The sequence below is a fragment of the Phyllobates terribilis genome, unplaced genomic scaffold (genome assembly GCF_046119375.1).
Source record: "Phyllobates terribilis strain yellow unplaced genomic scaffold, ASM4611937v1 Scaffold_9__5_contigs__length_417890890, whole genome shotgun sequence".
NCBI classification, from domain to species: Eukaryota; Metazoa; Chordata; class Amphibia; order Anura; family Dendrobatidae; genus Phyllobates; species Phyllobates terribilis.
In genome coordinates, this window is record NW_027362769.1 from 150,581,801 (window position 1) to 150,690,143 (window position 108,343).

At 46.3% G+C, this 108,343-nt stretch overlaps 2 protein-coding genes across 3 annotated transcripts; one reads left to right on the forward strand and one right to left on the reverse strand.

Moving 5' to 3' along the window:
- Positions 1-3,141: 3,141 nt before the first annotated feature.
- On the reverse strand, positions 3,142-106,657 carry LOC141161804 (protein mono-ADP-ribosyltransferase PARP15-like). Of its 2 annotated transcripts, none has more exons than XM_073647212.1 (13): positions 106,489-106,657; positions 95,867-96,005; positions 67,354-67,416; positions 58,644-58,817; positions 57,165-57,328; positions 32,282-32,402; positions 26,256-26,318; positions 25,911-26,087; positions 17,173-17,345; positions 16,415-16,460; positions 14,738-14,877; positions 11,572-11,746; positions 3,142-5,678 (listed from the first exon to the last, which is right to left on the reverse strand). In XM_073647212.1, the coding sequence occupies exons 2-13, from the start codon at positions 95,919-95,921 to the stop codon at positions 5,386-5,388; spliced, it is 1,644 nt and encodes a 547-aa protein (XP_073503313.1). In that variant the 5' UTR covers positions 95,922-96,005; positions 106,489-106,657; the 3' UTR covers positions 3,142-5,385. The 2 variants fall into 2 exon arrangements, with proteins under 2 accessions (XP_073503313.1, XP_073503312.1); XM_073647211.1 differs by lacking the exon at positions 106,489-106,657 and adding an exon at positions 76,044-76,212 and having other exon boundaries at positions 95,867-96,002.
- On the forward strand, positions 77,282-82,266 carry LOC141162710 (nmrA-like family domain-containing protein 1). Its single transcript, XM_073649076.1, has 5 exons — positions 77,282-77,321; positions 78,435-78,673; positions 78,780-79,029; positions 81,589-81,779; positions 82,075-82,266. Exons 1-5 carry the CDS (start codon positions 77,282-77,284, stop codon positions 82,264-82,266), a joined length of 912 nt encoding a protein of 303 aa, XP_073505177.1.
- Positions 106,658-108,343: the final 1,686 nt, after the last annotated feature.

Genomic DNA, 108,343 nt, shown 5'->3' on the forward strand with positions numbered 1-108,343 from the left:
GAAAGCTGTGTCGAAGAAGAATGAACTACCGGACACACAAACTGGTCTGGCAGGTGGTAGTCCCGAGGCGGGATCCGCCAATGGTCTTAGAAGCGTACCACGATGGAGCAGGACACTTCGGTGGAAGAAGTTAGAAGTCCTGCTGCGTGAGCGATTCCACTGGTTGGCATGAGGAAAGCAATCGAGAGATGGTGTCGAGAATGTGGTCCATGCAACCTGAGAAGGAAAGACCATGACAGCCAGAGGGCTCCCCTGCAGCCCATAATCACCAACCAACCACTCGAACTGGTAGCCTTAGACCACGTGAAGCTAGCCCCAAGCCAGTCAGGCTATGTCTACGCTCTCACCATAGTAGACCACTACTCCAGGTTCTTGGTAGTAGTGCCAGTGAAAGATCAGAAGGCTCAGACGGCAGCCAAAGCGTTTCAACAACACTTTTGTCGTCTGCACGGTTACCCTGAACGAGAGCTTACCGACCAAGGTCCAGCCTTTGAAGCAGAGGTGTTCCAGGAATTCTGTAACTTGTATGGCTGCAAGAAAATCAGGACGACACCGTATCATCTCCAGACCAACGGATTGTGTGAGAAGATGAACCAGGTGGTAATAGACCTGTTGAAGACGTTGCCCCTTGAAGAACTTAGCCTGTGGCCAGAGAAGTTACCAGATTTGGTGGACCTCTATAACCACATCCTGGTGAACTCCACCAACTGTACACCCGCTTACCTGATGAGAGCAAGACCTGGTAAGCTATCCATCGACTTAGACATGGGAGTTTGAACAAAGAATTCGTAGGAGATTACCCAGCCTACCGGTGTTACCTTAGACTACCCATAGTGTGGTTCACACTGAACCCACCACACCAGGGGTAGACACTAGGGACCAGGGTAGGTCAGTGACAACAAATGTACTACGTAGATCGACCCGAAGTGTTGAAAGTCAGCTCCCTGCCCGCTGGAGGAACTAAAGTGTAAGAGAACTAAAGTGTATGTTATATATAGTTGTAACCGTTAAATAATCTTGAATATATATAGTTGTTAAATTTATGAACAGTTGGACCACAGGACTAGGTGTGGTCAGGACAATATTGAAAATAGTTAATAAGTGGCCTTGAAAATAAACCACAGGCGTGGCCAAAGACCAGGCCCAATGACAGAGTGCCCTGAAACCACGCCCAGGGACGATACACAAAGTGGGTTTATGCGGTTCCCACCAGCCAAATTTCAATTATACGGAAAAAAAGACAATCCCCGGATTGTGGCGTAAAGACTAAGCGCCGCAGTGACTGCTATAAATTTTTGGTTGGGTTTTTTCTAATTTTTGATTTTGTAAACTATTTGTAATGTGAATTGTTATTGTTAATTGTTAATTGAAAAAGGTATCCTCAGTCCGGGAGTACTGAATTTAACTAGGGCGTAATATGGCACCCCAGGGGTCCGGTTGCCACAGTGGTATTGCTTCCCTCACAAGAGGTGATGCCATGCCTGGAAGCAAGCAGGGGTCCCCTAGTCAGGTATACTAGCATGCAACAATTTCCTGGCTCCAGACCAGCAAGGGGAGCTCCTCCCCTTAGCAACTTGAATCTGGAGGCGGTTTTAGTTAGAGATAATGAGAGAAGTTGAATACAAGACAGCGAAGAGGAAAGACCTGGGGAGAGGAGCATAGGAGAACCAGACACCGGAGTCTGAGGTTGTGGGGCACTGAAGGCCCAGCAGCAGAAACCGGAGGGCAGGAGACTGAAGGTCTCCTGGCCCCATCAGACGCCCGGAGGCTCAGCAGCACATAGGGCCCAGCATCGCCACGTGGGAGCGACATTCCAGGAAGGCCCGAGCTGCCTGCCATACGGGTGAGAACAAAGACGTTTTTACTCAGGGACGAGGGTCACAGCACAGCTATAAGCAGCAGGGCCAAAGAGTTTAGCGCAAAGAGAAGGCCTCCAACTTCACCTGGTGAGGTGGAGTCCCAACTTGCTTCCAGGCCACCCGGACCTCTACTACCAGCTAGTAACCGAGCCCCGGTCTTCCTAACTACCGCAAGTAAAGATAAGAGGAAACCGCCATTAAGTTGTGGACTGGTCATTATCTGCGCCATCCCCTGCATTGCACCACACAGCAACATCTATAACATCACCACTTCCTGCCCTGGAGCTAAGCTCTGCCTGTGGAGAGCTGAACCAACTCTGCTGCGTCATCATCAGCTCCAGAGGATCTGCACAGCAGCGGCGGCCCCATATAGCTGCATACCACAGGTTGCGTCACGAATTATATATATATAAAAACTTTAATTCCCCTTTTCTCAACATCCCCTTTTATTGACCGCCCTGGGTCACAGGCCGGGTCACCGCCACTGTGGCACCCCCAGCACCAATTGGCCCGGCTACAGAGTACCCCAGGGCCCAGGGGGCACGTCAGTGTCACAGTTCAGAAAGAAGAACCTGCCCATCATGGGCATAGATGACACTAAAGGGCGCAAAAAAATGTCCAGCCCTTCAGGAGTTCCACCTCAAGAAGGAATTTTCCTGGAAAGAGTAGACAGCCCATTGTGGAAGGTGCATGCCAAGGGAAGGTGAGATGTAAAGAAAGGACCTGCCTTCTGGAAGGTGAGGAATGAAAATGAAAGGAGACTCCTAAGAAAGGGTATTATGGGCTAGAAGAAGCCCAACACACAGAAGGGTGGAGCAACACCAGGAAGTGTGCTTTGATGAGAAGGTTGGCACCATTACTCTGCTGTGAGTTGGAGAGGATGCAGCACTATTCAGTTAGAAAGAAATATCCTCAGAACAATATGGAAAATTGTCTGACAGACTGTAGAAATGAGTGGTGAGAGCCAATATAGAGACCAATGTGTAGGGGATGGGTATTGGCAAGGATTTGGAGCCTTATGCCTTCCCTGGGGGCCCTGATGACCATGATCAACTAGTTGTGGAAATACTTCCATCACCTGCTATTGTGGTTTAGCCTGAAAGGAGACTGTGCTTCTATTCCAGGGTTCTTACCAAGAAGGACCAAATCAACTCTATTAACACGCAATTAGCACATGTCCAAATATTAAAATCGATACATACCACTTCAGAATAAATATAACAACACAACCCAAGATACAGGTCATCCAATGGTTAACAAAGAGATATATGCTTAAGACGTCTTAAAATTATTAATTTTATTCAAACAATATATTAAAAACAATTATTAAACATAAAATAGCAGGGAGAGTCTGTATCAACGAACCACATGTGAAAAAGTCCAAAAATATTGCAGCTAAAGGCTATGGGCAATATCAAAATTGGCAATAAGTTTTCCCAAATGGGTAAAGATTTGTATAATTCCAATGTGCATACAAATAAATATCAGATGGAGTGTGGGATGATGGGGAGAGAGGTTATATACACAGTACAATATAGGCTAAATAAGGTGCAGTGCAGCAGAAGTATATTTCAAATCAAACATGGAATCCTAGTATTAAATAATAAAGTGCCAATATAAACTAAAGTGCATAATGCTTGTGTAAACCTTTGTTCCAATTCTTAAATAAGGTATACACACCTTGATCCACTCTCACAAGCCAATATATGGTTAATAACCAGGTAAGTATAAATAGATATGATGAAAGCAACCTAATGTAAAGTGCTTAGTGCGCTTTTGCTAAGGCATTTATATGTATACCTCCTGAGCTACAGCATAGCACACGGTCTGGTGAATTTACTATTTAATGCTGGTTAGAGTCCACATGTGGAGGGATGACACCAACGATGCAGTTTCGCCAGTGCTTTTTCCAAGTTGTTATACAACTCTATTAACTGTTATAGGGTTAAAAGACTGTTTGTTGCTGTTTCGGGGTCCTTACTTGGAAGGACAGGTCCAATTTAAAGAACTGCTGCATCTTAAAGAAGATTTTTCAGCGCTGCCAGAGTTTAAAGAATGCATTATATTGTTTGGTGGTGTGGTTCCTTTTGGTGTTTTGCAGGTCCTGGATGGCTGAGGATGGCCATCGTTAAAGGAGGGGGAAACGTAAAGAAGTGAAGACGCTGCCCACACCCCTCCTTGAAGACCCAATGATTCTATAATGCATTGCCGTGTTTGAGATGTTTTATCTATTTTCTGCCCAGCAACAGTTAGTTAGTAGCAGACAGGGTTAATCAGTGGGTCAGCCCAGGACGTGTCACTGTCTGCCAGGAATTTACCCCTGCTTCTCAACTGGTAACACCCCATTGTGAATTTATTCAAATATTTCTTGCAGGAATACCAAAAGAATAGTACAATACAGAGTGATAAAAAATGCACCACAATTGTTATGTCATGTTGAATACAATTGTTTGCTAAAATTTGAGAAAGGAGAGTTCCTCATTAGCTTCCTTTCTAATTAAACAGATGCATTATTTTCTAATATACACATTTTATATTTCATTATATTATACATGTTCATAATGCATTGCAGGCATTTATTATGTGGATCCCTAAACCACATGTCTGGGGGGGATGATAATTTTTATTTAAAGGGAATCTATCAGCAGGTTTTTGCTACCCTATCTGAGAGCAGCATAATAGAAAACCCTAATTCCAGCGATGTGTCACTTACATTACTGGGTGAAGCAGTTTTGTTTAAAACTTCTTTTATCTGCTGCAAATCTACAAGTTCTCTGAATGTTGAGCCCTATGTAACCCTGCCCACTCCACTGAATGGCAGCTTTGTGTCTATGCACAGTATAAACAGAAAGCTGCCATTCAGTTGTGGGTGGAGTGGCTGGACTACCTGGCAGCTGATTTACTAGTCCTCTAGTGATAATCTCCTGATGATAAAACAATGATTTAATAAAAACTACACTAAGCAGCGCAGTAAGTGACACATCACTGGAATTGGGGTCTCTGCCCCTACATTATGCTGCTCTCAGATTAGGTAGCAAAAACCTGGTGACAGATTCTCTTTAATTAGTTGATTTAGTAAGAAGTACAGCAAAAGAAACTACATTATTCTGGTCCTGGTAAATTGGCATCACTATACTGTACTACTAATAAAACCAATTTAGTGAATAGGCAGTAATATGCATCTCCTCACTCGGGGGGCTACTAATTGGACATCCTTAGCACTCATTTATAGCCAAAGGTGAACACAAAGTAAAGGAGTCCCATAGAGGGGACCTTTATGCTGCTGGTATTTATGAACGTATGGTTTATTTCTCCTTTTTTACTGTACATCTAACAAAAGATACTTACTACATTGTATAACTGATAGCAGTTTTAATCACTTCCATCACAATGACATTTAAATATGTCAGCCTAAATCAAAATTAAATATACACTTGATTATTCTTATTCTTATTATCTTTAAATATTTTGGAAATAATCAAAATAAGAAAAAAATGCACAATTTTGCATTCTAAACAATGGATGATCAGCATTTCTTGAATGTGATCAGATATTCAGGGTAGGCAACATCGTCATGAAAAACCGCAAACATTTTGGGATACTTGACATCATCCGCAACTGAATCATAGCGGCCTTTGTTGGGGTCTCCATCGACATGTGGGGCTTCCTTGTAGGAGAAATGTCCCATACAATATCGTCCAGTTATCACTGCTACTTGGTAGATGTATTTTTTGCCATCAGGATCAGGACAAGAATATCTGTCTCTACAAGAGTATCGTGACTCCACGGCAAAGTAAGTCCCGTTTCCATACGCTGTTCCTATTGGAGTTAATGACATAATTTTTAGTAATATTTGATTAGACAATAATATATGATAAAATTGTACAGCTAACCATGAACATTACTAATGCATCAGCCAAAAATTACAATTTTGGTGGGATCAGCTGACGATCAGATGAGTCCTATTCTTTCTTCCCACTGAGCTCCTACCAAAAAGTTAGCCCACTGTTCCCGCTAAATATTACTATGAACATTTTTCATCTGCAAATAACGATATTAAAATATTATGATATCTTACCCCCCCCCTGGAAAATCACTCCAAAACGATGACTACTAGGTCTCTCCCTTCCGTGTAACTTGCTTTCAGCTGCCTGTTGGGAAATGTAATCCATCTCTAGCAGCAGAGACAGATTATGCAGAATGGGGGTGGGGATTTGTCTCTCTACAGGAAGTGTGGGCGGCTTTGTCTCTACAAAAAGTGGGGGTGGCTCTTTATCTCTCTACAGGAAGTGGGGCAGCTCTTTCTTTCTACAGGAAGTGGGGGTGGCTCTTTCTTTCTACAGGAAGTAGGGCGGCTCTTTCTTTCTACAGGAAGTGGGGCGGCTCTTTGTCTCTGTACAGAAAGTGGGGGCGGCTCTTTGTCTCTCTACAGAAAGTGGGGTGGCTCTGTCTCTCTACAGAAAGTGGGAGCAGCTTTGTCTTTCTACAAAAAGTGAGGGCGGCTGTCTCTCTACAGGAAGTGGGGGGGCTCTTTCTCTCTACAGGAAGTGTGGCGGCGGCTGTCTCTCTACAGGAAGTGAGGGCAGCTCTCTCTCTCTACAGGAAGTGGGGCAGCTCTTTCTCTCTACAGGAAGTGGGGCGGCTCTTTCTCTCTACAGGAAGTGGGGGCGGCTCTTTCTCTCTACAGGAAGTGGGGCGGCTCTTTGTTTCCCTACAGAAAGTGGGGGCAGCTCTGTCTCTCTACAGAAAGTGGGAGCGTCTCTTTGCCTTTCTACAGAAAGTGGGGGCGGGTCTTTGTCTCTACAGAAAGTGGGGGCAGGTCTTGGTCTCTACAGAAAGTGGGGGCGGCTCTTTGTCTCTCTACAGAAAGTGAGGGCGGCTCTTTGTCTCTCTACAGAAAGTGGGGTGGCTCTGTCTCTCTACAGAAAGTGGGGTGGCTCTGTCTTTCTACAGAATGTGAGGGCGGCTGTCTCTCTATAGGAAGTGGGAGGGCTCTTTCTCTCTACAGGAAGTGTGGCGGCTCTTTCTCTCTACAGGAAGTGGGGGCGGCTATCTCTCTACAGGAAGTGAGGGCAGCTCTCTCTCTCTACAGGAAGTGGGGCAGCTCTTTCTCTCTACAGGAAGTGGGGCGGCTCTTTCTCTCTACAGGAAGTGGGGCGGCTCTTTGTTTCTCTACAGAAAGTGGGGGCAGCTCTGTCTCTCTACAGAAAGTGGGGTAGCTCGGACTCTTTACAGAAAGTGGGAGCATCTCTTTGCCTTTCTACAGAAAGTGGGGGCGGGTCTTTGTCTCTACAGAAAGTGGGGGCAGGTCTTGGTCTCTACAGAAAGTGGGGGCAGCTCTTTGTCTCTCTACAGAAAGTGAGGGCGGCTCTTTGTCTCTCTACAGAAAGTGGGGTGGCTCTGTCCAGGGATTGCCCTGGTTAAAATTGCACAATCCTGTACTGGATTGGTCTACCAATGAAATTAAATCCTGGATCCATAAATGTTATGACAAGTGTTGTAACGGGCGTATTGCAGCTGTGGATAGGGGGGAATTGCCTGTGCCTATTCAGGATTTTTGGAGAGTTTTTTCTGAGAAGGAATCGCAGGTTTTGCCTCCCCATAGAGACTATGATTGTACTATTGAATTTGTCCCTGGAGCGACTCTTCCTAAAAGTCGTTTATTTAACCTTACTATTCCTGAGAGAAAGGCTTTGGAGGAATACATACAGACAAGTTTGGCCGCCGGTCACATTAGGCCCTCTAAGTCTCCTGTGGTGGTTGGATTTTTTTTTGTAAAAAAAAAGGACGGCGGTTTACGTCCTTGTCTGGATTTTCGTGAGATTAACAAAATTACCGTACACAATCCTTACCCACTGCCATTGATTCCTGATCTGTTTAACCAGTTAGTGGGGGCCAAGTGGTTCTCTAAAATTGACCTTCGGGGGGCATACAATCTGTTGCGCATGAAGGAGGGTGACGAATGGAAGACTGCTTTTAACACTCCTGTGGGTCATTTTGAGAATTTGGTTATGCCTTTTGGTCTTACTAATGCTCCTGCATTTTTTCAGAATCTTATTAATGACATCCTTAGACCTTTGATCGGCAAAAATGTGGTTGTGTATTTGGATGACATTTTGATTTATTCGCCGGATCTGGAGTCTCATTGGCGGAGCGTACGTGAAGTATTACAGTTATTAATTGACAATTCTCTTTTTGCTAAGCTGGAGAAATGTGAGTTCGCTGTACAGAGAATTAGTTTTTTGGGCTACATTATCTCCAGCGAAGGTTTTGAGATGGACCCGGTTAAAGTTCAAGCTGTGCAGGAATGGCCTAGGCCTATTGGTTTGAAATCGATACAGAGGTTTTTGGGTTTCGCCAATTATTATAGAAAATTCATTAAAAATTTTTCTATTATTGTCAAACCTCTGACCGATCTCACCAGGAAAGGTGCTGATGCGGTTCAGTGGACTTCTGAGGCCATTGAAGCTTTTGTGTATCTCAAGGAGAGGTTCACCTCTGCTCCCATCCTTATGCAGCCTGATGTGACTAAGCCGTTTTTGGTTGAGGTTGATGCTTCCTCTGTGGGGGTTGGCGCAGTATTGTCTCAGGATAACGGGGATGGAGTACATCCCTGTGCTTTTTTTTTCAAAAAAATTTTCAGAGACTGAACTGAATTACGATATTGGTAATCGGGAATTATTGGCTATTAAACTCGCATTTGAACATTGGCGCCACCTCTTGGAAGGTGCTGAATTTCCCGTTCAGGTTTTTACGGATCATAAAAATCTGATATATCTTGATGCTGCCAAGCGCCTGAATGCCCGTCAGGCTAGGTGGGCACTGTTTTTCTCGCGGTTTAATTTTTCCGTTATTTACATCCCAGGTACTAAGAATGTTAAGGCGGATGCCTTGTCTCGCAGTTTTTCTCCCATAGTCGGTGCTGAGAAAGAGGAGAACATTTTACAAGAAGGTGTTGTGATAGCTGCTTTGGACTCCGTTTTGGAAGATGAGATTCTTAAAGCACAGGAGAATGCCCCATCTAACACTCCCCATGGGAGGTTGTTTGTGCCTGGGACCTTTAGGAGAGATTTGTTTGTTGAGTGTCATGAATCTCGGTTGGCAGGTCATCCCGGAATCTCTGAGACCAAGAGACTGGTGGGTCGCAGTTTTTGGTGGCCTGGATGGCAGAAGGAAGTCATTAAGTGGTTGCGTCAATGTACTATATGTGCTAGATCTAAGTCCTCACATACTCCTGCTGCGGGGTTACTTTGCCCTCTGGAGGTTCCCAGTGCTCCTTGGACACATTTGGCTATGGACTTTATAACTGACCTTCCCCCCTCTGAGGGTTTTACTGTCATCTGGGTGGTCGTGGACCGTTTTAGCAAGATGTGTCACTTGGTTCCCTTCGTCAAACTGCCCTGCGCTAAGACTCTCGCTAAGGCCTTTGTCAAGGAAATTGTCAGACTTCATGGTGTTCCTACTGACATTGTTTCTGATAGGGGACCTCAGTTCGTGGCTCGTTTTTGGCGCGCCTTTTGTGACAGGTTGGGAGTTCATTTGTCGTTCTCATCCGGATATCATCCTGAATCTAATGGCCAGACAGAAAGGAAAAACCAGGATGTTGAGCAGTTCTTGCGTTGTTTTGTGGCAGACAATCAAGAGGGGTGGTCTGAGTTTCTGCCACTTGCTGAATTTGCTCTGAACAATCATACATCTTCTTCTGCTGGTTGTTCGCCTTTTTTTTGTTGTTCTGGGAGACATCCGTCGTTTGGGTCGTTCTCCAAGTTGGTATCTGCCGTGCCTGAGGAGGAGAATTTTTCCGGCGATTTGGAGAGAGTTTGGACGGATGTACGTGGTAATCTTCAGGAGGCTAACAGAAAATCTAAAGACTACTTTGATAGGAAACGACAGGAGGTTTTGTTCACTGTTGGTGACATGGTTTGGTTGTCCTCTAGGAATCTGCGGTTGAGGATTCCTTCTAAGAAATTGGGTCCCAAGTTTGTAGGGCCCTTTAAGGTGCTTCAGGTTGTCAACCAATCTGCTGTTAAGTTGGAGGTTCCTACCTCCTGGAGAATTAATCCGGTGTTTCATGTCTCTCTGTTGAAAAAAGCTGTTGTGTCGGATTGTGACGCCTCTGCCTCTGTTCCTCCGGTGGTGGAGGACGGGGAATATGAAATTTCTCGCATCCTTAATTCTAGACGGTATAGAGGTAGTTTGCAGTATCTCGTGGCCTGGAAAGGTTTCGGACCCGAGGATAACTCATGGGTGAGGTCGGATGATGTTTCCGCGTCCAGACTTATCAGAGCGTTTCACAGGAGATTTCCTGATAAGCCTGGTCCTAGGGGATCCGGAGGATCCTCTTAGAAGGGGGGGTACTGTTAGAACCTTGCTCTTAGGTTTTTTCTATTGCTGGTCACATGACCTAGTTGGCCTATTTAGTCTTGCTCCGCCCTTCTGGCTTTGCTGGACTTCATTGTATTACTACTCTTTAGCTAGCCAGTGCTCAGTATCTAACTCTGTTAGTTTGCTTGGTCTTCGGACCTCTGTGTTCTATATTGTTTGTTTGTTCGTCTGTCTGCTACTATTTCTGTTAGGAGGTGTCCATTTTGCTCCCAGTCCCTAGTACTTGTAGGGATTCCTTCCCCACATCTATAGGTCTCCGTACAGACTAGCTGAGGACTTTAGCAGGTCTGATCGCAGGATCAGGTTCCCTGTTACATCGTAGGGATCAAGCTGAGTTCTATCGTAGGGACAGATCTCCTCTCTTTCCTTAGCTCTGGTAGCAGAACATAACAGTAGCTCGGTCTCTTTACAGAAAGTGGGAGCGTCTCTTTGCCTTTCTACAGAAAGTGGGGGCGGGTCTTTGTCTCTACAGAAAGTGGGGGCAGGTCTTTGTCTCTACAGAAAGTGGGGGCAGGTCTTTGTCTCTACAGAAAGTGGGGGCGGCTCTTTGTCTCTCTACAGAAAGTGAGGGCGGCTCTTTGTCTCTCTACAGTAACTGGGGTGGCTTTATCTCTACAGAAAGTGGGGTGGCGTCTTTGTCGGTACAGAAAGTGGGGGCGGGTCTTTGTCGGTAGAGAAAGTGGGGGCGTCTCTGTCTCTCTATAGAAAGTGGGGGCGTCTTTCTCTACAGGAAGTGGGGGAGGCTGTCTCTTTACAGGAAGTGGGTCGGGTCTTTTTCTCTTTACAGAAAGTGGGGGGCGTCTCTTTGTCTCTCTACAGGAAGTGGGGGCGGCTGTCTCTATACAGGAAATGGGGGCAGCTCTTTGTCTCTACAGGAAATGCAGGTTGGCTCTTTGTCTCTCTACCGCAAGTGGGACAGGCTCTTTGTCTCTCTACAGAATGTGGGGGGCGGCTCTGTTTCTCTACAGAACGTGGGGGCGGGACTTTGTCTCTACAGGAAGTGGTGGCGGCTCTTTGTCTATCTACAAGAAGTGGGGGCGAGTCAGTTATTAGGAGGAAACAGGGTCTACATTCACTAGTTTAGAAAGAAGTAGGGAACAATTGGAATTGAGCATAACTACAGGAACAGACCATACAGAAGTTTGATTCTAGTCTGCAACTATGGAAACTTATAGATTGCACAGGAGCTGTGTACATAAAGCAGTAGGATATTTTTAAAGAAAATATTATTTATATTTTAAATGCATTGGATCAACAAGAATAGTTACAAAGTTGGACTTTTTCAAGTATTGTTCGCTTGCTATAGACCACCTAGCTGGTAACTTACCATTTTCACCACAGTAGACTCGGTTGAATCCATGTCTGTTAATATTACTAATGGCATTAGATTTGGTGCCATGGTACAAGTGGGTTATATTTTCCTGGAGAGGATTTTTTTTTTCCACGTTATTCTTGTTAACGGTGAAAGACTGCCATAATTTCACATTCTGAATGCGTTTGATCTATGAAATGATAACAGTAGACAAGTTTTTTTGCATATTTTCACCTATCAGAACCCGCGAACACTGTTATTAGGGAAAAAAAAATTTAAGCAGTTTTAAATTTCCTGAAAAGGTTTTAGAAGAGTTTTTTTTCCCTTGAAGCATTGTTTTTGCAGCCTTTTGATTGGACAGTGCCTAGTTTGGAGAACTTTCCTTCAAGCAAGTGACTTGCACTTTTTTTTTCCATCAGCGCTTTTTAGAACCTTTTCATAAAAAAAGCTCAATAAGCTCTTCCATATGAACGGCAAAGTGAATTTCCCATAGAAATTTATTTTCTATGGATCAAAGAGTTTTTGAGGAGCATTTTGGAGAGGATCCACTAAAAAAAATATAAAGACTGTGTGAACATAATCTTACTAATACAGTTCAAATGCACCCCCGATCTGTAGATTTACAGTCCCTGGTGGATCATTAAAGGCTGTGCTCAACACAGAAAAGCTTAAATAGTTAAATACACACATGCGCATTCACAATAGAATTTGGACTTGTAAATAAAAATTATCTTCTTCTCCTGTGATCGGGTTTCCTTGGGACTACAAACTCTCATCTCTATGTTCTCAGGAAGGAGCTCTAGCTATGAGCCACAGCCCGTAAAGATAAACACATCTTGGTAATCGTGAGCTGTATTGCAGACAGTGAACCCAGAAGCAGATTACTTAGAGATACATTGTATATAGCAGTGTATTTCTATGTATTTGTATTTTACAGGTGAAGAAAAAGTCAGATTTTTTTGTTCCTATAAAACTACTAAAAATAATGAAAATCGATTATAAAAACGTCATTCTGACTCCATAACTAAGCTGAGAATACAAGGCACTGAGACACAATTTCTATGGATGTCTGTATGTACCGTTACTCAAACAGAGGGATATCGGCAAATAGCTTGCACTATACTGCAGGAGGCATATATTAAGATTCCAGAAGAAGGTTTATTTTCAGCTGAATTCTTGTAGTTATGCACAAATATAGTAGGTTAAAAAGGCTTTTCTGAACCAGAGCTGCAAACACATGGGCATCTAAGATGGCTGACAGAATCACAATGAGGAAGAAGGAAGATGTTAGGGACATCAGAGATACATCAGTGTCACATGGAGAGAGGGAGGACAACTTCTAAAAGGGCCAAACCTTATTGCAAGGCAGCAAAACAACAACACAAAATGATAATATAATACTGTCTGTACGATTCCCAAGTCGTGAGACATGACAAGCATCATTTTCTCTTTTTTATGAGTTTCCCTGAGACTTGAACTGAGAACCTACAACACTGCAGGCAGGAGCTAAAGCTGTTGATCCACAGGCTCTGGAGATGTCTTGCAGGATCTGACTCCACAGGCAGATTATACAGATGCATAGAGATACATTGTATATAACAGTGTATTTTTAGGTCTCTGTATTTTAGAGGGAGAATAAAGAAAAGATTTTTTTTCTTCCTATAAAATTACTGAAAAACCATTACAATAGTGTCATTATTAATTTGCTTTTTCAAAAAATAATAAACATCACAAACCAGCAAATAACATGAACATATTTGGTGTCCCTATAATCGTAATGACCGCACAATGCAGTGATCAGACTATTTACGGAGATTGGTAAATGGCATTAAAAATAGTGTGATTGATATTTTTCTCTATTAAACCCACAAAAAATGTAATAAAAATGTAAAACTGAGGCCGTGTTCACACGTAGCGTAAATGCTGCTTTTTTATACTATTTTTCAGCAGGTGTCTGGACAACATGACGTAATAACAATCTTCCCTGATTATTGCGTATTTGCTGTGTTTCTTTTATGTGTTTTTCCCCATATTTGATTTTGATGCAGATGTGTATCTGCGTTTTTAATGTTTTTTTTAATAGTACAGAAAAACTTAAGCAACGGTGTTTTTTTCTCCTTGAGTTTTTTCAGGCTCCACATAGAAGCCTATAGTGAAAAAATGCACCAAAACCGCAGAATTCAGCAGGGTCTTTAGACGCATCGAGGGTGGAGATTTCATCAAATCACATCTACTTTACTTGAACATTTAGACCATGTTCACATGTAGCGTAAATGCTGCGCATTTTCTTTTGCTTTTTTTGCACAGAAATTCTGATGTGTTTAACTGTCCAAGCAAAGTGGATGTGATTTCATTAAAACTGCGCCCCCTGTGCCAACCTTTTCTGTACTATGACAAATATTAAAAAAGTGGCTTCATATCTGCACCAAATAATGGGGAAAAGGCATAAAAAATGCAGCAAAAGTGCAATAATCAGAGAAGATTGTTATTGAGTAGTTTGGTGTGGATCCTACAGAAAACAAAAAAACACTGGATTTTCACAACGTGTGAACACGGCCTTACAGGCATCAAGAAGCCAGATGTTGTACAGTGAAGCTACATAAAGATGAGAAAGTTCTGGCGGCTCCTACTGTGAGTGAAGGAACAAGAAAATAAATCCATAGGTCCCAACTAGAGATGAGCAGGACGCACAGATGAAGTTGCGCTAGCTCTGGCTAATCAAAAGGCGCGTGGGGGATGCCGGAAGGTTAGAGATTCGCGGCCACCCGTCCAGCCGCCCGGTAGCACTGATTTGGACTCTGGACCGGAGACTAGTGAATCCTGCTCATCTGTAGTCCCAACTGTCCCGGAAACCCCGGACAGTCCTTGATTTGGATCTAGACCCTGCAGTCTCGGGCATCTGCTGAATGTCCCTCCTGCCAGGGGAGAAAGAAATGGTAAATGGGAGTGGCTTGGGGTGTGGCCAGGGCAGTGATCAAAATTTGCTGCGGCGCATTTACTGCCCCACATACTTTGTCCCTCTTTCTGTTCTTAAAAAGTTGAGAGGTATGATAATATTGTGTGAAATTTGAAAACGACAGCTGCCTGGTGTCCTAAATTCAGTAGTGATACAGTGTGTCTTCTCTCAGTCCAGACAGTGTATATAGGTATAGTATAGAATAATGTAGACTAGGATAATTACCTGTATAATTTCATATTTACTCTTCAATATCGATTGGAAGAATTTATTTTCCACGTCTTTATATTCTTGTGAAGTTTCCTTAAGTATTACTTCCATAAATTCACTGTTCACCATGTCGTTCCATGTGGTCGGAAATATTCCTGCAGCGAAAAAGAATGAACTGGACTTCACTTTTAGTAAAGGGAACCTGTGATTAGATTCATGCTGCCTGAATCAATTCACAGAGTCTCTCTGTGCGATAGCCGTCTAGTGTCATTTACTCTAGGATACTGCAGAGAAAATATACCTTATTTTTCGGATTATAAGACTCACTTTTTTCCCCAAATTTGGGGGTGGGAAATAGCGGTGCGTCTTATAATCCGAACGTACTGGGGGCGACTGCGGTGGTACAGGGTAACAGGAGCAGGGTCAATGCTGCAGGAAGCTGGTGGCGCTGGCGGCAGGAGTGGGGCAGTGTCAGGCGGTGCGAGGCTGCGGCAGGCCCCGGGCTTCCAGAAAATGTCGACGGAGTCCCCGCACTGCCTATAGTTTCCACTGGGGTGGACTTCAGGAAAATAGCAGCCAGAGGCGACACATGCGCAGATTGAGATCTTGGTTCACGAAGCAGGGAAGGAGATCGGCGATCACTAGAAGAGAGGAGGCGTCGGATCAAGACCAGAAACGCCCATCGGACCGCACCGCATCGTAGGGAAGTATAATTAAAGCTCTTTTTTGTGTTATGTAGACTGGATTGGGGACATATATAAAGAGTTCTAGAATGCTGTAACAGAGGGATTACAGGTGCTGGCCCTACTATATATGGGAAAAATCTAGTGACAGGTTCCCTTTAAGTTCACTATTGTAAAGGGAAAATAATCTGTGTTCACTGATCTATTAGAATGTTCAGTTTAATTTAAAGTGCAAGGTTCCATTTTGTGATAATCACTGTTTCCTTCCAGCTTTAGGGTGTTTGGTTCACGCCCAACCTCTGGTAATATCGGTCTGTTTGCCCTGATTTACTGTAGGTTTTCCAGTTTCCTTTTCAGACTTGAAAAACTTACTGATGGGTTGAATGTCTTCCTGTGAAATTGTCCCTCGTGGGTATGTGTCTGAGATGGGGAAAATTAGATTATAAATTCACGGGGGACTGATTTGAGTGATGACCTCAGAGGGTGTTCAGACCTTTGTTATGAGGCCCCAGGTTTCCATGTTCACCCCCAGCATCTGACTATGGATACTGTTTGGAATTTTTCCTTGAATGCGAACTGTTCATAACTACTGTAAAAAGTAAGTAAAACTAAATTTTACACAAAGTGTGCCCAATGTTAACATATCGTCAGCTACAACGTTACGTAAATGCCACATTCTTCCAGTCGTGTGACTATGGTCTCATCACTTTGCCGACAGCTCTCGCTCTCTGATTGCCAGTCCTGTATTCTCTAAGAAAGAGCTACTGCCAAACACTTATCTCCCCACCTAACAAAAGGATCTGCCGTTGGAATTCAAATGGCCCAATCCTTCTCTCCCAACATCAACTGTCAAGGAAGAGTGAGGAGGTCCTGATACATATTAGACTGTTAGCCAATCCCTCCGATATCAGAGAATTGTCCAACTTTAATGTGTATGGAGGCCTTAAGTCAAGATGTATCTTATATAGACGTTGTTAAGAATCAAATAAGGAAAATCGCCATATCATACCTCCTTGACATATTGCTGCCACTATTCTTTCGATCCTCTGGTGTTTCTAAGACAAAATATATAATAAACAATATTGTGAAACAAAGTACAGACCTCCAACTTGTGTGATGGTGTTGGACAACATTGCGAAAAGCAAAACTTTTTAAATTTAACATGACCATTTTGCATATTAAAAAGACTATAAAAAAAAAATACAACTACGTCAATGGGACCAAAATGGGGGTAGTACAGATGAATTGCTGCCAAGAGACTATTCGAGAAATAAATCACCATAACCTGTCAACTTGTCTCAGTAATATGAGACCTTCTCTATTTCGCTTGAATTAAATAGACATGTCCTATATAAAGGACAGTGTTCCTCAACTACAGTTCTCAAGAGCCACCAACAGATCATGTTTTAGGATTCTCTTAGTATTGCACAGGTGATGGAGTTGTCACCTAGGCAATCCTATGGAAATTCTGAAAACACGATCTGTTGATGGCTCTTGAGAATTGGAGTTGGGGAACACTGCGTTAGGATATACCGTTATGTGTGAGAAGAGGATTAATCTCCCTGCCAGATTACGTTGTGACCCCAGTTATCCACCAAAAACTCACAATAAACTATAACATGTAGGAAGATAGGTGTAGAAAGTAGTTAAAGGGCCCTGGACAAATGTTGGTATGTAGCATAGATATTATTTATGGCAGCCGTTTGTAATGATAAGTATTAATCTTTAACCAGGGTTGAAGACCTATGAAAAGTCAAAATGTTGTACCTGTAACTCTGTGCTTTTGGCTTGAAAAACCTCAAGATATTTCTTGTAAATGTTTTCATCCATGACAATGATGAATATTGTTTCCAGGGATGGAATTAAGGTATCGGATAAGTAGTTCAGAATACTGCTCAGAATGGCTGTGATGGATTCTTCTACATTTATACGAGCCATGCCTGCAAAACACGCATCTTGTAAGTGCAAATTATTTTCTTGTTGTCATTCTTTTGGTCAAAATTTAAATTTAATACACCTGATTTGGAAATTTCCACTGCCCCTGGTAATAGATCTTAGATGTAACATTACCCCCATAAATGTAAAGCATCTATTAGTAAGTCCCCACAGCCCCTCCTTATAACTACTCAGCCATCTTCCTCCAAAACCAACTTCTCCACCATTACAGAAGATAAACTTTCCTTTGTACTCTTCAGATTACTACCTGTGCACTTGTCCCACCTCATCCCAAACCTCACCACAGTCTTCATTTCAACCCTAACCCATCTCTTCAACCTGTCACTAATAACTGGTGTCTTCCCCTCCGGCTCTAAACATGCCTCGATCGCACCAATCCTCAAAAAGCCCTCCCTTGACCTCTGGCGCCCCTGAGGGTTCGGTCACCACAGGGGTACTGCATCTCTTTAATGAGGTGTGGTATCTCCCCTTCGAGGTAAGGATGGTGCAGCTGTCAGGACCCCACCTCTTCATTCATCACTACATCTCTCCCTCCTGTGGTGGGCTTATATGCACCAGGGTGCTGCCCCAGCCGGGATAAGAGGAGATGGGGGGAACCAAAGTTAGGGGGAACCATGTAGTGGGTGAGGGTGGAGGACGCACTTTTAGGTGACACTTAATAATTCATATTTAATAAACAGCCATCTTGGGCTTATGGTCTTTTGATTGTGATCTTCATCACTGAACGTGGCTTTCTGTGTGAACCTGCAGTTGATGGGGACACGCTCCTCGTACTCTGGCCTTGAGTCGAGGAGCGGGCTAGAGTTAACGGCTGTCTCTACCCGGTCAAGGTCCCTACCAAAGAAGGCCTGGAGGGGAGCAGAGGAGACAAGCTCCGCAGGCAAAAGGATCCCAGGGGGATGCAGACGGAGCGGCATACGCCACATGTCCTCACTATTCTGGCCTAGTCAGAGGGATTCCTGCTGCAAAAGGGGTACCGGCCCCCAATATCTGACTCTGTCACTTTAAGTCTTAGTCGGAGAAGCCTGGAGGCTCAGTGGATCCCACCGGGTAACGGACGGAGTGGAGTCGCCACCCGTACCCTTGTTCTGTGCATAGTCCAGAGGGAGACCCGGCCTTAGTACACGTACTACACACGGACAGGAGAGGACCTAGTGGGAAAGTCTAGGAACACTCTGGTGCGGGGTCCTGACCAAAGCACCTGAACTACTCGGAGGTTGTCGACCCCCGGTCCTGGTGGCCACAGCGCGCCGTGAGGAGCAGGGAGAAGCCTTGCAGCTGTGCATTCTAACGTGAGTACAGCTTGGAAGACTACCCCTATGGCCTCCGGTTTCTTATTGCAACGCGGCACCGCACGACACCGCACCACATCTCCCACTACAATTCCCATCCTCCTGTTTCCTCTGCCCTGAGGCCCTGTTCCGCCTGTGGGGAGTAGTACCATCTGCTGCTGCCACTACATCCCGCCTCAGAGGACTGAACGCAGCGCTGGTGGAGGATCACCAGAAACCACAGGTGGCGTAGTCATTACAACCACTCGATTAATACCAAACTCTGAAAGCCCATTACATCTTTTAATGGGCACGGAACGGGTCCAGGCCACGGCTACAACCCACCAATCATCTGACCCGGCTCCGAGCCCCATCTCTCAGGGTAGGGCTGTGAGCGTCACAGACCCATCATCTGCATCTAGCTATCGCCCCATATCACTTCTCCCCTATGCCTCAAAACTACTGGAATAACATGTCCATCTTGAACTGTCCTTCCACCTCTCCTCCTGTTCCCTCTTAAACCGGTTATAATATGGCTTCCATCCGCATCATTCAACTGATCTGCCCTAACTAAAGTCACCAATGACCTACTAACTGTCAAAGCCAAGCAACACTACTCTGTCCTCCTCCTCCTAGACAAGTACTCTGCCTTCGACACAGTGGACCATTCCCTCTTACTACAGACTCTCTCATCTCTTGCCATCACAGACCTGGCCCTATCGTACATCTCCTCATACCTAACAGACCGGACATTCAGCGTCTCCCATTCACACACCACATTCTCATCTCGCCCCCTATCTGTCGGTGTTCCCCATGGTTCAGTTTTAGGACCCCTGGTCTTCTCCACTTACACCTTCAGCCTGGGACAGCTCATAGAGTCACAAGGCTTTCAATATCATCTCTATGCTGATGACACACAGATCTACCTATCTGGACCTGATATCACCTCCCTACTAACCAAAATCCAACAATGTCCGTTCGCTATTTCATCCTTTCTCTTTGCTCGATTTCTAAAACTTATCATGGACAAAACAGAATTCATCATCTTTTCCCCATCTCACTCAAGCCCCCCAACAGACCTATCTGTGAGGAGCTGCCCACTTACTAAAGACTATGATACTTTTCCAGCACGGGGCACCGACGCCATCAATATTATTATTGTGTTATTGGAGAGTTGCTGGCTGTATTTTATTAATGCTCTGCTTGCTCGTCAGTTTATGTACACTAGTTTTACTTGTAAATTGTCCAGCATTCCAGTAATCTCATCAGTATCTCAGGAGCCTTAGATCATTGTCCAAGCAGCGACTAGGCCCATTGTGTGAGTGTTGACTGTGGACACAGTGGAGCCGTCACCACAGGGAGTCTTACATGCAGTCTCAGGTGAAGGCTCATGGAATATTCTTCATTGTAAATGCTTAAGGTGGAGGGTGTCATCACTTCTGAGCTTGAGGGGGCTGAGCCCAGGGAGGGAAAAAGAGACACATTTAGTGGAGAGTTCTGTGGAAGGACATCGAAGGAATAGGAGGGAGACTGAGGTTTTGAACCATGAATGGATTGATGGGATATGGAGATCAGTACCGACTGGGCTGGATAAGTGTGCTACAGTGTGGATATGTTGTTTGGATATAAGCTTTCTTGAAGGACTGTTGCTACTGGATACCTGTGCTTTCATTGTTTTATCTGTCGTCTGGAGGATCGTGGACTGTGGCTACAGACTATACTGACTGGAGATACGAAATATGTGGGCCAACCAAAAGTTGGGAGACAGTGAGTATGGCCTGATACAAAGCCAGTGGAACCACTGATCCTAGGTTGGGAGCTTAAGGACTCAGAAAACTGTATTTTAGCCATTTACCGGGAATTGCTGTATTACCATGGATGTGATTAATAAAATATTATTGCATCGTTAACCTGCATAGGTGATTACTTACAACCCACAACCTCAGATCTTCACACTATCCATCAAAGTCAATGGCTGCTCACTCTCCCAGTCCCGCAAGCTTGCTGCCTTTGGGTGATCCTTGACTTTGACATCTCCTTCAAACCACATATCCAAGCCCTTTCCACCTGCCGACTCAAACTCAAAAATATTTTCCGGATCCGTATGTAACAGGAGGTGACAATACTCCTGAAAAACCCTGGCACTATGTAGCATTGGTGCGAGAAGGCTGCCACCTACTGTTCAGAAGGGACCATGAGGAACTAACCAGAACAGGAAGAGTTGCAGGGGGGACGAGTTTGAATGAAACACCTCAAGTGCTATTGATGACGGAGTTCCTGAATATAAAGGGTCCATGCACCAAACTGGAGTGGGTTTTGGTGCCAAAGGAGAGAGTGGTCCAGACGTGCTCAGGAGGACATGTTGCAGCCGGAGTGACAGGCTAGGATGAGAAGCGAGTGCCAGTGGGTTGCTGTCCAGTTTTACATAGGACCCCAGTGGCACCAAGTGAAACCCAGAGTCCCGATTATGCTGGTCAAGACCCGAAGACCCAATCTGCACCAGTCAAAACCCAGAATCCCGACTACACCAGTCAAGATCCGAATCCCAGACATTCGCCAGTCAAGACTCAGAGTCCAGACGACGCCGGTCAAGAGCCACAGCCCAGCCCTCTTTCCTTCAGACCTGGAAGACATCCAACGTTGGTCAAGCACGGAAGATCCGTGAGGAGACTCCGCCTAGAAGAGGATGCTTGCGGTGGTAAACGTGAGACACGAGTGAGCCGGGCCGTCGCTTCCAGCACCAACGCACAGTACAGGGGTTGGCCTGTCCAGGGGCAGCAGGCAGAGCAGAGGTCAGTTGAAGTGAAGGAAGTCCAACGTGCTTTGGTAGACTTTGTCAGGTGGACTTGCGGCCTTTCTGGAAGAACCGGAGGCCCTTGCTAGGGCCATTGTTATGGGAGTAGTCTGCACAGTAGCTCCCACCAGAACGTGTATTTACCCCTATTACAGAGACAGAAGTGTAATCCTCAAGAAGCTTCCTGCACGCTTAAAGTGAACTTTAAAGACTCATTTTATGCTCTGTATTGTATAATTCACTTGTTGCATATTGTTAATTGTTGTTATAACTATTGCAAATTTCCCACCACATCTGAGGAAATAAATAGCTCATTGATTGTTCCCGCCTTGTGTTCCTCTGCCTGTTGCATTTAACCACCTGCTTACACGTACATTTCTTAACCAAGAGACAGCAAAAACGCTAGTGCATGCCCTCATCATCTTCCGCCTTGACTACTGTAACGTCCTGCTCTGTGGCCTCCCCTCTAACACTCTTGCACCCCTCTAATCTATCCTAAACTCTGCTGCCCAATTAATCCACCTGTCCCCCCGCTATTCCCCTGCCTCTCCTCTCTGCTAATCCCTTCACTGACTCCGCATTGCCCAGAAACTAGAGTTCAAAACCCTAACCATGACATACAAAGCCATACACAACCTGTCTACTCCATACATCTGTGACCTAGTCGCCCGGTACTTACCTGCACGAAACCTCCGATCCTCACAAGATCTCCTTCTCTACTCCCCTCTTATCTCCTCTTCCCACAATCGCATACAAGATTTCTCCCGTGCATCTCCCATACTCTGGAACTCTCTACTCCAACACATCAGACTCTCGCCTACCGTGGAAACCATCAAAAGGAACCTGAAGACCCACCTCTTCCGCAAGTCTACAACCTGCAGTAACCCTCATTCCACCATACCGCAGCACAACTAGCTCTACCCTCACCTACTGTATCCTCACCCATCCCTTGTAGATTGTGAACCCTCGCGGGCAGGGTCCTCTCTACTCCTGTACCAATTCATGACCTTTATTTAATGATTATTGTACTTGTTTTCATTATGCATACCCCTTTTCAAATGTAAAGTGCCATGGAATAAATGGCGCTAAAATAAATAATAATAATAATAATAATAATAATAATGTTAGGTCAATTTACGGAAGACAAAGAGAAAAATCTAAGAATTCAAGCTAAGCATGTTTTAATCTTTGAAAATAGGACTCAATCTAACACCTGGATTTATGACTCACTACATGGATACATTTCACACCGTCACCAAACTTCTAAGCCATCACTCCCACCACCTCTCCATTTGTAGCAAAAACCTAAACTTTATAACCTTGGCTTATCTTTAGGAGGCATCACCCCATTCTCCCCATGCACAAATATCCGATTTCTGTCATAACATCTAAATGTAGCGCTTTTGTTCCTGTAAATTATATGTAAACCTGCCTTACGAAGGAGCCTCTGTGCTCTGAAAGCTTGCAAATATAATTTTTCTGGTTAGTGTATTCTGCAACTATCAACTTTACTGTGCAACCATTAACACACTACTCCAGTGTTTTTTCATTGCACCGCTGGAGTGGTGCTTTAAATGTAAGCCTCCTGCCCCATGTCTGATACTCACCTGCTGCAGCCTTCATCCTTTTCCAGCATTGCTTCGGTCAGTCGCCGGCGAAACGTGACCTGCTCACAGCTCCAGTCTCGTTCTGGCTCTCATAGTCTTGCATTGAGAGCGTGTGACGTAGCTTCTGACTTCCGGCCATTCAGAAGCTCTGTCACAAGAAAGTGTGGGGGGACCAGAGCGGCACCGAAAAAAACTATAAAGAGGCCGGAGGTTGAGTATATGACCGGGGCAGGTGGCTTAGATTTAAAGCCCCACTCCAGCGCTGAAAAAAAACAAACCACTGGAGTGGTGCTTTAAATGTTTGTGCCTCCTTGAAGCAAAAAAACTCCTCCTGTTAAAGCGATACTATCATATAAATATTATAGGCTCTCATTTATCAGCAGTGATCCAGGCCCACCAATCGTTCAAAACACCGCTCTGAAGTGTACAGCTCCTGGATGGACTGTGTGTATGACTCGCCCCCTGGGCTGTGGGGCACTCGGATCCGGGCAATAGGGAAACGATGGGGGTAGTAGTGGTGACCCGGTTCCGTGGCTCAGGGTGGTCAGACCAGTGGTAGTCTGCTATATGCTGTTCATGTTGTCCGACTACGCCACCCGTGGATTGCGGTTATTAGGAACCGCCGCTGCAAGGCAATCCCCTGAGGCTGATGGTATACGCAGCTGTGGTTGTTTAACTCCCCACGGGAAGAGTGTAGCAATAGGATGCTGGGGGTGATGGTGCAGGAAGTCCCAGTACCGGTAGTGCTGGAGGAGCGAGAAAGTACACAGACAACGTACTGCAATCCAATGTCTTTTACTCACAGTTCATGTGCTACGGGTCACTTCTGCGCAGGTAGTGACCGCCTGAGCCGTGCTGTGTCCACCAGGTGTGAGGGCTCGGTCAACTCCCAGGCAGTTCAGAAGTCTGGCTCAGGACCCCCTCTTGTTCTTTCTCTGGCCTGCCTCACTAGTGACCCACTTTTGTCCAGCTGCCGCGGATCTGCGCGGGTAAACGTGGGCCCCGTTCCCCGCTGTCCTATATGGTGCCTTCCTAGCAGGTTTGATGAGGTGTCGCACCAATAAATGATCACGACCTCCGGTCTTTGGCTGTGGGTAGTTTCTCCTCCACCAACTTGGGATCCGGTACCCTTAATCTGCCTGACCCTTCACCCGGTATTCTCATGGGTTCTTAGGGTCCCTTCCACCTTCTTGTTCCTGAGCCCTTCTGTTTCTCTCTCTCTTCTCCTTCTTTCCTGTTCCTTCTTCTCCTCCTTCCTTTGGCCTCTTCTCCAGTCCCACTTCTCCTTCTCCTCTCAGGCTCCGGCCTTTTCTCTAGGCCTGCCTCTGAGCAGAGCTCCTACAGAGCCTCTGCTCCCTGTCTTCTCTGACTGAACAGACTGAACTCTCCTAGAGCTAAGATGGTGCCCACCTTTTATACTCCCCTCTAGAACATGAGTCCAGGTGACCAGCAACCAATGGGCTCCTACCTACACTCAGGAACCGTCCCCTTCTGCTCCTACATCACTGGGTTTTCCTCCCTCCTCCCCACTCCAGCCAGGGACATGGTCTGTCGTGCCTGCATTTCTGTCTAATGGGAGCACCGTTGAACTGTCCCTCGGAAATGGGGTGTGTGTGCTGTATGCAGCTAACTGAGCCCTGGTCCATACTCCATCCTTACCTCGGAGTGGAATATCACACCTCTGGCAGAGGTGCAATACCCCTGTAGCGGCCGAACCCTCGGGGCGCTACATGTACACAGCGATGTATGAGCTCAGTAGTAAGTCTATGCATCCATGCATCACTGTGAGAATGCATGAATGTACAGACCCATAGCTGTAGCCCATACAACGCTCTATGTTTGCAGCTCATGCAGGAGCTACGCACTTCATATCAGTGTTTTGACGGATTGATGGAGGTCTCATAGTTCAGACTCCCGCTCATCAGCAACACCATTCAGAGAATATGATATACAAAAAGTTTTATAAAGTGACAGTTACTGTACACTTTATCTAGTATGTATCTTGACTATACTTTTAGTCTGGGTAGGGGAAACTTCATCAGGTAACCCATTAATACTTGATGATTGCGTTGTTGGCCAGTTTAGTCTCTAATAGTGAAGAGTGAATGTGCTCGGATAAGGCGTTATCCCAACACGCTCGGTTGCTAACAGAATATCTTCGACGTACTCGAAAAATATGTTTGCGTCTCCGCGGCGGCATTTCTCACTGTTAGACAGCTCCCACATGTAGGGATTGTTTAACAAACAAGCAATCCCTGCATGTGGTGCGAGTGTCTAACAGCCGCGAGACATGCAACCGCGGCGCCGAGAACATATTTTTCGAGCACGCTGAAGATACTGCGTTAGCACCCGAGCGGGCTCGGATAACGCCTTATCCGAGTACGTTCGAGCATCACTAGCCTCCAACCACTTCAGGCAGCATGGAACAGCTAGCTCATTCCTTGTAAGGAGCTGGCTCAGCACCTGAGTCTGCTCTATACAACTGTCTGTCGGGAAAAGGTTAAAATGTTATTTTAATGCATTACAAAGACATAAATAAAAATGTAATTTTACAATGTTGCAGTGCGATCATTTGTGTTCCTTGATGATAAAATAAGTTGGAGCTACAGTATATATAATAGAGACCGTAAAATCAATCTGCAGAAGCACCTAAAACCTGCCAAACTAAATTAGGAGGAATAGATGTGGAAAGATTACCATGCAGCAAAAAAAAGCATCTTGATGTAGTGGGCGACTTCCTGGTAGCTCTGACGGTGGACCTTGTCGAACAATTGCCAGCAGCAACTATTCAGAGCTCAGCTTTTATTTCTTAAACCATCTGTGGATGGTCACTGCTACAATTTTTGATGATTTTTTTCTCTCCATCCAGTTACTTACCTGTCCCAATGGCTGGCAGTGCCACGCTTTTGAACCCTTCTTTATGGCATTCACGCAGAACCCTGTCAATAGAAGGCTGATAAGCGGGCACCCTGGTGGGTCCAATAATATGCATGATTTTTTTGCTTCCAAGGTTCCCACCGCTTGTAATTGCAACTCCATCTTCTTTTAAAGTACCTAAGAAGGATAGAGAGATACGTATTATATGAACAAATTATTCTTCACTTATGTGTCTCATACTCTTATTAACAATTTCCTCTATAATTGTCATATCAGTCCATTATGTGGAATGTCAAAATAGAATTGTGTTCCCAACTTATTTAGAAAATTTCAGAAAAAAGTTACCAAGTTTCTTGCATTCCTTCTTAACAGTGTCCCCTGCAGCTCTCAGTATTGCCCGTGAAACACCTGTAAAGACAGAAATAAAATTAATGAGAATACTTTATAATTTATTGATTATTCATACCAGTGTCCCAACCCCTGATGATGCCGCACACATGGTGAAACATGTTGGGAGGACTTGAGCTATAAGTATTAATTGTCCTCTTCAGCTATATAGATGGTGGCACCCCGGGTTGTCACCAAATGTATACATACAAGTGTTATCTACTAAAAATGATTTTAGGAAGATTAGGGACAAGAGTTTATACCCATAAGCATTTTAATATAAATAACAAAAGCTAAGTTTTTTTGGCTTGATCAAAAGGGATTTCTTTGGGGTTCTCCCATTTTGTCAATATATAATATATTCCTCCCAGGCCATTATTTGTCCTTTTTTTGCTTTGGTATCTAATTTATAATGAGGCACCGATTATTGGTGGATTGTTCCTTATGGAATCCTTTTAAGCACATTTAAAGGGTTGTCTAACACTGTAATATATTTGTTTTCTAGAGATGAATGAATGGTTTTAAAGGGAACCTGGCAACTTTCCCACGCCCCCCAAACCAAACCGCCACCATGTATTTACTGCTATCTTTACACCTTTCGAAAAAAAGCCTTTTTTATATAATTGAGTTGATTACTGCCGTTACCACTGGCTTTGAAAATCTCTGCCTCCCTGAGAAAGTGCAGTAAAGCGAGTATACGCACCCTGTCTTCGGTGCCCTGCACATGCCCAGGATGCAGCGGTGATGCAGAACTCAGCAAGTTGTCACCATTGACTGCAAATCTCGCTACTAGCTGTGTCCTATTTGTTCCCACTTTCCGCAGCGCACTGCGTTTCCCCAGACTACTTACCCCTTTAATCATGTTGTTATTTCACTCCGGAGTATGTGAGTAACATGGTTTATAGAGTGGCATCATCGCTGGCTCTTTCCAAACCTCTGTCTTCCTGATAATGCACAGTAAGCCGGTTGTACGGCCTCATCGGCGCACTGCACATGCCCAGTGGTGACACAGGGCATATACCTGGCTTACTGCGCATTGCAGGGAGGCAGCGATGTGCAACGAGCACAGCAGTGACGTCGCTCTTGCAAATCATGTTACCCATGCCCACAATATGATTAGTGGGATAATTAGTCTTGGGAAAACAACACCACTAAGGCATCGTTCCCACTCCGATAAAAAATCGGATTGCATTTGATCCAATGTTAATCAATGATTTTGTGCTCAGATGCATTTTTTTTTCAGCTCTGATCGGATTGAGATCGGACTGAAAAGAAAATGCAGCATGCTGCAATTACATGCAAAATTCGGATTGCACGCACCCATATAAGTCTATGGGTGGGTGTGAAGCATCGCACTGCACTCATATCTCCCAAGTGCAGTGCGATTCCCGCGGATGACGGCAACAGAGGAGATGGAGAAATTAATTTCTCAATCTCATCCGAAGCTGTGCTGCGATTCTCTCATGCGAGAGGATCGGAGCACAGAGCACGGACACTCTGCTCACGCTCGCAGCAGAGCAGGAGCCAAGTGTCATTAGTATATTACATCCGATGCTCTCGCATGACGTCATACGCTAGTGGGACCCCGGCCTAACTAGTATATTGCCACCGCAGTTATAAAATTGTTTTTTTTGTCACATACAATAATCAATAAGACTATAAAAAGGGCTTATTACTTAGAGTATAATGGTGGCAATGAATTAATGGTGGCAGTTTGGGGAGCCATGTTTGCTTTAAAATTAAAGGGGTATTCCCCTCCAAAATCCTATTCCAATATGTAACAGGTGTAATGAAAATGTTAGAAAATACCTCCAATTAGAAATGTAGTATAGTTTTTCTGATTCGCTACTATATGTCTCTTTCCTCATGTGCAGGTGTAAAAGGCCCCGACTGCTAACGTCGGGGGTAAGATTCCGTTTTGATACAGTGATGCCACTGACAGGACAGATGAGCTTCAAAAGAAAAACGGTGGTAAAACAATTGCAAGATTTTTGCAACAAAACTCGCCCCTGTTTGTATGGGGAAGAAAAGTGAATAAAATAAACAGTAACATTTTTAATCCAACAACTCGTACAAAGGAATTGTGTTTTATTTTTCTTACCAGCAGAACAGCCACATATCCCTGGTCCCAGTAAGGGGACGTCTTCCCTTGGGCCAATAATGCCACCCTCTCCCCTAAATGTGTCCGGACTTAAACAGGGCTAGCTCCTAAGGGGAAGCCGTAATATGTGTCTTTTCTCCTGGTTCACAATCTTAATACTATTCCCAATCAATAAACTTTCTGGGATCCCAATATGACCAAACTCAGCAGTACAGCTAGGCGTATTACACCTCAAGTTCACCTAACAAGAATAACATATAAAATAAACAACCAAATTCAATTCCCATTTACAAGAACACAGATGATAGCAAATTCATTTGATTAGCATGCTCTGCGGGAAATTCAATCCAGGCAGGTGGGTGCCTTGGGAGCTTGACCACCGCGCTATCAACAGTCGTTGGCAAGATGAACACAGTTCGTGCCTCACTGACACCGTCCCATAGAGACTAGTCATTTAGATTGGTCTCAACACCTAGCTGACCCTAACTAACTCGTTGGACCGGTCAGGGAGAATTTAAAATAAGAAGAACATGAGGTACCTCATCCTTGTTTAAAACATAGGGTGCTTTACCCTCCGCGGGCGCCGTGTCACGCTTCACAAGATGGCCGGCTCTTTTCAATGTGATCCCATTGTTGCACTTCCCCACGCTCTTCACCGAACAGAAATAGAGGATTATTGTCCCAGACGTCACCAAGCACAGGAGCACGAAACCAAGGGGGAGCCAGGTTCGCCTACTCCGGACCTTCCTTTTTTTCTCATCTGCCAGGAGCTCCCAGACCACACGCGTCACGTCCCAGCTCCATCTCCCTGGCAACCCGACCCCTCTCCACCAAACAAACTTTATCCATCCTCAGCTTGAGTGGCAGAGCAATGATGCAATGTTAGTATTTTATAAATCAAGCAGTAAAATTGCATTTTCATTGCTCAGTTCGTCTATTATTTGCATCACAGCATTCATAAAATTATTCAAGTATTGTTTTGGTAACACTTAATAAAATTTAGATCAACAGTGACTGACATCTAGTGGTCAGATGTCATCGTTACAGGTGTGGCCTCCACTCACAGTCATCACCAACACACATATCTCTATACACCCTCTTACACAGGCATTGCAGGACCTTAGATATCCATGGTTACGACCACTAGCAACTAGCTAAGTAACTGTCACTATATCATGGAACGTAACCATGGATACCTAAGGTCCTGCAATGCCTGCACATGAGGAAAGAGACATAGCGAATCAGAAAAACTATATCACATTTCTAATTGGAGGTATTTGCTAATATTATTATTACACCTACTACATATTGGGATAGGATCTTGGAGATGGGAATACCCCTTTAACTTTTACAGATCGGCGGTCGTTTGAATGCCTGTTTACACAGGCAGACCGAAGTAAACGATGTGCACTGAGCGATGTATAACTAGATCTCTCAGTGCATATAGGCCGCCATAGTTCTTGGCGGTACTAGTACTGTTACACAGGACGATGCACCGCCAAGAATGATGATCTTTTATGCTGCAGAAAAGATCATTTCACCCTATGAACCAGCATTTTGCTTGTTGGTGATTGTGAAACAAGCGTTTTTAATAACACTGGTTCATGATTATCTTGCAGTGTAAATGCCACTTAAGGCCTCATTCACACGTCCATGTTTGCAGTACGTTTGAAATCCGTTTTTTTTCATGGATGCCACATGTACCAATTATAACCCATGGTGTGTCCGTGCGATCCACATGGAGTCATGTCTGTTTTTACTGGCAGCAAGGATGACAATGGCCAATACATGTCTATGGGTCCGTGTAAAACACGGACAGCACACAGATGGCATCCATGTGACATCCATGTGCTGTTCGTATTTAACATTGTAAAGTATAGGAGAAGCTTTGTAATTTATTTTTCTTCAGCCATACCAGAAAAACACTCATGGCACACAGATGGCACACGGATGACACACTGATCCAAAACACTGATGACACCGGTACTGTTTTTTTCGGTACGGTTTTATACTTACGTCTGAAGGAGGCCTAACTCTGCTTTCTACACTGCAAACATAAACTCTTGGCTGAAAAAAATGTTAATATATATGGAGGAATAAGTAGAGATGGGTGTTGACCGTCAGTTGTTTAAGGCTATGTTCACACATTATGTTTTTTTCAGCGTTTTTTTATGTGTTTTTTTATGCAAATTTTCAGCTGCGTTTTGCAGTACCTGCAAAGTCTATGAGATTCCAGAAATCTCATGTACACATCGTGGGTTTTTTTTGTTCAGGGTTTTGTACTTTGCATGGTTTTTTGAAAGATAGAGCATGTCACTTCTTTCAGCGTTATTTCAGCCATTGGAATTAATGAGTGGTGAAAAAAACACTGAAAAAAAGCACCAAAAACGCAGTGTCAAGTTTTCAGCGTTTTTTCAGTGTTTTTTGTGCATAAACCAGAATGAGATTTTTTTTTTCACTGAACTTTATGTACATGGATAACAAAGACAAAAGGACAGTGAAAAAAACGCACCAAAAACGCACCAAACAAAAAGCAAGAAGACAGTAACAAAAATCCTGAACAACCTCCTGGTAAGAGGGCAGATTTTGCTGCAGAAAATCGACGCAGAAAAAAACATGATGTGTGAATATAGCCTTAGGTGTATATGCACCTTAAAATACATCCTTCGGGAAGGTCCCACTCAAACAAGAGATATTAGTGATTAAAAACACATATTTATTTGATCATTTAAAATATAGATACAAAAAATATATATATAAAAATAGTAAGTCATTCGGGGTAGGAGTCACATAAACAGCACAGCCCCCCGAAGAAGCAACGCGAAACGCGCGTCGGGGCGTCCAGAGCCGCACGTTAATCCCCATTGCTTACATGGGTAAGCCCCATCTGATTTGAATATGATTGCATTTTCAATATACCAGATCCTTAGATGGAGGGTGGTTTTACCAGTTAACCCACTGTTTACAGGCAGTTTTCTGTAGATGGTTATGTGTAATTTATTACTAACTTTTTGATATTATACTACTTTCCATCTGCTGTTTGATACTACTCTGTTAAACTTTATATATACCGTTGTTTTGAGGGCATGAGGATTTAAGTACCCCTGTGGCTCTGTTTATGTGACTCCTACCCCGAATGACTTACTATTTTTATATATATATTTTTTGTATCTATATTTTAAATGATCAAATAAATATGTGTTTTTAATCACTAATATCTCTAGTTTGAGTGGGAATTTACTCCGTATTCTCTGTAGGTTTGTTGATTCTATTTGGGGTTCCCAGTGCACTATTTTCTATATAGATTGCACAACGCTGGTAGTTCGGTTCGATTGTCTATCCTTCGGGAAGGTACAGACGGCCATAGATTCTCTCATCAGAGGAAATCGGGCCATTTATGCAAATCACACTGTGATCAAAGTTTCATCATAGTGGGATCCTATTTTCTCAGGTGAGAAGATGGAAAAAAAATTTCTCCATCATGGAAATCAGACCGCACTCAGATGTCACCTGAGTGCAGTCTTTTTCCACTGACTCATTGACTTGCATGGCTGAGTGCAATCTGAATCAAACTCGGTGATGCAGTGATTTTTTTTCCTAGGACAGACTCTGTCCAAGGAAAAAAATCGGACATGTGCACAGCCCCGTAGGATAACATTGGTCCGAGTGCGATACGATGTTTTGTCAAAACGCATTCAGACTGAAAATACTGTCGTCTGCACCTGACCTTATCCATAGCAATGTACCAAAGGCAGACATGCCGGTCTTTACTTGCTGCCCTGCACTGTGCTATATAGCAAACATTACCTTCTTTTAAAAGCCATTATCATTGGTCACCAGCTTCAGTGATGTAGGTAGTATATACTTTTTATTTTGTACGTACCAAACGATCGATTCATTGATGCATTTGTCAAGTTCACAACGCAGTCCACAATGTGATGAGTGATGTCTCCCTTGATTAATTCTAGAATTTTTCCGAATGCCGAGAAGTGAGGATAATTTTTCTGAAATCAGATCATAAACTCTGTTTATATAGATTCCAATAGTGTCAACATTAAATAGAACCTTTCACCAGTTTGAGCATGGTAAACTGGCCACATCATGAAATAGTGGCTGAAATTGTGGCTGTGACGCGCCCCTGGGCCTGTGTCGCGCTGCGTTGCGCACGCGGGAGCTTACCCGGAGACGGATCTGTTGAGGGTTGTAGTCTCGTGGCGGTGATCCGGTCCGTGCCCAGGGAGTCAGACTAAGTGGCGCTGTTTTAGCGGTAGATGTTGGACGACTACGCCACCCGTTGAGTGCAGCCAGGGAGCTGCTGCTGCAGGGCAGACCGCTGAGGCCGGTGGTAGGATTGTGCAGCGTGATAGTATAACCCCCAACGGGAGGGGTATGGCATCAGGGCAGCCGACGTGGATGATGGGGGTAGCAGGAACCACTCGGAGACGGTACTGTGTAGTTCAGGGTCTTTACTGGTGACAAAGATAGACCCTCCCGGAGTACTGGCTAGCGATTGGGGCCTGGTCAGTCCTTGAGCAGATGGGATCTCCCCTGGCCAGGCGGAGTTGTAGGCCTCCCAAACTGACGATACTCTTCTGGCTACCTTGCTAGAGGCGGGTATAAGTAGCCCACGTCCCTGAGTGTACCGTGTGGTGCTCACCCGTATGGCCGGTGACTCGGGGCCTTCTAGTAGCTTCCGCTCCACGACGGCGGTGCTGGTCCCACGCGTGTGACCGTGCCTTCGGGTTCCTGGGCCAGAGGACCTGCAATCCCCTGCCGGTCGGTTTCTGCTGCTGGATAGGAGTTAGTCCCCACAGCCTCGGACTCCGGGTCCGGTGATAACTTCTCAGTCAGGGCGAGCTCTGCAGCTGCCAGCCCCTGACTCCTTGTAACACTGCTCCCACAGAGCTCCTGTTGTTTCTTCCCATATTTGCTTCTTTTCTCTGCTTCTTCTCTACTCACTAACCCTGCCTCAGCCCTAGGTTTATATAGGGGAAGTTCTTCCCCTCCCAGGACTGGGCAGGAGGTGTGGCATGCATAGGATCCCTGACCAAGAGACCTCCCACCTGCTCTCAGACATAACATGGCTGTTACTGTGGAAACCAGACCCCTGGGGTGCCACATTCCCCCCTAGTGAAATTTAGTACTCCGGGACTAAACATATTTTAGAAAAACATAACAAGATATAACAATAACAATACAATAAAGAAACACATAAAGGTGGTCACGGCATGTCCGTAACCGGGTGCAGTCTTTGAAGAAAGCAAGGTGTCCATTTCACCAAAACAGGGAGACGTAACCAGGTAGGGGTCTGTCCTGCCCCGAGTCCTTAACAGTCTTTAGTCCGTCCTGGGTTACGCTCCAACTATGTACACAGGATTCCCGGTAAATCCACCAAAGACTCCTATAAACAACTAGAAACACATAATTATACACAAGCAACAAGAAAAACAGGTAACCACAAATAAAACAATTTATACACTTCAAATCCTCCAACGTGCGGGTAACTGGCCTCTAGTGGCCCTAGTGGACCTACGGAGCTGACTGTCTGGCCCTGAACTACAGGGTGTAGGAGCTGTTAAGGGTAAACTGGGCAGCGGTCTACGGGCCCTTTGGCTCACTAGGGATATGGCAGGCTCACTGCAAGCAGAGGGTTGATCCTCCTGGTCTGCTGGTGTGGGGTCTTCTGCCTCCTGGACCGGCTGTTCTTCCAGCTCTACCTGTTGCTCCGTAGGTGCTTGGGATGCTGGTTGGAGGAAGGTGAGTACGGGTACCACAACTGCACCATTGACTTGAGTCCAAGACCGAGGGAAGTCTCCGAGCACAGTACTAACCATATCTTCCCTTTCCTCTACGGGTCGATGGTCTTCTTGTTCCTCTTCAGGGTTCCGTAGCTGTTCAGGACACTTCTTCAGGTGATCCCGGGATACAATGGCTGTGGTCTCCCCTCCGTCTTTACTGATGGTACAGACCTTCGGGTTGTCGTGGCTTGAGGGCAGTACGGTGTACGGGTCCTTCTCCCACTGGTCGTCCAACTTGTGGAGCCGCCTTTTTCCCTTCAAGACCTGCTCTCCGGGTACCAGGGGAACAGCGGGAGCATACTGGTTGTAAGTTTTCTCTTGTCTTTCCCTAGCCTGACAGAGACTTCGCTCCACGCTCTCCTATACTCTCCGGTACTGCTGCTGCCTCTCTGTGTCCCAGTCTGCTTCTGGTGAAGTGTCCTCGGGTGTCAGGACTCCCATTTCCAGGTCAACAGGTAACTTACCAGGTCTCGCCCTCATTAGGTAAGCCGGGGTACAGTTGGTGGAACCTACCGGGATGTGGTTGTATAGGTCCACCAGATCGGGCAGCTTCTCAGGCCACAGACTGCGTTCTTCCAGGGGCAACGTTTTCAGAAGATCCATTACCACCTGGTTCATTTTCTCACAAAGTCCATTAGTTTGCGGATGATAGGGTGTCGTCCTTATCTTCCGGCAGCCATACAGAGTGCAGAATTCTTGGAAGACCTCCGCTTCAAAGGCAGGTCCCTGGTCTGTCAACACTTGGTCCGGGTACCCGTGTGGACGGCAGAAATGCTGCTGGAAGGCTCTAGCTGCTGTTCGAGCTGTTAAGGGGACGACAACCAAGAACCGGGAGTAGTGATCCACGATGGTTAGTGCGTAGACGTAGCCACTTCTGCTTGGGGTCAGTTTTACATGATCCAAGGCTACCAGTTCCAACGGCTGCCGGGTGACGATGGACTGCAGGGGAGTCTTCTGGCTGGCACGGTCCTTCCTTCTTAGGTTGCACGGGCCACAGTCTCTGCACCACCTCTCGATGGTTCCCCTCATGCCTACCCAGTGGAACCGCTCGCGCAGCAGGAACTCCAGCTTCTTCCATCCGAAGTGTCCAGCCCCGTCGTGGTATGCCTCCATCACCATGGCTGCGTCTCTTCGTGGCACCACTACTTGCCAGATTAGTTCATGCGTCCGGGAGTTAACCATTCTGCGGCACAACTTCCCCTTGTAAAGGAACAGTCGACTCTTCTCAGCCCACAGTTGCTTGGCTTCCTCCGGAGCGTCTGGGTCAAGGCGAGCCTCTGGCCGAGTCAGCATCTCCTTCACCAGTCGGACGGCAGGGTCACTGTCTTGCGTTTCCTCCCAGTTGTAGTGAGGCAAGGGGTTAAACGTAGCGGCTTGCTTACTCCTTACCCGGTGGGAATACTGGATAGTCCCATGCCGGTGGAACGCGGGGAGTTCGACTTCTTCCAGTCCCTCTGGATCTTCTCCTACGTCCGGTAGGTTTGGCATCCTGGACAGGGCGTCCGCGTTGGTATTGGAGCGTCCTGCCCGGTATTTGATGGTGAACTCGTAGTTGGACAGGCGGGCCATCCATCTCTGCTCTAGGGCACCGAGTCTTGCCGTGTCCAGGTGTGTCAACGGGTTGTTATCCGTGTACACGACGAACCGGGAAGAAGCGAGGTAGTGCTTAAAGCGTTCGGTGACTGCCCACACCACTGCCAGGAACTCCAGCTTAAATGAGCTGTAATTCTCGGGGTTTCTCTCGGTGGGTCGCAGTTTTCGGCTGGCGTAAGCGATTACTCGTTCTTTCCCCTGCTGGATCTGGGACAGCACGGCTCCTAGCCCGATGTTACTTGCGTCGGTGTAGAGGATAAAGGGCTGGCTGTAATCCGGGTACGCCAGGATTTCATCCCCCGTGAGGGCCATCTTCAGCTGGCGGAAGGACTCCTCTTCCAACTTCTCCCATCTGAAGGGCGGCTTCTGGTTCTTGGCCTTCCGGGACTGGCCTATCAGGAGGTCCTGCATAGGAGCTGCCTTTTTGGTGAAACCGGGGATGAACCTGCGGTAGTAGCCTACCAACCCGAGGAACTGCCGCACTTCCTTTACACTGGAGGGACTTGGCCATTCCTTAATTGCGGTGATCTTATCAGGGTCGGGAGCCACTCCGTCAGCGCTCACCACGTGTCCCAGGTACTGCACCTTTGGTTTCAGGAGGTGACACTTGGAGGGTTTCACCTTTAGGCCGTAGCTTGCCAGAGCTTCGAACACTTCCGCCAGGTGTTTCAGGTGGTCCTCATAAGTCTTAGAATATATGATGACATCGTCCAGGTACAACAGGACCGTCTTGAAGTTTCTATGGCCCAGACAGCACTCCATTAATCGTTGGAAGGTTCCTGGTGCGTTGCAGAGTCCGAACGGCATGCAGGTAAACTCGCTAAGTTCCATCGGGGTGGTGAATGCGGTCTTCTCCCGGTCCGCCTCTGCTACAGGAACCTGCCAGTACCCACTAGTGAGATCCAAGGTAGAGAAGAAGTTAGCAGATCTTAAAGCAGCCAAAGACTCCTCTATCCTTGGTAAAGGGTACGCATCCTTGTGTGTGATACGGTTGATTTTCCGGTAATCTACACACATCTTCATGGTGTTGTCTTTCTTTTTGACTAAGACTAGTGGAGCTGCCCAGGGGCTACAGCTATCCCTGATCACCCCAGCCTCCTTCATGTCTCTAAGCATCCCCTTGGCGTGTTGGTAGTGTGCAGGGGGTACGGGTCGATACCTCTCTTTTATGGGAGGATGGTCTCCCGTGGGGATGTGGTGTTCTACCCCCTTGACTCGCCCGAAGTCTAACGGGTGTTTACTAAACACTCTCTCGTACTCTTGAACCACCCGATAGACTCCCTGTTTCTGATGTGAGGGAGTGGAGTCAGTACCCAAATGTAGTTGCTGACACCAGTCCTCCATTGTTTTCTTAGAGCCGTTACCTTCCTCCGGGTGAGATGGAGGCAAGGGTTCCACAGATTGTATAGCATTTTGGTTAATGGTATATAATTTGGCTAGCGTGGCATACCGGGGCAGGTACACTTCCCTCTTCCCGATATTGATTATGCGAACGGGCACCCTCCCATGGCGTACATTAACCACCCCCCATGCTGTCAAGATGGTGGGCCTACTGTCTGAGTAAACTGGTTCTACCATTGCCTGGTAATCTCTACCTCTCAGACCAATAGCTGCCCGGCACCAAATCATCATTTCACTTTTTGGGGGCATGGCAATAGGGAAAGGGTCACACATTCTCACGCTACCAATCTCACCGCCGGAGAGTTCCACCTGTTGCCGTCGCATCAGTGCCCGGATCTCTTTTTGGAGCACTCGCTGCTCGCCGGAGCTGGCGTTCTTGGCAACCTGCTGTAAAAGGAAAATCACCTCTGCAAGACAATTTTCAATTACATTAGTTCCTAGAGTTATCTTTGGGTGACTCTCGTGTTTGTCAATGTCTACAATGATCAGTCCCTGTGCTGCCAGTTCAACTCTACCAATTTTAATGGTCACCTCTTTAAATCCGATCTGTGGCACGGGCTGACCATTGCTGGCGATGATACTCAAGTCGTCGTCAGGGTAGCGGGTAATATCCGAGTCATTCCAGTACTGCTTAAAGAGCACGTACGGGATGGTGGTGACCTGTGACCCGGTGTCCAGTAGGGCACTCATAGGAATGCCATCCAGTACCACAGGCAAGACTGGACGTCCTCCCACATATTTGTCGCGCCAGTTCGATGGGCCTGATGATCTTTTTCCTAGGGGTTGGCCCTCTACCCTAGGTTGTGCCAGTTTAAAGGACAGTACCTTGCCATATGTCCGGGTTGATTACAGCGGCGGCAGATGGGTCGTCCGTCCTCGTTGTATCGGTCGCTGGGTCTTCCTCTGGCCGGTGGGGTCCTCCTTGGTCGACGCCACGGGATGTCCTCCGGTCCGGATGCCAGCTGGATCTTCCTTGGAGTGGAAGCCTGTAAAGACTGCACAGTTCGGGTTAGCGCAGCAACGCTTTTAGCTAGCTCTTGGACCTGATGGTGCAGGTCTGGAGCCGAGTCATTGTTCAAAGCCTGCGCATCAGCTCCCACAGGCCCTGCTGACAAGGGCGCCGCCTCCTGGTGGTAGGTGGTAGTGGGGCGTCTGTGGGTCACAACGCCACCTGGTGCCGGTTCTCGGAGCACCCGGATGGCTCTGTCCTTGAACTGTGCAAATCCCAGATGAGGGTCCTGTAAGGCCATTGCCCGCAACTGGGTTCGGTGGGCATTGCAATATAAACCCTCTATAAATTGTTCAGTTAACAGCCTGTCCTCGTCTCCCACGCTGTCAGGGTCGGTCTGCTTAATGGCTCTCAGGGCCTCTTGTAGGTTCAGGGCATAGTCCCTTATACTCTCATGTGCCCGCTGTTTGCACCCGTAGAATCTAAGCTTGATCTCGGCTGAGGTGCGGGTATCAAAGGTGTCCCTCAGCCGGGTTAGTATCCCTGCGACAGTCCTCCCCCCAGGTGGCCAGGACTTTACCTCCCTTTGGGCTGCCCCGGTTAATTGGGCCACCAGGATGCTTACTTTTTGCTCTTCTGTGAGGGGGTACACCTGGAAGAGGCTATCCAGTTTTTCTCTAAAGTCCTGCAGGGTATGTGACTCCCCTGAGTACTGGGGTAGCCAGGCTGCCCCCGGGATATAGGGCATGGTGAAAGGCATGACCGCAACAGCGGTGGCGCTGGCGGGGGTTGGAGCGGTGAAGCTCTCCTCCGTATCCGACATCCTTCTCCCCCCTAGTGGACCGTGGCCTACCTTGCGATGATCCTCTTCCGTAGGCCGCGGCTCCGCAGTGGATCGTCAGGGTTGAGGACCTTCCGTCGCGCTCCTGTGACGTCGGCGTCTGCTGGGCTCCTTCCAGGACCTTACGCAACGTCCGGACGTGAGGCGGGGCTTCAGTTCTCGCGCGTTTTTCGGAGTCCACGCCCCTCTTCTTCCCGCGCGGCGTCCTCAAGATGGCGTCCAATGGCGGGAAAACTCCACGGATGGCGGGAAGAAAGCGGAAGATGGCGCCGGATGGCGGGAATCTTCACCACGGGTAAGTTTTCACAGTCTTTTTCAGGCACGCAGTACCCGGTGGTTGCGGGCACGAGATCCTGCCGACTGCGCCAAAAGTTGACGCGCCCCTGGGCCTGTGTCGCGCTGCGTTGCGCACGCGGGAGCTTACCCGGAGCCGGATCTGTTGAGGGTTGTAGTCTCGTGGTGGTGATCCGGTCCGTGCCCAGGGAGTCAGACTAAGTGGCGCTGTTTTAGCGGTAGATGTTGGACGACTACGCGACCCGTTGAGTGCAGCCAGGGAGCTGCTGCTGCAGGGCAGACCGCTGAGGCCGGTGGTAGGATTGTGCAGCGTGATAGTATAACCCCCAACGGGAGGGGTATGGCCTCAGGGCAGCCGACGTGGATGATGAGGGTAGCAGGAACCACTCGGAGACGGTACTGTGTAGTTCAGGGTCTTTACTGGTGACAAAGATAGACCCTCCCGGAGTACTGGCTAGCGATTGGGGCCTGGTCAGTCCTTGAGCAGATGGGATCTCCCCTGGCCAGGCGGAGTTGTAGGCCTCCCAAACTGACGATACTCTTCTGGCTACCTTGCTAGAGGCGGGTATAAGTAGCCCACGTCCCTGAGTGTACCGTGTGGTGCTCACCCGTATGGCCGGTGACTCGGGGCCTTCTAGTAGCTTCCGCTCCACGACGGCGGTGCTGGTCCCACGCGTGTGACCGTGCCTTCGGGTTTCTGGGCCAGAGGACCTGCAATCCCCTGCCGGTCGGTTTCTGCTGCTGGATAGGAGTTAGTCCCCACAGCCTCGGACTCCGGGTCCGGTGATAACTTCTCAGTCAGGGCGAGCTCTGCAGCTGCCAGCCCCTGACTCCTTGTAACACTGCTCCCACAGAGCTCCTGTTGTTTCTTCCTATATTTGCTTCTTTTCTCTGCTTCTTCTCTACTCACTAACCCTGCCTCAGCCCTAGGTTTATATAGGGGAAGTTCTTCCCCTCCCAGGACTGGGCAGGAGGTGTGGCATGCATAGGATTCCTGACCAAGAGACCTCCCACCTGCTCTCAGACATAACATGGCTGTTACTGTGGAAACCAGACCCCTGGGGTGCCACAGCTGCAAAACTGAAAAAAAAATATTTTTTAATTTTTCCTCTCTGTAGCGGAAATATTAGCTTTTATGGTCTTGATTCTAATATCTGCTAAGGCAAAGGGTATGTTACCAGAGATTTGTATCTGGGGTCATGTACTTTTCCCCCTGCATTGAGGTTGACCAATCATAAGCAGGAGACGTCATGCAAAAAAAAACAAAAAACACAATTCTATAGAAGCTTAGACTTTATCCTGTGAGACGTAATGACACAGCCGTGCTCTCCTCCCTGATCTCACTGCTGCCAGTTAATGTGTACAGTACAGCAGAGCTAAGTGTAATTACAAACACTTCTGGCAGCTTTCATCTGAGAGCAGTCAGTATGGGAGGAGGGGAGTACGGCAGAGCTATGTGCCACTACAAATACCTCCAGTTTTCATCTCATGGCAGGAGAAGGAGGGGGAGTACAGCAGTGCTTAGGCTGCCCAAAGATGAAAGCTGTATGTAATGACACATAGCACAGTTCTGCTGTACTCCCCCAACACTGACAGCCATGAGATGGAAACTGGAGGTGCTTTTAATGACATATAGCTCAGCTGTACTCTACTCGGTAGAGGCAAAGATCAGGGAAAAGAGCAGGCTGTGTGACATTACATGACTCACAGGAGAAAGCCTGCACTAAGCTTTTCTGATTACTCCTGTTTATGATTGGTCAATGTCATGCAGAGGCAATAATGACACGCCCCAAGATATAAATCTCTGCCAACGCCCCTATTGCTTTATTCTTCTCTGTGTAACTTTCCTGGCGGCGTGCTTGCATGGTGCACCACCTCCCACCATGCAAGACCGCAATCTTACCTGTCAGTCCATGTTGCACTCTTTGTTTCAGTTCCTGATGTGTCCATGTCTCTTGTCTGATTGCTTAGGGCATCGGCACGGCTTTCTGCTTGTTTCTTATAGCTACTGTGTGCACAGTCCTAATGCATCCCCAGCCTATTGCTGTGAGTCACTGGATACTTAAACCACCTCCAGCCAGTAGGAGGTGCCTGAGCAACACCTTCACTCAGTTTGTCTTTGCAACTGAGTTGCCAGGTCCTGTCCTGTATCTAGTATATTTCTGCCACCCTGGGGGCTGTATACCCAGGCCTGTTACCTGTACTTGTGACTTTAGTCAGTTTCTGCCACCCTGGGGGCTGAGTTCCCAGGCTCATTCCTGTATCTTGTTCCTGGTTCAGATCCTGTCTGAACAGTGTCCTAGTCCATTACCTGTTTGTCTCTAAGTCTGTACCTTTCCCTTTTCCTGCAGTATCTGAACCTGCAAAACCTACAAAAGACAAAAATATATCTCATACCCTACCATCATTATATATAAATGTAAAGCAAAGTTGCATAATAAATATAGGGTACTTAGTGAACTATTTTTGATCAAAAAAAGTATACAAGCCGTCCCACCAGCGGCAAGGTGACCCTAAATTGGGACGGTACCTATACTGCCTATATTAAAAACCTTACTGTATATCAAAGTTGAAGTAATGCATATAAAAGGGTAGACAAATAGGACCGGGTCCCAACTCCAGACCACCCAGGCCCGTGGTAAGCTACATATATACCAGTCAGCTCAACAAAGGGGATGCCACACCCTTAAATTGCACAGAATGCAAACAAGACAAAAAACCAAGCAATGTGAACTGAGGTCTAAGATGGTAGACATGCAAGAAATAGGAGCATGTTCACACTAGCAAAAAGAAGCAAAACCTACAAAAGACAAAAATATATCTCATACCCTACCATCATTATATATAAATGTAAAGCAAAGTTGCATAATAAATATAGGGTACTTAGTGAACTATTTTTGATCAAAAAAAGTATACAAGCCGTCCCACCAGCGGCAAGGTGACCCTAAATTGGGACGGTACCTATACTGCCTATATTAAAAACCTTACTGTATATCAAAGTTGAAGTAATGCATATAAAAGGGTAGACAAATAGGACCGGGTCCCAACTCCAGACCACCCAGGCCCGTGGTAAGCTACATATATACCAGTCAGCTCAACAAAGGGGATGCCACACCCTTAAATTGCACAGAATGCAAACAAGACAAAAAAACAAGCAATGTGAACTGAGGTCTAAGATGGTAGACATGCAAGAAATAGGAGCATGTTCACACTAGCAAAAAGAAGCAAAACCTACAAAAGACAAAAATATATCTCATACCCTACCATCATTATATATAAATGTAAAGCAAAGTTGCATAATAAATATAGGGTACTTAGTGAACTATTTTTGCTCCTATTTCTTGCATGTCTACCATCTTAGACCTCAGTTCACATTGCTTGGTTTTTTGTCTTGTTTGCATTCTGTGCAATTTAAGGGTGTGGCATCCCCTTTGTTGAGCTGACTGGTATATATGTAGCTTACCACGGGCCTGGGTGGTCTGGAGTTGGGACCCGGTCCTATTTGTCTACCCTTTTATATGCATTACTTCAACTTTGATATACAGTAAGGTTTTTAATATAGGCAGTATAGGTACCGTCCCAATTTAGGGTCACCTTGCCGCTGGTGGGACGGCTTGTATACTTTTTTTGATCAAAAATAGTTCACTAAGTACCCTATATTTATTATGCAACTTTGCTTTACATTTATATATAATGATGGTAGGGTATGAGATATATTTTTGTCTTTTGTCTTTTGTAGGTTTTGCTTCTTTTTGCTAGTGTGAACATGCTCCTATTTCTTGCATGTCTACCATCTTAGACCTCAGTTCACATTGCTTGGTTTTTTGTCTTGTTTGCATTCTGTGCAATTTAAGGGTGTGGCATCCCCTTTGTTGAGCTGACTGGTATATATGTAGCTTACCACGGGCCTGGGTGGTCTGGAGTTGGGACCCGGTCCTATTTGTCTACCCTTTTATATGCATTACTTCAACTTTGATATACAGTAAGGTTTTTAATATAGGCAGTATAGGTACCGTCCCAATTTAGGGTCACCTTGCCGCTGGTGGGACGGCTTGTATACTTTTTTTGATCAAAAATAGTTCACTAAGTACCCTATATTTATTATGCAACTTTGCTTTACATTTATATATAATGATGGTAGGGTATGAGATATATTTTTGTCTTTTGTAGGTTTTGCTTCTTTTTGCTAGTGTGAACATGCTCCTATTTCTTGCATGTCTACCATCTTAGACCTCAGTTCACATTGCTTGGTTTTTTGTCTTGTTTGCATTCTGTGCAATTTAAGGGTGTGGCATCCCCTTTGTTGAGCTGACTGGTATATATGTAGCTTACCACGGGCCTGGGTGGTCTGGAGTTGGGACCCGGTCCTATTTGTCTACCCTTTTATATGCATTACTTCAACTTTGATATACAGTAAGGTTTTTAATATAGGCAGTATAGGTACCGTCCCAATTTAGGGTCACCTTGCCGCTGGTGGGACGGCTTGTATACTTTTTTTGATCAAAAATAGTTCACTAAGTACCCTATATTTATTATGCAACTTTGCTTTACATTTATATATAATGATGGTAGGGTATGAGATATATTTTTGTCTTTTGTCTTTTGTAGGTTTTGCTTCTTTTTGCTAGTGTGAACATGCTCCTATTTCTTGCATGTCTACCATCTTAGACCTCAGTTCACATTGCTTGGTTTTTTGTCTTGTTTGCATTCTGTGCAATTTAAGGGTGTGGCATCCCCTTTGTTGAGCTGACTGGTATATATGTAGCTTACCACGGGCCTAGGTGGTCTGGAGTTGGGACCCGGTCCTATTTGTCTACCCTTTTATATGCATTACTTCAACTTTGATATACAGTAAGGTTTTTAATATAGGCAGTATAGGTACCGTCCCAATTTAGGGTCACCTTGCCGCTGGTGGGACGGCTTGTATACTTTTTTTGATCAAAAATAGTTCACTAAGTACCCTATATTTATTATGCAACTTTGCTTTACATTTATATATAATGATGGTAGGGTATGAGATATATTTTTGTCTTTTGTCTTTTGTAGGTTTTGCTTCTTTTTGCTAGTGTGAACATGCTCCTATTTCTTGCATGTCTACCATCTTAGACCTCAGTTCACATTGCTTGGTTTTTTGTCTTGTTTGCATTCTGTGCAATTTAAGGGTGTGGCATCCCCTTTGTTGAGCTGACTGGTATATATGTAGCTTACCACGGGCCTGGGTGGTCTGGAGTTGGGACCCGGTCCTATTTGTCTACCCTTTTATATGCATTACTTCAACTTTGATATACAGTAAGGTTTTTAATATAGGCAGTATAGGTACCGTCCCAATTTAGGGTCACCTTGCCGCTGGTGGGACGGCTTGTATACTTTTTTTGATCAAAAATAGTTCACTAAGTACCCTATATTTATTATGCAACTTTGCTTTACATTTATATATAATGATGGTAGGGTATGAGATATATTTTTGTCTTTTGTCTTTTGTAGGTTTTGCTTCTTTTTGCTAGTGTGAACATGCTCCTATTTCTTGCATGTCTACCATCTTAGACCTCAGTTCACATTGCTTGGTTTTTTGTCTTGTTTGCATTCTGTGCAATTTAAGGGTGTGGCATCCCCTTTGTTGAGCTGACTGGTATATATGTAGCTTACCACGGGCCTGGGTGGTCTGGAGTTGGGACCCGGTCCTATTTGTCTACCCTTTTATATGCATTACTTCAACTTTGATATACAGTAAGGTTTTTAATATAGGCAGTATAGGTACCGTCCCAATTTAGGGTCACCTTGCCGCTGGTGGGACGGCTTGTATACTTTTTTTGATCAAAAATAGTTCACTAAGTACCCTATATTTATTATGCAACTTTGCTTTACATTTATATATAATGATGGTAGGGTATGAGATATATTTTTGTCTTTTGTCTTTTGTAGGTTTTGCTTCTTTTTGCTAGTGTGAACATGCTCCTATTTCTTGCATGTCTACCATCTTAGACCTCAGTTCACATTGCTTGGTTTTTTGTCTTGTTTGCATTCTGTGCAATTTAAGGGTGTGGCATCCCCTTTGTTGAGCTGACTGGTATATATGTAGCTTACCACGGGCCTGGGTGGTCTGGAGTTGGGACCCGGTCCTATTTGTCTACCCTTTTATATGCATTACTTCAACTTTGATATACAGTAAGGTTTTTAATATAGGCAGTATAGGTACCGTCCCAATTTAGGGTCACCTTGCCGCTGGTGGGACGGCTTGTATACTTTTTTTGATCAAAAATAGTTCACTAAGTACCCTATATTTATTATGCAACTTTGCTTTACATTTATATATAATGATGGTAGGGTATGAGATATATTTTTGTCTTTTGTCTTTTGTAGGTTTTGCTTCTTTTTGCTAGTATCTGAACCTGCACCTAACTCCAACTCGTTGTCTCTGTACTTTTGTTTGTGAGTTTTGTGTCCACTCGCTACTTCATTGCAAGTACTTTCTGTGTACCTGGTTCTGCTCGTTCGGTTTTCCTGCCTCTGTATCTAACTCCTGTGTTCCAGCTATCTTCTTGTGTTCTCCAGTCTGTTCCATGTGAACAGAGGCCTGTCCTGTCTACCGCATCTGCGGGTTTTGCTCTGCTTTGCTTGTTCACCGCATTTCCGGGTTTTGCACTGCTTTGCTTGTCTACCGCACATGCAGTTTTGCTCTGCATTGCTTGTTCACCGCATCTGTGGGTTTTGCTCTGCTTTGCTTGTCTACCGCATCTGCGGGTTTTGCTCTGCTTTGCTTGTTCACCGCATCCACGGTTTTGCTCTGCTTTGCTTGTTCACCGCATCTGCGGGTTTTGCTCTGCTTTGGTTGTCTACCGCATCTGCGGGTTTTGCTCTGCTTTGCTTGTTCACCGCATCTGCGGTTTTGCTCTGCTTTGCTTGTTCACCGCATCTGCGGGTTTTGCTCTGCTTTGCTTATTCACCGCATCAGCGGTTTTGCTCTGCTTTGCTTGTTCACCGCATCTGCAGGTTTTGCTCTGCTCTGCTTGTCTACCGCACCTGCGGCTCCGTTCCTATATCCCAGTCTGTACTGGTCCCTATCCTGCCTGCGTTTCTACCTGCCAGTACCCGCCTCCCTGCATGTCAGCCGTGCCTGCCTGTGCCTACCTGTCTGCACGCCAGCCGTGCCTGCCAGTGTCCACCTGTCTGCATACCAGCTGTGCCTGTCAATATCCACCTGTCTGCATACCAGACGTGTTTGCCAGTACCCACCTGTCTACATGCCAGTCTAACCTGCCTTTTCCTGCATTCCCCGGTGTGGGTTAACAGCTGTGACCGGGGTCTGACCTGGAGTAGCACCTGGTCCCTCTGCTCGGGTCCTCCCTGGTTCACGGAGTCGACTGAGCCGCCGTGCGACCTTGGTCGGATCGGGTTGATACTTAGTTACGCCCCTCCAGGCACTCCTCGGTTCATGGTACAGTGGGATCACTAATCTCGCTCATGCCAGTCAGTCCGGGCGCGAGCGTGACACTCTGCAACCACTATTCCATGATGTGACCTGTTTAGCATGCTCATACTGGTTAAATATCCTATTCAAATATAGTGAATTACATTATCAGGCAGTATTTGCCTTTAGAAGAGGTGAGTAAATGGATTTGCATTACTGTAGTTTTTGTTAGCTGTTTTCTTGCTTAAAATGTCATTAATTTGAAAAGTAATTTGTCACACTGTTTTTGGACAGTCCTTTCACCATATGGACCACTCACTTATCTTGCCACCTTTCAAAATCTGTCCATTGATTTCAGTAGGTACCATCTAATGCTTAATTTCCCCTATGGTAGCATTATAGGGGAATTAAGCACCATCGCCAAGTGGCATAGCAGGGGTGGGGGGTAGAGCAAATTTAGATGCCTCAAGTACTAAATTCTATGGAAGTGCAAAACTTCACTACCTCATTTACACGATCAAATAATCTGTGTGGTGTTGAAAAGCACAAATTCTTCTAGGAGTGGTGCATGGGCTGGAGCGCAGCCATGCATGCCCTGTGGTTAGCGAGCTGAGTGAGTAAACTGGCCAGTTCTGTCAGTTCTTATGCAGGGAACAAAACGAGCTTAGAATTGGCTGCTGTGCTTTGCAGAGGCAGTGGCCAAGATGACAAAGCTCCCTGTATAGGAAGAGACCGAGATGAGAAAACTCACTTCAATAGGATGTAGTCAGACGTCCGTATAAATCAGACCGAGATTGGAAAGCAGTGCATGGACTGGACGACGGCTCTCCCGACCCGAGCGTGACAGCTGCATAGAAATACATGAAGCTGTCACGCTCGGGTGGGTAGAGCAGCCGGCCAGTCCGTGCACTGCATTACGATCTCGTTCCGATTGCTACGGCCGTCTGACTGTGCCCTTATGCTGAGAGTTGAGGTAATCTTGGTTGCTGCTTTCGCAGAGTGTATCAGTCGATGGCAAACTCCTCTTGACTGCTGTACTCTGCATAAGAGCAGGGACCAAGATGGTGGAGGCTAAGCAGGTACTGAACCACATAAACTGCATTTATAGTACGCTATGCTCTCCTTGCCTCTCATCTCACTTGTAATTATGTGAGAGGAGAGACAGAGACCCGCTGGGAGAGCTCCTCTGATTCTAAGAGTGTACCATGTAAAAAAAAAAAAAGATACAATTTATTATGTTTATTTTTTATTATTTTATGAATTTATTTTAATTTATTCAACACACTTAGAGCAAGAGTAATAAAGTAGTTAGACAAAAATAAATAAACATATCTACTGTGTATAGGGGTTCAGTCTCTCTGCCCTTATCCATATGTATGTCATTTGACAAATGGTAAGGTTTTAATATTAGAGTTAGGACTGTCCCATAAGGGTTGCCGTGACGTTGCGGGATGGCTTTTACATTATTTTGATCAAAATTATGTTAACTAAATACCCTTTATTATTTATCATAATTTTTTGCACTGTGCAATTTATCCATTTACTTCCAGTTATTTGGGTATTTTGCTTGTCTTTGGTTTTTCTCTGTCTAGTGGCCTTATGTGAACATGCACTTACATTTTGCATGCACATCAATTTACGTTTCAGTTCAGACTCCCAGGTTTTTTCTGTGTATATACAGTAGTGTTCAAAATAATAGCAGTCCAATATGACAAACCAGATTAATCACTGTTTTTGGTATAACTTATATTACAGCTAACAAAATAAACCCTCTAGAGATAAAAGATAACTTTTAATAAACAAGGATTAAAATGTAAATAGGACATATATAACAAACAGACAAATAAAGTGCAACATTAAAAAGGTGACTCCGTGCAATAACACACACTAGCAATAATTCAATGTAATTGGTGGGTAATTGCAAAAATTCCTTATATCACATCATCTCCAGATATCAATCAGACTTATCTTGCAAAGGCAGAATGGTCATCCCCCATGCTCCTCAATGCGTTTCCCCGTTTGGTTATGGTTCATCAGAGAAGGTTCAGATAAAAGATACATCCTGCACCACCCTGCGTCTGACTGGTTATGGTTAATCAGGAGAAGACGCAGTCAAACAGGGAAACGCGTTGAGGAGAATGGGGGATGACCATTCATTCTATCTTTGCAAGATAAGTCTGATTTTTTGTTTTCTGGAGATGATATGATTTAAGGAATTTTTGCAATTACCCACTAATTACATTGAATTATTGATAGTGTGTGTTATTGCACTGAGTCACCTTTTTAATGTTGCACTTTATTTGTTTGTTATATGTGTCCTATTGAAATTTTAATCCTTGTTTATTAAAAGTTATCTTTTATGTCTAGAGGGTTTATTTTGTTAGCTCTTTTGCAATTACCCGTATATTTGATTATTATTTGTGATCTGATAATATAATTTATAATCACATGTCAAACAATTTATCAGTTGGTGCAGTAGATTCTAAGAAAACCACCAGACTCGGCATTCATGATCTGCAGGTTTTTGAGTCTGTGTAATTGAATAATTAATTGTAAGGGGAGTGTGTTCAAAATAATAGCAGTGTGGAGTTAATTTAGTGAGGTCAATCATTCTGTGAAGAAACAGGTGTGAATCAGATGGCCCTTATTTAAGGGTGAAGCCAGCACATGTTATACATGCATTTCTCCTTGAAAGCCTGAGAAATATGGGTCGTTCGAGATATTGTTCAGAAGAATAGTGTACTTTGATTAAAAAGTTGATTGGAGAGGGTAAAACTTATAAAGAAGCGCAGACATTGATAGGCTTTTCAGCTAAAATGATCTCCAATGCTTTAAAATGGAAAGCAAAACCAGAGAGTCGTGGAAGAAAACAGAAGACTACCATTCGAATGGATCGAAGAATAGCCAGAATGGCAAAGGCTCAGCCAATGATCAGCTCCAGGATGATCAAAGACAGCCTCAAGTTACCTGTGAGTACTGTGACAGTTAGAAGACGCCTGTGTGAAGCTAATCTCTTAGCAAGAAGTCCCTGCAAAGTCCCACTGTTAAAAAAAAATTGGTCTAAAGAGAAATGTAGAAACATTTTTTGCACTGATGAAAGTAAAATTGTTCTTTTTGGGTCCAAGGGCTGCAGACAGTTCGTCAGACGACCCCCCAAACTCTGCATTCAAGCCATAGTACACCCTGCAGACAGTGAAGCATGGTGGTGAAGCATCATGATATGGGCATGTTTCTCTTACTATGGTGCTGGACCTATTTACCGCATACCAGGGATCATGGACCAGTTTGCATATATTAAAATACTTGAAGAGGTCATGTTGCCTTAGGCTGAAGAGGATATGCCCTTGAAATGGGTGTTTCAACAAGACAATGGCCCTAAACACACCAATAAACGAGCAGGATCTTGGTTCCAGTCCAGCAAAATTGAGGTTATGGAGTGGCCAGTACAATCCCCGGACCTTAATCTGATAGAACACTTGTGCGGTGACATCAAAAATGCAGTTTCTGAGGCAAAGCCAACAAATGCCAAAAAATTGTGGGATGTAGTCAAAGCATCCTGGGCTGGAATAACAGTTGACAGGTGCCAGAAGTTGGCTGACTTTATGCAACAGAGATGTGAAGCAGATCTAAAAAACTGTGGTTATACAACTAAATATTAGGTTAGCGATTCATATTGTACATATTGTGAGTTTGTAAAGACAAATGCAAACGCTGCTATTTTTTAGAACGGCCCAATGTTCATTTTTTTGTTATTTTCTGTAAAGTAGTTAAAAATTATATACATTTCTCTATATGTTTTGAATTAGAAAACAGTGTTCAATGTTTCCGACGAATGGAAATAAAAACTAGTATAAAGATTTTGTGCTTAACCCATGTTTTTGAACACACTGCTATTATTTTGAACACACTACTATATACAGTGTGTATATATATATATATATATATATATATATATATATATATATACCTGCCTGGCATCAGCAACCCACTGCTAGCACTATCTTTAGGTGAGGTAAAATAATATTTTGTTTGGTCAGGGAGCAGAATGGTAAGGTGAGTTGGAGACTAGACATCAGGAATAGGGATGAGCCGGCCGAACTTTAGTCTAAACTTCGAATCGCATACCAGAACTTGACCACAGACTCGAACCCCATATAAGTCAATGGGGACTCGAACTTTGGCGCTGTAAAATGTCTCTAAAATTGCCAAAGTAAGGGTTAGGGGGCTGAAAAATGAAGCAAAATTGGGATAAGAGCAGGCCAATTTTCCTGCAAACAAATGTGGATAGGGAAATTACTTAAAGTAACATATAATAAAAAAAATAGAAAATAATCATCTTGAACCAGGAGGTGGAGGTCCAAGTGGAGGAGTGGAGCAATGCTTTGCATGTGTAATTTACTGTATTTGTTAATAAATAAATAAATAAATGGAAAAAAAGACGCCGTGAGCTGGTTTTATTATGCTGGGAAAGGGCCAATATCTATGGACCTTCCCAGCTTATTAATATCAGCCCCCAGCTGTCTGCTTTGCCTTTGCTAGTTATTAAAAATGGGGGGACCCCCAAAAAAGTGATGTGGGGTTCGTCCTATTTTTAATAACCAAATAAGGCAAAGCAGACAGCTGGGGGCTGATATTAATAGGTTGGGAAGGTCCATGGATATTTTCCCCTTCCCAGCATAATAAGACCAGCTCACAGCGTCATTTTTTTCATTTATTTTTTATTTATTAACAAATACAGAAAATTACACATGCAAAGCATTGCTCCACTCCTCCACTTGGACCTCCGCCTGCTGGTTTAAGATTATTATTTTCTATTTTTTTTTATTATATATTATTACTTTAAGTAATTTCCCTATCCACATTTGTTTGCAGAGAAATTGTCCTGCTCTTACCCCAATTTTGCTTCATTTTTCAGCCCAGCCTAATTAGACTAGCCCTCAGACTCCCTAGAAATGGTGCATCCATTAGATGCGCCAATTTTGCCACTTAGCCTCGGCTCTTTTCGATTGCCCTGGTGCGGTGGTAATCAAAATAATGGTTTATGGGGTTGGTCAGCTTCGTAATGTAAGCTGGCATCAAGCCCATGGGTTAGTAATGGAGAGGCATCTATCAGACACCCCCACTACTAACCAACTAAGTTAAAAGAAAAAAAAAAACACACACAGATGAAAAAAAAGTTTATTTGAATAAAGAATTCCCCACACATTGCCTGGTTTACCCATTTATTATTAAAAAATAGTGCCAGCAGTTCCAATGTAATCTATTGTTCCCACGACGTCCAGCGATTCTCTCAAGCAACCTATGGGTTGTAGGTTACTCGCGGTTATGTGTCAGTAACGTCATCGCTCATGAGACATGACCGGCAGTGACCTATGGAGCCTCGTGCTTGAGGCTGCACAGGTCACTTGCGGTCGTTTCTCACGGACGGTGACGTCAGTAATGTCATCGCCCATGAGACATGACCGCAAGTGTCCCATAGGTCACTCGGTGTTGCCACCGCTCAACATTTTGGTTCTTGACAACTTGGCGTAGTCGGCAGGATTCAGAGTCCTCACACAAAGAAAGCGGAGGAACCCCTGAAGCGGTTAAGATAGCGACCACAGGATGAACCAAGATGGTGGACGAAGGTGTGAAAACTAGAAGAGGATCCGCTCGTCATGGACGTCTGGGGACAGGTGTCCGCCCTAGATGGGTGCGTGGATGAAGTAACCCCGCTCGTGTCTTCGACTGACTGGAGAACAGGCGGGGACTTGCGCAAAACAGACGGAGAAGCCGGAAGTAACACCACCCAGGTAAGGGCGGAGTCCCAGAAGAGTACACCCTGAGAAGAACGGACCAGCGACATTGTGGGAGAAAGCGAGCAAGCAGAAGGACATGCTGATGGATCATTACCTGATTCCGGTAGAACGCGAGGGCTGGTTCTATGTCATGACCATCCACGGTGGGCCTGGAGGGGCAGAGTGGAAGCATAGGTTGGTGCAGGTGGAAGAGGAGATGCGGCTAGGAGGTCTAAAAGCAGCGGAGACCCCAGCGGCCGTCGAACGTCAGGGAGCAGGCCTCAGGATGGAGTTCCCACCAAACGTTATGGAACCAGAACCCGAGGAACAAACAGAGGCTCATGTGTCTCAGTGGTCGAGGCTCAACAGGGTTAAGAGCGGCTGAAGGCATCAGTTGCAGCCCTGTCGGTAAGTCCCATTCAAGCCCCTGCTCCCAAGCCTCTTTCCGCAATGTATGTAGGGGAGGTCTCAACCCCTACACCTGAAGTGGGCAGATGGATAGCGGTGGCGGTGGACCAGAAAAAGCAGCGGGAGAGATAGGTATGGGCTGAGCTGCAACGTCCCGGGGGAGGAGCGGTTGCCGGCTGGATGACCTGCGGCCTAGTACAGTACTTCAACCACAGCTGGGGGTACGGCTTTATCCGCGAGGCTGGAACTGAGAACAGAGTATATGTCAATGCCGCTAGTTCCCTGTGTCCAAGAGCAAGGGGATCAAGTGACCTTTATTAAAGAGGGCGGGCCTAGGGGTTGGTATACAGTGGCAGCCACCCTGGTCTTCCCCAAAGAGGATATTTGGCCGGCAGAAGTCCAGGAGATTACATGTCCGCAGGCAGCGGCCGCACCCCAAGCAAGGGTCAACACACACGAGCCACTGAGCCCCGTTCCCCTAAGAACCAGAAGGGAGGATCCTGAGGGTCAGTGGGAGTCCAGCTTCAGTAACTCTTCCACCAGTAGTGGCAAGGAATCCAACCACAACAAAGCCAGGAGCATCGCAATCTATGTTTGCCAAGACCCACTGTCGGCCACCTATGTTGGCAAAATGGGAGCCAGCGAAACATGGGTTTGAACACGATCGAGGTAAGGTTCAAAAATATAATAGTGGCCAGAGTTTGTTGGCCAAGTGCACGGATGCTGGTTGTACCGAAAATTAAAAAAATAGTGACTGTTCCGTGTCCCTGAGGGAAGGAGGCCCTAGATGTGCCGGAAAGCACTGGTATTAGCCAGGACGGCCGAGAGTTTAAAAGTTTTGTGTTTTCCCCTCCACAAGTTATTTTGCGGACCCCCCTGCTGGATTGCTGGACTGTGGACAGTAAAAGTGGCTGAAACCCTTGTGGCCCTTATAGACTGTATGAAACTGCCCCAATGACTGTGTCCCATTGTTTTCCCTGAACTTTGCCCCTACTTTTCCATGAACTTTTCTCTGGGGACTGCGAGCATGACATGGGGACAGCCCTGTGCATTTTGAAAGGGACCATTGTTCACAAAAAGGGGGGAGAGGAAGAAATATACAATATAGGCTAGTACTTAAGTAGTGATAGATATGAACATTATGGCAGATAGACAGTAGTGGTGGTGATATAGGAATAGTGTAGGATAGTTAAATGTTTAAGATCAGTTCAGGATGGGAGGGGTCAAGTTCAAGTAAAAAGGAGAATCATTTCCTGGTTTAGTGAGTTAGAGTAAGTGTTAAGTTTGAGTCAAGATCAAGTTCAAGCTGCAGTGGGCTGGAGGCACGTGGAGTACATATCAATCTGGCAGCATGAAGTCGTACCAAATTTCCTGCAGACATTCCTGTAACGTCCAGGGCCTATACCCAAACTAGGCACTGAGGAGTGTGCCTTAATTCTTAGCATACAGAGGAAGCTGGACAGGGGAACTGCGTGAGGGTAACGTAACAGATCTCGGGAGTGCTGTGGTGCTGGACGGGAATCCCTGGGGCTGACAGGAGCTCAAGCTTCGGGATAGTTCAAGCTGAACGTAAGCAAATGCTTGAAATGTACTGTGTTGATGGAGGGTGCTGTGCCCGATACTGCGTGTTAAAGACTGATGTACTTGAATTGTCCAGTAAAGTTGAAATTATTAAAAAGAACCGGGTGCCCCCTGATTTGTGAGCGGCTGTTCTTGGAACCGTGGACATGGAGACAGCTAAGGCTTCCAACTTGCAAGTGAGTGTAATGCACCTTTCACAAGATAGCACACTGGTACACAATTTATTTGTATGGTGCCAGGGCATGGGAAAGCAGCCCCTCGACCATGACTACGGCCCTGCGCACCGTACACTCTCACGCAGTACTCCTCGTGACACGGCGGAGTACAGCGTGAGACCCGGCAGTGGCTGGTGCTACAGACTGTAACGTCCATTGCCGGCGCCCCCCGCATGGTTTCCCTGCATCCTCGTACTCCTCCTCCCCCTTCATTTGTGCACACCAAACTCTCCCAGGGGCAACGAGTGCATAGTAAAATAGATCAATCGCAGTCATGTCACCGCTCATCATTCCGGCTCTCACCCTGTACTATGCAAGATCCGGCGGAGTACAGCGTGAGACCTGTCAGTGGCTGCTGCTCCAGTCTATGGAGCTTCATTCTCTGAACGGGGCTCCATAAACTGGACAAAGAAGATGGGGATCATTGTGGGACCTCCATTTGGATAACGGAGGACTGCTGTGGATTTTTTTTTTTAAATAAATGGGTGAAAGAGGGAAATTGTTGGGGAGTGATTTTAACAAATACAGGACTTTTTTGTGTGTGTGTTTATTTCTTTTGCCTACTGGGTTAGTAATGGGGGGTTCTTAAAGATGCCTCTTCATTACTAACTCATGGGCTTGATGTCAGCGCCAGCTGCTGACATCAACCCCACAATCCCATTACTCCGATTGTCACCGCACCAGGGCAATTGGGAAAAGCCGAGGCTACGCACCAGAACTGGCTCATCTAATGGATGCACCATTTCTGGGGCGGCTGAAGGCAGGTCTTAATAGGCTGGGAAGGGGCCAATATCCATGGCCCTTCCCAGCCTATTAATATTAACCCCCAGCTGTCTGCTTTGTCTTATTAAAAAAGGGGGGACCCCATGTAATTTTTTTAAAGTCCTCCCATTTATAATAACCAGAAAATGCAAAGCAGAGAGCTGGGGGCTTATATTAATAGTCTGGGAAGTTCCGTGGATTTTGATCCCTCCCCAGCATAATAAACCCAGATCACAGCTGTCTGCTTTCTCTTGGCTGGTTATTCAAAATAGGGTTGACCCCACTATTTTTTAGGTTATCCCCCCATTTTTAATATTCAGTAAAGGCAAAGCAGACAGCTGGGGGCTGATATTAATAGGCTGGGAAGGTCCATGGATACTGGCCCTTTCCCAGCATAATAAGACTAGCTCACAGCTGTCTGCTTTCCCTTGGCTGGTTATTAAAAATAAGGGCGAACCCTACTTAATTGTTTTAGGGTCCCCATTTTTAATAACCAGCAAAGGCAAATCAGACAGCTGTGAGCTAATATTAATAGGCTGGGCAGCTCCATGGTTATTGGGCACATCCCAGCATAATAGGACCAGCTCACAGCCAATAAAGCAAATGGGGGCCCTAACTTTTGTGCTGTAAAATGGGGGTAGTAAGGGTAAGGTGTCTGAAAGCAAAAAGAAGCAAAGTTGGGGTAAGAGCAGGACAATTGCCTTGCAAACAAATGTAGATAGGAAAATTACTTAAAATAACATATATAATAATAATAATAATAATAAAAATAATAATAATAATAAACTTGAATCAGGAGGTAGAGGTTCAAGTGGAGGAGTGCAGCAGTGCCTTCCACGTGTATTTTACTGTACTGTTAATAAATAAATAAATAAAGAAAAAAAGGACCTGGGGTCAACCCTATTTTTAATAACCAGCCAAGAGAAAGCATTCAGCTGTGAGATGGTCTTATTATGCTGGGAAAGGACCAATAACCATGGACCTTCCCAGCCTATTAATATCCTCCAGCTGTCTGCTTCACCTTAGCTGGTTATTAAAAATGGGGGCACCCTCATAAAAACAACATTGGGTCCAACCTATTTTTAATAACCAGCTAAGGTGAAGCAGACAGCTGGAGGATATTAATAGGCTGAGAAGGTCCATGGATGTTGGCCCTTTCCGCCATAGTCCAGATGGAGGTCCCACAACGATCTCCATCTCCGTTTTCCAGTGTATGGAGCCCCGTTCAGAGAATGGGTCTCCATAGACTGGAGCAGCACAGCTGTCTGCTTTCCCTTGGCTGGTAATTAAAAATAGGGGAAAACCCCACATCGTTTTTTAAATTAATTAATTTATTTTACACTGTCCCTCACTCGAGCATAATCGTCACCTGTGATCCGGCAGTTAAACAGGCCGGGTCATGGGTGGCACTGGCCAATCACAGCCATGCCAATACTTGATATGGCTGTGATGGTTCGGGAAGTGTCCACAGCTTAAAAGCTTTTTGATTGGCTGCTCTGCAGCATTTCAACAAGCTTTATTAAGCATCCGAACCTAGTGTCCGGTATGAACCCCAAACTTTACAGTTCGGGTTTGCTCATCCCTTATCAGATATTATATTTTCTCCTACTGTGCCATGAAAAAAAGTAGAGGTTCTTTTTTACCATTAATGTGTAGGTGGCATTTAGAAAATGCAGCTTATTAACCATTACCAAAAATGAAAATGAGTGTTGTGTACTGAGCAATAAAAGTTCACTCACCTTGTAATTCTGAAAAAATTGTTGATATCTTTCACAATTATCTTTCTCGTAGACAATGATGACGATTTCACTAATGACGGTCATTACAGAAGGATCGCTTAAGTAGTCTTTTATACCCTTCACAATGTATCTTATAGAAGCATCAGCACCTAACGTATTTGTTCCTTAAAAATATAAAACAGGAATTAAAATCCCATTGGTTTTTTGAAGAAATGCAGACCTCAATGTTACCATTAAATATTTTCTATTGAAAAACTGTTTTATAGTGTAAAGCTTGTCTCTCTCTTTAAAGTAATGTGAACAGATCTTTAAAGTTTTCTTTTCTTAAAGAGACCTTTCATCAGTTTTAGAATGTTAAACTGGCCACATTATGTAATAGTGGCAGACGAGCTAAATAAATAATAGTTTTTTATTTCATTTATCCTCTCTTGCAGAGATGGTTTTTAAAGTTTAGGATATAATTTATAATAATCCCAACTGGGCATTACCAGAGTCTTCTCAGAGGACCAGTACATCTTCCCCTGGATTTGGTTATTTAGAGAGGTAATCATAATAGAATTAAAATGCCTGCTGAAACCTGTCCAAGGACATTAAAACTGAGGTAAGAAGAGCTGTTGAGGTAAGAAGAGGCTGCTCACACTGCTGTCCACCCTGTCTATCTAATATAATACTGGAGATACCAGGGGTGCTGAGGTAAGAAGAGGCTGCTCACACTCCTGTCCAACCTGTCTATCTAATATAATGCTGGAGATAACAGGGATGCCGAGGTAAGAAGAGGCTGCTCACACTGCTGTCCACCCTGTCTATCTGATATAATACTGGGGATACCAGAGGTGCTGAGGTAAGAAGAGGCTGCTCACACTGCTGTCCACCCTGTCTATCTAATATAATACTGGAGATACCAGGGGTGCTGAGGTAAGAAGAGGCTGCTCACACTCCTGTCCACCCTGTCTATCTAATATAATACTGGAGATAACAGGGATGCTGAGGTAAGAAGAGGCTGCTCACACTGCTGCCCATCCTGTCTATCTGATCTAATACTGGGGATACCAGGAGTGCTGAGGTAAGAAGAGGCTGCTCACACTGCTGTCCACCTAATCTATCTGATCTAATATTGGTGATACCAGGGGCGCTGAGGTAAGAAGAGGCTGCTCACACTGCTGTCCACCCTGACTATCTGATCTAAAAAATGATATAATAAACTTTAATTTATTTTTTTTTAATTTTTTAGTCATTAAAGTTTAGAAATTACCTTTAATGAACTTCATTTTGTATATATACACATGTATACATATTTTTGTACAGCCCTGGTGACCAAGGTAACTAGCGCTGCTATAATGACTAATGCCACTGTTAAAGCGGAGCTGGGTCATGTTAACTTCCATCTGCCATCATTCCGGTTGTCATGCACCATTCTTGTGACCATACACATTGCCAGATACATATGTTAACATTTCAGCTTGAAGAATCATTACTTACTTGTTCCTATTAATGGGAGACTTACAGTCGCCATGTCGTTTTTATCACAGGCTTTAAGAGCTTTCATCATTGAGGCCACAAAGTTATGTGGATGTACATCAATTAGATGAATTATTTTCCTGCACTTCATATTGCCAGCTGAGGTCACAACGTAGCCATCATTGGGGTGTTTAGCTAAGCAAAAACCAACAAAACAATTATTTGCTATTTGTAAAAAAAAACCCAATAACAACACAAAATTGCAGATTATTTTGTGAGTGTCTGCTGACTCTTCTCTGACAGATTATATGGGGGAAAATTGCATGAGGACGAGCCAGGGACAGGACACTCCCGTATGGCTGGAGGGTTCTTGTACTCAAAACTTAAAAAAAAAAACTGAATTTATTTACAGCTCCTTTCGATATGGAGGTGTAATATTTGAACATTGGAAAAAGTATCTACTTTGCAATGCGCTAAAAGTGAAAAAGGTGTAGCCACCCTTACCTATGCTGCTGAGTGGTAGCCTTGTTGCCGATCCATGCTGGGAGAGGATGACAGCTATGGTACCGGAGTTTCTGCGTTCTGAACCTGCGCGTATCTTGCTGGGCATAAGGATGCTGGAAAGTGGTGGAGCTTGGAAATGCAGGGATCCTGCGTGCCGGAACCCCCTTGCGCTTATATGCGAACAATGTGAGCACGGTGCCAGTCGGTCAGGCTCGTGTCAAACACTTATTAAAAAAATCCCGCAGTGTGAAATCATGACGTCGCTCAAACAAGTGTTTGACACGAGCATGACTGTGACGAAACAGCTTCTTAGCTTAATCAGCCAGACGTCTAGATTTGATAAGCCAAGAGAAATGCAGTATTGTGTTTGTGTTTACTTTAGAACTTGTTTGTGTCTCTTTGGTGGGTCAAAAAGGTCAGACCAATATTTGTATAACCCTGAATGTTGTCTTCTCTTGATTCTGAAACAATTATGTTTGTTACTATGCTAATTGCATATTGTACTAAAGCCAGCTAGATATTTATTTACAAGAGCACCCCTGCTATACCAACTATATAAATTGATTAAATGCTCAAACAATGAGACCTGAGCCCATGGAATAATACCCTCCCCAACCCTTGCCCTGTGGATGTGTACTTGGTAAAACGAAAGTGAACTATTTAAGGAACATATGCCTCTGTAGCAGGCAGATTTGAAACAGAGAATTGAAAGAGACTTTACAAGGAGAATCAAAGACCAGACTCTCTTCAGACCATCAGCTCGGTAGCATGGCTTTATCCAAAGAGATACAGATTTTGATTCTACATGATTTCAGCCTAAGGGTACAAGGCCCTGACTGGAAAGATACGGATCTGCTCCATTGGCCATCAGAGAGCCAATGGATACATTTGGGGAGACCAGGATGGGACGATGAAGTCTCCTGGCCCCATGGATATGTTGTTTGGGTTTGCAAGGTGGGACCCTCCGGTCGCCTGGAACCCATGAAGACATTCGGAGAAGCCAGATTGGGACCAGCCGGTCACCTGGCCCCATGGAAACTCTCGGAAAGGCCAGGGTGGGACTCTCGGGTCTCCTGCCCTTGTACCTAGAAGGACTGTCAACTTCCAAAGCTTGCCACTACTTCCTCTCTGTGAAGGCCCGCCAAAATTGGGGGGCCACTGGTTAAGGTATTTGGCCTTGGAAGTCCCAAAGTCGCAACTGTTCTATCCCAGGTGGGCCAGCGGAAGGGTGAGACTGTGTAATTTTGTACCATCTTGGGTATTTGCTGGGACTGTTCTATGTGTTTATTGGCTGTTTTGTGGTTTTCAATAAAGTATTGCCACACTGTTTAACTCTCACCCTGTGTTGTCTGAGTAGTATTATGCCCACGGAAGACCCCGTTTCTTCACATTTTGGTGGCAACAGTGGGATACTTCTCAGCCCAGAGGATCTGGGGGAAGCTGCAAAAAGATTGGTGTTAGCACACACCGTCCAAAGGACTCCACAACCAGGGAGGCATATAGACAGACCCAGCAGACCATAGGTGAGGCATACTCAGTGAGTTTCAGATGCTACCATGTCCAATCCCAACAGCTAGGCCTTGGGAGGAGGACCGTAGAGGATATACAGCAGCAACAAGAAACGGCAACTACAGGAGCTGCGCCAGCTTCAACGGATTGAATACCAGGTCACCAACACTCATTGGACTTAATTTAGGAACCACAGGATGCTGAGGACGGCATGTGTGGACGCAATGGATACAAGTCGGTTCTCGTCAATTATGTGTGGAGTTTATTTGCAAGGAAGACATGGAATATGCTCTGAGGAAACTGGAAGATGCTAAGTTTTGTTCTCGTGAAGGTGAAACCTCTTACATTCGTGTCTGTGCTTAAAGACATGCTGATGGACTGTCTTGTTAAGCCAAGAGAAATGCACTGTTGTGTTTGTGTTGACTTTAGAACTTGTTTGTGTCTCTTTGGTGCAGTGTTTCTCAACTCCAGTCCTCAGGACCCCACAACAGATCATGTTTTCAGGATCTCCTTAGTATTGCACAGGTGAGAGAACTTCCATCACCTGTGCAATACTAAGTAAATCCTGAAAACATGGCCTGTTGGGGGGTCCTGAGGACTGGAGTTGAGAAACACAGCTTTGGTGGGTCAAGAAGGACAGATCAGTATTTGTATAACCCTGAATGTTGTCTTCTCTTGGTTCTGAAACAATGATGTTTCCTGCTATGCTAATTTCATATTGTACTAAGGCCAGCTAGATGTTTATCTACAAGAGTCTCTTGCTATACCAACTATTTAAATTGATTAAAGACTCAAACAATGAGACCTGAGCCCTGTGGAATAATACCTTCCCTAACCCTTGCGCTGTGGATGTGTACTTAGTAAAACAAATGTGAACTATTTAAAGAACATATGCCTCTGTAGCTGGCTGATTTGAAACAGAGAATTGAAAGAGACTTTACAAGAAGAATCAAAGATCGGACTCTCTTCAGACCATCAGCTTAGTAGCATGGCTTTATCCAAAGAGGCACAGATTTGGATTCTACATTATTTCAGCTTAAGCATACAAGGCCCTAATTGGAAAGATACAGATCTGCTCCATTGACCATCAGAGAGCCCATGGATACATTTGGGGAGACCAGGTTGGGACTGGTCATCTGGCCCCATGGAAACTATCTGAGAGGCCAGGGTGGGACCCTTGGGTCTCCTGGCCTTTTACCTCAATGGACTTGTCAGTTTCCTAAGCTTGCTGCTACCTCCTCTCTGTGGGAGCCCGCCAAAAGCGGGGGCCACTGTTTGAGGTAGTTGACCCTGGAAGTCCCAAAATCGCAACTGTTCTATCCCAGATGGGCCAGCGGAAGGGTGAGACTGTGTAATTTTGTACCATCTTGGGTATTTGCTGGGACTGTTCTATGTGTTTATTGGCTGTTTTGTGGTTTTCAATAAAGTATTGCCACACTGTTTAACCCTCATCCTGTGTTGTCTGAGTAGTATTGCGCCCACAGAAGACCCTGTGTCTTCACAATGACCATCATCCAGGCTACCACTCAGCAGCATAGGTAAGGGTGGTTACACCTTTTTCATTATCACCACTTTTAGCTCATTGCAGAGTAGATAGTCTCTGTCCACTGGAAAAAAAGTATTTGGTCTTTTACACACACCCAGGCAGAAGGTGTGTCTGTACATGCAGCTTTAAAGGGAACAGGTGACAGTGCTGGAGCATATTTTAAAATGTTTGAACATTGCAATGGAACAGTCAAATTCTTTACAGATGAGCCTGCTTATGCTCTAGTGCAGAGCTGGGCAAACTGCAGCCCGTGGGCCACATCCGGCCCTCTGGCTGTTTCAGCCTGGCCTGCGCACCGAGACAGCCAATGTCTGAAACAGTGGCTCAGAGGCTGCATTATACTCTCCGTCCACCGCCATCCGGTGTCATCACTGAGATGCAGACAGCGGTGAATACATTAGTGGAGGATGGGGCCGGCAGCTCCTTCCTACACCAATCAGCGTGTGTAACTGAGACAGCAAACCCAAGGACATCACTACATCGCATCTGCTGTGCGACGAGCCAGTGCACCGAAGACTGGAGGTTGGAATGTGTTTGTTTGTTTTTCATACAGTATGTGTAAGGGATGCTTGCATGTATATACTGTAGGAGACTATGTAAGGCTCATACTGTATATAGGAGGCTATGGGGGAGCTCATACGGTATATAGTAGGCTATATAGGGGCTCATACTGTGTATAGGAGGCTATGTGGGGGCTCATACTGTATATAGGAGGCTATGTGGGGGCTCATACTGTATATAGGAGGCTATGTAGGGGCTCATACAGTGTATAGGAGGCTATGTGGGGGCTCATACTGTATATAGGAGGCTATGGGGAGCTCATACGGTATATAGTAGGCTATATAGGGGCTCATACTGTGTATAGGAGGCTATGTAGGGGCTCATACAGTGTATAGGAGGCTATGTGGGGGCTCATACTGTATATAAGAGGCTATCACTATATAATAATAATAATAATTTTTATTTCCGTAGCGCCAACATATTCCGCAGCACTTTACATTTTAGAGGGGACTTGTACAGATAATAAAGACATTTCAGAATAACACATACAGTAGGGAAAATAAGTATTTGATACACTGCAGATTTTGCAAGTTTTCCCACCTACAAAGAATGGAGAAGTCTGTAATTTTTATCGTAGGTACTAGTGATGAGCAAACGTGCTCGGATAAGGCGTTAAGGGTGCTAACAGAGTATCTTCGGCGTGCTCGAAAAATATGTTCACGTTGCCGCAGCTGCATGTCTTGCGGCTTTTAGACATCTGCAACACATGCGGGGATTGCCTAACAAACAGGCAATCCTTGCATCTGTTGTGGCTGTCTAACAGCTGCGAGACATGCAGCAGCAGCGATGCAGACATATTTTTCGAGTACGCCGAAGATACTCTGTTAGCACCCGAGCATGATCAGATAAAGCCTTTTCCGAGCATGTTTGCTCATCACTAGTACGTACACTTCACCTGTGAGAGAAAGACTCTTAAAAAAAATCCAGAAAATCACATTGTATGATTTTTACATAATTAATTTGCATTTTATTGCATGAAATAAATATTTGATACAATAGAAAAACTGAACTTAATATTTGGTACATAAACCTTTGTTTGCAATTGCAGAGGATACATGTTTCCTGTAGTTCTTGACCAAGTTTGCACACACTGCAGCAGGGATTTTGGCCCACTCCTCCATCCAGATCTTCTCCAGATCTTTCAGGTTTCGCGGCTGTCACTGGGCAACATTGAGTTTCAGCTCCCTCCAAAGATTTTCTATTGGGTTCAGGTCTGGAGAATGGCTAGTCCACTCATGGACCTTGAAATGCTTCTTACAGAGCCACTCCTTAGTTGCCCTGGCTGTGTGTTTCGGGTCATTGAAATGCTGGAAGACCCAGCCACGACCCATCTTCAATGTTCTTACTGAGGGAAGGAGGTCGTTGGCCAAAATCGTTTGGTATATGTGACTCGCCCCCTGGGCCGTGGGGCACCCGGAACCGGGCTTCAGTGCAATGATGGGGGTAGTACTGGCAACCCGATCCCGTGGCTCAGGGTGGTCAGACCAAATGCTGTGGCAGTCTATTTGTATTGTTATGAATGTCCGACTACGCCACCCGTGGATTGCGGTCAGGGATGACCGCCGCTGCAAGGCAGACCGCTGAGGCTGGTGTTAGTGTGCAGCAGAGGGATAGGATAACTCCCCACGGGAAGAGTACAGCCTCAGGGCAATGTGGGAGGATGCTGGGGGTGATGGTGCAGGCGCAGCATAAATAACACAGAGTCCAATGGTGCAGTTCAGGCCTTTTACTCACAGTTGATATCCAAGTCACTTCTGTCAGCAATGACTGCCCAAGCATTGCTGCGTCCACCAGGTGAGGGGCTCGGTCAACCCCCAGGCAGTTCAGGAGTATGGCACAGGACCCCTTTCTATCCTTTCTCCGGCCTCTCGTGCCCCACCAGTGACCACGCTTCTGTCCAGCTGCCTCTGGCCTTCTCTTGGAGAAACTTGGCGCCAGTTTCCCTGACCCTATGTGGTGCCTTCCTAGCGGGTGTAGCAGGGGGTCGCACCAATAGATGATCACGACCTCCGGTTTTTGGCTGAGGGATAATTTACCTCCACCAACTTGGGAATCCGGTACCCTTCCACGACCTGACCCTTCACCCGATATAACGCGGGTTTGCAACGGTTGCTGTCCGTACTGCTCTCTCTTAGGGTCCCTTCTGCCTTCTTGCTTCTGGAGCCTTTCTACTCCTCTGCCTCTCCTCTTTCCTTCCTTCTCCTTCTTCTCTTCTCTGGCTCCGGCCTTCTCCCCAGGCCTGCCTCGTGGAGCTGAGCTCAGGCTGAGCCACAGCTCCCTGTCAGCTCTCTCTGGCTGAACTACTTCTCTCTCCCCACCGAACTGAACACTGACTAAAGATGGCTCACCCCTTTTATCTGCTTCTGTGTCTGAGCTCAGGTGACCTGCACCCAATGAGCTTCTTCCTATGCTCCAGAAACCGTCCCCTTCTGCTCCTACATCACAGGGTTCTCACCCCCTCCCCACTCCAGCCAGGGAAACGGTCAGTTGTGCCTGCAATTATATGGGAGCACCGTCGAGCTGTCCCCCGGAAATGGGGAATGTGTATGTGTATGTATGCAGCTAACTGAGCCCTGGTCCACACTCCATCCTTACCTGGGAGTGGAATATCACACCTCTGGTTGAGGTGCAATACCCCTGTAGCAACCGAACCCTCGGGGCGCTACACATGACCCCATCCATTCTCCCTTTAATACGGTGCAGTCATCTTGTCCCCTTTTCAGAAAAGCACTCCCATGCTTAATGGTTGGGATGGTGTTATTGGGGTTGTACTCATCCTTCTTCTTCCTCCAAACATGGCGAGTGGAGTTGATGCCAAAAAGTTCTATTTTGATCTCATCTGACCACACGACATTCTCCCATGCCTCCTCTGGATCATCCAGATGGTCACTGGCGAATTTCAAATGGGCCTGGATATGTGCTGGCATGAGCAGGGGGACCTTGCGTGCCCTGCAGGATTTTAATCCATGACAGCATAGTGTCTTACTAACAATAATGTCTGAGACTGTGGTCCCAGCTCTCTTCAGGTCATTGACCAGGTACTCCCATGGAGTTCTGGGCTGATTCCTCATCTTTCTCAGAATCATCCTTACCCGACGAGGTGAGATCTTGTGTGGAGCCCCAGACCGAGGAAGATTGATAATCATCTTGGGTTTCTTCCATTTTCTAATAATTAAGTTGTTGCCTTCTCAACAAGCTGCTTGCCTATTGTCCTGTAGCCTATCCCAGCCTTGGGCAGGTGTACAATTTTGTCCCTGTTGTCCTTAGACAGCTCTTTAGTCTTGGTCATGGTGGAGAGGTTGGAGTGTGATTAATTGAGTGTCTGGACAGGTGTCTTTTATACAGATAATTAGTTCAAACAGGTGCAATTAATACAGGTGATGAGTGCAGAGTAGGAGGGCTCCTTAAAGAAAAACTAACAGGTCTGTGAGAGCCAGAATTCTTGCTGGTTGGTAGGTGATCAAATACTTATTTCATGCAATAAAATGCAATTTAATTATTTTAAAATCCTAGTGCGTGAATATCAGGATTTTTTTTTGATTCTGTCTCTCACAGGTGAAGTGAACCTACGATAAAAATTACAGACCTCTCCCTTCTTTGTAGGTGGGGAAACTTGCAAAATCGACAGTGTATCAAATACTTATTTTCCCCACTGTAACTCAACAGATACCAAAAGGAATGAGGGCCCTGCTCGCAAGCTTACAATATATAGAGAGGCTATGTGGGGGCTTATATTCTATATAGGAGGCTATGTGGGGGCTCATACTGTATATAGGGGGCTATTTGGAGGCTCATACTGTATATAGGAGGCTATGTGAAGGCTCATACTGTATATAGGAGGCTATGTGGAGGGTCATACTGTATATAGGAAGCTATGTGGAAGCTCATACTGTATATAGGAGGCTATATGGAAGCTCATACTGTATATAGGAGGGTATATAGGGGGATGTCAGCATACTTGATATTTCTCAATATTAAGTAATACAATTAATATAAAATAATTATAATTAATATGTTAATATTAACATTGAGCAAAATTAATTTCAGCTTATTAGTTCGGTCTCCACAACAGTCATGGTTTCTCATGTGGTCCCTCGGAAAAATGAATTGCCTACCCCTGGTCTAGTGCATTGCAGTGTACTGACTAGTGCCATCACCTATACTATCCTTCTATTGCAATCACTGCTCCTTACAGTCAAGCAGCACAGTGGCTCAGTGGTTAGCATTGTTACATTGCAGTGCTGGGTTCCTGGGTTCAAATCCCAGGGAGTTCATATGTTCTCCTTGTGTTTGTGTGGGTTTCCTCCCACACTGCAAAACAGGGAACTTTAGATTGTGAGCCCCAATGGGGACATTGATGATGTCTGTAAAGAGCTGTGGAGTTAATGGTGCTATATAAGTGAGAAAACTAAAATAATAGTTCCAATAGGTCTTGGGGACACTAGTCTTATTTATGTTCCAGTACATCTGTACTACCTGCTTGCACTGACATTGAAGCCAAAACTGTGGTGAAAGGGGCAACACACTGGTGGGTGGAAACGGTCCGTAGCAGCAATCTTACTTTTCTCACAATACACCAAAAGGTAGTAATAAGAAGGCAAGCTGACATACCTAGAATTCGACATTCTTCCTTTACATCAGGACCTGCTGCATCAAGGATTGCTTTAGAAACACCTAAAAGTGTTAAAAAATGTATATAATGATTTAGCGCTGTCAACTATTGTATTTCTTACAGTATGCTAACCAATTACCATTTTGTTGCTTTCACCTATCAGGCAGCGTTTACAATATAAAATGCATGCATTATTAAATAGATCTCTTATACCTGAGTAGGCTGGTGTACTTACTGTGAAAATCCATGTCAGAATAACTTTATAATCCTTTTTTGAAGGTTTAACCACAATCTCCATGCATCTAGCCTGATTGACAGCTCCTCGGAGACCCTGCTTCTATTGAATCACAACTCACCTAACATGAATACCTAATAGACCAAAAATATTAAGGGCTTTCTCATTTATATCGTAAAATCTATAGAGATTCATGAGTATTAGTCAAAGTAAACAAAATCTTTTTTGAACAATTGACAAGACAAAATTTAAAAAAATTAAAAGATAGAATGTCAAACAAAGGCATAAGCCACACAGGGAGCCTTCAAAAATAAATAAAACCAATTTATGCAGAGTAAACGCACACAGAATAAAGACCCATAAGAAAAAATGAAAAGGAAATGTAATCAATAGTTAGTATCAAAAGGTATGGATCAATCACATTATCATAAATACGCTGTGGAATAAATCCTACAGTTTGATTACTGTATGTACTAATCTTAGTTCTGCTACTGTAGCTGTGTAGTAAGTCTGGCTCTGTTACTATATCTATGTAAAATGTCTTTTCAGAGAGGAAAAGGAGGACTTGAACTCTAGTGCCATCTTTTGAAAGTAGTGATCCTAAAAGCCGATATCAATCCTTTAACGAGCCTTGCCACATGACTTAGGATGAATGTATCTTTGTAGTAGTCTTTGTTTTGTTACCATATCTATGTAGCAAAATGTATTCTTTATACCAGAACCAAGTTCAGTGTATAGCTATGGTACTAATCTATGCACACAGTTTATACACTGCTCAAAAAAATAAAGGGAACACTCAAATAACACTTCCTAGATCTGAATGAATGAAATATTCTCATTGAATACTTTGTTCGGTACAAAGTTGAATGTGCTGACAACAAAATCACATAAAAATCATCAATGGAAATCAAATTTATTAACCAAAATTAAAGTGGAAAAACACACTACAGGCTGATCCGACCTTGATGTAATGTCCTTAAAACAAGTCAAAATGAGGCTCAGTATTGTGTGTGGCCTCCATGTGCCTGTATGACCTCCCTAAAACGCCTGGGCATGCTCCTGATGAGGTTGCGGATGGTCTCCTGTGGGATCTCCTCCCAGACCTGGACTAAAGCATCCGCCAACTCCTGGACAGTCTGTGGTGCAACGTGACTGTTACGGATCCGGGTGGTGGAACCTCTGTGCTGCGGTGCAAGGAGGGACCAGAGGGGCGTAACTAGGTATCAACTCGGACTGACCAAGGTCGCATGGTGGCTCAATCGACTCCGTGAACCAGGGAAGGACCGATCAGAGGGACCAGGTGCTACTTTGGACCAGTCCTTGTATGACAGCAGGTGACTCCCACGGGTCAGAAGGCAGGGACTGACCGGTACAGCTGATGAGCACGGCAGGCAGGCTGACCGGTGATCCGGGTAGACGGACTGGCAGACACCACGGGTAACTGGCAGGAGCCTCCAGGTAGGCTGGCTGGTAGGCACAGCAGGTAACTGGTACGTTCTCCGGGTAGGCAGGCAAGCCTGGCCCATAGACAGACTGGTGGGTTTGGACCGTAAGCAGACTGTCGGGCTGGACTGGTAGTCGGGCTGGCGGACTGGACTGGTATTCAGGCTGGCAGACTGGACTGGTAGTAAGGCTGGAGGACTGGACTGGTAGTCAGGCTGGCGAACTGGACTGGTAGTCACGCTAGCAGCGGGACCTGAGGGCTGAAGCAGAGTTAGTACACAGAGCTACAACCATGCACGGGCACCTCCATTTTGGAGCAGGTGCCTTTTATATGAGAAGTCCTCCGGCCATTGGCCGGGGACTCCTTAGGACGGCGCGCTCGGCCCCTTTAAGAGGGAGGGAGCGCGCGCGTGCCGTAAGCACAGTGTCCGGGAAGCTGCACGCGCCTGCAGCAGCAGCAGGAGATCCGGAAGACGCCGGGCCAGGAGCGCGGCGGTAAGGGGGGCGGCGTCTCTGCCTGTCAGAGGGCAGAGACGCCGATGCTACAGTACCCCCCTTTACGCCCCCTCTTTTTTAGACCTGAAAAAAAATTTTGAAGAAGAACTGGGGTGTGGATGTTCTCCCTGGGTTCCCAAGTTCTCTCCTCTGGGCCAAACCCCTTCCAATCCACCAGAAAAAAGGTTTTTCCTCTTACCCTCTTGGTGACCAGAATGTTCTCTACCTCATAGACATCCTCAGCGGAGACTGGAGCTGGGGAGGTACCTGGATCGTCGGAAAAATAATTAAGAACAACCGGTTTGAGGAGAGATACGTGGAAGGAGTTGGGAATCCGTAAGGTGGCCGGGAGTTTTAACTTGTAGGCCACTGGATTGATTTGCTTGAGGACTTCAAATGGACCGATGAACCATGGACCCAACTTATAGGAGGGTATTTTGAGACAAACATGTTTGGAGGAGAGCCAAACCTTGTCTCCAGGATGGAATACAGGTGGGTCCAGACGTCTCTTGTCGGCATGTCTCTTCATCCGCTCGGAGGATTGAAGAAGTGCGGATCTAGTGTCCTCCCAAATAGTGGAAAATTCGCTGACCAGAGACTCTGCGGCAGGGTTGTCCACTGAAGTGGAGATGGGATATGGAATCCGGGGGTGTTGACCGTAGACCACAAAGAACGGGGAATTGGAAGAAGATTCGCTCTCATGGTTGTTATAGGAGAACTTGGCCCAAGGTAGGAGCTCTACCCAATCGGTATGGTGAGCGATGACTAAGTGCCGGAGGAAGCTGGTAAGGATCTGGTTGATACGTTCCACTTGGCCATTGGACTGAGGATGATAAGCAGAGGAGAAATCCAGGGAGACATACAGCAGCTTACACGTAGCTTTCCAGAAGCGCGAAGTGAACTGGAACCCTCGATCAGACACAATGTGGAGGGGTAAGCCGTGGAGACGAAAGATGTGATGGATGAAGTCCTTAGCCAGCACAGATGCAGACGGGAGACCAGGCAGAGGGATAAAGTGGGCCATTTTAGAAAAGCGGTCAGCGACCACCCAAATGGCAGTACAACCGGCAGAAACAGAGAGATCAGTAATAAAGTCCATAGCAATGTGTTGCCACGGGGCAGCAGGTACGGGAAGAGGCAGGAGACGGCCGGCTGGAAGATGTCTGGGAACCTTGTTGCGGGCACAGGATGAACAGGCTGTGATGAAGTCTACAACATCCTTGCGCAGGGAAGGCCACCTGTAATGCCGGGTAATGAGCAGGAATGTCTTACTCTGGCCAGCATGGCCGGCTAATTTAAATGAATGACCCCAGTGAAGAACCTTCTTATGATCCGGAACCGCTACAAACGTCTTATTGGGTGGGAGACGAGACAGGTCCAAGGGAGCCACATTCATCACTTTGGAGGGATCGATGATATGCATAGGTTCCTCCTCTTGATCGGAAGACAGGAAGGATCGGGACAAAGCATCGGCCTTAACGTTCTTGTCCGCAGGGCGGTAATGTAGGGTAAAGTTGAAACGGGCGAAGAACAAAGACCACCGGGCCTGACGTGGATTAAGTCTTTGGGCATTTTGTAGATATGCCAGGTTTTTGTGGTCAGTGTAGATGACCACCGGGTGCAAAGCCCCCTCTATCAGGTAACACCACTACTCCAGCGCCAATTTGATGGCTAGCCGTTCTCGGTCTCCTATGAAGTAGTTACGCTCGGTCGAGGAGAAGAGTTTGGAGAAGTAGCCGCAGGTTACCATTCTCCCGGACGGAGATTTCTGGATAAGCACCGCTCCGGCTCCGGAAGAGGAAGCATCAACCTCCAGAAAGAACTGTTTGTTGCAATCTGGACGGTGCAGTACCGGGGCAGAAGAAAAGGCTTGTTTTAAGGAGAGGAAGGCCTTCTCCACTTCGGACGTCCATTCCTTAGGATTTGCTCCCTTATGGGTGAGCGCAGAGATGGGTGCAGTCCGGGAAGAGAAATGTGGGATGAAGAGGCGGTAATTGTTAGCAAAGCCCAGTAATCACTGAATCGCCTTCAACCCCTCCGGTCGGGGCCACTTTAAGATGGCAGAGACCTTCTCGGGGTCCATCCGTAGACCAGTCTTAGAGACAATATAGCCCAGGAACAGAAGAGAGGTCTGCTCAAAGAGGCATTTCTCAAATTTTGTGTATAGGCGATCCTGCCTGAGCCTAAGCAGGACCTGACGAACATCCCTCCGGTGTGTGGGTAGATCCGGAGAGAAGACAAAGATGTCGTCCAGGTACACCACCAGGCATGAATATAAGACGTCACGGAAGATGTCGTTAACTAGTTCTTGGAAGACGGCTGGAGCATTACAGAGACCGAAGGGCATCACACGGTATTCATAGTGGCCGTCCCGAGAATTGAATGCCGTCTTCCACTTGTCTCCTTGGCGGATCCGGACCAAGTTATACGCCCCACGAAGATCGAGCTTGGTGAAGATCTTCACGCATTTAAGGCGGTAGAACAGCTCTGAGATAAGCGGCAGGGGGTATTTGTTTTTGATAATAATCTGGTTGAGTCCCCTATAATCGATGCAGGGGCCTAGTGAACAGTCTTTCTTTTTTACAAAGAAGAATTCTGCTCCAGCCGGGGAGGTAGATTTCTGGATGAATCCCCTAGCCAGATTTTCTTCGATATACTCAGACATGGCCTGGTTTCGGCCAGGGACAAGGGGGAGATACGCCCACGGGGTGGAGAGGCACCGAGTACCAGATCGATAGGGCAATCATATGGCCTATGAGGTGGCAGTGTCTCTACTTCCTTCTTGTCGAAGACATCTGCATAGGACCAGTAAGGTGCCGGAAGACCAGGTAAATTAGCCGGAGTAGACAGAGGTCGAGCCGGGCGAACCGGAACCAGGCAGGTCTCATGGCAATCCTGCCCCCAACGGAGCATCTCACCGGATCGCCAATTCAGAACGGGTTCATGTCTTTGTAGCCAGGGTAGACCTAGCAAAAGGGAGTGGGAGAGTCCGGATAGCACATGGAAGGAGATCCTCTCCGAGTGCAGCATTCCCACCTGAAGGGTTACAGGCTCTGTGATGAGCAAGATGGTCACCGGAAGGAATCTTCCATCCACGGAAGCGACTGCTAATTGTTCAGCCAGAGGTTTGGTGGGAATCTGATACTTCTCTACAAGGGACTGAGAAATGAGATTCCCAGCGGCTCTGGAATCCATGTGGGCGGTTTCAAAGAAGCGGGTCTCTCCACAGGAAATAGAAACGGATAGAGTCAAGGACGGAGAGGATTTACTCTTGCCTAGGACGACCTATCTGAGCGGTCCTAGACACTGGAGTTTCCCGGCTTCACCGGACAGGAACGGATCAGATGCTCCTTACTACCACAGTAGAAACAGCTCCCCTCGGCTCAGCGTGTTTCTTGGCGAGACTTGACCATCTTGGTCTGGTCGTTCTGCATGGGTTCGGGAGAGCGTGCTGGTTGGGAGGCAGGTTTCTGGAAAACAGGAGCAAGACGAGGAAATCTTCTCTCCCGGGTAGTCTCCTTAGCTCGTTCCAGGAAACGGATGTCAATCCGGGTAGCTAGTGACACCAGGTCATCCAGGGTGGTAGGAATGTCCCAGCCGGCTAGCGCGTCCTTGATCCGTCCGGAAAGACCCTCCCAGAAGGTGGACACCAGGGCCTGGTTGTTCCAGGCAAGCTCAGATGCGAGGGTACGGAACTGTATGGCATACTGGCCCACGGTGAGACTCCCTTGGCGGAGACAGAGCAATGAGGAGGCAGTAGAAGTCCTTCGTTCGGGCTCATCGAAGATCTTCCAGAAGGCAGTGCGGAAAGCCGGAAGATCGGACACCAGGGGATCCCCTCTCTCCCATAGAGGGTTTAGCCATGCCAATGCTTCCCCGGTGAGGTGAGACATGATGAACGCCACCTTGGCCCGGTCAGAGGGAAACTGATGTGCCAGTAGTTCAAAGTGCAGCGTGCACTGGTTCAGAAAACCCCGACATAAGATGGGGTCACCCCCAAAACGAGGAGGCGCAGAGAGCCGGGGTCCAGAGCTGGATGCCGTGGCACTGGTAGGCAGAGGCGCCGCCGGAGCGGGTGCCGCTCGGCTCGAGGCGGACACAGGTGGGACGGACAGCGTGTCCAGGCAAGAGTTGACAGACCCGCAGGTAGGTCAGGATGGTTTCCTGTTGGGATCTCTGACGAGAAACCTCCTGATACAGGTCAGAAAGCAAAGGAGCCTGGGGGCCACCGGGTTCCATGGCCCATGCAAAATGTTACGGATCCGGGTGGTGGAACCTCTGTGCTGCGGTGCAAGGAGGGACCAGAGGGGCGTAACTAGGTATCAACTCAGACTGACCAAGGTCGCACGGCAGCTCAATTGACTCCGTGAACCAGGGAAGGACCAAGCAGAGGGACCAGGTGCTACTCTGGACCAGTCTTGTATGAGAGCAGGTGACTCCCACGGGTCAGAAGGCAGGGACTGACCGGTACAGCTGATGAGCACGGCAGGCAGGCTGACGGGTGATCTGGGTAGACGGACTGGCAGACACCACGGGTAACTGGCAGGAGCCTCCAGGTAGGCTGGCTGGTAGGCACGGCAGTTAACTGGTACGTTCTCCGGGTAGGCAGGCAAGCCTGGCCCATAGACAGACTGGCGGGTTTGGACCGTAAGCAGACTGTCGGGCTGGACTGGTAGTCAGGCTGGCGGACTGGACTGGTAGTCAGGCTGGCGGACTGGACTGGTAGTCAAGCTAGCAGCGGGACCTGAGGGCTGAAGCAGAGTTAGTACACAGAGCTACTACCTTGCATGGGCACCTCCATTTTGGAGGAGGTGCCTTTTATATGAGAAGTCCTCCGGCCATTGGCCGGGGACTAGTTAGGACTGTGCGCACGGCCCCTTCAAGAGGGAAGGAGCGCGTGTGCCCTAAGCACAGTGCCCGGGAAGCTGCGTGCGCCGGCAGCAGCAGCAGGAGAGCCGGAAGACGCCGGGCCAGGAGCTCGGCAGTAAGGGGGACGGCGTCTCTGCCTGTCAGAGGGCAGAGACGCCGATGCTACAGTGACGTTGGTGGACGGAGCGAGACATGATGTCCCAGATGTGCTCAATCGGATTCAGGTCTGGGGAACGGGCGGGCCTGTCCATAGCTTCAATGCCTTCATCTTGTAGGAACTGCTGACACACTCCAGCCACATGAGGTCTGGCATTGTCCTGCATTAGGAGGAACCCAGGGCCAACCGCACCAGCATATGGTCTCACAAGGGGTCTGAGGATCTCATCTCGGTACCTAATAGCAGTCAGGCTACCTTTGGCGAGCACATGGAGTGCTGTGCGGCCCTTCAAAGAAATGCCACCCCACACCATTACTGACCCACTGCCAAACCGGTCATGCTGAAGGATGTTGCAGGCAGCAGATCGCTCTCTACGGCGTCTCCAGACTCTGTCACGTCTGTCACATGTGCTCAGTGTGAACCTGCTTTCATCTGTGAAGAGCACAGGGCGCCAGTGGCGATTTTGCCAATCCTGGTGTTCTGTAGCAAATGCCAAGCGTCCTGCACGGTGTTGGGCTGTGAGCACAACCCCCATCTGTGGACGTCGGGCCCTCATACCACTCTAATGGAGTTGGTTTCTAACCGTTTGTGCAGACACATGCACATTTGTGGCCTGTTGGAGGTCATTTTGAAGGGCTCTGGCAGTGCTCCTCCTTGCACAAAGGCGGAGGTAGCGGTCCTGCTGCTGGGTTGTTGCCCTCCTACGGCTCCCTCCACGTCTCCTGGTGTACTGGCCTGTCTCCTGGTAGCGCCTCCAGCCTCTGGACACTACGCTGACAGACACAGCAAACCTTCTTGCCACAGCTCGCATTGATGTGCCATCCTGGATGAGCTGCACTACCTGAGCAACTTCTGTGGGTTGTAGAGTCCGTCTCATGCTACCACGAGTGTGAAAGCACAACCAACATTCAAAAGTGACCAAAACATCAGCCAGAAAGCAATGGTACTGAGATGTGGTCTGTGGTCCCCACCTGCAGAACCACTCCTTTATTGAGGGTGTCTTGATAATTGCCAGTAATTTCCATCTATTGTCTATTCCATTTGCACAACAGCATGTGAAATTGATTGTCAATCAGTGTTGCTTCCTAAGTGGACAGTTTGTTTTCACAGAAGTTTGATTTACTTGGAGTTATATTCTGTTGTTTAAGTGTTCCCTTTATTTTTTTGAGCAGTGTATATTGAGGGTGGTATCAAAAGATTTGGTTCTGTATGATGTGATGACTGTTGTCACCTCTTACATTCTACATCCTGACGAAATAGACTGTGCATGCCTATGGCGTGAAGTTCCTAACCCAAAAAAAGTCCCCACAGTATCTCCTAGAGAACATTATTATGGTCTTTGTAATAGTGTGCTCAGGATTTAGAGGTGCTATCAATTAAAATTTGTAGTGCAAAAATTCCTTATTATCCCCCCCTATTACAGTAATACCCCATTAAACAATAAATGCATCAAATCTAAATATTTTTAGTGTTTTGCTAAAGCGCCTTACCAGAACTGCAGTTAAGTGTTGCATTTGTGAAATTTACTATGGCGTCTGTACATTCAGTGGTGATGTCCCCCTTTTTTTTCAATTTCACAGATGTTTCACACACCACTATATCGTTCATGATGGCGATTTTTCCTTATTTCAATGGCTGGCTACTCAGTTAAAACAGGACCTGAAACAGTATAAAAAAAACTATCTCAGTGGGAACAGAAACAAAGTCTTAATTAATAAAAGATCTGTACAGCAGCTGCCACCAATGGGTCATGTGTACGGATTCTCTGCGCCTTCAGGGCAAGAATTGTCCATAAAAAGAGGAGCCAAGGACCCCAATACTGAGCCGAGTGCTGATTGGCTGCCGAAAAAAATTCAACAATTCAGCATCCACCAGTGAGAGTCTTAGAAAAGGGTCCCACCGCTTCCTATTAATTTCAGTGCAATTCCCCTTCAAATGAATAAAAATAAAACCACCACAACATCTCTAATTTGTTAATCGATCCCTTATCATTTCAAAATCTCTGCTTGCTGTCAGTGACTGAAAGAATCATATATACCGTGTATATATATATATATATATATATATATATATATATATATATATATATATAAATATTTATAAATATATATATTTAGAAATATATCTCTGCAGGCTAACACTGGAGGCCTCGTGTCTCCTGATATATACGAGATCACTTCCATAATTTCGCAAGTCACAAATTACCAAAATGTAACTCCTTTTCCATCCTGAATAGTAGCCAGCAACTATTAGCAGTTATATGGAGTGCGATCCACCAACGGTCGCCATCCTACATGTTGTCCTACTGTAGATCAGGCAGAGGCTTCTACTGCAGACAGTCCGGTCTCTTATCTCGTAATCGTATTTGCTGCCATTACTCAGGACTCTACGATTGTTAAATATTCCTATGGCGGTGTCAGTCCTCACTGCTATCCTGCATTCTGTTCATGAACTAGGAAGCTCAGTATGAACAGTCGGGGTGACGGAATTCCCATTTTTTGGGTGATAATTATGACAGAGGTCATTGAGACTGTGTGACTGTCTGGCGGACATGTTGAGGGTGTTTTAGGGTCTTGGGATGAGGGGCTGACTTTTGTGGGCAGTGCTGAGTTATAATGACACTTGGCCGCAGCCCAGGGGCGGGGAGGGATCCAGGGTTGCAGTATATAATCCGCTCTGCTCCACACTGGGCTTTAAACCTGCAGAAATACTCCAGTCCACAGCAGCCATGGCTGACAAGAAAGTCATTGTAGTCTTTGGAGCCACAGGTGAGTGCAGGGATGGGGGAGGAAAGTTCTGAAGTTTGGGGAAAACTTTTCCCCTGCAGGAAGCTGTGGTGTCTGGAGGTGGAGATGATCCTGTGACTGCACCTGCTGTGTTCTCCCCCATAGGTCACCCTATGTACATGCTGTAGGGCTCTGTGATCTGAAAATGTTTAAGTAACGTTAATTCTTCTTGTTCTGAAGTGTCCCCCAGGTCAGGATTCTCCTGGCTCCTCTCAATCAGTAATATGGCAGCTGTCCCATTATTTTAATGCTAAGGGGCAATGTGCATCTCCATGTGGTGGAGTTGCATAATGGAAATATCTGTACATTTACCCCATGTATTATGGGCAAAAAAAATGCAGCAGATGTCAACTGTATACTACAGCTGATACCCTACTGCTCTGGATACCATTAGCATCAATTTTGTCTCTTTAACCCCATGGATGCTGCAGTCAATGACTGGCATATAGGTGGCTAAGAGGAAGGGGACCTTTTTTAAACTTATGGAGGCCTTTTACGCAAGGTTATCAATGCTTTTGGGTTAAGAAACAAAATTGTACTTTTTTATATATATATATATATATATATATATATATATATATATATATATATATATATATATATATATATATATATATATATATATATATATATATATATATATATCTATCCACATTGTGATTAACCTTTGATGCACCTCAAGGGTTAACTATCTTGACAACTGTTTTGCATATTTGTAGGGGGAGTTTTCAGATGGTCACTTTAAATTGAATAATGCTGCTGCTACCCCCACCGAAAAGAAAAGGGGGGGAAAAAAAAAAAAAAAAACCTGCCACACTTCAGAGTCACAAATGCTAGTTTAGTTGACAACCTCTAAATGTCAACCACACCCATAATGGCATGTGTTGCTATTTTAACTATCTTTACTCCAGAAAAAAGGTGCTGGAACACCCTCCGATGTCCATTTGGTAAGCTGGGCTGTCCCAGTAAAATCAGACCTGATGTTGAATATTTAGAGGATGGTCACTCTCCTTTCCTAAACTTCTGGATGTTGAATTTGCCAGATGTCTGACTGTGGTGCTAATGTCTGCCATGTCTTGTGCTTTCTCTCCCCAGGAGCTCAGGGAGGATCGGTTGCTGCTGCTCTCCTGGATGATCGCAGCTTTGAGGTCAGGGCTGTAACTCGTGACCCCAGCAAACCGGCAGCTGCAAAGCTAAAGGAGGCCGGAGCGGAGGTCGTGTCCGCAGATCTGGATGATGAGAAGAGCCTGGAGGCTGCCCTGAGCGGGGCGTATGGGGCCTTTGTGGTCACCAACTTTTGGGAGCATTTCAACAAGGAAAAGGAGATCAAACAGGTAACCAGACTGTTGCATGATGTGGGAGTCATCCTGAGCCTCCTGGTTTGTGTGGAATGTAAGGAGCATTGATCTGGATTCTGATAAGACTCTTAAACTTCTCCAGGGTAAACTGATCGCAGATCTGTCCAAGAGTCTTGCCCTGGAGATCGTGGTCTTCAGCGGCATGGAGGATGTGAAGAAACTGACGGAGGGAAAGCTGGAAGTGCTGCATTGTGATGGAAAAGGAGAAGTTGAGGAATATTTCTGTGAGATCGGGGTCCCCATGACCAGCGTGCGGCTTCCCAGTTACTATGAGAACCTGTTTACCTTCTTCAAGCCCCAAAAGAACAAGGACGGTGATGGCTACTCACTAGGTACAAGAAATGTTTTGTCACTCGTCATAAATATGGGACCAGTCTTCTTCAAAGCCTTTCTATAGGCGATACCCAAGATGGCGGCTCACAGAGCACCAATTATACAGAAATGATTTAGAGGGTCATTTACACCCCCCCCACCACCTTCAGCCTTTTTACCCACAGACCCTAGTGATATGTAAAATGTTGAACTGAGTCTTCCCCCCTCCCTCCCTGGGTCCAGTGGTGCTGCAGCCAATCGCTCAGCTTCACCAATGTAGACAGTATGAACCGCTGAGCTCAGTGATTGGTTGCAGTGCTGTTAAAATGATATCCTTGCTGCAGCCAAACAGGGCAGTAGTAGAGTTGGCAATGGACCCAATGAGGGTAAGTAAAGAGAAGTTTATTTTAGGCCTCATTCAGACAGCTACGTTTCGCATATCAGTGGTTGTCAGACAATCAGAAGTCAATGGTTCTTCAGACTAAGATGTACAGAAAAATGTCACATTTGGGGTCTTCACTGTGAATGGAGCAGGGGGGGGGACATGCTTGACTGGTGGTGTCTTACACTGTGTGCAGAATTATTAGGCAAATGCGTATTTTGATCACATGATACTTTTTATACGTGTTGTTCTACTCCAAGCTGCATAGGCTTAAGAGCCAACTACCAATTAAGTAAATCTGGTGCCGTGCATCTCTGTAATGAGGAGGGGTGTTGACTAATGACATCAACACCCTATATAAGGTGTGCTTAATTATTAGGCAACTTCCTTTCCTTTGGCAAAATGGGTCAGAAGAGATTTGACGGGCTCTGAAAAGTCCAAAATTGTGAGATGTCTTGTAGAGGGATGCAGCAGTCTTTAAATTTCCAAACTTTTGAAGCGTGATCACCGAACAATCAAGCATTTCATGGCAAATAGCCAACAGGGTCGCAAGAAGCGTGTTGGCCAAAAAAAGGTGCAAAATAACTGTCCATGAATTGAGGAAAATCGAGCGTGAAGATGCCATTCGCCACCAGTTTTGCCATATTTCAGCTACGTTGCTGGAGTATCAAAAAGCACAAGGTGTGCGATACTCGGGGACATGGCCAAGGTAAGGAAGGCTGAAAAACCACCACCTTTGAACAAGAAACATAAGATACAACGTCAAGAATGGGCTAAGAAATATCTTAAGACTGATTTTTCAAAGGTTTTATGGACTGATGAAATGAGAGTGGCTCTTGATGGGCCAGAGGCTGGATCAGTAAAGGGCAGAGAGCTCCACTGCAACTCAGACGCCAGCAAGGTGGAGGTGGGGTACTGGTATGGGCTGGTATCATCAAAGATGATCTTGTGGGACCTTTTCGGGTTGAGGATGGAGTGAAGCTCAACTCCCAGACCTACTGCCAGTTTCTGGAATTTCTGGAAGACTACTTCAAGCAGTGTTACAGGAAGAAGTCGGTATCGTTCAAGAAAAACATGATTTTCATGCAGGACAATGCTCCATCACATGCATCAAACTACTCCACAGCGTGGCTGGCCAGTAAAGGTCTAATAGAAGAAAAAATAATGACATGGCCCCCTTGTTCACCTGATCTGAACCCCATAGAAAACCTGTGGTCCATCATAAAATGTGAGATCTACAGGGAGGGAAAACGGTACACCTCTCGGGACAGTGTCTGGGAGGCTGTGGTGGCTGCTGCACGCAATGTTGATCGAAAACAGATCAAGCAACTGACAGAATCTATGGATGGAAGGCTGTTGAGTGTCATCAAAGAAAGGTGGCTATACTGATAACTTTTTTTTTTTTTTGTTTTTGCATGTCAGAAATGTTTATTTCTAAATTTTGTGCACTGATGTTGATTTACCTCATGAAAATAAACAAGTGAGATGGGATTATATTTGGTTTTTATTAAGTTGCCTAATAATTCTGCACAGCAATAGTTACCTGCACAAACAGATATCCTCCTAAGATAGCCAAATCTAAAAAAAACCCACTCCAACTTCCAAAAATAGTAAGCTTGGATATTTGAGTCTTTTGGGTTGATTGAGAACATAGTTGTTGATCAATAATCCCCTAAAATACAACTTGCCTAATAATTCTGCACACAGTGTATTCCCCCACCCAATCTGACACTTAGAGATCTTAAGTGATATTTTATGAGAAGGCCTCCTCCAACCAAGCAAACTGCTGTTCAGGTGCCTAGGAAAGCTGTGTACACCTTTGTAATGGCTGCACAAGACTGTCATCCAGTTTTCTGTGTTAAATAATCCAAGCACTGCATTCAGACTTGCACAGGGAATCTCATTTTGCCTGGTCAGTAAATACTTTGCGCCAGCAGGGGGCAGCAGTGTGATATCATGCAGCCTAATTTCCACTAGCAAATCAACTGAATGCAGCTCTGGATGTGAATGGAGTATAAAACTCTTTTTCAAGGTCTCTGCTAGTTGTCAGTGACTAGGCATATGCTTGTCTACATCCACAGTTGAAATCTCTGTATGGACGTAAGCTCACACAGCTGAGGCTTTGTTACAGTTGCATCCAGTCTAGACTCCAGATAATCAGTCGGCTCCAGTTTCACGACTCTCCTCATCTTTTCAGCTGTCCCGATGGGTGACGTGCCCCTAGATGGGATGTCCGTCAAAGATTTGGGCGGCGTGGTGGTCAGCATCCTAAAATCGCCATCAGAATACATAGGCAAGAACATCGGACTCAGCACGGAGAAGCTGACGGTGGAGCAATATGCCGCCATAATGTCCAAAGTCACGGACAAGGACATCAAAGATGCCAAGGTGAGATCAGCGGTTTCTCTGGTGACTGATCACCCTTATCTCGCCCTCAAATATGACAGAATGGCTGCCACAGTGTAGGCATTAAATAAACAAGCCAACCGTACCATGCCTGATACTCATTAGGCACAGGGTGGAATACACCTGCTCACAACCAGAGCTGCATTTACAACTCTGGTCACGTAGTTGGCTCAAGTTGCAGGATCATCTCCTCTGCCTAACATGGCTGATACCAGAGGGCAATAAATTGTAATTGAGGCCTGTGGTCCAATGTCCCTTATATGCATTTTACCCACAGATCACCCCTGAAGCGTACGAGAAGCTCGAGTTTCCAGGCGCGGCAGAGCTGGCCAACATGTTCCGTTTCTACATCATGAAGCCCCATCGGGACGTGGAGATCACCTTAAAACTCAACCCCAAAGCCAAGACCTTCGAACCATGGATGGAGGAGAACAAGGAGGCATTTAAGGACTTGTTGAATCATTTATGACATGGTGGAGGAAAGACTGTGAAATGGTGAACCATCGGTGCTGCTTTAGTAAAACTAGTGCATGGAGACTACTAAAATCATTGGTTGCTATGATCAATCAGAATGCAGCTTTTATTCCTGCGATGGCCTGTGGAAAATGAAAGCTGTAACCTGATTAGCTGCTATAGACTGTTACTTTAGATCTGTCGAATCTACTAGTTTTCTGGACCATTACTGTGAAATTCAGAAGGCCGCAGGTCTCCAGTTTTCTATATTATGTCTAATAAAAATATTCTGAATTCTGACATTGGTGTCTGAATTGTAAGTGTTTGGGGTTGTGACCCTGGGAAATGCAAGACCACATATCCACAACTATGTTGCTAGCAACCTTAAAAATTGAACATTGGTTGCTATGGGTAACAAGGCCACTTGTTCCCACCCTGGTGTATGGACGTCAGAGGGTGAAGCATTCAGACCACTCATTGTAGTGCGTCAGCGCAGCCCGGATGGGGAAAAGTATAGTGAATGAGTAGCGGTCACTCAATTGCACTACAGCGTTGTTCACACACGCAGTATGTTTTTGTATCAGCTTTCCTGCCCTCCTCCCCAATATCCTGTCCCGTTTGTGCAGCAACCCCTTTAATTCAGACTTGAGTGAACACAACATATGTAAAGACTTCAGGTCATTACTGCTTTAACTTTTTTTCTATGAAATAAACCATGTTCACAGTTACGAGGATCCATCGCCACAACTGGCATGTGGCCTGGGATGAAGTCACATAAGGGTTAAGTTGGCAAAATTAGAAGGGATTTGGCAGGAGCTTTAAAAAAAAAAAAAAAAAAAATTGTAAGATCCCTTACACTACACCTGTAAAAATGACATGTACATCCATGTGACCGCTGCAGACAATCATTAGCTTTGGTGCTGAGGCTAGCTGATGTATGATGTCATTGCTGCAGACTGGCAGGGACCAATGGTGTGTCAGTGTAGGATTTTTTAAAGTGTGTAATATACTGTATATTTTTTACTACTTGTTGAAACTGCTGGTCTTCGTACAAAATATTTTGGAAAATCTGAGCATGGGCTGGTGGCCAATCAGTGTCGCTGATGACCATCCTACAGCTGGATATTCATATGGCTGGAGATATGTGGCCGTCAGGTACTTGAGGTGCCACTTTTCTCTGGAAGAACACAAATTTTTTAAATCCAGACACAGCAAGGATGTGATATCTTATGCCCCAGAGATGATCAGCGGCTGCCAGAGAACTAAAAAAAAAAGCTTTATTTACTGCAAGGAAACGTATGCCGTATCTCAGCTTTGTCAGTGAACAGAAATAAAAGTTGTAAATCCTGTCCAAATTGCCCCGCAGCACTTTTGTATAATTTTTCTCAAATAGACATAACTTTATTTTTCCATGCATACAAATTTTTTTTTTATATTTTTTTTTATGCACTCCTTCATTTTATAATAACAATGAACTGAGTAATGGTGAGGAAAAAAAATGAAGTGCAGTTCTGCCACTGTTTTTTGGAAAGATAGTTCTTGGTTCTTTGCCACGGTTCTCCTGGTCACTACAACTACAGCAATATCACTAGTCCAGGTGTTTAATTTTAGTAAAAATTGCATATTAAAGTGGCTACCAACACTTTTTTTTTTTTTTTTTTTTCCCCTCTCTCTGCAGGAAGAAATTGTCAATCTTGGTACTATTTGAGGATAAATAAGATTTTCAGATCACTTAGTATTTGGGTGGAGATGCAACAAAGCATTCAGCAGGAGAGAAAGGTGTGTGTGTGTGTATATATACATTTTTTTTTTTTTTTTTTTAATGAACTGTATTAAAAGACAGTATCTAGGAATCAATAACACAAAAAAAAGCCATAAGTGCTTAAAATATCAAACTGCTCAAATTAAAAAAAAAAAAAAAGTTTGATCTCTCCACTTAACTTATTTCAGGAGACTGGTGAGTCAGGATCCAACAGTACCTTCAATGGGTTCAGAAAGACCGGGAATGTTCACAATACAGCAACTTCCCTGTCCTGCCCCTGTATTGCTCCTGCCCTGACAAGGGCAGACCCCAAGGGATTATACTCGCATACAGGGTACATTTTCTTGCTGTGGTGGATTACATTAGTGAATACTTGGGGTCTGCCCTTGTCAGGGCAGGAGCAATGCAGGGGCACGACAGGGAAGTTGCAGTATTGTGAACATTCCTTGTCTTTCTGCGCCCATAGAAGGTACTGTTGGCTCCTGTTTCCTGAAATATCAGCTACGTGGTGAGATCAAACAATCTTTTTTTTATTTGAGCACTGTTTGATATTTTAAGCATTTGCAATTTAGGCTTTTTTGTGTCATTGATTCCTAGGTACTGTGTTTTAATACATATCATAAAATATAACTTTTAATCTACACAGTGGGTATGGAAAGTATTCAGACCCTTTTAAATTTATCACTTATTGTTTCATTGCAGCCATTTGGTAAATTCTAAAGTTCACTTTTTTTTCTCAAAGTACACTCTGCACCCCATCTTGACTGAAAAAAAACCCCCACAAATGTGGAAATGTTTGCAGATTAAAGAAAAAGTGAAATATCACATGGTCATAAGTATTCAGACCCTTTGCTCTCTCATATTTAAGTCACATGCTGTCCATTTCCTTGTGATCCTCCTTGAGGTGGTTCTACTCCTTCGCTGGAGTCCAGCTGTGTTTAATTAAACTGATAGGCCTTGATTTGGAAAGGCACAAACCTGTCTATATAAGACCTCACAGTGCATGTCAGACCAAATGAGAATCATGAGCTCAAAGGAACTGCCCAAGGAGCTCAGAGACAGAATTGTGGCAAGGCACAGATCTGGCCAAGGTTACAAAATAATTTCTGCATTACTCAAGGTTCCCAAGAGCATAGTGGCCTCCATAATCCTTAAATGGAAGAAGTTTGGAACCACCATAAGTCTTCCCAGACCTGGCTGTCCAGCCAAACTGAGCAATCGTGGGAGAAGGGCCTTGGTGAGAGAGGTAAAGATCATTGTGGCTGAGCTCCAGAGACGCAGTAGGGAGATGAAAGAAAGTTCCACAAAGTCAACTATCACTTCAGCCCTCCACCAGTCAGGCCTTTATGGCAGAGTGGCCTGATGGAAGCCTCTCCTCAGTGCAAGACATATGAAAGCCCGCATAGAGTTTGCTCAAAAACACATGAAAGACTCCCAGACTACGAGAAATAAGATTCTCTGGTCTGATTAGACAAAGATAGAACTTTTTGGTGATAATTCTAAGCGGTATATGTGGAGAAAACCAGGCACTGCTCATCACCTGCCCAATACAATCCCAACAGTGAAACACGGTGGTGGCAGCAGCAGCAGCAGCAGCAGCAGCATCAGCATCATGCTATGGGGGTGTTTTTCAGCTGCAGGGACAGGATGACTGGTTGCAATTGAAGGAAACATGAATGCGGCCAAGTACACAGATATACTGGATGAAAACCTCTTCCAGATTGCTCTGGACCTCAGACTTGGCCGAAGGTTCACCTTCCAACAAGACAATGACCCTAAGCACACAGCTAAAATAACAAAGGAGTGGCTTCAGAACAACTCTGTGACCATTCTTGACTGGCCCAGCCAGAGCCCTGACCTAAACCCAACTGAGAATCTCTGGAGAGACCTGAAAATGTCTGTCCACCAACGTTCACCATCCAACCTGACGGAACTGGAGAGGATCTGCAAGGAAGAATGGCAGAGGATCCCCAAATCCAGGTGTGAAAAACTTGTTGCATCATTCCCAAGAAGACTCATGGTTGTACTAGCTCAAAAGGGTGCTTCTACTCAATACTGAGCAAAGGGTCTGAATACTTGTGACCATGTGATATTTCAGTTTTTCTTTATTAATAAATTTGCAAAAAATTCTACATTTCTGTTTTTGTCAGTCAAGATGGGGCGCAGCGTGTACTTTAATGAGAAAAAAAATGACCTTTTTAGAATTTACCAAATGGCTGCAATGAAACAAAGAGTGAAAAATTTAAAGGGGTCTGAATACTTTCCGTACTCGCTGTATATACAACTTTCTCTCCTGCTGAATGCTCTGATTATCTATGTGAGAGACGAGAGTTGTCATAGGGACGTGATCATACCAGTACCCTTGCTGTGTTTATATTGGAGGTGCAACAACAACAAAATTCTGCTAAAATAAGAAAAAAAAACGTATACAGTACAGGCCAAATTTTGTTGAATCAGACTTTTACAGACACTGCAATACCAAAAAGGTGGGGATGATTGAAACTAATGTTTTCTTTTTGTTTATACTTTAACAAACTTTTGATCACTTGTTTTTACTTGAGCCTGCGATAGTTTGCACCATGTCCTGCTATACTGGAGTAATGTAGTACAAATAACAGTCTCCTAGGAAGCAATCGCACAACTCATAAGCCACTGTTGAGAGATTGAAAATGGTACTTAAGTAATTAAACAGCTATCAGAACTGCTGGTATAGGCAGGTGTCTGCTCAGCTGTATAACACAGCTGGCACCTGCGCTATTAGGAGCGGGATCAGCTCCTGTACCCGCACCCTCTTTCTGCAGCAGCTCTCTGTTCCGGTGTGAGAGACTCTGCAGCACACTGGGAGGGACAATTGTATGGGCAACAGTCCAACCCTCAGCAGGTACTTGTCTTACTAGAATAGGACCTGTGGACAATACTCACCAGGTTTCAGCTGACCTCAACGTCTGCAGTCTCTCAGCTCCCAGGAAATGAGAGCTGCTGCAGAAGTTTCCATTAAAGCTTGGAGTAGACGGGGACACTGCAGCCTAATGGAGGAGAATGTGACGCGCCCCTGGGCCTGCTGTGTCGCGCAGCGTCTTGCGCACGGGGCTTACCCGGAACCGGATCAGATGAGGGTTGTAGTCTCCGAGTGGCGGGGACCCGGTCCGTGCCCAGGGAGTCAAACTCAGTGTGTGGCAGTCTTGATAGATGTTATTTGAGTGTCGACTACGCCACCCGTTGATTTGCAGCTATGGAGCTGCCGCTGCAGGGCAGACCGCTGAGGCCGGTGTAGAATTGTGCAGCGTGATAGTATAACCCCCAACGGGAGGGGTATGGCCTCAGGGCAGCCGACATGGAAGATGGGGGTAGCAGGAACCACTCAGAGACGGTGCAGTGTAATTCAGGGTCTTTACTGGTAACAACGATAGACCCTCCCGGAGTACTTGCTAGCGAACGGGGCCTGGTCAGTCCTTGAGCAGATGGGATCTCCCCTGGCCAGGCGGAGTTGTAGGCCTCCCAAACTGACTGTACTCTTCTGGCTACCTTGCTAGAAGCGGATATAAGTAGCCCACGTCCCTGAGTGTACCGTGTGGTGCTCACCCGTATGGCCGGTGACTTGGGGCCTTCTATGGCGGTGCTGGTCCCACGCGTGTGACCGTGCCTTCAGGTTTCTGGGCCTGAGGACCTGAAATCCCCTGCCGGTCGGCTTCTGCTGCTGGGTAAGAGTTAGTCCCCACAGCCTCGGACGCCGGGTCCGGTAAGAAAGCTTCTCAGTCAGGGCGAGCTCTGCAGCTGCCAGCCCCTGACTCTTAGTAGTATTGCTCCCACTGAGCTTCTGCTGTTTCTTCCTATGCTGCTTCTCTTCTCTCCTTCTAACCCTGCCTCAGCCCCGGGTTTATACAGGGGAAGTTCTTCCCCTCCCAGGACTGGGCAGGAGGTGTGGCATGCATAGGATTCCTGACCAAGGGACCTCCCACCTGCTCTCAGACATAACATTACATTACTGTGGGAAACCAGACCCCTGGGGTGCCACATTCCCCCCTAGTGAAATTTAGTACTCCGGGACTAAACATATTTTAGAAAAACATAACAAGATATAACAACAATAACAGTACAATAAGAAGAAACACATAAAGGTGGTCACAGCATGTCCGTAACCGGGTGCAGTCTTTGAAGAAAAGCAAGGTGTCCATTTCACCAAAACAGGGAGACGTAACCAGGTAGGGGTTTGTCCTGCCCCGAGTCCTTAACAGTCTTTAGTCCATCCTGGGTTACGCTCCAACTATGTACAAGGGATTCCCGGTAAATCCACCAAGGACTCCTACAAATAACTAGAAACACAAAATTATACACAAGCAACAATACACAGGTAAACATAAATAAAACAATTTATACACTTCAAATCCTCCAACGTGCGGGTAACTGGCCTCTAGTGGCCCTAGTGGACCTACGGAGCTGACTGTCTAGCCCTGAACTACAGGGTGTAGGAGCTGTCAAGGGTAAACTGGGCAGCTGTCTACCGGCTCTTTGGCTCACTAGGGATATGGCAGGCTCACTGCAAGCAGAGGGTTGATCCTCCTGGTCTGCTGGTGTGGGGTCTTCTGCCTCCTGGACCGGCTGTTCTTCCAGCTCTACCTGTTGCTCCGTAGGTGCTTGGGATGCTGGTTGGAGGAAGGTGAGTACGGGTACCACAACTGCACCATTGACTTGAGTCCAAGACCGAGGGAAGTCCCCGAGCACAGTACTAACCATATCTTCCCTTTCCTCTACGGGTCGATGGTCTTCTTGTTCCTCTTCAGGGTTCCTCAGTTGTTCGGGACACTTTTTCAGGTGGTCCCGGGATACAATGGCTGTGGTTTCCCCTCCGTCTTTACTGATGGTACAAACCTTCGGGTTCTCGTGGCTTGAGGGCAGTACGGTGTACGGGTCCTTCTCCCACTGGTCGTCCAACTTGTGGAGCCGTCTCTTCCTCTTCAAGACCTGCTCTCCGGGTACCAGGGGAACAGCGGGAGCATACTGGTTGTAATTTTTCTCTTGTCTTTCCCTAGCCTGACAGAGACTTCGCTCCACGCTCTCCTGTACTCTCCGGTACTGCTGCTGCCTCTCTGTGTCCCAGTCTGCTTCTGGTGAAGTGTCCTCGGGTGTCAGGACTCCCATTTCCAGGTCAACAGGTAACTTACCAGGTCTTGCCCTCATTAGGTAAGCCGGGGTACAGTTGGTGGAACCTACCGGGATGTGGTTGTATAGGTCCACCAGATCGGGCAGCTTCTCAGGCCACAGACTGCGTTCTTCCAGGGGCAACGTTTTCAGAAGATCCATTACCACCTGGTTCATTTTCTCACAAAGTCCATTAGTTTGCGGATGATAGGGTGTCGTCCTTATCTTCCGGCAGCCATACAGAGTGCAGAATTCTTGGAAGACCTCCGCTTCAAAGGCAGGTCCCTGGTCTGTCAACACTTGGTCCGGGTACCCGTGTGGACGGCAGAAATGCTGCTGGAAGGCTCTCGCTGCTGTTCGAGCTGTTAAGTCCTTGACGGGGACGACAACCAAGAACCGGGAGTAGTGATCCACGATGGTTAGTGCGTAGACGTAGCCACTTCTGCTTGGGGTCAGTTTTACATGATCCAAGGCTACCAGTTCCAACGGCTGCCGGGTGACGATGGACTGCAGGGGAGTCTTCTGGCTGGCACGGTCCTTCCTTCTTAGGTTGCACGGGCCACAGTCTCTGCACCACTTCTCAATGGTTCCCCTCATGCCTACCCAGTGGAATCGCTCGCGCAGCAGGAACTCCAGCTTCTTCCACCCGAAGTGTCCAGCTCCGACGTGGTATGCCTCCATCACCATGGCTGCGTCTCTTCGTGGCACCACTACTTGCCAGAGTAGTTCATGCGTCCGGGAGTTAACCATTCTGCGGCACAACTTCCCCTTGTAAAGGAACAGTCGACTCCTCTCTGCCCATAGTTGTTTGGCTTCCTCCGGAGCGTCTGGTTCAAGGCAAGCCTCCGGGCGAGTCAGCATCTCCTTCACCAGTCGGACGGCAGGGTCGCTGTCTTGCGTTTCCGCCCAGTTGTAGTGAGGTAAGGGGTTCAACGTAGCAGCCTGCTTACTCCTTACCCGGTGGGAATGCTGGATAGTCCCATGACGGTGGAACGCAGGGAGTTCAACTTCTTCCAGTCCCTCCGGATCTTCTCCTTCGTCCGGCAGGTTGGGCATCCTGGACAGGGCGTCCGCGTTGGTATTGGAGCGTCCGGCCCGGTATTTGATTGTGAACTCGTAGTTGGACAGACGGGCCATCCACCTCTGCTCCAGGGCACCGAGTCTTGCCGTGTCCAGGTGTGTCAACGGGTTGTTATCCGTGTACACGGTGAACCAGGAAGAAGCGAGGTAATGCTTAAAGTGCTCGGTGACTGCCCATACTACGGCCAGGAACTCTAGCTTAAATGAGCTGTAATTCTCGGGGTTCCTTTCGGTGGGTCGCAGCTTTCGGCTGGCGTAGGCGATTACTCGTTCCTTCCCCTGCTGGATCTGGGACAGTACGGCTCCTAGCCCGATGTTACTGGCGTCGGTGTAGAGGATAAAGGGCTGGCTATAATCCGGGTACGCCAGGATTTCGTCCCCCGTGAGGGCCATCTTCAGCTGGCGGAAGGACTCTTCTTCCAGCTCCTCCCATTTGAAGGGCGGCTTCTGGTTCTTGGCCTTCCGGGACTGGCCTATCAGGAGGTCCTGCATAGGTGCTGCCTTTTTGGTGAAACCGGGAATAAACCTTCGGTAGTAGCCTACCAACCCGAGGAACTGCCGCACTTCTTTTACGCTGGAGGGGCTTGGCCATTCCTTAATTGCGGTGATCTTATCAGGGTCGGGAGCCACTCCGTCAGCGCTCACCACGTGTCCCAGGTACTGCACCTTTGGTTTCAGGAGGTGACACTTGGAGGGTTTCACCTTTAGGCCGTAACTCGCCAGAGCTTCGAACACTTCCGCCAGGTGTTTCAGGTGGTCCTCATATTACGTCTTGGAATATACGATGACATCGTCCAGGTACAACAGGACCGTCTCGAAGTTTCTGTGGCCCAGACAACACTCCATTAGTCGTTGGAAGGTTCCTGGTGCGTTGCAGAGTCTGAACGGCATGCAGGTGAACTCGCTAAGTCCCATCGGGGTGGTGAATGCGGTCTTCTCCCGGTCCGCCTCTGCTACAGGAACCTGCCAGTACCCGCTAGTGAGATCCAAGGTAGAGAAGAAGTTAGCAGATCTTAAAGCAGCCAATGACTCCTCTATCCTTGGTAAGGGGTACGCATCCTTGTGTGTGATACGGTTGATTTTCCGGTAATCTACACACATCCTCATGGTGTTGTCTTTTTTTCTGACTAAGACTAGTGGAGCTGCCCAGGGGCTACAGCTATCCCTGATCACCCCAGCCTCCTTCATGTCTCTAAGCATCCCCTTGGCGTGTTGGTAGTGTGCAGGGGGTACGGGTCGATACCTCTCTTTTATGGGAGGATGGTCTCCCGTGGGGATGTGGTGTTCTACCCCCTTGACTCGCCCGAAGTCTAACGGGTGTTTACTAAACACTCTCTCGTACTCTTGAACCACCCGATAGACTCCCTGTTTCTGATGTGAGGGAGTGGAGTCAGTACCCAAATGTAGTTGCTGACACCAGTCCTCCATTGTCTTCTTAGAGCCGTTACCTTCCTCCGGGTGAGATGGAGGCAAGGGTTCCACAGATTGTATAGCATTTTGGTTAATGGTATATAATTTGGCTAGCGTGGCATACCGGGGCAGGTACACTTCCCTCTTCCCGATATTGATTATGCGAACGGGCACCCTCCCATGGCGTACATTAACCACCCCCCGTGCTGTCAAGATGGTGGGCCTACTGTCTGAGTAAACTGGTTCTACCATTGCCTGGTAATCTCTACCTCTCAGACCAATAGCTGCCCGGCACCAAATCATCATTTCACTTTTTTGGGGGCATGGCAATAGGAAAAGGGTCACACATTCTTACGCTACCAATCTCACCGCCGGAGAGTTCCACCTGTTGCCGTCGCATCAGTGCCCGGATCTCTTTCTGGAGCACCCGCTGCTCGCCGGAGCTGGCGTTCTTGGCAACCTGCTGTAAAAGGAAAATCACCTCTGCAAGACAATTTTCAATTACATTAGTTCCTAGCGTTATCTTTGGGTGACTCTCGTGTTTGTCAATGTCTACAATAATCAGTCCCTGTGCTGCTAGTTCGACTCTACCAATTTTAATGGTCGCCTCTTTAAATCCGATCTGTGGCACGGGCTGACCATTGCTGGCGATGATACTCAAGTCGTCGTCAGGGTAGCGGGTTATATCCGAGTCATTCCAGTACTGCTTGAAGAGCACGTACGGGATGGTGGTGACCTGTGACCCGGTGTCCAGTAGGGCACTCATAGGGATGCCATCCAGTACCACAGGCAAGACTGGACGTCCTCCGACATATTTGTCGCGCCAGTTCGATGGGCCTGGTGATCTTTTTCCTGGGGGTTGGCCCTCTACCCCCAGGTTGTGCCAGTTTAAAGGACAGTACCTTGCCATATGTCCGGGTTGATTGCAGCGGCGGCAGATGGGTCGTCCGTCCTCGTTGTACCGGTCACTGGGTCTTCCTCTGGCCGGTGGGGTCCTCCTTGGTCGACGCCACGGGATGTTCTCCGGTCCGGATGCCAGCTGGATCTTCCCTGGAGTGGAAGCCTGTAAAGACTGCACAGTTCGGGTTAACGCAGCAACGCTTTTAGCTAGCTCTTGGACCTGATGGTGCAGGTCTGGAGCCGGGTCATTGTTCAAAGCCTGCGCATCAGCCCCTACAGGCCCTGCCGACAAGGGCGCCGCCTCCTGGTGGTAAGTGATAGCTGGGCGCCTGTGGGTCACAACGCCATCCGGTGCCGGTTCTCGGAGCACCCGGATGGCTCTGTCCTTGAACTGTGCAAATCCCAGATGAGGGTCCTGTAGGGCCATTGCCCGCAACTGGGTTCGGTGGGCATTGCAATATAAACCCTCTATAAATTGTTCAGTCAACAGCCTGTCCTCGTCTCCCACGCCGTCAGGGTCGGTCTGCTTAACGGCTCTCAGGGCCTCTTGTAGATTCAGGGCATAGTCCCTTATACTCTCATGGGCCCGCTGTTTGCACCCGTAGAATCTAAGCTTGATCTCGGCTGAGGTGCGGGTATCAAAGGTGTCCCTCAGCCGGGTTAGTATCCCTGCGACAGTCCTCCCCCCAGGTGGCCAGGACTTTACCTCCCTTCGGGCTGCTCCGGTTAATTGGGCCCCCAGGATGCTCACTTTTTGCTCCTCTGTGAGGGGGTACACCTGGAAGAGGCTATCCAGCCTTTCTCTAAAGTCCTGCAGGGTATGTGACTCCCCTGAGTACTGGGGTAGCCAGGCTGCCCCCGGGATATAGGGCATGGTGAAAGGCATGACCGCGACAGCGGTGGCGCTGGCGGGGGTTGAAGCGGTGAAGCTCTCCTCCGTATCCGACATCCTTCTCCCCCCTAGTGGACCGTGGCCTACCTTGCGATGATCCTCTTCCGTAGGCCGCGGCTCCGCAGTGGATCGTCAGGGTTGAGGACCTTCCGTCGCGCTCCGGTGACGTCGGCGTCTGCTGGGCTCCTTCCAGGACCTTACGCAACGTCCGGACGTGAGGCGGGGCTTCAGTTCTCGCGGGCTTTTCGGAGTCCACGCCCCTCTTCTTCCCGCGCGGCGTTCTCAAGATGGTGTCCAACGGCGGGAAAACTCCACGGATGGCGGGAAGAAGGCTGAAGATGGCGCCGGATGGCGGGAATCTTCACAGATGGCGGGAAGAAGGCTGAAAATGGCGCCGGATGGCGGGAATCTTCACCGATGGCGGGAAAACTTCACGGATGGTAAGTTTTAAAAGTCTCTTTTTCAGGCACGCAGTACCCGGTGGTTGCGGGCACGGAATCCTGCCGACTACGCCAAAGTTGACGCGCCCCTGGGCCTGCTGTGTCGCGCAGCGTCTCGCGCACGGGGCTTACCCGGAACCGGATCAGATGAGGGTTGTAGTCTCCGAGTGGCGGGGACCCGGTCCGTGCCCAGGGAGTCAAACTCAGTGTGTGGCAGTCTTGACAGATGTTATTTGAGTGTCGACTACGCCACCCGTTGATTTGCAGCTATGGAGCTGCCGCTGCAGGGCAGACCGCTGAGGCCGGTGTAGAATTGTGCAGCGTGATAGTATAACCCCCAACGGGAGGGGTATGGCCTCAGGGCAGCCGACATGGAAGATGGGGGTAGCAGGAACCACTCAGAGACGGTGCAGTGTAATTCAGGGTCTTTACTGGTAACAACGATAGACCCTCCCGGAGTACTTGCTAGCGAACGGGGCCTGGTCAGTCCTTGAGCAGATGGGATCTCCCCTGGCCAGGCGGAGTTGTAGGCCTCCCAAACTGACTGTACTCTTCTGGCTACCTTGCTAGAAGCGGATATAAGTAGCCCACGTCCCTGAGTGTACCGTGTGGTGCTCACCCGTATGGCCGGTGACTCGGGGCCTTCTATGGCTTCCGCTCCACGATGGCGGTGCTGGTCCCACGCGTGTGACCGTGCCTTCGGGTTTCTGAAATCCCCTGGCGGTCGGCTTCTGCTGCTGGGTAAGAGTTAGTCCCCACAGCCTCGGACGCCGGGTCCGGTAAGAAAGCTTCTCAGTCAGGGCGAGCTCTGCAGCTGTCAGCCCCTGACTCGTAGTAGTATTGCTCCCACTGAGCTTCTGCTGTTTCTTCCTATGCTGCTTCTCTTCTCTCCCTCTAACCCTGCCTCAGCCCCGGGTTTATACAGGGGAAGTTCTTCCCCTCCCAGGACTGGGCAGGAGGTGTGGCATGCATAGGATTCCTGACCAAGGGACCTCCCACCTGCTCTCAGACATAACATTACATTACTGTGGGAAACCAGACCCCTGGGGTGCCACAAATGGAGTCGCTTTGCAACCCTTAGAATGTCACGATGAGCAAGTTGCAGAAAACTTTTTGCGACTAGGATAGGGGGTCCCAATGTGACTCCATTCATCTGCATTATGTTGCTATGTTTAACCACGTCCTACGGCAAAGCCTAAAGCTAGCCCTCTTCCCCACCTATAAACCCTCTGTTACAGCATTCTGATAGGCTGTCGGTATGTCCCCCAATTCCCTATACAAGGCACAGAAAAGAGTTTTTATCATACCCACAGACAGCACAGTCCAGTCCGATGGGCGTCTCTGGTCTTGATCCAGCTCCTCCTCTCTTCTGACAATCACCTTCCTCCTTCCCTGCTTCATATGGTTGACACATCCATATCATCATCACGGTGTCTTCCAATCTCACTCCTGTGCTGGCGCACTTCTCTCTGCCATGCCGAGGGCAGAGCAATGTACTGTAGTGTGCATGAGCCAGGAAAGGCAAAAGAGCACTGATGACCTGTAGGTAAAGCTGGCACATGCGCAATATCGAACTTTGCTCTGCCCTCAACTGGACAGAGGGAAATGCGCCTGTGCGGGAGTGCAATGGGGGACACCGTGTGGATGACATAGGACACGTCATACATATGAAGCAGGGAAAGAGGAGGTTGATTGTAAGAAGAGAGGCGGCGCCGGATCAAAACCACAGCGCACCGTCTGTGAAAAAATTAATTTAATTTTGTCCCAGCCGCCGCCCCCTGCAACCCGCCGCCCTAGGCACCGGACCTTCGGTGACTAGTAAGCAAACACACTAAGACACCTGCATTAGAAATGGCACACGGTAGGGGCTGTCTCTGTTACAGATATTGCAACAGAGTCGAGGAGTGTTATGTAAGTATTCATGCTGTAATAAATCCACTAAAACACCAAACATCACTTATAGATTATACAAATATGAGTAACGTAAATTTACCTTGAGAATTCAACAAAACCTCGGAGCTGGATGTTTTTCTCTCTGTATGAAACATGTTGAATATGGGGGTCACATGACGATTACAGATGAAAGAGATCCTTTAGGAAGGTTTCCATTTTCACTTCCTCTTACTTACTTCCTTTAGCAGAAAAAAAAAATCAAAAGCAACATGTAAGCAGATTCAAATAGCAAAAAAAAAAAAAAAAGAAAGAAAATTAAGTGAAAGAAGATGAACCGTAATCCCAAGTAGTGCCTATTTTCTAATCACAAATTACTTTTAGTCTACTCCTCCTAGTTTATAATGAAACAGAAAAATCTCTACTTTCTGTTTCTTTTTATTTTTTAATGATTTTTTTCTCCAGTTTGAAGAGGCAATTTGCATATTTAATTTTCCAGAGAGCATTGTATGGCCTATAAGTCTCCTTACCCTGGAAATGTCAGGCTTGTCACACTACACAAATTTAGACGTTAGCCCTTAGACCCAAGTCAGAAGCCTCTCATACAGCCAAATAAGACCTCATGTTTTGCACTGAGGAGGGACAAACACTCCGAAACACGTGTCTGCAAATTTAGATTCTAGTTTGGATTTTTTCCTAAGTCATATGGTACGGTTCATTAAAGGGTCAATATTGACCCTTTCTACCCTATAGTTTTACTGCACTGAAATAAGATCACTTTGTAAGTTTGTCCACTTGCTACTTAGTTATCACTTTCGCCTTGTGATAAGGTCTCCATCATGCTGGTAAAATCATGGTTCAACACCAAATTTCTCCTCGATGTTTGGGAGTAGTTTCTCTTGGAGGAGGTTTAGATCCCATTCTTTATTCATGGCCATGTTCTTAGGCAAAATTGTGAGAGAGCCCCCTCTATGCATGACAAGCCCCCAGACATGAACGGTCTCAGGACGTTTTACTGTTGGCAGACACAGAACTTGTGGTAGTGCTCACCTTTTCTTCATTCTTCCAGTTGTTCCAAACAGTCTGTAGGGGGCTTCATCAGAGAAAATAACGCTACCCCAGTCCTCTGCAGACCGATCCCTGTACTTCTTGCAAAGTTTTATATTTTTTCATAATATTCGAATTACGGTTGTTTAGTTTTGCATAACAGATGGATGTTTATTTTGTAAAGAATCCTGGTGGTCATCACATAGGCACAGAATTTGTGTCTTTACTGTATTCCCTATGCTTGAACGCCTGAACAAACACTCATCTTGGGAACGTACCCTAATAGTTGTCCTAATATTCGACCATCCAGCCATGTATATGTGTATGGGGGTCTCTCGACTCTCCTCAAATGGATGATGTCAAGGGAAATTAGGATCTTGCAGTTTGAATTCAAGTGCCCGATCCTTTTGTTCTCCGGGCAGATGAGCTGCTGCCAGATGAGTTTGATGACAGATTGCTCCGTTCTTATAGTAGAAAACACATGAATTCTGGTTGAGCATTTATGTGCATGGGGGAATCGAGAGAGTTAGCTGCCGGCAGAACTAATATTCGGCTAACGCCTATCTAGGGTGCATGGCCATCATAACATCTGCGATTGTAGAAAAATCCAACCAGGAACTTTAACCTGTTTAGCAACGTGATCATTGCTGAGAAAGCAAGGGAAGCAGTTCACTGTTGTACCCGCCAACACCACAGGTCCCATAAAAGCTTTATATTCTGCTCCTATAAGAAATATACCATTGGTCCATAATGCCTTTAAAAAGAGACCCTATTTCTTTTATTTGTGAGACATTTACTATAATATACATATATATATATATATATATATATATATATATATATATATGTTAGAGATGAACAAATTGATTTGAATTATTTGAGGGTTTGATTCACGCGAATTGTCTAAATTGGATGCCGCCAATTTACACATTGCAGAGGATTGCATCGGCCAGAAAAGGTTTATATGACCTTGGGCACAGATGGGCAGGCTTCATCCCAATGCCTTTCAGCTATCACATCATATGCACGGCCAATCAGGAAAGACTATAGCATCCTATATAAAAGCCAAGGCAGGGAATAAAAAAAAAAACAGCAAAAAAGGCAAGAGTTTACCTGCCAGATCTCAGAACTAATGCACTCAGGATGCAGAAAACCCATACAGTAAAGATGCAACACAGATGCAAAATACTGATGAGACAATCACTCAGAACCTACCATTTCATGGAGGGGATGATTGCTTAGTATTAAAATTGCACACAAAAAGGCTAATATAGGGTGCTGTTCACACCTGGGTAGTGCACAGCATCCGGCTTGCAGCCTATTAGTGACGCCCATACTAAGTGCACCCTATGAGAGCAGAGATCCTAGTTTACAATGCCAGCACTAATGGACCCGGCTGCACCCTGGAATAAAAAAGTGCAAAAAATACATAGATATATATAATATATGAGGTATTAGTTGATATTTTGGCCAAAATTCGCAAGGTCTCTGTTCTCATGGGGTTCACTTAGATAGCCCGAGCAGCCCACCTAATCTAATAGTATGGGCGTAACTAATAGGCTGTAAGCCGGATACTGTGCACTACCCAGGTGTGAACAGCGCCCTAGACAAGCCTATTTGTGTGCAATTTTAATGCTAAGCAATCACCCCCTCCATGAAATGGTAGGTTCTGAGTGATTGTCACATCAGTATTTTGCACCTGTGTTGCAGCCATCTTTATTATATGGGTTTGCTGCATCCTGATGGTGCATTGGTTCTGCGATCTGGCATGTAAACACTCTTGCCTTTTTTGCTATGTTTTTTTCTTGAATCTTGGGGGAATTTTTAATTTTTCTTTTTGTGGCTTTGCTTTGAGTTTAGTCAAGGCATGGAATGCAGCATCTGTTTTGCGGAGAATCTGGATAAATTGAAGATGTGACGCCTCTACTCGAAAGCCCTTTTCTTTACCCTGGGAGATGGGGGACTCGGAGTCGGGTCCTGTGATGGAGAGATGGGGTGCAGCTGTGGCCCGGACCCGACCCGTGCTCAGGGCCGTCACATTAAAAGAGATGGTGTGGGCTTATCCGGGTTGAGTGGCTGATTTACAACTACGCCACCTGTGGCACCTGGTGAATGCCACCAGTGCTGCTGCAGTCCACTGAGGCCTGGTGTTAGGGCAGCCATAGTTATTACTACTCCCCACAGGTGGAGCAGGGCCTCAGGGCAGAGAGAGAGGAGGATGGGGGTAGTAGTAGAGGAGTACGGGCGCCGCATCGCGCGGTGTGGCGCAGAATAAACAGTCCGGAGGCCATAGGGGTGAACTTCCAAGGCTTTACTCACTTTAGAGATGGCAGAAGGAAGGCGACTCCCTGCTCTCCGCGGAGTCCTGCTGTCACCAGTGACGGGGGTCCGACAACCTCCAAGTAAGTCCAGCGTTCAATCGGGACCCTACACCAGAGTGTTCCTGAACTACAGACTGAATCCTTTCCTGTCCGTGTGTGTGCGAATAGGCCTGGTCTCCCTCTGAGCTCCTCTCAGAACAAGGGCATGGGTGGCAACTCCGCTCCGTCCGATACCCGGTGGGATCCTCAGGGCCTACCAGGCTTTCCCGACCAGGACATGGAGTAGCAAGGTCGGGTGTCAGGGGCCGGTACCCCTCTTGCAGCCGGACTCCCTCTGAATATATCAGGTGGTGAGGACAGGTGGAGTACACTGCTCCGTCTGCATCCTCCCCAGGATCCATTTGCTATGGAGCCACACTCTTAAGATCCGGGCCTTCTTGGTCCTGGTCCTTGACCGAGTCGAGACATCCCTTGTCTACAACCTACCCCTCGTCCAAAGGCCGGGGCACGAGGGCTGTGTCTACATCCGATGCGGGCCCACACAGGATCCGCGTTAGGGTGGGAAATAACAGTACACTCAGCAGTTGACAGCATAAAGACAGTCAAAGAGCGATCAAAGAACGATCAAAGAACCAAGACCCAAGATGGCTTTGTATTAAATATCAAATTTAAAGTGTAACTAACTTGTAAGTCCTCCACCCTCACCCACTAACTGGTTCCCCTCTCTCTTGGTTCCCCAGTCTCCGTGTAACCAGGAGGGCAGCACCTAGTGCCTTCTAGCCCCCTCTGGTGGAGAAATGTGGTGTTGGATGCAAAGGTTGGGTCACGACTATCACACTGATCTTACCTCAGAGGAGGAACACTACACTCCATTAGAGAAGTGCAGCATCCCTGTGGCGGTCGAACCTTCAGGGGCGCCACATTCCCCCCTGGTGAAAAACAGCACATCCGCGGGCTGCAAAAGAGTAACACCGAGGAAATTTTCTTTTTATATAACAAAACCATCTTCCCTCTATGGGAGGCACATCTTCTTAAACGTTGCAACACAGGTTATACAGTACAAAAATACAAAAGTATAAAATTATAAAAGTGCTAGCATTTTCCAGAGACATTTTGTGCAAACAGACGGGTAAAGGTGCAAAGACGCAGAGTCAGTTCAGAGGGACCTGTCCCAAACCCTCAACGTGGGCCCTGAAGTGGCTGCAGGGCATGAAGATCCCGAGTTGGACCTCCCAGAGAGCCGCCCTGACAGGTTTTCCTTCTGAGGTCGTGAGGTTGAAATGTCCGCGTTTTTTGTATAAAACCAATATGGAGCACCTAAAAAGATGCAAACTATATAAAAGAAAGGAGTCTGTCTGCTGCAAGTCCGCAAGGACACATGTCTCTAGAAACTGGGGTAATAAATCAAAATATAAACGTCAACACCTTAACTATAAACAAGTTACAACCGCCGGGGCTGCTTAGATCTCGGGTTCCCTCCTGGGAAAAGGCTCGTTCCTCCCGACGGAGGTTGACCGGTCCCCTGAGGCTGAGCGCGAGGGGGCGTCGCTCCCGGACACCTTGTGGACATCCAGGGCGTACCATCCCCGCACCCCTTGGTGGCGAGAGTAAGTCACTACATCGCCCGGGAAGAGGTTCCGGCCAGGGTGTCCCTTCTTTAGACGCGGCTCGACGTCCCGCCGGTTGACAAAGACGTCATCCTGGTACTGGGGACTCCTGATGAACCCCCACCCCGCCTCATGGTGGAAGCGTACGACTTGCCCTTCCACACGGGGACTGGGACGGGTTGCCTCTTCCTGTCGGGCCCGGGATTTATCAGCTTTGGCCCGTACCTCGAGGCACTCGCAGTGGAGCTCCCTTTGGCGTTGCTCCCAAACGAGTTGGAGTATCTGCTCACTGCACTGCTGACTCCTCCTCTGCGCTTCAGCCCGGGTCTCCCGGGGGAAGCCCATCAGGTCCCCGCCCTGATTGTCCCAGGCCCACTCCTCAGCCTCCGGCCAGGTGACTGTTGGTGCGGGTAGCGGTGTCATTAGGGGCTGCTGTGGGTCCTCTGCAAGCGCGGACCAGTCCGGGTTGGAGCCGGTGGATACCTCTGCAGCTTAAGGCGCTTCGGATTTGGGAGTAGGGCGGCATCGCAGGTCCCCACCTATAGCTGCCGCTTGCAGCTCCGGAGCCAAGACCTGCTCCCAGGTGTCCGAGTCGGGTATTAGGTACTCGGCCATGAGGTCCAGGATAGGGACGGTAGGCTCTGCAGCTGGGGCAGGGGTAGCACACTCACCCGCTGCTGGGCTGCTCACGACCTCTATCACCGCGTCTCCTTGTCCTGGGACTTCAACTCGTTGGCGGCGGGCCCGGATACGTAGCAACATCTCTTCCCGCCACGCAGCTGTCGCCGCCTCCTGGGCCTCTCTCTGTCTTCTCAAGGGACCCGGGGCTTCCTGCCGGAGAAATTCAAAATCTCCCGCTGTGAGAACACTGCCTCGCTCCCTGCCGGGTGAAGGGCCTGAACCGGGTTCAGAAGGCTCGGTAGGTTGCCCTCCAAAAGCGTCCATGTCTGCCTCTGAAGAATGCCAACCTCCGACTGCAATGGCCGCACCTTGTTACTTTTCTCTTCCTCCTCTTTCGGGGCGGTTCCTGGGCGGCAAGCTGACAGGCCCGCCTTCGTTCAGCCCATCCGGTTTGACGGGCATTACCCCGCGGACAGTCTCGGATGGAAGGGGCAGTCCACATTTTTGGCTTTTCACAACATTATGGTGCCTGTTCTTCTTGGGCGGGCGTCATTTTAAGTGTAAAAACGACAGTTCAAGGTGTAAGGCACACAGTACCCGGTAGCAATGGGTAATTCCTTCCTTTGCTGCGGGCACGCGATCCTTCCGACTACACCAGGTTGGGACGCCTCTACTCGAAAGCCCTTTTCTTTACCCTGGGAGATGGGGGACTCGGAGTCGGGTCCTGTGATGGAGAGATGGGGTGCAGCCATGGCCCGGACCCGACCCGTGCTCAGGGCCGTTACATTAAAAGAGATGGTGTGGGCTTATCCGGGTTGAGTGGCTGATTTACGACTACGCCACCTGTGACACCTGGTGAATGCCACCAGCGCTGCTGCAGTCCACTGAGGCCTGGTGTTAGGGCAGCCATAGTTATTACTACTCCCCACAGGCGGAGCAGGGCCTCAGGGCAGAGGGAGAGGAGGATGGGGGTAGTAGTAGAGGAGTAAGGGTGCCGCGTCACGTGGTGTGGCGCAGAATAAACAGTCCGGAGGCCATAGGGGTGAACTTCCAAGGCTTTACTCACTTTAGAGTTGGCAGAGGGAAGGTGACTCCCTGCTCCCCGCGGAGTCCTGCGGTCACCAGTGACGGGGTCCGACAACCTCCGAGTAAGTCCAGCGTTCAATCGGGACTGGGCCTACCGGGCTTTCCCGACCAGGACATGGAATAGCAGTGTCGGGGGCCGGTACCCCTCTTGCAGCCGGACTCCCTCTGAATATATCAGGTGGTGAGGACAGGTGGAGTACACCGCTCTGTCTGCTTCCTCCCCGGGATCCATTTGCTATGGAGCCACACTCTTAAGCTCCGGGCCTTCTTGGTCCTGGTCCTTGACCGGGTCGAGACATCCCTTGTCTACAACCTACCCCTCGTCCCAAGGCCGGGGCACGAGGGCTGTGTCTCCATCCGATGAGGGCCCACACAGGATCCGCGTTAGGGTGGGAGATCACAGTACACTCAGCAATTGACAGCATAAAGACAGTCAAAGAGCGATTAAAGAATGATCAAAGAACCAAGACCCAAGATGGCTTTTTATTAAATATCAAATTTAAAGTGTAACTAACTTGTAAGTCCTCCACCCACACCCACTAACTGGTTCCCCTCTCTCTTGGTTCCCCAGTCTCCCTGTAACCAGGAGGGCAGCACCTAGTGCCTTCTAGCCCCCTCTGGTGGAGAAATGTGGTGTTGGATGCAAAGGTTGGGTCACGACTATCACACTGATCTTACCTCAGAGGAGGAACACTACACTCCATTAGAGAAGTGCAGCATCCCTGTTGCGGTCGAACCCTCAGGGGCGCCACAAAGACATCACAGATGTGTCATAGAAATAAGGGAAAGTCATAAAACACTGAAGACCCTGTACATATAGTGTGTGTGACAGCACGGCAGTGAAGAAGATTAGGGTGTGAGGAAAAGAGAATAGTATTATACACATCATTTCAGGGCAACTGGAAGCTTCAGAGTACTTTCAATTTGACGCAAATCAATTTTTTAAAAAAAAAATTGTCAAAAGCTGGGGAATTTGAACTAAAAATTTTAAAATGTGTTCATCTCTAATAAAGATCTAAAAACGGTAAAGAAGAAAAAAAATGGCAATACCACGACACTCACTGAGGTCCGCAGTTGTTAGATACTTTTCTTGACCATCGCATTGATGAGTTATTATATCTGAATTAGAATCTGATAAACACTTCAAAAGTTTTGCCCAGTGAAGAGCAATAATCATATTTTCTGCAATAATAAAACAGAATAAAATCTGTATGCATTTGTTCTCCCCCATACTTGTAATTTTACATACAACAATGTGGTACCCATAACACCTGTTTTGTCCATGACATTTAACCATGCGAAAAAGTTATCTCGCAAAGGAGAAAATTTCTGTGGTTCAAATCAGGGCGGGTCCTTCGAAGCGTTCTCTCAGATTAGAAAAATATAACATGTCTACTTCCTTCTGAGAATTGCACCGCACCTGTCCAGGTGACTATCACAAATTTTTAGGTCGTTGTGAACTCTCGGCACTGAAGAATCCTTATTATTTTACTTTTTCATCTTCATATACTTTAGATGTAATGTTCATAGATGTAATGTTCATTTCTAGGTTTTTTGATGCAACAATATATAGGTACAATCAGATTGCAGTTTCCCAGTACCAGTAGTGTCCCCTACTACCAAATTTATGTAGTTGTGGAAGCCTCAGCAGTGTGATTCTTAAAAGGAGGAATTCATGCAGCAATTTGACTGTAAATGTGACAACCTACGATACTGATTTGGGTCTCAGAAGAACAGTCCCACGTCATAGCCTGTCTCCCACAAACACTTTGCAAGGAAAAACTCTGTGTTACTCAAGGTCCTTGTAGACTGTACGCTACCACATTTTATAGACGCCAACCAGGCTCGGACTGGCCAGCAGGAGAACAGGGGAATCCTCCGGTAGGCCACCCCTGTGAAGGATTGCTAATGACTAGTGCTATTACACTTGATTCACAATTTGCAGAAAAAGGTATCATCATTCATTAAACAAGCTAGCCAAATTAATATTACATAGAAGCAAAAGTAGATTTGTGTACTAACACTGTCAATCAACATGACGTCGCCAGTCATATCCTATCAACAGAGCAGAGCAAAAGAGAAGCCGCTGCTCTGTGGATGTGCTGAATCACCAGCAGGAGAGGTCAGGAACAGCTCAGTGCCAGCAAAGATCGGCACCGGACACAACAAGCAGGTAGTTAGGCACATGTAAAAAATTTAAAAGGTCCCAGATAACCCCTTAACATCATTCAGACTTTTTTTTGTACATGGAATTTTCTAAAAAGATGCTGCAAAAAACAATACAAAATGCATTGAAGACTCATCAGGAAAAACACAGTGAAGCTTAGCAGGAACGCTGGCATCTATAAGACGCCATGTTAAGATGCTAAGGGTGTTTTGGATCAAAAGCAAACATGTCTACCAGACTTTTTTTCGGAAAAAAACTCAGACATGTGAACAGCACCATACACTAAAATAGAAGACATATGGGAAAAACAGACATCTGGATGGATGAGGCCTTAGGCTCAGCCAGGGTTGACAATGGCATAAGGCTCCTCTGGTCTTGGGATTAATTGTTCAGTGGTGGCCACGCTCACGATGATAGAAAACCCTAAACCAAGAAAAGTGGAAACTGGCAATCCACAAGGGATAGGGATAGAGTGATAAAAAACCCTAAACCAAGAAAATGGGAAACTGGCAATCCACAAGGGATAGGGTGATAGAAAACCCCAAACCAAGAAAATGGGAAACTGGCAATCCACAAGGGATAGGGATAGAGTTATAGAAAATCCTAAACCAAGAAAATGGGAAACTGGCAATCCACAAGGGATAGGGTGATAGAAAACCCTAAACCAAGAAAATGGGAAACTGGCAATCCACAAGGGATAGGGTGATAGAAAACCCTAAACCAAGAAAATGGGAAACTAGCAATCCACAAGAGATAGGGATAGAAAACCCTAAACCAAGAAAATGGAAAACTGGCAATCCACTAGGGATAGGGATAGAGGGATAGAAAACCCTAAACCAAGAAAATGGGAAACTGGCAATCCACAAGAGATAGGGACAGAGTGATAGAAAACCCTAAACCAAGAAAAGGGGAAACTGACATCCACAAGGGATAGGGATAGGGTGATAGCAAAACCCTAAACCAAGAAAAGTGGAAACTGACATCCACAAGGGATAGGGATAGGGTGATAGCAAAACCCTAAACCAAAAAAAGGTGGAACTGGCATCCTCAAGGGATAGGGATAGAGTGATAGAAAACCCTAAACCAAGAAAAAGGGAAACTGGCATCCACAAAGAATAGGGATAGCAAGATAGAAAAACCTAAACCAAGAAAAGGAGAAACTGGCAACCACAAGGGATAGGGATAGAGTGATAGAAAAATCTAAACCAAGAAAATGGGAAACTGGCATCCACTAGGGATAGGGTGATAGAAAACCCTAAACCAAGAAAATGGGAAACTGGCAATCCACAAGAGATAGGGATAGAGTGATAGAGAACCCTAAACCAAGAACATGGGAAACTGGCATCCACAAGAGATGGGGATAGAGTGATAGAAAACCCTAAACCAAGAACATGGGAAACTGACATCCACAAGAGATGGGGATAGAGTGATAGAAAACCCTAAACCAAGAAAAGGGGAAACTGACATCCACTGGGGATAGTAGGGGCACCTCCTTTACCAAGCAGCACTAAGGCACAACCTTATGTCTTTACTATATCTGAGTCGACTATCATACAGTCTTCTACTGAATCTCCATCTAACCTTTAGGAGGTTGTTATTAGAGAAAATCTTACCATATGGTGCACAAATAGTGCCGTATATAGGCCAGGTGACATCTCCATACAGCTGACTAAATAACACCCAGTAAACTTTTGCCAACAACATTCACTGCAAAAAAATACTTTTTTTTTGCAGTGAACGTACATTGTACATTAATATAGAGTATAGTATAGAGTGTCTAAGCAGCAGTACCTTCCATTGTATATGCCGCCATCTGGTGCTCACACAACACCAACATACATTGACCAAACAAGAGTAGCACCCGTCGATTACTGACCTGAGAGAAGAGGGAGCACCTTCTAATCCATTCGGCAAATCTATAAACCAAACAGCATTAAATTATTTTTTTGTTGCTTTCACTACGCTAGGAACGGACCTGTAGCAGAATTATGCTGAGCTGTAAACTTTCCTGAGGGCTTTGAGCAGGGTGGTACAAGTAAAAAGGAATGTCCTGGATTCGCTGACTTGTTTTCTTGCCTCGTTGAAATTGTTTTAGTTTCGCTTTACTGTCGATCCTCTCTCATTAGAAGATTGATCTACTAAAAAAATAAACCTTCGTAAAGGAAGTCTTCACTTAAAGTAAAAAATGACAACATTTATGGACTTTTGTGCTTCTTCAGCCTCTACGTGTCACAGTACATAGAAGAATTTAGAATGAGTTAACACAGAAATTTGTCAGTGAGCTCATTGTGATGACTGGGTCTGTTACCCTTATCTCTTTTCTTCTGAGCAATATTCACCTAAAACTAAAGTTAAAAAAATTACACTAAAGTCATTCAATTGATTTTTCAAGAATAGAAATTGATGGCACTTTTGAGGGTCTAACTCCTCTCATCCCCACTATACTCTGAATGAAGGCACCGCTAGTAAAGAGCTTTGTTTTTTTCTTAACAGAATTAGGGCTCATTCATCACTTCGTTTTTTTTTCCGCATATGAGAAAATCAGTCTTAGTTTCATCAGTAATTTTATGCAGATTTTCACCAGAGATTCATCTGAATTTGGTCTGAGCGCCATCTGTTAATCTCAGATGATGAAAAAAAATAAAAAGTTTCCCTATGTTAATCTATTTATCAATCAGTGACAAAAGGGACAGCACTCGGAATGGCATCCAAGTGCAGTCCAATTTTTTCACGGACTCATAGACTTGCATTGGGGAGATTGAACCGACACTCAGATCAATATCGGGCAGGTCTCTGCGATTTTGCACTGACCACTTGGTCTGCAATATAATCGGACATGTGAACAGGTCCCTAGACTGTACTGGGTACAAGTGCTATCCGTGAAAAACACAAATAGAACTCATATGCAAAAAATGGAGCCCCTTAGGGCTCATGCAGACGACCATATTATCAGTCCAAGTGCGATCCTACAGAACATTGGATCGCACCCATACCAATGTTATTCTACGAGGCCGTGCATGTGTCCAACTTTCTTCTCGGACAAAGCTTATCCAGGGAAAAAAAATTGCAGCATGTCCAAGTTTGATCCGATATTGGGGTCACACTCATCCATACAAGTCAATGAGTCTGTGGAAAACATGCACTCAGATGACATCTGAGTGTGGTTTGATTTTCACAGACTGACAGAATGGAGAAGATGGAGAAATTTTTTTCTCCATCTTCTCCTCATCCAAGAGAATCGGATCTCACTATGATCACACGCTGATCAAACTCTGATCAAACTTTTATTATGTTCTGGTGTTTGGAGACACATCAAAATACAATAAGGAACAAATAACTGATTGGAGCAGCTCTGGATTAATAGTGGAGTACCACAGGGGTCAGCATTGGACCCTCTTTAAGGTGCATTGCCATATTTAAAGCCATGTCCACCCATGAGGGTGACTGAGTGCATGAGTTTGCAGCTTCACTAAGGTATTACTTATCACCATAGGACTGTACCCTTAAAGGGTTTTTCCAATCTCTGCTATGCACTGGTGCAAAGAAACAGGTTTTACAAGTACTGTATGTATTCCATAGCAAAACGCTGGGTAAAAAATGTTGCTGAAAAATAATTTGTAATACTTGTGAACAGTAAATTAACTTTAGAGGTCAGCGCCAGGCAGCTGCCGCCAAGGCGAATATAATCGTCTGATGCATCAAAGAGGCATTAATGCTCATGACAAGAACAT

Bases quoted from the DNA above. Each gene is read 5' to 3' on its own strand.
- LOC141161804 (XM_073647211.1), bottom strand. From the start codon at position 76,161: ATGAACGATATAGTGGTGTGTGAAACATCTGTGAAATTGAAAAAAAAG. The intron at 16,461-17,172 runs GTACAACATTTT...ATTTTGTCTTAG, and splicing joins CCAAAAGCACAGAGTTACAG to AAACACCAGAGGATCGAAAG. The intron at 5,679-11,571 runs GTAAGTTACCAG...TAACTCCAATAG, and splicing joins AGTCTACTGTGGTGAAAATG to GAACAGCGTATGGAAACGGG.
- LOC141162710 (XM_073649076.1), top strand. From the start codon at position 77,282: ATGGCTGACAAGAAAGTCATTGTAGTCTTTGGAGCCACAG. The intron at 79,030-81,588 runs GTACAAGAAATG...TCATCTTTTCAG, and splicing joins CGGTGATGGCTACTCACTAG to CTGTCCCGATGGGTGACGTG. The intron at 81,780-82,074 runs GTGAGATCAGCG...TTTTACCCACAG, and splicing joins AGGACATCAAAGATGCCAAG to ATCACCCCTGAAGCGTACGA.